The sequence below is a fragment of the Podarcis tiliguerta genome (assembly GCF_965153285.1).
Source record: "Podarcis tiliguerta genome assembly, chromosome: 4".
Lineage (NCBI taxonomy): Eukaryota > Metazoa > Chordata > Lepidosauria > Squamata > Lacertidae > Podarcis > Podarcis tiliguerta.
The window spans coordinates 23032139-23176317 of record NC_139537.1 but is presented as its reverse complement, the minus strand read 5'-3'; the positions used below and the strand labels follow the sequence as shown (position 1 = coordinate 23176317).

Below are 144179 nucleotides of genomic sequence, written 5' to 3'. Positions count from 1 at the left end.
AAACTATTAACAAGTACAGGCGCTCTGTCCTTTTTTGCACTTGGCCACCCTAGACCAACCTTTGCCAACCTGGTGCCCTCCAGGTATTTTGTACTACCAACTGGGGGCTGATGGGAGCTGAGGCTGATGAGAATTGTAGCCCAAAATACCTGGAAGGCACCCAGGTTGCTGATTGCAGACCTAGACAATGATCCCTCCATTCTCCACCCCTTAAATCAGTAGCTGCCTGTGATATTATTATTATTATTATTATTATTATTATTATTTAGAGTCACCTTTATTTAAAGAGCAACAATCTTCCAACAGATAATGAGAATATTAAGGAATCTTAACTACAAGGACATAGTTGTTATTGCACTGCATCGCTTCTTGGCGCACCGTATCGGGAAATCCACCTTTTCGCATGTAAAATGAGCCGCCTCCCCCTAACGCGGGTCTTCTGCAGCTCTGCAGAGCAGCAGCAGCTGGTGCGATGGCCCAGCTCAGGCGAGCGGCTGGGAGGAGAGGAAGCGGCGGGGTGTAGGACCCTGCAGTGCCCTCCTGCTGCTGCCAAGGCCAATGCGCGCGGTAGCAGGAGCGCCGGCTCGGCCGCCGTACACCTGCTAGCGGCGTGAGCCCGCGGGCTGCCGCTGGGCTCCAGCACAGCGTGCAAATCTCGCCTCTTAACGCACCAGAGCTTCCTGCTTTTGATCTCGCACCAGCCAGCGTACCGTAAAGACTGCAGCCCCGTCCTTGAGCGCGCATGCACATCCCTGCACCAGATCTCGCCGCTGCTGCTGGCATGCAGAACCACCCCGGAGCAAAAGGGGCGTGCGTCTGCATAGACGCATATCTACAGAAGCGCAAAGCCAACTTCTGCATAATCCCTCAACTTTCTTTCTCCATTTGAGAGCTGCCGAGGAGATCTCTGCTGCTTTGCGCCCCTAAGCCTCAAGTTTACATGCCTAGCGCTGGGATTCTTCGCAGACTTTCGCCCTCCTTTCCCTTCAACTGCATTCAAGAACTATTCTCGTTTTCAGGTGCATGTGTTCCTAAGAGAAAACGGCGCCCAGGCCTGAAAAGGGAACGTGTGCTGCATATTGCAACGCAGAGAACGAGGAGGGGGGGGGGGGAGAGATGCTGTTTCAGGGCTGCAGGCAATACTAGCCCTACCGAGAGTAGACCTACTGAACTTCATGCACATGAGGGCCATTCATTGCAACCTGAGTAGGACTAGCTAGCACCCACTTAGGACCCCCTTAGCCTCTGGCGAACGAAGGGTGACACCGGATGACTTTGCATGTAACGACCGGTTCGAATCTCCAATGACCCCTTTGAAGCGCATCGCTTCCTCGCGAGCCCCGGCATTATCTCCCCAGCTCTCGAAAGCAATAAAAGGAACACAGTTTAGAGCTTGTTCAACATCTGGCATTCAAGCATGGCGGTGGAGAAGGAAGGGGGGAGAAGCACCACGGGACCTTTTCTTTTTCTTTTGTTTTTTGCTTTGTTTTTACGACCTGGTTTTAAGTGCTGTCAGGTGGCTTCACTCACAAGTTAACTCCTTCCAACAGCCGCTGGAGCCAGCCTTACCCCCCAAAGTGGCATTATTTTACCACCCAAACCCCCTTCAAAAAATTCCAGATTATTTTTTTTTAAATAAAAATAAATCAGGCCAGCGCCAGCCCGTTGTAAAAAAATCAGTGGCATTTTGGAGCTAAGGTGACTCCGAGAACGCAGAAGGCCCTCAACATCGGAAGTACCACGTGAAGTCCTCCGACGCCCCTCTCTATACTGCTGAGTCACAAATAGGAGCCCTTGGGAATGAAATCGGCCGAACACGAGACTCTTAAATCTCAGGGTCGTGGGTTCAAGACCCACGTTGGGCAAAAGATTCCTGCATTGCAGGGGGTTGGACTAGATGACCCCCGGGATCCCTTCCAACTCTACGGTTCTGCGATTCTAACACACACCCTCCCCCCCAACTCTGAAAGGAAGTCTGCGCCTGCAGTCGTGGAGCTCCTATTGGCTACCTGCGCTCAAGCATGTGGGCGCACAGCAGAGGGACAGAGGCGAAGGAATGCCTTCTTTAATGACCAAGAGATCTGGGCTTATGATGCAGGCACCCACAGCAGCGGTGGCTATTCGCAAGAGCCGCTCACTGTAGGGGGATCCCTCACAGTGATGGGGGCAGGATAAAGGGGCGGGATCCTTTGGCGGGGGGGGGGACAATCCAGACCTATCTACGGAGGCAGGTATTAAGGGTCTTGCGGTGGGGGAAGAGTGCGAGGCACTTCCTTCGCCCTAGGATGCCGCGATCCTTCCCTATTAAGAAAAAAAAAGCGACTGGGTTTGAAATGGGAAGCACATTACTGACTCATCGGGAGAACGGGCTTTATGAACCTTATTTCTAACAGGACACCTTATGCTCACCTCTGTTGCCCCTTAGCCACAAACCTAGAGGAGCGGCAATTCTAAAACTATGATGATGATGATTTTTTATTATTATGGCCCAGACTTGTGGCTCTTTGGTGAAAAAACTCTTACTTGGACGCTTGCAGGGGTGTCCCGTTTGCATGCCATCTGCAAATCCCGGAGGCATTTCCTCTTCCGAGCTGTTTCAACAACAACAATAATCCTCAGCATCGACTCTCCATCCCATTTCCTCCCGACCAAAAAAAATATTATTATTATTTTATTTGGTTGTGGGTTTTTTTAAAAAAAGGACCCAACTTCTGTCCTTGTCAGCCCCACGGCCACCAGAAGGTTAAATCGCCCATACCTACCAAATCTGCTGTGGTCTTGCCTGGTTCCTTGGATCGTACCATTGGGGAAAATCTCTAAATGAAATCCAGTCCTGCAGTAGAGCTGCCTCCGCCTCAGGATCCCTTTTAAGTGATCCAGGTCCGTCACCGCAGGGCCACGGGGCAGCCCACCCGCTTCCGCCTGGCCCAGGTGGTCGCTTAACAACACGGGGCTATCAGCCGGCAAGACGGGGACGTTCCCAAAGGGTACCGCATCCTGGACGCCGAAATAGTTCCCAACTTCACCTAAGGGAGCCATCAGGAGCGAGGGGGAGGGAGGAGGAGGAGGAAGGGGGGAGGAAGGCGAGCTCGTTTTTGAAGCAAAACTGTAGTGCCGGTGCCCAAAAACCCAAGGTAGAGATCTTTTTCTCCCCCCCTTTTTTTTGGGTGGGTGGGGGGGAGGACGTGCTCCCACTCCACTCTCCCCTCCCACTTGTAGTTACATGGAGGGGAAGAATGTCCTTTGCTTTAATCCATCAATAATAATAAGTAGGATATATATTTTTTTGAAAGTGATCTGCTGCTTCGACTTGTCCCAGGTTCAAGGTCAAGCCGCTGTTAGTCTTAAGAAAGCGCCGCACACCGACATATTTATAAACACATCAGACGGGTCTGGAGGGGTCCAGGGCGAGGGATCATCTATATTCCTCCAGCTCTTAGCAAGCGGTGGGGTCTTCTGCCCATCCGACCGTAATGAGGCTAAAAATCCGTAGTTTCTCCATGGGGCTTAGGAGCAGCACGACCATAGCAACTTCGCCGCCTGAGGCTTTTTTTCTAGTGGGAGCTGCACGCACCGATTATTGTTATATAGGCAGATATATTTAAGATGCACGGGCGACGCCAGGATTTTTTATGGATTCTGACTCCAGGAAGGCATGCGCTGTTTTTACTCTATAACTGGCTGCATACATCAGCATGGACTCCTGCAAGGAGAAAAGCGGGAGAAGAAGAAGAAAAAGAAGAGCAGGGTGGGTGGGAGATCTCACGCTGGCTGGCTGAGACGAATCCCCCTCTCCACCGCCCGGAAGGGGGGGGAAAGAGATTTTTTTTTATAATTAAAAAAATCCAAATAAAAGAAAACTTTTGCCGTCCAGATCCTATTATCCCGAATTCTCCGGAGGAGGCACCGCGGGTGCCTCTCTGGGCTCAGCCGGGCCGGCGATCCGCACCGAACAACGTGTCCCACGGCTGCTCTCTCTCGGCTGCCTCGCCTGGGAACAGGTGCCGCTTCCGCAGGGCTCCCGGTGCCGCGCCGCCGCCGCCGCCGCTGTCCTCCAGTGCCGAGCTGCGGCTCTCGACTGTGCCTCTTCCATCCAAGCGCGCAGGGAAAAGTGGCGCAGGAAGAGGCATTGGGCTGGGTTTAAGGTAGTCCAGCTTGCGGGCGGACACGGATTCCGCCCAGGTCCTAGCGCGCAACGCTACCTGCTGCATTAGAGCGGCGGCGGCGCTCCCTTTCCATCCCAGCCAGCTCAATGCCACCGAAGCGCCTCGCGCGAAAACCCAGCCAGCCAGTCGCTCCCTCGCTCGGTCTTTTTGCTGGTCTGCGGCACGCCAGGCTCGGCGGCGTTGCAGCTTGAAATCGGCGGAGAACTTCTCAGCCGCGCGCGGATTCAGGGGGTCCTGGGCGCAGGGATTAAAACCGGGGGTGGGGAAGGAGATAAAGGGGGTGCAGCGCGCGCGGCGCTGGGTCAAAGCGTGTTTTGTTCTGGGTTTTTTAAGGCGGGGATCCCGGGCTTAGGTGCTGGGTCATCCACTAGCGCGGGGCGTCCTTCCGGAGAGGAGGGGAAGAGCGAGCCAGGAAAACCTCTCCAGCCAGCCCGGTTCTGTGCCGATTTCGTTTGCAAGTCTGTCCCCCGCGCGGCGAGCCTGCTGCGCAGCATGGGCTTATATACTCGGAGGTGTGCACGCTTTATGTGCGCGTTTGCTACTCCCAAGTCAAGGTTGGGCAGGGCACGCTTACCTGGGAGTAAGTAAGGCTCGCCGCGCACAGTAAGCGGACTGGGCAGTAGGCGCGCCTTAGGATCGGGGGCGCGAAGGGGAAAGCGCGATCGGCGCGCGGAGCAAACTCCTGGGAGGTAAAACGGGGTGCGATCCTGCGCACCTTTACGAGGGTACAAGTTCCGCCGAATTCAACGGGGCTCTGGCCAAGGGGGTTGCTATGTGTGCATGTGTGACTGCTCTGCAGGAGCGCTCACTTGCTAACCGGGCGCGCCGCTGAAATGCGTCTATAGGATACCAGGGAACCAGATACCGCCCCGCGGTCTCCCGCTTCTCCTGCAGCATCCAGCAGCCCCGGGCCCTTGCGAGGAACTGGGGCGGGGCGGAGCCGCGAAAGGACTAGTCCCGCCCCGCCGCACGTGGCGAGACGCCCTGGAGGCGCCGCCACGTGCTCGGCTCCGCGGGGAAGGGCTTTTCCGGTCGCCACGCCCGTGGAAGCCGCCGTCGGGAAATGGCTCCTCGTCACAGGGGCGCCGCAAGCCCACCCTGGGGAGACGGGAGCTGTCTCAGGCTGAGTTCGGCCACCAGATCATAACAGCTCCCTGTGGTCTGCACTCATTCTGCGGGGTTTAATTCCTGCCAGCCCCTTCTGGAGATGTTGGGGATGAACCGACGACCTTCTCAACTACTGCGCTAGAGCCTCAAAACAAAACAAAAACACCCAGTGAATGGTGTTATGCAAATTATTACCACAGGCCAAGCTCCAGGGAGTTAAAGAAGTCTGGGATGATCTGTAGATGCCTGGTTCAAATGGCGATGTGAATAATAACTTCAGACCTGGGATTTATCTGTGTTCAGACTCCGCACTACTTTTTCCAGCTGTGGGGTAATAGTGACACCGGCACCTTTGAGCATATGCAGAATGCCCGTGTTGGGTTGCAGGGTCTACATGTCCAACAGGGGCTAACAGGCAGCCTTGATACCCACAGAGATCCACCCAGGGTCCCTTGTGTCCTTCGCAATATGTATTGGCACCCCCCCCCCAAAAAAAACCCACACCCTTGAGTCATGGTGTGGGGAAGATTGGTAGCTTCTCTTGCATTTGATCTCGCTGTGACTGGCATCACATCGCCACGACACATAGATGTCCCACTGCATAGTCTGATAGGTGATTTTTGCTCCCCCAGCAAGGGCCAGTTTCACCCAAAAACACCCCCATGTATACCTCTGGATACCCAGAGCCTTTTAAAATAACTTTGAGCACTTCTGCAGAATAAACGTGAATCTCTTAAGGAGCCACAACATTTTTTGATGCACTGGATTAGAAACAACTCTTACCCTTCTGGAAATAGTTGGAATTTCAACATGTTTCCCAGCGAGAGTGACTTCATCACTGTGCAGCAGAACTGCAGCCGTCGCAAAATTCAGCAGGTCCAACTGCATGGGCATGGCTGTGCAGCTGCCCCCCGCCATCAAGTAAATAAATAAAAATACTTAACTGACCATTTGCATCACAGATAACTTGGTTCTGCCACCGCCCCCCACATGAAGCCTGCCCCTCTAAAATAAATCCTGGCTACACCCAAAGGTCCAGGTTTTCCGGTTAAGCTACCCATTGGTGCTTCCAGACAGGAGTTTATTGTGGGTTGGTCCTCCTGATGCATGCAATTTGGGTGGGTGGAGGGGCTGCATTCACATGGCATGATCATCAAAAAGCCAGCCCATATTTTTGCTCCATTTAATCCAGGTTTACCCTTTCTGGGGGAAACAGTAAACTGTTGCCAATTACTCATTTGCAATATCTTGAAGAATTGCACACACACACCCTCCAATAGAAGCACATTATGACAGGTACTTTTCATGATGTTTCAATTAATAAAATGGATTGGTTGTATTTTCCGATGGGTTTGTAAATCAAATGAAAAGGCTACAAAAACTAGAGTATGTACATCTAATTGAATATGTATCTCTCAGGCTTTGTTTTGCATGTCACAGTGTTCACAAGTGATGTTTTTGCAAGTGACAGGCACACTCATACACACAAAACTGTGTGAAGCACACTTGGAAGGAAGGGGGCTTACATTTGTGTAAACACAGATAGGATCAGGTTGCACAGATGCTTTTTAATCTAGAATGCACCACTTGTGAATATCATTATGAACGTCATTTTATTGATTTGTAGCCAACCTTTCGGTCTTCATTTTAGGGAAGGGTAAAGAAATGTAATAGATAATAAAACCAATGAGGCAGGACAGAAAATGGAAGGTAGCTGTAATCAAATGCACAGATTCTGCCCAGTGCATACATTTCATCTGAATTACAAATGCAGCAGGAAAAAAGAATTGAAATGTCAGCTGCAGAAATGGCCTCCAAAGGCCATTCACAAGCATCGCTTGTGGAAATGCCTTGAGTCTTCTGAAACAGCCCAGCCAGCTTCTTCTCACCGGAGAATTCCTGTTCTTCCACTCAATTGCTTTAAACATGTTTTGGATTAGAGGGAGAAACAACCTGCAGGCTCCAGGTCCCATATGGTCCATTTCATTTTCACAGAAAACCAGGAAGTCGGAGCAGGTTCTCTCTCCTTAATCCCACCTCTCAATCTCTCCTGTGTTCTGCTGTCCCTATGAAAATAGCAGGCTCTTTCAAAGGAAATCTCCATAACCGGAAACTTGCAAGGAGTGGCTACAGAGAGTCATCTGTCAAGATGCTGAGCTCCACTTTCCTGCCTCCAGGCGGTGGCTTAGACGAGGCAGTGGCTTAGACGGATGATCCCTGTGGTTATTTCCTATGGATGCCTTCACCTGAACAAAGGCAAAGAGCATTAGGCAATCCTCTAGGAGTTCATTCAAGCAGACCTGCCTCACTTCTGCCTTCCTCACCATGCTCCTGTGTTCGGTGGAGCTAGGGGCGCTGTCAGGGCAGGACTGGCTGCAACATGTGGAAAGCCGGGCCGGCTGGGTTGGGGGTGTTCCCCTCATTCTGCTGGGGAATAAGCTGCCTTACCCAGCAGTGTAAACAGGGGTGAACCCCACTCCCAAGATTTTTGTTGGGGGGAAGCAAAAAGTTGTTGAGTTTTTGTGGGGAGATCACGGGTAAAAATCCCCCCCAAAATAGGACATTACAAGGAGTGGGCTTTTGTTACGGGGGAGAACCTTTTAAATATTTTTCAATAATTTTTGAGGATTTAAGGGGGCACTACCCTCTGCCCCCCTTAGCAACGCCCATGAAACCCCTCCCCCCAAAAAAAACCCCTCAACAGATCTGGCTTTGCACACTTTGGTGTAAATGAAGTAATGCCATCTAAAGACGAGTCCCATAGAGTCATAGGAAGCAAGCAAATTAAAACTAATACAGTATGCAAAGCTGGAGTTGGGTGCTGAAGGACCATTGAGGCAGCAATTCAAGTCTCTGGCTGCAAGGTGGCAGGTGGGCTGGGAAAACAGTTTATCACTATTAAATCTATTAAATTGGGTGGGGTGGCAGAACCATACAGGGCACCAGCCTAAATTATGCTGCTTTGTATTAAACTGGCATGAAGTATGTCAGATCCAGAGCTTGACCATGGGGTTAGGATCCAGTGCAATGCCCCCTCCTGCCCTGCCCCCACTACTTCTCTTTTTCTTAGCGTAAACCAGCATAACATTTACTGCATAACATTTATCTCCAGAGATCTACCGGATCCTAAGCTGCTCAGCCCTGCTGTTCTGAGCTCAGGATTATGCCCTAAAATAATTTTATAAATTCTTCCATTTCAATTGCATCTTTTGCCTTGCCAACCTAAGACACCACACACACTTCACTCATTTCGTAAAATTTGTACACCTCTTGATTGTAAAAAGACAAAACTCAAAGCAGTTTACAGAAAATAAAACAGTAAAAGGAAGAAAAATACACAACCATACTTTAAAACATACGAAATTTAAAATTCTAAAGCCGATTAAAATTACTTTGACTTTCTCAGCATCTGGACAGGTGCTGAAAAGAGTAAAGGGAAGGCACCTGCTTGATCTCAATAGGCAGGAAGTTCCAAAGTTTAGGCGCTGCCGCACCAAATAACTAAATTTTTACAAATGCAAACCGGCCAGGTATTATGTGGCACCTATTACAGTGCTAGTTCCATTTCACCAATCGAAGCGATCAAGTGGACACGCGGGGAAAGCAGTCTTGTAGGTCCCAAGTTGTTAAACATTGAATAGTTTGTTATATTGATACAATATTCTTACCTTGCATAATTTATATAGGTTACAGAATTCTCCTTTTCTTAGCACGGAATCTGGGCTCAGTTGGTGATAAGGTCATCGCAGTGTAGGCATTATCTGCTTTTGCCACATTCAGGTTTTTATCCCTTTTCTATGGTGGCGCTGTGGGTTAAACCACAGAGCCTAGGACTTGCCGATCAGAAGGTCGGCGGTTCGAATCCCTGCAATGGGGTGAGCTCCCGTTGTTCAATCCCAGCTCCTGCCAACCTCGCAGTTCGAAAGCACATCAAAGTGCAAGTAGATAAATAGGTACCGCTCCAGCGGGAAGGTAAACAGCGTTTCCATGTGCTGCTCTGGTTCGCTAGAAGCTGCTTAGTCATGCTGGCCACATGACCCGGAAGCTGTACGCCGGCTCCCTCGGCCAATAAAGCGAGATGAGCGCTGCAACCCCAGAGTCAGTCACGACTGGACCTAACGGTCAGGGGTCCCTTTACCTTTCATATGCGTGGAAGCAGAAGGGTTGGAATTCTGATCATAGCAGGCACTTTGAATTAAAAATAAAATGGGTGGCACATTAAGTAAATTTAATAAATAAAAATTAATATAAATAAAACAAGACGCCTATTGTATGTATGTTTCCTGAAGCAATCTCCCATTCTGATAGTATACAAATTTTCTGACCACTTAGCTCTGTGAAGTGGGTTGGACTGGGAAATAGCTGTTTTCCCAAGTTCACCAAATAAGTTTCATGGTTAAGAATACAGTTCTTGTTAAGGAAGGTTTCCTGTCTCCATATCCGAAACACTGTCCTCATTTTATACATTTCCAAATACCAGGCATGTGGATGTTTTATAGGAGTGCCTGAATTAGGGAAGAAAGTGGGTAAGAGGGCATTGAATCGAAATACAACTGCTGATAAATAAGCACAACTGAAACAGAAAATTCTATTTTCCCCCATCCTCAAATGAAGAGCTTTAAAACCACTAACCTAGGACTTTGATGTTTTCATTACTCATGAGTTTCAAACTCAGAACGGGATTGCAAGCTATCATTAATCATCCATGAGTAGGTGGTGTTCCAGCCAAGTCTCATGAGAAATCTACATTTGCTATATAATATAAAACCTCTCTTTTCTTCTCCCCTCCCCTCATTTCCATCCTAAGTAGCTGCATTTTTAATTACTCGTGCAAATATTAAAACCCAAATCTTACCAGAGAGGCACAAATTTGTAGGGTTTCCTCTTCTTCCCAGGGCTCCCTTTGACCATAACTGTTGGAGCATTTGCCTCCTTGCTGAATAATAGTGGCATTCAAAAGCTGCGTTTCTCACTATCGGTCATCAAAATTTAATTTATCACCCCCCCCCCCGTCTATCTCAGACCAGCAGTGAGTCATCATATTTGTCTCCCAGCTGGTTCCTTATAGCTGTATTTCACCATCCCATAAACTTCCCATATATGCACCAATTGAAGAGGAGATGACGTCTGTAAATGCAATTTACATAATTTTACTGCAATTCAGTAAATACGGTAAATTATTATTAACTAGGCATATGTAACAGCAGCTCTCATATACCAGCCTTAAGGTGTGTAGATGGCCTTTGTTGTAACGTCTAAAACTACAACCATGTTGGAAGTGTTTTTCTGTAGGAAGACTATAAAGTGATCTGGCAGAGACATTAGTTTTCTGCACTGCTGTGATTAAGCAGAGAATTACAGGATTTGGCACATTTACAGAATTCACAACACTTAACACCCTTCATTCTCTCTCCCCCCCCCCCCAGTCCTGTGAGATATGCTCATAACATTCGCATTTAGAAAATAAAGATGAGGGGGTCTTGCCCAGGCCCAATCTGGAGTCAGGGTTCTAAATGGCACTTTGAATCAAGGCTCAAGCATAACCTTTATTTCCACTGGACCACTGTGCACCCACCAGATGCTTCAGAAAATCAGTTTAGTTGCTATTGTTTTGAGTAGCTGTTTCCCAGATCTCATGGTCACGTAGATTTTGGAAGAGAAAGCCTTCATGTGTTAAAGTGAGCCAGTGTGGTGTAGTGGTTAAGAGCGGTAGTCTCGTAATCTGGGGAACCGGGTTCGCGCCTCCGCTCCTCCACATGCAGCTGCTGGGTGACCTTGGGCCAGTCACACTTCCTTGAAGTCTCTCAGCCCCACTCACCTCACAGAGTGTTTGTTGTGGGGGAGGAAGGGAAAGGAGAATGTTAGCCGCTTTGAGACTCCTTCGGGTAGTGATAAAGTGGGATATCTAATCCAAACTCTTCTTCTTCTTCTTCTAAAGACTCAGAGACTAAAATGTCTTGAAAATGTATTCAGTAGCCAGCGATAGGAATAACTATCCTTATAACCCCCACGCCAACTTCCCCACCCCCTTTTCCACTGCCACCCACTCTCCCATTAATTCCCCTTCCCCTTCTCCTATTGTGTCATTTTGCAACGATTAAAATTCTTGTCAAACAGCATTTGTATTGTGTATGTCATCTGCATAATTTATTCTGATTTACAGAATTTGATAAACTTATAGAATCGAGCTTTGTTGGTTGAGGAATTTGACTTGTTCATTACACACAAACACACACCATAAAAGTCTTGTAGCATGTGGTGTAGTCTGTACATAATGTGTAAAGTGTGTCTGTGTGGGCTTACACTGATTCCCACAATATTCCCCATCTCTTTCGAAGGGAAGCAGCATTCAGAGGAAGCCTCTGCACATGCACAGAGTGGGCTCTTCACACGGAACACTCACATCGCATATTAAATACTGTAGGTGTCCAAGTGTGTCCAGTGGCGTAGCGTGGGGGGTGCAGGGGGGGCCGGCCGCACCGGGCGCAACATCTGGGGGGGCGCGCTCGCACTTGCAGCTCTCTGCCCCTACCTGGCTCACTCACTCTCTCTCACTGCAGTGCTGGCTGTGCGAATCCGATCCGAGCCGCCGGGTCGCCGCCCACTGTGGAGGGGAGGGTGCCAGGCGTGCGGTGCGGTGCGGAGAGAGAGCGAGGGACTATCTGGGGGAGGGACAGTGCAGTGGGGGGGGGCGCAAATTATGTGCCTTGCCCTGGGTTAGGGGGCGCAAATTATTTGCCTTGCCCCGGGTGCTGACAACCCACGCTACGCCACTGAGTGTGTCTTCTCTGTTTGGGTAACAGCTGGAAATTTCAACTTATATAAGATACTGATGTTTTCTGAACATTTCCCCCCTGTAACCCGTTTACGAACTTAATCCATTCTGGAAGTCCATTCTTAAACCAAAACCGTTCTCAAACCGAGGCGCGCTTTCCCTAATGAGGCCTCCCGCTGCTGGTGCCCTTCCATTGTTTGGATTCTGTTCTTAGACCGAGGTAAAGTTCACAAACTGGGACACTACTTCCGGTTTTGCAGAGTTCGTAAACCAAATTGTTCATAAACAGGACTGTTCTTAAACCGAGGTACCACTGTATTAGCCACATTCTATATTGTCCATTTTCTGATAATGGAGTGAACGCATAAAGTCTTGACCTCTATCATCCTCCGTTTAAAACCATGGGACCTGGTCTGAGCCTTGTAAAATCGAAAGGACATTGTGTAAGTGAGTAGAGTCTTTATACTGTTTTAGGTTAGGTATGTAACTACGGCTGCAAACTGAAACTTACTTGCAGGTAGAGTATTCATTTACCCACCAGTTAATACAATCTCTTAATTTAATTCTCCCTTTTTTCTGAGGCCTTTGGAGGGCTGGCTAAGTAGTAGAAACAGATACAAATAAGATTAAAATTGAAGCAGAAAAATACCAACCTCTAAGGCAGACCCAAAGCTACAACACAGCAGGTGTAATTACATAAAATAAAAGTGGGACCTTCAACAGAGTGTTGCAGAATGAAATGTTTTTGTTGGGGTTTGAGCTACCCGTATGTATTTCTTTCTTCAACTTCTTATCAAATTTTTGTTACATACAAGATACCCTTTCCCCATCTCCCATCCCCAACTGTCAGTCACCATTCCGTCTCTGCTGAGCATGCTCAGTTCTCATTGGATGGTTTCGGAATTCTTTCCTCACCTAGGGAATTTCCCCCTGTATATCTGCAAATCTTGTGGTTCCCCAAGCCTTTTGATACCTCCCTCTGGTGCATGGAAGGTGTGTCCCTTTGGCTACATAAGGATTGACACTTGGAGAACTGAGTTAACTTTCAGTACACAGGGTTTCAAGTCAAACTTGCAATTTTGAATGCAGTCCTTGATTTACTGCTGCAGTTCGGTGCTCTGCGTGAATATCCTATGACATAATTATGTTTTATCACTTCTAGGAACTGGCATGAGCCCATAGAGAAAGCTGGCTCATCCTCATGGTGAGAATGAGAATTATTTCAGTCTGTGGGGATGAAGTGATTACGTGAATTCAAGTGTCATGTTTTAAGTACAGGAGTAATAATCCCATTATCAATCAGCCAGAGCTCACTGCCTCGTAAGTACTGATGTGGTTTCATGTAATTTATATCTGTAGGGTATATTCTAAGATAGATAAGAAGGAAGCACGAGTGAAACATGCCAAAAATGCCTGAGGTTCCTCCTACGCATTTCTCGTCTATGATCAGGCACATGTGCTAATTGGCAGTTCATATCTCGTATTAACTGGTGATAATTAATTATACTCCCGATGTTGTGAAAGCCCTGACAAAGGCACTGCAAAACACATTAAAATGGAGAGGTTGTTGCTCTCCAACCTTTTACAAATAGAAAACAGGGACATGCTTGCAAACTTGCAACACGTTTAAGCTAAATGCTAAGAATAATGGAGAATCCCCTCATTAGTACAAAACACTGAAGCCTCGTTTGCATCTTCTGTTTCCTGTATTCATCCATTCTGTAATAACCTCCAAAGCAGGGTGTTAGTAACCAGACCGTTTGCCATTGAAGAATGATTGATTGACTCCCCAGTCTCCTAACTGATCTGTAAAGTAAGAGCAGATTTATAATAGCTGCCCCTCAGATAGGTTTGTGGATTCCATTATTGGAGGTTTAATGCTCTCAATGAAATAGCTCTCTAGTGTGTTAGATTATTGTGTGCTCTCACCCTTTCTCTCTGTGCGTGCACACACACTCCTGGGAATAGAATATACATTAATTCCTGCGTGGTAGCAACAGTATTGTGAACTAACCCTCCTCCAGGATCCTGGTAGGAGATGGGAGAAAACAAAATTTACCAGGGTCAAAAAAACCAAACCAAAGCACTCAATCCCACAGGCTATAACTCAGATTAAGGAAGGAATCTATAGAGATTTATGACCAATCCTCCCCATGAATACCATTCCATCATTATCATATCGTATCCTCATCATCCTGATTTACACCACCAGCAGCCAATGACAGCAAATCAAATTAGCTGATCCGAAGATGGAAGTAGCTAGTAATGGCAACCAACTTGCAACAAGAATTTCCACTGCCTAGTAAGTACATTAAGAACAAATGGGACCTGGTTAGTTTTATCACGGCCTGATCCGCTTGTGATAACGCAGAGGTGGGCTTTTTCACTGGTGAGAGCCAGTGTTGTGGAACGCTCTCCCTGCTCAAATATGAGAGGCCCCATTGATATTAGCATTTTGCTGGCTCTTCATTACACACCTGTTTATACAAGGAGTTCCCTGAGAATAATAATATAATAATGATTTATATGCCGCCCATCTGATTGGGTTGCCTGAGCCACTTTTACTGAATCTCCTGCTTTGATTTGGTGTTAACTTTATGCTGGTTTAATAGGCTTGTTTGTGAGAGGAGTGTGTGTTTTTCATGTAGCTTTACTACATATTTTAGTTACAGGTAGTTGTTGTATTTGAGTAAGTCATTTGATCTGAGAACCTGTCTCAATTAGGGTTCCAGATTATATCATAGAGATGTACACAGAAATAGCTCCATCACACCTTCCACTGAACGCTGGGGTGTGTGTGGAGTGACTATACAAGATCCTGCACCTTTTGTCAATGTCTGCTAGTTGTGATGTCACAATATTATTTCCAGTTTAGACAAGAAGACTGAACATAAGTGGGAGAGTGCAGTTGCTGTGATGCCGTTTGCGGGTTTCCTGGGGCATCTGGTTGGCCACCATGGGACCAGAATGCTAAGACTAGATAGGCCTCTGAAGATCCAGCAGCCATTTGTTGTTGTTTAGTCGTTTAGTCGTGTCCGACTCTTCGTGACCCCATGGACCAGAGCACGCCAGGCACTTCTGTCCTCCACTGCCTCCCGCAGTTTGATCAAACTCATGCGGTAGCTTCAAGAACACCATCCAACCATCTCATCCTCTGTCGTCCCCTTCTCCTTGTGCCCTCCATCTTTCCCAGCATCAGGGTCTTTTCCAGGGAGTCTTCTCTTCTCATGAGGTGGCCAAAGTATTGGAGCCTCAGCTTCACGATCTGTCCTTCCAGTGAGAACTCAGGGCTGATTTCCTTAAGAATGGATACGTTTGATCTTCTTGCAGTCCATGGGACTCTCAAGAGTCTCCTCCAGCACCATAATTCAAAAGCATCAATTCTTCGCCGATCAGCCTTCTTTATGGTCCAGCTCTCACTTCCATACATCACTACTGGGAAAACCATAGCTTTTACTATACGGACCTTTGTCTGCAAGGTGATGTCTCTACTTTTTAAGATGCTGTCTAGGTTTGTCATTGCTTTTCTCCCAAGAAGCAGGCGTCTTTTAATTTCGTGACTGCTGTCACCATCTGCAGTGATCATGGAGCCCAAGAAAGTAAAATCTCTTACTGCCTCCATTTCTTCCCCTTCTATTTGCCAGGAGGTGATGGGACCAGTGGCCATGATCTTCGTTTTTTTGATGTTGAGCTTCAGACCATATTTTGCGCTCTCCTCTTTCACCCTCAATAAAAGGTTCTTTAATTCCTCCTCACTTTCTGCCATCAAGGTTGTGTCATCTGCATATCTGAGGTTGTTGATATTTCTTCCGGCAATCTTAATTCCGGCTTCAGATTCATCCAGCCCAGCCTTTCGCATGATGAATTCTGCATATAAGTTAAATAAGCAGGGAGACAATATACAGCCTTGTCGTACTCCTTTCCCAATTTTGAACCAATCAGTTGTTCCATATCCAGTTCTAACTGTAGCTTCTTGTCCCACATAGAGATTTCTCAGGAGACAGATGAGGTGATCAGGCACTCCCATTTCTTTAAGAACTTGCCATAGTTTGCTGTGGTCGACACAGTCAAAGGCTTTTGCATAGTCAATGAAGCAGAAGTAGATGTCTTTCTGGAACTCTCTAGCTTTCTCCATAATCCAGCGCATGTTTGCAATTTAGTCTCTGGTTCCTCTGCCTCTTCTAAATCCAGCTTGCACTTCTGGGAGTTCTCGATCCACATACTGCTTGAGCCTTCCTTGTAGAATTTTAAGCATAACCTTGCTAGCGTGTGAAATGAGTGCAATTGTGCGGTAGTTGGGGCATTCTTTGGCACTGCCCTTCTTTGGGATTGGGATGTAGACTGATCTTCTCCAATCCTCTGGCCACTGCTGAGTTTTCCAAACTTGCTGGCATATTGAGTGTAGCACCTTATGTTTTTTATGACCTCTCCTCTTTACATGTTCAAACACGTTCTGAAGGTGTGAATAGAGTGTTAATTTGATCACGCACAGCTGAGGTCCTTTCTCAAGATCATGTGCTAAAACTTTTCCTCAGCTGTACAGTACCATTTGAAACTGCAGGTCAGGATTGTGTGTGTATGTGTGTGTGTGTGTGATAGATAGACAGACAGACAGACAGACAGATAGGAAGAACTCTTCACAGATAGAAAATGGGGTGTCAGGGTACTGTATCCTAGCCTACATTTCTCTGACATACATTACTGGTTTTCACTTTAAAGATTCTATCCTTGCCCAACAACTGTTATTTTCTAAGGAAGCTGTAGAAACTCGTAACAAAAGACTCTGAAAAATGCATAATTTGTTACTTCTATTTCAGCCTCAGAACAGAATCAGAGAATTGTAGAGTTGGAAGGGACCCCTGCAAGTGTTTTGCTTTTTTGTAAGGGGGGGGGGGAATCTTTGCAAATGAACACAGCAAACTAATCGGCTTGAAAGCGCTTACCAGCACAAACCATTTTCATTTGGAGGCAAGTCTCATTAGTTTCAGTGAAACTTACTCCTGTAGTCCCTTTCAGTTAAATGGAAGCCACTCTCAAGTAAGCATAGGACTGTAACCCTTTGGGGTTAGATTTACTGCCAACACCTGTGGCCCTAAGCAAACTTAGGGGGTTCAGATTAGAGGGGAGAGTTGTTTGTTGCATGAGCGGCTGCATCTGGAAGCCACGTTGCCACTATCCATGCATTCAGCATTTGTGGGAAGAAGCTGTACATGAATACAGCCCATTTCCAAATGTGTCAAAAGTGCTGGGCATGGCTGCGGCAAGGGGTGGGACTAGCTCACCACATATTATCTGAAAGTAAGGGGGGGTTCAGACAACCCTGAAACCCCCTCCCATTTGAAATAAAATGGAGTATTGGAGGAAGAGAGGGAGGGGCTGAGAGCAGAAAGCGTATGGTTTGGACTGGCTGAACCTCCACGTAAGTGTGCTTAATATTGGCCTCATCATTGTTATTTGGGGGAGATCTCAGTTCAGTTCTGAGATCACAATATCGCCATGATTCTTAGCACATTGTATGGAAACACATTTCAATGAAATTGCTGAGTCTTTGCTGCATAATGAGGTAGGAATATATTACAGTAATCAGAAAAGGTAGTTAATGCTGAGTAATCTCGGGTATTAAAATGTAGACTAACACCCAGTGTGGAATGTATAATGAGTGAAGTGGAAGTATTTAGCATTTGAGGTTCTGGGCTTGCTCTTTGCAATGGCCTCCTGAGCAGCCTCTTTGGAAATACTTACACACAACATAGTAATGATGACCAAACTAGAAGAGACACTAAATGCACCTTTGCATTTCATGTGCACTTTTTAAAAATGCACATATCAGCCACTGGGGGGACTGATCACTCCTGGGATTGCAGGAAGTGAAGAGAGGGTTAACCCTTTCTTCCCACGCTACTGGAAGGAAAACCTCATGAGGAAAGCCATTCATCTGAAGCTGCCTTTTACATTGGTAGGGAAGCCTCCATAGGCACATCTTGTTGGGTCTGCGAACACGGTGCAATTAAGGCTGGTTGAATATTCTTTGGATTGTGCTCATAAACTGCAGACGTCTTTATAAGCAGCAAGCCCACAGATGAGTCAGAACAAGGGCTGTTCCTGTGCAAACCTTGCCCTTTATTTATGACAGGGTAGGGAAGCTGGTGGTCCTCCAGATGTTCTACTCCAAGTCCCACCAGCCACGGCCAGCATGGGCAGTGGTTAGGGTGCCAAGAGTTGTAGTCCAACAATGCCCTTGTTTCATTAGCACAAGGATTTGCCTTTGCACAAGATAACTTCCCATACACACACATCTTGCACTCTCGCCATATCTGCTCCAGGGGTTTAGAGGAAAGCCCAGGACAGATTAGGGGATGCATGGGGAGGGGAGGGGGAGAAGTCCCACTGAGCAAAGGTAAATCCTTGTGCTGATTGGACAAGAGATGCAAACCAATATGGGCCACAGGTTCAGTACCCTATGAGAGTCAGGTCCACCTTGCCACTTTCTTATTATAATTCATTATTTTTGTGCATCCTGTGTATATGCATGGAGACATAACTAATTAAGACATGTTGAATTTTTCAACTTTCCCGAAATGAGGAGTGCTAAAAAGTTGTGACATGACCAAAAGATATTTCAGTTAAATTAATAAACCAAAATATATGAGCAGGAGACCAGACCCTCCAAGTGTCCTTATTTTTCAGGGACACTCCTGGATTGACAGACACTATCCCAGTTTCTTATTTGATCCTGGAATATCCCTCTTCTCCCTATTTTCATCAGAGAAATGTTGGAGAGTATAGAGTTATGCAACCCCCGAACCAAGGAGATAAGTAAGTACTGTAACTATAAAACCTTTAGATATCTGACACAGCCCTCTATAGAGAAGTTTTTAAATGTTTAATTTAAATAGATAGATGATAGATAGATAGAGATAGATGATAGCGATAGATAGATAGATAGATAGATAGATAGATAGATAGATAGACAGATAGATAGAGTCCCTATTTTGGAGAAAAGTTGGAGTATATGGATACATTTTCGGTAGAGCAGCAGTACAAATTTACTTGGAGGTAGGCTAAGAATACTCAGATCCATTTATTCCTACACCTTAAGCATTGTTGCTGTTGGGTTCTTTAGTTGCTGGCTGCTGTTCTACTACTAATTAAACCCAACACAGTCCCACATTGCTGGTGTCATCTTGGTGGAGGGTCAGCGATGAATAAAGTTGAAAGGTTTCTGGGAAGAAAGGACTAGATGGAAGATAAGAACTAGGTTTTATATAGCCCGATACAGGAATACCCCTTGATTTTATTACACACGGACATCTCAATTAATCAAACATCATGTTATTTTTGGCTAGGGAAGTTTATACAGCTGCAAGGGAGGAGGGTAGAACCTGGACAGGTTTTAAAAATAGTTTTAAAACTTGGAAATGCTATTCCTCCTCACAATGATTTGGGGCTTGCTAAGTTTGCACAGTGATACGATCCAGGAGAAGGAGGAATGGCAATTTGGGAGAAAAGGAAACATAGCTTTATGGCCCAGTGAGCCATTAATTAGAAACCTTTCTGTACCACCAGTGTTTATTTTTAAGGCTGCTTCTGCAAATGACACCAGGAACTCTTACTTATCAATTCCCTAATCGTAATTTTCTTGGGAATTTGTGAATATTGTCAGTATGGTTTGCAGCACAGGAAAGAGCCATTTTTCTGTTTGAATTACTGTCCTTATGTATATCTTATTAGAATTGTGAACAGAGTGGCAGCTTCCAGTATATGGGCTATTATCAGTTGCTGATTACTATTATGTCATCAAGAAAAAACATCTAAGTTTTTATTGTATGTTGGGCATTGCAGGGGGTGACTTAACGCACTAGAAAACAGTGAATATTGTATTTCTAAATAATTTTGATGTGATATTATTGATATTGTCAGGGGTTCAGGAGCAGAGTCACTGGAGAGGGAAGAAACAGAGAGCGAGGGGGAGGAGTCGGAAGGAAATGTCAGCGGCGACAGTAGTCCAAGATCTCTGAGTCTCTCCAGTGACTCGGAGGATTCACAGAAAGGGGCCCCCATGGTCAGGGCAAGGGGAGTTCCCAGGGGGACACCTCGGGAAGAAGGGGACTCAGAGAGTAGCAGCTGGAAATCCGGACCAGCGTCCCCCCCAAAGTGCAGTAGGGGGGAGGAGTCTAAGGCATCGGGATCAGGGAGCGCGCAGGCAGAGGGAGAACGTGAGGCAGGAGTGGCCACACCCTCGTCAGGGAGCGAGGAAACGGTCATCCGGAAAGTAAAACGCGCGCGCGCGCCAAGTTCAAATGTACAGGAGGGCGGCAAGGTGGGCAGCCCGGGTAAGGAGCCAGGTCCTAAAGCCCGCCGAAGAGAGGGGGAGGAGTCAGAGGGGTCTAGCTCCGCGTCGGAAGAGTCCAGGAGGAATGAGACCCCGGGGGGTAGTAAGACCCAGAGGAAGAGAGAGAGAAGGAAGAGGTGGAGTAAGATTAGAGTCTTGAACTGGTGCACGGGGGGTGGAGATCCAGACAGAGCTTCGCCGGTCTAAAGTCCAGACGTAGGGCTGGGACGCTGAGACTTGTAAATGGAGACTATTCTTCAATAAAGACTTTGATACTGTACTATCGGCTAGCGTTGGTCCTTGGTGAGCTGGGACCCGGAGCCAGCCCTGACAGTAAGCTCTGTCTCGAATTTTAAAGTTTTGGCACCAAGAACCTCGCCACGTGAGTCGGCGCAGCGAGGACAGAGGAGGGGTGCTTACAGAGCTCACAAAACTCAGGCAAGATGACGACGGAAGAGAAGATAAAAGCCCTGCAAGAAGCGGTGACACAACTCAGCACTGAGGTAATTGCATCCAGGAAGAGAGAGGAGGAGATGGTTACCTCCTGCCGGGATCTCCAGGCCAGGTTGGACGTGCTTTCCAAAGAGGGGCAAACGGGAGCCAAGGCAGAAGGCATAGGTTTGGGGAGAAGGGGAGGAAGCCTTGTATCGCATTTCGACGGGAGTTTGCAGCAGTACCCCAACTTCAGAGCAGACCTGCTGTTTGCGCTGGATTTACTTGACAAAGACTTTAGAGATGAGAGAGAGAGAGTGGGGTTTATCTTGTCCCATTTGCATGGGGAAGCCAAAACGTGGCTGCGGAATCTATGGAGGGACAATGATCCAGCGCTCCAAGATGCGAAGGCTTTTATTAAAGCAATGGACTCATGCTTTTTATCAAAGGTAGACGTCGATATTGCCAGGAGGGACATACATGGACTTAAACAAGGCAAAGCCAGCGTGCGGCAGTACCATACTCGATTTTTCGGACTGGTTCATGCCCTGGGGTGGGAAAAAGATTCTGCGCCAGTCAGAGACCTCTTTTGGGAGGGGTTGAATGCGGATGTAAAAGCGGAGATTGGAAGAGGGGAGAGACCAAGGAGCACCCAGCAGGTAGTCCAGAGGGCTCTGGAGATCGGGGTGCATCTGGAAGAACGTCCTTGCAACAGGGAAGAAGGGCGTTGGGGAAGGGCACCAGCCAGAGCACCTCCCTTCTTTCCCAGAGAAGCAGCGCGTGCGCACTCCACACCCTCGCAGGGAGGGGGAGAAGAGCCGATGGAGATAGGAGGTGCCAGGGCTCAGTCAGCTAACAGAGCCCTAACACCGGGAGCAGCCAAAACGAAGCCTCCTAGAGGGAACAGGAAGTGCTACATCTGCGACAGTGCTCAACACATGGCGAAAGAGTGTCCCCAGAGGCTCCACAAGCACACTGCAGCCTCCGCAACAGTCGCTGAAGTAGCTCAATTGAAAACGCAGCAACAGTTAAACGACGGAGTCTGGCTGGAGGAAGAGGCACTGGGGTCCAGTCAGACAAGTCAATGAAACAATCCCCAGCACTTTTGCAACCCACAGACCCCCTCCCACCCAAACCAGTGGTGCAGCTTACAGCGTCTCTCCAACTGCCCAATGGACGCACTCTGGAGGTGCCGATCACCATTGACTCCGGCAGCAACGCTGACTTTATAGGACTGGAATTCATTCAGCAGCACAATATACCACTGCTACCAGCCACGCTGCCCCTGAACGTTGTCACGGTGGATGGCAGAGACTTGTTAGGGGGGCAGGTGGTGCAACAAACGCAACCAATGGTGATGCGGATTGGAAATCACCGAGAAGTCATCAGCTTTAATGTCACACACCTGTCGGACACGCCTGTAGTCCTCGGCATGAGTTGGCTGCACAGGCACAGCCCAGCATTGGCGTGGTACCAACGCCAACTGACCTTCGGCTCCTCCTATTGCGCGGAACATTGCATCCTTCCTAGCCCGGAAGAAGGAGGGGACGACCCGCAGCTACAATTAGGCACGCTGCAAGCAGTGCCTCGCAAGTATGCAGCGTTTTTGGAGGTTTTCTGCGAGAAGGAAGCGGACAAGCTGCCCCCCCACAGGCCCTATGACTGCAAGATTGACCTCCTGCCAGGAGCGACGCTGCCAGCCGGGAAACTGTATTCCATGTCTGAGGATGAGCTGCAGGAGCTCAAGGAGTTCATAGACCTCAACTTGAAGCGCGGTTTCATCCGAGAGTCGAAGGCAGCGGGGGGCAGTCCTGTATTCTTTGTGAAGAAGAGGGACACGCCCCAAAAAAGACTTGTGGTAGACTTCAGAATTTTAAATTCCAGAACCAAGCCCGCGGCCTTTCCCATGCCCAAGATAGATGACCTGCTGGCGACGGCGAGGAAAGGACGCGTTTTTACAAAGTTGGACCTGCGAGGGGCGTACAACCTGATTCGCATACGGGAAGGAGACGAGTGGAAGACTGCCATGTTCACGCCCCTGGGCACATATGAATACAGAGTTATGCCCTTCGGTTTACAAAATGGCGCCCACTGTTTTCAAGCTTTCATGCATCACGTCCTGGCGGGTCTCCTCTACAAGACATGCGTCTGCTTCTTGGACGACATCCTGATATTCTCAGAATCTGAGGAGGCCCACGAAGGTGACGTCAAGGAAGTTCTGCAGAGACTGCAGGAGCATCGGCTGTATGCCAAGCTGGAGAAGTGCCAGTTCGACAGGACGGAGGTGGATTTCCTGGGCTACAAGCTGTCGGACAAGGGGCTTGCCATGGACAGCGCCAAGGTTCGCGCAGTGTTGGACTGGAAGAGCCCGCGCAATCGGAAGGAGGTCCAGCGGTTTGTGGGGTTCGCCAACTTTTACCGCAAGTTCATCAAGGGGTTCGCGATGCAGACGGCGGCCATTACTGACACGCTCAGCTCTAAGAAGAAGAAGTTCATCTGGACGGAGCAAGCGGAGCAGTCCTTTCAGAACCTTAAGCGTCTCTTCTCGTCCGAAGGGCAGCTACTGCATGTGAATCCCAGCAAACCGATGAGGGTTGAAACAGACGCCTCAGACAGAGCCGTGGGCGCCGTACTGTTGCAGGAGGACCCGCATGGGGACTGGAGACCGTGTGCCTTCTACTCTAGGAAGCTCAGCAAGTCGGAGCAAAACTACACCATCTGGGACAGGGAGTTGCTGGCCATTCATGCAGCATTCAAGGCGTGGCGACACTTCCTCGTCGGGGCCAAGCACACCGTGCAGGTCCGCACGGATCATAAGAACCTGGAGTACTGGCGCACGGCAAGATTCCTAAACCAGCGGCACATCAGATGGGCGGAATTTTTCGCGGATTTCGACTTCAGGATAGAATACATCCCAGGCGACAACAACATCATGGCGGATGCACTGTCCAGGAAGCCGCAATACCTCGAAGAGGCGGCACCAGCAGCGGCCAAGCACATTTTCGCTCCGAAAGCGTGGGCGTGCGCTGCAGCAACCGTGGACTTGGAGGCGGTCCGTCGAGCACTGCAGAGGGACCCCTTTGCACAAGCCAAGATGGAGGAGGTGCACAAGGGCACGGTGAAGGACGACGAGTTCCAAGTACGAGACGGATTGCTCATCCGCAGAGGGGCCCTCTACGTACCGGGAGACGACCTCCGGGCGAAAGTACTGCAGCAGTTACACGACGCACCCACCGCCGGGCACTTTGGCAAGGAGAAGACGGCAGAACTCGTTGCCAGAGATTTTTGGTGGCCCAAGATGCGGGGGGAAGTCGCGGAGTACGTCTCGAGGTGCGACACCTGCCAAAGGGCCAAGTCAGTCCACAAACCTCCGGCGGGACTGCTCGAACCGCTGCAGACTCCGAGCGAACCGTGGGAGAGGGTGGCCCTGGACTTTGTCACGGATTTACCCAGCTCAAGGGGTAAAACGGCAGTGCTAGTGGTGGTGGACATGTTCACTAAAATGGCCCACTTCATTCCGTGCGCGAAGGTCGCCACGGCAGAACAGACCGCCAAACTGTTCATAGACCACGTCTTCAGAGTGCATGGACTGCCACGGTCTATCTTGTCCGACAGGGGGCGCCAGTTCATTTCGAGCTTCTGGCAGAAGCTGATGGGTTTCCTGAACGTCAAGATCAACCTAGCGTCGGCGAGACACCCGCAGACCAATGGACAAGCGGAACGCGTCAACGCCGTCATGCAGCAGTACCTGAGATGCTACGCAAATCAACAGCCGACGACATGGGTGGACTACCTGCCGCTCGCTGAGTTCGCTTACAACAACACGAAGCACGTGTCCACAGGGGTGACGCCGTTCTTCGCCAACAACGGGAGGCATCCCAGAACCTTCCCGGGATTAGAGAGACTGGGGGAGGGGGAGCCACAGGCAGCGGAAGTCTTGGCGGCGGAATTGCAGGAAGTCCACGAGCAGCTTAGGAGGCAGTTAGAGCTGGCAAAGCACGCATACAAACTGCAGGCTGACAAGCACAGGAGGGTTGGTGAAGACATACAGGTGGGAGACTGGGTGTGGTTAGCGGCCCACGCAGTGCCGACCAGATCCTTAGCTAAGAAGAAACTCGGACATAAGCAGCTAGGACCTTACCTAGTTGAGGCACAGATCAATCCGGTGGCCTTCCGGTTGACACTTCCGGAAGGATCCAGAATGCACCCAGTATTCCATAGGTCGGTGCTCACGCCCTACAAAGCACCTCACCGATTTCAGGCGCAGGGCACGGCACCAGACCAGTATAAGGAGATCCCCCCAAGGAGGGAGTCGCCAAGAAGGGAACCCATCAACCAGGTCACAGAGATTTTGGACTCGAGATGGGGGGAAGAGGGAGTAGAATATTTTCTCGCAAGGGAAGGTACCCCGGCCAGCGCCAACAGTTGGGTGCCGGACTATGCCCTGGACGAGCCTCTCCTCAAAGAGGAGTTTCATGCCTTGTTCCCACACAGGCCCATGCCAGCCGAGTATTTCGACGACTGGCTTTTCACACCCACGCTTTCTACCAGCACGTTCCAGGGATTCACCTCGGACGAAGAACCACCATTAGACACACGTTCACCGGAGGGCTCGCCCTCGGGGTTTGCCTCAGACCGCTCGTTTTGGTGGGACAATCGAGGAGAGGAGAGGTGGCTGAGGGGCCCTTGGCAGGCAACGGACCCAGAGGGGAACGAGGGTGAGAGGGACATGGACGTGATGGGGGAGGACGTTGGGTTCGAGCATGGCGGCACGGAGATGGAAGCAGAGGAGAACGAGGTCGGCGAAGACATGGAGGACGAGCCGGATTTCTCTAACTGGATGCACGCCACGGGGGACGAACTGTATCCACCATTCACCCCCACAACGACGGAGCACCCAGCACCCCCGCCGGAGGAAGGGGAGGGGGGAAGGGGGGGCTTCGAGGGGGGGATGGATGTCAGGGGTTCAGGAGCAGAGTCACTGGAGAGGGAAGAAACAGAGAGCGAGGGGGAGGAGTCGGAAGGAAATGTCAGCGGCGACAGTAGTCCAAGATCTCTGAGTCTCTCCAGTGACTCGGAGGATTCACAGAAAGGGGCCCCCATGGTCAGGGCAAGGGGAGTTCCCAGGGGGACACCTCGGGAAGAAGGGGACTCAGAGAGTAGCAGCTGGAAATCCGGACCAGCGTCCCCCCCAAAGTGCAGTAGGGGGGAGGAGTCTAAGGCATCGGGATCAGGGAGCGCGCAGGCAGAGGGAGAACGTGAGGCAGGAGTGGCCACACCCTCGTCAGGGAGCGAGGAAACGGTCATCCGGAAAGTAAAACGCGCGCGCGCGCCAAGTTCAAATGTACAGGAGGGCGGCAAGGTGGGCAGCCCGGGTAAGGAGCCAGGTCCTAAAGCCCGCCGAAGAGAGGGGGAGGAGTCAGAGGGGTCTAGCTCCGCGTCGGAAGAGTCCAGGAGGAATGAGACCCCGGGGGGTAGTAAGACCCAGAGGAAGAGAGAGAGAAGGAAGAGGTGGAGTAAGATTAGAGTCTTGAACTGGTGCACGGGGGGTGGAGATCCAGACAGAGCTTCGCCGGTCTAAAGTCCAGACGTAGGGCTGGGACGCTGAGACTTGTAAATGGAGACTATTCTTCAATAAAGACTTTGATACTGTACTATCGGCTAGCGTTGGTCCTTGGTGAGCTGGGACCCGGAGCCAGCCCTGACAGATATTATTATTATTACAGTATTATTATTATTATACCACCCTTTGTCCGAATATTACAGGGCAGTTTACAACATAAAAACACAGCATAAAAACACAAAGTACATTTCATATTACTAAAAAAACAAAACCAATACCCCCATATTTGAATATGGATAATATGGGCTCAATTAATGTCTAGATCAGGGTTCAACAAACTTTTTCAGCCGTGGGCCGGTCCATCGTCCCTCAGACCATGTGGTGGGCTGGACTATATTTTTTTTTGGGGGGGGGGGGAATAAACGAATTCCTATGCCCCACAAATAACCCAGAGATGCATTTTAAATAAAAGCACACATTCTGCTCATGTAAAAACACCAGGCAGGCCCCACAAATAACTCAGAGATGCATTTTAAATAAAAGGACACTTTCTACTCATGTAAAAACACACTGATTCCTGGACCATCTGCGGGCCGGACTGAGAAGGCGATTGGGACGCATCTGGCCCCGGGACCTTGGTTTGCCTACCCCTGGCCTAGATGCAGGAAAGGTACAAAATAAATTATGAGCACAATCCTGTGATGAAGATACAGTATATGGGCTGTGGGGCTATGGGTTATGGTGGAAGTCCCTCCTGTGCTTTCTCAATGGCAGATACAGAGGTACCTCAGGTTGCATACACTTCAGGTTACAGACTCCGCTAACCCAGAAATAGTGCTTCAGGTTAAGAACTTTGCTTCAGGATGAGAACAGAAATCGTGCTCCGGTGGCGCAGCGGCAGCAGGAGGCCCCATTAGCTAAAGTGGTGCTTCAGGTTAAGAACAGTTTCAGGTTAAGTACAGACCTCTGGAACGAATTAAGTACTTAACCTGCGGTACCACTGTAAAAGGTAAAGGTAAAGGACCCCTGGACGGTTAAGTCCAGTCAAAGGCGAATATGAGGTTGCGGCGCTCATCTCGCTCTCAGCTGAGGGAGCCAGCGTTTTTCCAGACAGTTTTCTGGGTCATGTGGCCAGCACGACTAAACCGCTTTTGGCGCAACGGAACACCGTGATGGAAGCCAGAGCGCATGAAAACACCGTTTAGCTTCCTGCTGCAGCAGTACCTATTTGTCTACTTCCACTTGTGTGCTTTCAAACTGCTAGGTTGGCAGGAGCTGGGACAGAGCAACGGGAGCTCACCCCGTCACAGGGATTTGAACTGCTGACCTTCTGATTGGCAAGCCCAAGAGGCTCAGTGCTTTAGACCACAGCACCACTCGCGTCCCTAACAGTGGAGTGCTGCACTGTCAAACGTGCACTGGTGAAATGGGAAAACGAGGTGGAATTATAGGTCAGACATGGACAGCACAGGACAGAAGAACACTTAACACCATATCTCATACTCTGGAAGTATCTCATAGTCTGGAATACAACCACAGCCCCTACAATGGCACCACTTCACACTAGCTCTGGATTCTCTTTGGCCTTCTCTTCCGATTGCACCCTTATTTTTAAAACAGATAAGTATATTATAGGTTGATGCCAAAGCAGTTATTGAGTGGCTGAGAATAAGTACAGTGTTGTTTTAATTCTATATGGGTGCTCACAGTTCTATGGATAATTGTAGATGGGTTAAATCTACTTCTGTGTATGTTCTGTGAGGACTGCAGCCTTTTGACACAATTCACTGAAAGCGGTACCTGTGCTATTCCCACTGAAAGGGACTGAGAAGGTGCACTACACTATGAGAAAGGAAACTGATTTATATTTAAAAGACCTTCCACAATATGCCACACATAAAGCGAGAAAGAGAGAAATTGCCCTCAAGGGTGCAAATAAAACATGTCAAGATTAGCAAAGCTAATTTTATCTCTTAAAAAGCAGAAGTATTTATTAGGGACTCTGAAATCTTAAAGTGCAATGTGAGTAATATAATTTGATGTAATTATAATGTTATGAAACTGGGAGATGCAATTTAAGGCTGACGAAAGCATTAATTCACAGGAGCATCACTCCCTCTATTAGTAAAGTGGGGTGTGTAGACATGCTGGGCACCAAAGCAAATGGAAAGGAAGGAGTGATAGGTGTGAGTCCCTACAAGAAGTTGGGGTTCCTGGAGTTTTCAGGAAAATACTGAATTAGGGTGGGAGAGCACCTGCCACCCCCAAACCTGGCAGGGCTAAGGCTGTGGATTCATGGTCCAGATGAAGGGCAGTATACAATTATTATTATTATTATTATTGATCATAAGATCCCCCTGCCATTCCCATACTGTGTTTTCGCCTTAGATCTGATGTTGGCTATTGCATCTACATCCAACATACATACACACATAGATACAGTAGCCAACATCAGATCTGAGGCGAAAACACAGTATAGGAACGGCGGGGGGGGGGGTCTTGTTAACCCCGGCTCAAACTTTAAGGTACTTTGAAATAACACGTGACACCCCTGATTTAGGCCAGTCTGCCTCTGGTTCTCTCAACACCAAAACTGAATGGGAAAGAAAAGAGGAGCGGATGACAGAGCAACCCCGCGACTTCAGCACCACCACCTCTCCCACCACCCACGCGCAGGCTTCATACGATCTCTTTTCCCGATGGAAACGCCTGTGGAAATCGCGCGTGCGCAGAGAGGGAGAGAGAGGGCGAGCCTTCGTGATCTTAACAGCTGGAATTGCTTGTAGACATAGCAACTGTTCGGAACGGCAGTTTAATCATGAGTCAGAACTTCCAAGTTCCTTTTCGTGGGTTTCTTTTTCTGCCTCCCCTAGGACACAACGGAGAAGATACCCTAAAAGAGCGGCGTCGTTTGCGATCGAGGTGCCCAACCAAAAATGAAAAAGAACAAAAGCGGGGACGGGCGTTCTTACTCTTTGTGCTTCAGGTCTTATTTTGTGCGTGTGAGGGCGAGGGAATGAGTTTAGATTTTAGAAAGTAAGAATTGCATTGCCGGTTCCAATTCCACAATCTCCACCCATAATGAAAGTTGCAGATTTGGGAGGGAAGTTTATGACAACAGTCCATTATTAATATATTGCTGTTAAAGCTGCGGGTTTGCAGTCAGCCAATCTCCCCAGAGACGGCAGCAAATGTAATTTTGACGAGAGTGCCCTTTCAGACCTGCTTCCAGCCCAAAGCTACCACTCAAATCGCTTGCGGAAGAAGCCTTCGGCTCCATTGGTTTGCATAAAGACGCTATCAAATGTTTTAAGTTCTGCTTAAAAACACACAAATTCTTCATGCGAAAAGGATAACAGCTGCTGCAATTTCCCCCAGCAAGACATCTGAAGATAGGTTTTTAATATTTAATGCTGTATTGTTTTTGACACTGGATAAATATAATAATAATAATAATAATAATAATAATAATAATAATAATAATACGTGTGAAGGAGCGGCGGGGCGGGGGAAATCATCGTCATCATCCCGGAAGCAGCAGCAGCGTACGAATCTACCTCTTTCAAAGTCTATAGTTCCTGATAGGCGCTCGCGGCGCTCTTCCTACTTCCGGGAAAATGGCGGCGGCCTGGAGAACCGTTTGGGCGGTTGTCTCCCGGGGATACGTGAGGCGCGGCGGGGCGCCGGTGCTGGGCAGCCTGCGGGCCCACAGGCCCCGGGCGGGCCCCTGGCTTGCCACTGCCGCTCTGGTCGGAGGCGGCGCGCTCGTGGGCTTTGGCAGAGGATGGAGCGGGCAGGGCGGGAGCGGCGACTTCCTGACAGTCCTGGCTCAGGTAGGAGACGAGGAGCCGCTGCCGGCCTTCCCCCTTTCCTCGGCGTGCATAGGACCTCGGGGGCCGAAGCCAGCGCGTTTGCCCAGCCCTGTTCCCTGTTCCTTGGTTCGTTTCCGAGCGGTTTGCGCGGCTCCCTGCCATCCATCGAATGGAAAATAGTCATAACCCGCCTCTCACGGCAGCGTGTGCCCGGGCGGCGTGGCGTTTCAGACGGGGGGGGGGGGGGGCGTGTCAGTCCTGTCGCAGCAAGAACAAAAGGCGCCCACCTTCAATACTTGGCACGCCTCGTTGGGGCTTAAGCTCTGGGAAACCCAAGACTCTCATGAACTGTCATCTTTAGACGCAGGGATTTTGTTGTTGTTGTTTAGTCGTGTCCGGCTCTTCGTGACCCCATGGACCAGAGCACGCCAGGCCCTCCTGTCTTCCACTGCCTCCCACTGTTTGGTCAAACTCATGCTGATAGCTTCGAGAGCACTGTCCAACCATCTCGTCCTCTGTCGTCCCCTTCTCCTTGTGCCCTCCATCTTTCCCAACATCAGGGTCTTTTCCAGGGAGTCTTCTCTTCTCATGAGGTGGCCAAAGTATTGGGGCCTCAGCTTCAGGATCTGTTCTTCCAGTGAGCACTCAGGGCTGATTTCCTTCAGAATGGAGAGGTTTGATCTTCTTGCAGTCCATGGGACTCTCAAGAGTCTCCTCCAGCACCATAATTCAAAAGCATCAATTCTTTGGCAACCAGCTACTGTAAAAGGGATGCTTTCAAGCAGTGGGGATCAGCTAGAGCTTAATAATAATAATAATAATAATAATAATAAAAATGCAGAATAAGCCAAGTAACACAACAGTGGAAAGGGATTTTTAAAAAACCAATTCCGCAAGGCTGAATACAGATGCATAAAATAGAATTGTTGCTGTCGACTCATTTATTGCTGCTGGGTTTTGTTGTTCTTCAAAGGTCTAAGGGAGTCTGCTGGCACTTTTGTCATGGGGGAGACAATGTGATACATGGATATGATGGTGTAAATATTATTGTTATTATTAACAACAATTTTATTTATACCCCGCCCATCTGGCTGGGTTTCCCCAGCCACTCTGGGCGGCTTACAGCACATGGAAAATTGTAAAACATTAGACATTAATGCAAAACAAACAAACAAACAAAACAACCCCACTGAGGGCAGTTTTATAGTTTTGAGTTGTAGCGCTGATACCTAAAGGTGAAGTAAAAAAAAAAAAGGAAAGCTCAAGGAAGTGGATATATGTGGATGTGGGGAGAGGGGAAGAATGGCTTATGTAGAAAATAAATGCAGTGCTTGCTGGCTAGTTTGAATAAGAAGCAGCACTGTTGTGCAGTGTTAGGAAAAATACTTTAGGAAGGGTGGGTAGTTTTGAATCAGAAGTTGGTGTCCTCTGAAAGTAAAGGGCAATTAAACTGAGCTTGAACCCTGGGAAGATGGAGGCACTCTGGGTTGGTGGTTTCTGTGTCTGGGAGTTCAACCAGTTGCCTGTTAATGGATGGGGCTGCTCTCCCTATGAAATAACAGGTTTAGAGCTCCTGGATCCATCATTGTAACAGGAAGCTTAGGTAGGTTCAGTGACTAGGAGTGCATTTACCAGCTATGGTACTGTGGACTTTCTTGGACAGAGATTGTTTTACCATTGTGATTCATGCATTCATGATCTCAGGCCTTGATTATTGCAAGGTGCTCTATGTGTGGCTACCCTTGGGCCTATTTCAGATGCTCCAGTTGGTACAAAATACTGCAGTTAGACTGCTCATAGGGACATACTATTGGCAGCACATAACTCGGGTGTTCAAAAGCTTTCACAGGGCCAGGTTCAAGGATCTTTTATAAATTTATAATGTCTCTGACAAGTTAGGCCCTTTCTAATCCCTTTTATTCTTGCCAGATCACTGAGGTCTTTGTGAAAGTCCTTGTTACTCGTGTCTTATATATCAACCAGGATTTCTGTGTTCAGTATTGTGGGCCCAATTTTGTGGAACTCGCTTCCAGTTCTAGTCATACAGGCTGTATATCTTGAGCCCACTGAATACTTTTTTATTCTAGCGGGCTTTAAAACTGAAGTCTGATTTTATATTTCTTGTACACCACTTAGAGACAATTGTAGTTAAGTGGTATACTAATTGTTCGCATTAAATAATAATAAAATGGCTTGACAAAAGATGTGAAGGAAGATATATGGAAGTTAATTGGCAACAATATATGATGAGCACAATTACATTTCACTTTAAGTGAGTAAGTCAGTACTTACAATGCTATTGTTGTAAGTAAACCTGACAGGAGGAAGTGTACTTGCTTCTGCTTAATAGCATATATTATAGGATAACAAAGGTATTAGTCACTGGCAGTACCTGTGGATGAATAAACATCTGTTTTCAGTCTTACAATCAATTAATTGTAACTGGTTTACATCAGCTTGTGATGTTTACTTTGCCATAATGCAGTCATTATAGCTTAGCTGCTATATGCATTTTAAGTTCCATTGGGCTGATGGAAGTTACTTTTGAGCAGTCATGTATAAGATTTTATCACTAGAGCATTCATTGTTCAGCTGTATGAAGCTAAAGTTTAGTCACTAAACATACATCAAAGTATCAAATAGTTCATTTCCTTTAGTTTATACTGGCATAACTTTAGCTTGTGCTTCTCTAGTATAACATACCGTATTTTTCCACCTATAAGACGCCCCCATGTATAAGACGTCCCCTATCTTTGGGGACTCAGATTTAAGGAAAAGGGGGAGATACATCAGTGTATAAGACGCCCCCTAATTTTTGACATTATTTTTTAGGAAAATAACCTAGTCTTATACGGTATATTCTGATGGACAATATTTTTTCCCATTTGCGCTATGCAGAATGTCAGTGTGTAAAAAGTTAGGAGCTTGTGTTACCTGTGTAGCTCTTACCTGATGCTTAACTTTGTTTACATAAAAATGTACTGAATTGGTTCCTGTAAGATTAATATATATTTACTCATTCAGAAAAAATATATATTTCACAAGTAAAATGCTCAACTATGCTGTCTGAATTGCATCATGTAGGAAGCCATATGTTTTAAAAACAAATAAGGACATTCATGATTTCAAAAAGAAGTTACTTACAAAACACCCTTTATGTCCATCTCTGTCCTTAGAAGGCCATGGGAATTACGTGGTTGCTGTCTGGGGTTACTTTCATTCCAAATATCAATGCTTTGTTTCTTAGGGGAAGTGAAATAGGATAAACCTTATGTCTCCTGGTGAGTACAGAGAGTCTCCAGATCCAAATAGGAAGCATTGTGTCTATTTCTAGACACCCAATAATAATAGAACTGGTGTAGCATAACGACTGAGGATAGAATGAAGGGAAGTCCCTGGTTCAAACTTTTAACTACAAATTGCCTAGAAGGCCTTAAGAGAGCTGCTATTTCCTACCCACTCACAAATCTACAATATGAGGAAACTTTGTGGCCTTAGGTCTCTAGTAAGGATTACTGTGTTATTGTGCACGAACCATTCTGAACACTTGAAATGTACTAATCCATATTTATGTCATGTTGCTTAGACTTTTGTCCACCTCTGAAACTAAACTTTTGTTAAAATGTAGTGACTCTTGTAATTCTCCACATTTCATTTAAAATACGATGACTTTCAGTTATTCAAATTGTGAACAATTTTAGTCGCCCTCCATATCTTTCCCGTGCTCTGGATCTTTCCTGTTTTAGAATTTAGGATGAAGGTAGTACATCAGATTTCTGCAGTGCTCAAAATAAAAAGCTTTTTCTTCTGTGTGGACTCGGCGTAGCAATTAGCACAGTCATTTTCCAGTGTTGTTGGATGCCAGACATAGTGATACTTCATACTTGTTTATCTTTAGCACTGTATTTCCAATATCGGAGTCACAGTAATGTACTGCAGAAGATTTTGAGATGGGTCACTTCTGTCAAACATCTGTTGTTGGCTTTGACTTAATGTTTATTTTCAGACAGCTTGCAATCCTCTGCATTAACATGCCACTACACAGCATGCTCCTCTCATTAACCAAGTTGGGCTTGGAATGTCTTGTCTTCATGGGTTTACTTTTGTGATCTTAAGCCTTGAGCTCAGCCAGTTCTTTGGTACAGTGATTTGTTTTTGCATTTAATGGCCCTTCTAAATTCTGCGTATTAACTCCAGCTTCTAAATCAAACTAGTCTTTGGTCCTTTCTCTAGATTTATTCCCTGGATGCAAAAAGCTTAGCCTCGGAGTCTTCAAAATTGCTTCATTTTTTATTTTATTTTTTAAAGCAAAGCATTTGTCTAGATGGGCTTGCAGTTCAGACAAATGCTTTAAAGGTCATAGAGCACTTTATGCATTGAAAGTATTATAGAAATTACCGATCATTTAACTGTACTGTTAGTGAGTTATTGTAATGGGTGGACTATACCTTTATTAAGTCCTAGCTAGGAGGTGGTGTGCATAACAAATAGTATCCTACACATTGAGTTGTGCTTGAAGGCTTGGAACAGGGCCATTCTCAGTGGGGGCTGAGTAGGAATTGGTGGCCAAGTTACCTCCAGTTCTAGAATTGGTCAACTTTCCTTCTAATTCCCATCTTTATTCCTCAGTCCATGCATTCAGATCAGTGGTCCATTTGCTTCCTTGGTCTCTCATTGCTACTGCTCTTCATCTATTGTCTGCCTTGTATTTGTTTTAAGATTCTTGATGAATTTATCTTTGTTTTTAATGATGGCTTAAATGTATATGTTTTGTGAATATTAGATTCTATATATCATTTTAGTTGCTTTGGGTAATTTTGTTTGATCAAGTGGTTTATATGGTTTAAGTGAAGTGTAGGCTGGAGCAGGCTAGTTCAAGATATAATGAAACTGACATTAAAAACTGATTCGCAAATGGAGACATCCTGCTATACTGTAATAACTGAATCATGTGTTTGGATAAGCTTGTCAAAACAGAAGCCTTTTCAGTGGACATCTAAAAGTTATTTGCAAGGGACTCAACATCAGCCTTGACTATTGACCATGGGCCTGATGGGAATTGTAGTCCAAAACATCAGGTTTGGGAAGGCTCCCTTGACAGATGAAATACAAGAAGATAAAGACAGATGATGTACTTATTATAGCGGGAAATTGTTTTGTTGTTTTTGCTATACGTATCTTTGTTACGGGAACTATGGGAGGATGTTAGAGGCAGAACATTCTCTTGTTACCTACATTATGGGGAGCTGGCTCCAGGCCTGTTGGCAGACCAACTCTGTGTTAGAAAGATGTCTGCAAATGTGACATGAAGACTGGCAACATCAATCCCACCGTGTGGGAATCCCTTGCAGACAACCACAGTGCCTGCAAACAGACAATCAGGTTGTGTATCCATAGCATTGACCAGAGGAGGAATGATCACTGGGAGAAGCGCAGAGAGAAGAAATGCCAGCAGCACAACTGGACACCTTCATCTGCCCCAGCTGCAACAAAACATGTCTCTCCTGTATCGGTCTCTATAGTCACAGCAGGCACTATAAGCTTCCAATAGTTTGACTTCACCTCCAAAGGCGCACTCCTCCATTGTCTCCCAAAAAAGACAAATGCCAACCAGCTATCTGTATTATTATTTATTAGACCACTATATCACCAGCAGTTTACGAACAATTAAACACTATTAAAATTGTAAAATTAACAAGCTCACCATGATAAAATAACACAAAGCAAGGTACAGTGCCTGACATAATAATTCTACCACAACAGATCATTCATAGATGAAAAGTCGAATTATTTACTGAAAAACTGATGAGTAAACAACATCATTTCATGAAGTTATAGCCTTCAACAATCTCTGGTAATAAAGTCCCCTACAGAAGGATTGCTGTTAGAACATTTAATTTAATCAACAAGTCTTCAAATTATGTAATTACAACACTATTCATTGTTCAAATTGATTTCTTTCCTGCATATATTATGGCTTAGAGCATTATCAAGTTTCACAATATCAAGAATTGGAGAACCTGTTTGCAAGAAGTATACATAAGTGCTTGATGCTCTGCCAGGAGCTTCTACCAGCTGGCTCAGTTGTATGAGCTTATGTGGGAAAAGTCTAGAGTTCCTATTTTAATCTCTGTCCCAGAATATAAAAACAACTTGAATTTGTACAAGCTTCTGCTTAAAATGAACCACAGATTCTAAATATGTGTGCAAATTGTATGATGGTGATAAGTGGGTATAAAATATACCTAATTACAGTTCTATAGTTTTCGTATTATACATTGCTAAGCATGTGTACTTAGAACTAAGCCCCATTGAGTTTAGTGGGACATACTCCCCAGTTAATATGTATCGGATTGTAGCCTTAAGCATCTTGCAGTGGATATTTTTTCCCCTTTCGTATTATGCACAACAGGAAAGCAATGTAGTCATTACTATTATGGCCTATGTTATGTATTTTTGTGTGTAATATTTTTCTCAAATGATATCACAACCCTGAGGTCAGCATGCCTTGTCTTAGTTCACTGTCTTTTAAACTCCAAAACCCCTAACAAGATTTTACAAATCTTTTCTGGAAAGTCTTTTTATTATATGTTATAATCAAGCTAGGAACTCCCCATGCTGCTTTTATTCTGTATTAAAACATGTTAAAGAAGCTCTTTAAGTATCATGTATCCCTGAAGAAGTTTAAATAACTTGGGTATTAAATATATCCCAAGCATCATGCTTTGCATTAGTGACATACAGACATTGTCATGTTGAGTGACCAAAACAGTCAATAATATAGCAAGTATGGAATCTGTAAGGCCATAATGTTATGTTTAAATTTAGAAATGGATTTTACTTAGGGGTGTGCACTTGTTTCACAACATAGTATCACTTACAACTTTTTGAAAGCAGGATATAAATATCTTGAAGCTTTGACTTTGAAAATATAGTGGATCCATGCTTTGTATTAATATTTCAGTTAGGGTTCTGGAAAATATCCAGTTCCCTATTATATACTTGCTTTTCTCTAATCTGCTTTGTTACGGATATTCATTACTTTTGCTATGTGAGATTAATTATGGAAATCCTAAGCATCATTTGCATTTATGCAACAGTGTCTTTAAAATATGCTATATGACCAAAGGAGGGTGGTGTTGATGGCTGTTGTTTGTAGGACAACTCCTGTTCTTTCCTTTCTGTCAACCTTTAGTTTCCATAAGTGTTGACAGATCAATTAGCAGGAGTCTAGGTAATTGGGGGCGGGGAAGCATTTTGTCTAAATTATAAAATATGGTATAAACAGCAAATTTTAACTGCATCGTCAGGCATCAATTTTCCTGTGGCTAATTAATTCTCATAGACACTAATTAATTGGCAGGTGTTCCAGGGTCCACATATTCACATAAACAACACTTAAACTAGGATTGTGTGCATTATATAATTAGTTATATGGTGTTGTATCTAGTGGTGCATGAGCAGAGGCAATTCTGTACAATGTTTCCTTTCCTCTCCTTCCCCCAAAAGGCCTCCCCGGAGGGCCAGGGGGACCTATTGAACATTTTGGACTGTATCTTACAGGGTTCCAGAGGGATGCAGAATCACCCCAAATATTGAATGCTTAAATATTTAAAGTTAATGGATACAGAATGTCCCTAACTGGTGTATATATGATTATTGCTCCTGTATACTTGTATGGTTAATCTTTCTGTTGTATGTCTGTTCAGTTGGAATTAGCCCTGTGATGTGCCTACTTTGGTGATAAAGCATGGTATTTGGGCATACATAAGCCCAAGGAGAGAAGTCAAAGAAAAGTTTAATAGAGGTAAGGAGTTAGAGTGCCTCTTGAAGACTTAATTCAGAAATAACATGTGCTGGGAAAAGCTTTTGGGTTTAAGGACATGCGCACACCAAGGGCACATTTAGAGAGCTCAGTTCCTTCCAACCTGCAAAAATCTTTTCAGGCTCAGCTTATCTTTGGCATAGAAAGGATTCTGAATGTGAGCTTGGGCTCTAAGAAGCAGCCACAGGGCTGTTGTGCTTAATAACTGACAAGAGGAGAGTCAGGGGGCTGAAGCATGTTACTAAGGGTCCCACTTGGGTACTTTGTGCTAAGGAGACGCAGGTGGCTCTGTGGTATGAACCAATGAGCCTCTTAGGCTTGCTGATTGGAAGATCGGCAGTTCAAATCCACGCAACGGGGTGAGCTCCCGTTGCTCTGTTCCAGCTTCTGCCAACCTAGCAGTTTGAAAGCATACCAGTGCAAGTAGATAAATAGGTACCGCTGCGGCGGGAAGATAAACGGCATTTCTATGTGCTCTGGCTTCCGTCACGGCACTCCATTGTGCCAGAAGCGGTTTAGTCATGCTGGCCATATGACCCAGAAAACTATCTATGGACAAATGCTGGCTCCCTTGGCCTGAAGCAAGATGAATGCCACACCCCAATAGATGCCTTTGACAGGACTAAACTGTCCAGGGGTCATTTATCTTTACCTCACTTTGCGCTGGTTAGCTATCAGGTACTACTTTCTTATGAGTAGACGGTAGAAGTGATTGCAGTGAGAATATAAGATGAAATTGGCTTGACTTTTCTTGGGTACATTTTTGGGGGGGAGGAAATGCAAGCTTCTGTGCATTATTAGCTTTGGTGTTAATTTTCAGTTTTCCAGTCTCATTATGTGGTTCATGTGGTGGTGTTTGTCCTAAGTACAACTGCTCTAAAAGAGTGCTGCAAACGTAAAGGGAGGTACATCAGTTCTTCCTTGTGATTCACTTTATTTAGCCATGTGGCAGTGTGTTCCAGACCATTCCAAATGCCTTCCAGTAAATGCGCTTACAGAAGACTGTGGCACATCTCAAGTTGATTTTTAGTGCTTAGGTCACCACTCAAGCAGGCACTCTGATTCTTTCTTTCTTTTCCCCCCTCCATCCATCAGTCAAAGACACGAGAGTGTGCTGAAGTTTCTAAGAGTTGGATAGCCTATACAGCAGGAGTGGGGAAACCTTTTCAGCTCAAGGGCCACTTTAACTCATGGTCAGTTTTGGGGGGATGCGTGCTGCTGGTGGGTATGAGCACAGGCAAAAACAGAGAAGACATGGGGTAGAAGAACACAGACCAATGGATGTGGTTCTTACATTGTTAGAGAAGATTACCTTTCAGCCATGCAGAAATTGGAGGTTTCTGCATGCACTCACATATCTCCACGTAGGCAAGCAAGAGACCGTTATCTCAATTCATGGACATGTTCCATGCAGGCAGCAGCACTTGAGGAAGGTACACAGCGAAGCCACTGAAGGGGGAAAACTGGGGAGAGAGAATGGCCTGGAGAGCGTCCTGAGGGCCAGATAAGAGAGGTCTGGAGGGATGCATCTGGCCTTAAGGTGTGAGGTTCCCCAGCCCCACCATTTACAGACACAGTAATTTGCAGGTATAGCTACATGCAGTAAAAGACATTAATGCTGCCTGGAAATGACACAGTATTCAGCTGAACTCTTAGCTGTTGTACAGTGGTACCTTGGGTTAAGTACTTAATTCGTTCTGGGGGTCCGTTCTTAACCTGAAACTGTTCTTAACCTGAAGCACCACTTTAGCTAATGGGGCCTCCTGCTGCCACCGCACAATTTCTGTTCTTATCCTGAAGCAAAGTTCTTAACCTGAAGAACTATTTCTGGGTTAGTTAGTGGAGTCTGTAATCTGAAGCGTATGTAACCTGAAGCGTAGTAACGCGAGTTACCACTGTATTTTTCAACTGGTGTAGCTTTATCTGCTAAGTCACTTTGAGATTGCCTTTGTAAAAAGCCACAAACAAATCTAGTAAATCATCATTTACTAGATTTAGCCCATCACAGTTGTTTTTCTAAGTTGTGTTATTATAATTATTTTATTATTATTGATTAAATTTGTATACTGCCCTTTATCCATAGATCTCAGGACAGTTCACATAAAATTACAAAATAAAAACCACAAAATACATAATAAAATTAAGAACAACAGACCAATAATCCCTCCTCCCACAACACATTTAAAATGTCAGCACTTTAAAATAAACATATGCTTTGGAGTCAGTAGTCATTAAATTATATCTACCACTTTGAGAATGTTTAGTTGGCTATAATGGAGAGCTGGTAATCTGTTTCATGTAATTGATGACAATAAGTCTTTATATATGCTGGAAACAAATCAGACCTTTCTAAAACCCAGAAATGTCAGAACAGAGTCACAACTTCTCTAGAGGATAAAATGTAGTGCATTTTAAATGGCAACGAAAGATACCACTGACAAGTAGGTTCAAACAAAACAAAATTACTGGAACAGATCAAAATGAAGGTGGTATGGCTAATAAAATAATAGCAGTCTTGGGGCCTGTAATTCCTCCTTAGATTAGATACATGATATTTTGTTGGCACAGAGTTCAAACACTTATTCCCATACTATTAGTAATTTGACTTCAGTCATGCACAGGCTTGTTGACAGCTATTTACTAGAAATCTCCTGTAAAGTTGGGAAGGTAGACCAGGTATCCTGCTGTGCAGCAATAAAGGTATTGGCATACCAGCTGCAAGGGCTATTTTTAGCTCAAGCTTTAGGTTTATGATGGCATTGTGTATTAGTAATAAGCGCAGTAAAATTTCAAAGTAGTAGAAACCTGAACATATTCTGGCATTATGCTGTTTTGTTCCTCCTTTGAGCAACTGGGAATTTAGACCATTCCATCCATCCCGAGTGTGGTATAATGTGTACTGTTTTGAATAAGCCTTCTTGTAAAGCTAAAACTCCTCTACTACACAATGGTCTGAGGACCTCAGGATCCTGGCTGCAATGGACATATTTTATATAGACATTAGTTTTTTGTGGATACATAGCTGGACACTTGGAGGGCTTATATTGTATTGACTTAAATGTTTAACTTAAGATATGCGTTATATGGTTATTATGGTTTTCTATTACCGACTATGGCTTTCCATTCCTGGTAGCATTACTGATATATTTTCCATTTGCTTAATTTTATTTAATTCCATTTAATTCTATTTTTAATTTGCCCTGCCTTTCCCTTGTTCAATTTTCAAAAATAATAATTTTAAAATGCTCCTCTTAAGGTAGCTGAGATCTACCCACAGAAGAGCACTGTTCACTAAATGCTGTTGACTTTTTTAAAGTCACAGGCAGGGAACTGACCCAGGACTGGGAAAGTGCCTGCTGAGTAGAAGTTTGATCCATTTGAGCCACCATCCATCCTTAAATACAATTCCACATTATTGCTCCCACATCTGACAGAAGAACATGAGCAATGTCTTGGCATTTAGTATTGACAAAAGCCTATAAATCTTCTAAAATTAAACTGTCCATTATACTTCCATTCAAATCTTCATTAATTACACACATAGTCATGTTTATGAAAATAGTATTAACAATAAGAATATAATTTCAGAGTACTGTACTAATGTATTTAATACAACAGTAGGTTAAATTATAGTGTATTTTAAGACTTCTCTGCCAAGGGCAATAAATTTAACAACATGGTTATTAAAACCTTTGTATAAAACATCATAAGAACAATGCAGACTAAACTATTCTTGCATCCGAAAAGCTGGAATGCAAAGAAGTTTTTATTCTTTATTGCCTCAAGTAAAAATTCTGTGGAAACAGATAAGTGATGACAAAGCTTTGATGTTAATAAACCCAAATGGAAGTCAAAAATCAAAGTGTGTAAACGGCTAGGTTATAAAAAGAGAGATGACAGAGTTATACCCTGTAATTAGGTGTAATTTGTGCTTTTGGCACAGCTATTTGTCCTGTATGAATGAGAGGCTGTCTTACATTTTCTTTGCTTGTATAATAGAATTACAGTACTGACACATCTACTTAAACATGTACAGGGTTTCTTTCTTTCTTTCTTTTTAAAGTATTTGACAACAGCAGCACCCCCTCCCCCCTTGAGATGCCTGACTTGGAGATACATAGCTTTAAAATTGGAAAACTTGAAGCAGCAACTTACCTGGTGCAGGTATTTAGTAGAAAAAGTAGTAGCAAAGTTTTGGGGTGGTAGTAAAATACAGGAAAACCACAGTTTACCTTTCTGGCACAAGTCTTAACCGCAGATGTACTACAAGTTGTCCACACAGACAAGAGAACAATTGAACAATTCAATTAAATAATTTTGTGACCTTGCTTGTTTAAGAGCTGCCTAAATACTGTCTGATCAGGGTTTCAAAGTAATTATATACTAAAAACAACACAATTGTGTTGGCTGTGCTACTGGTCTGGGTTCCATGTAATTGCAGCATAAGCAGGGTTATCAACTTCTTCTGCAACTGGAAGTTGAGAAGGAATGAGAAAGAGAAATCTTTTAACATCAGTGAAACTAGGATTTTATGTTGCGTTTTTGTAACATTTTTGGTTGGTTATTATTTACAATATTTATAAAAGTGTCCTCATATTTTCTGTTAAATTGTCATCATGCTTAACTCTCTAGTAACAATTTAACAACAATTTAACAATATAGTCCCAATTTTGTATTGCTGTTTCATTATTGCCTGTGCTAAAATTATACCCACGTATTACCACATTACCATGTATTTAACCTACATGTCCTTCTGTAGGTTTCTAAAAGAGAGATTGCTAAATTCTTAGATTTAAATCCAGAGTTGCTTAAAATCTTAAATCTTAAAAATGTACAGGATGTGCTGCAGGCTCAAAAGTAATACCATTTAGTTATATGGGGCTTACTCCCAGATATGAATGAGTATTGGGCTGGAGCCTTAGTAAACCTTTCTTGTGAGTTACTTTACTTTTTCTTGAATTGCCTCCTGAAGTCTTACCAAAATCCTCTTAAAATTTCCTATAAAGCTTTGGTCAGAGGTCATCACAAACTTCATTGGTTTGTAAATACTTTGTTGTAAAATTGGTCGTAAATTAGTGTAATTGTTTTTTGCTTAAGAAATAGAACTGACCTCTTGTGACAAGTGCCATTAAAGTTACATAAATATTGGGATTCCAGTTTTAAAAATACATGAAAATTCTCTCTCCACGAGGTTTTTAAACTGTTTTTTAAAAAACATTTGACTGGGGAAAACATAAAGAGGCAAGTTTGAAATCATGAAAAATTAGGATAATATTTGCTTTCCTGGATTTTGTGTCAACATCTGCTTTATTCCTGCTAGGCAGCATACAGATTAGATAATCATGGCAAGCAACTATATATGAGAAGAAAACTAGCTATCTGGAACCACCATAGCTTATCTTTGATCCTGGAAAAGGGATCAGAGACATCCAATATTGTGGGGTATAAGAAGTTCATTCCTACTATGTGCTTGGCATCTTTATGAATTGTCTCTTTTCATAAGAACCTAGTACTTCAGTCAGGGTAAAATGCACCCCCCCCAAGAGATAGCACAGGGAGGTGTCCTGGTTTAGTTAAGAAGTGAAATTACAGGGAATCAGGCAGAGGGCCTTCTCGGCGGTGTCACCCTCCCTGTGGAACGCCCTCCTATCAGAGGTCAAGGAGATAAATAACTATACAACTTTTAAACGACGTCTGAAGGCAGCCCTGTGTCAGGAAGTTTTTAATGTTTGATGTTTTATTATTTTTTTATACGGGTTAGGAAGCCAGCCACCCAGAGTGGTTGGGGCAACCCGGCCAGATGGGTGTGGTATAAAGAATAAAATTATTACTTATTATTATTAATGGGTTAGGAGTAAAAAGTTAGCTATGAAAACTAAGATGATCTAGTTGTTTATGGTGTTAGGAGTCCTGGATTCAAATCGTTGAGCTGCAGACAGTTTGGACAATTCTGCACAACTGTAACACTCTGCTCTGTTTAAACAATTCTATACTTGTGCAATAGACTTCCACTAACACAAAGAGGATTTCCCCTTCCCCTTCTCTCTCCTGCAGCACCCTCTACACCCCACAAAACTTCTGCAGATGTTTGGGGGACCCACTGGAGCAGATTGGGTATGTGTGACTTTATTGTCACATTTACTTTAATTTACAAGTAATATCATTCAAAAATCAAAGTAATTCACATTTACTTTGATTAAACTTTTTTATTCTGCCCTTGATCATATTACATTTCAGGGTGATATTCAAACACCATGTAAACCACAGGATCTGAAAAGATTCAAATCCTGTCTGATGTGAGACTCAAAGAAAAATGCATTGAATCATTCAGAAATCAAATGAATTTTCCTACTTTGTAAATTATTTGTCAGTTTTCTTAGTTCAAGCTTGACTGGCAAATGACAGTTGGTGCTGGGAATTTAGTACACCCATTTGTGGATATATTGAGATTTAAAAATAACACATACTTTTTAAAAGATCTAGAAGCTAGCTTATTCCCTGTAACCTTTGTTTTGCAGATGGATTTAGAAAGTATGCTGTATTTAAAATCTGAGCATGGATTTAGAGCAGCTTTGAAACTGTTCTTATTGTGGCAGAATAGAAATAGTGTGACATGACTACTTAATCTTTAGCTGGGCCAGGGATTCTTTATACATAATCCCATCTTTCTTAAAAGATGGTAATGCAATGTATGTAGTGCACTGCAAAACGGTTAAAGGAAAACTTGTTAAGCCCAGAGGCCTATAATGGAAGCATTCATTAAATTGCTTTTGAAGAGTGCTTTGAGTTTTAACACTCAGATTCGTTGTTCTGGAGTTTGTGAGGTCCTCTAGATGTTGCGGAACTCTAACTCCCAGCAGCCCCAGCTAGTATGGCTGATGATCAGGAATGCTGTAAGTTGTAGTCCAAGTTCTGGAGGGCCAAGGGTTCCTTTGTTGCATTGCTTCATTTTGATTAACATTTGTATCTTTTTAAAAATGTTACTGCCAGCCCTCTTTATAAAGAAAAAAAAGCTGGTGTTTGATTTATTAGTTAAGCGTCAGTTATCAGGGACAGTTAATAAAGCATGTTGCATCATTATTAAATACAATTCTCATTCTTTTAGACAACTTGAAGTTTTTGCTATAGAAAAACGTTGCCTAATATGAAAGTTAAAAGATCTCCTGCTGTTTGTTGGGAAGCTGAACTCTCTTCATACTGGGTGCTAGAAAACTTGCTTTGTGTGTTATGATGGGCAACAGAAGCAGTGATCTTTAGTTGAGACCTTCTGTGGCTAATGGCTCGTGTGTAAGTGGAGTGCACTACATATACTTAACACTAGCTTTGATGTCTGAAAAATCACTAAAGGATCTTGTTTGAAAAACAAACCTCTTGCCATATTTGTCAGAACAATGAAATGAGCATCTCTTGAAAGCAGCTATGTTGCTGTAGGGTATTGAAACAAATGTTCCTCAGAAATCTGAGTGAATTGTAAGGAGAGCTCCGTTGCTTTATTCTTTATGGAAATTTTGTCCTTGATGAACCAGCTGTGTGGGCTCGCATAGTTTGCTTCTGTTCTTATGAATGACTTTCTAAAATAAAGAGAACTACATTGGGTCAAGAGGTTGAACAAAATACTTAGGGAAATTACGATCCTTCACTGGCGTACTCATGGCACATACTGGTGGGAAATGATCTCTTGTGTGTGGAATTAGTTATCTATATGAGCAGGTTCTACATCTCTATAACTGATTTTAAAAAAGAAAAAACCCACAGAACAAATGTGTGATTAATTAATTTGGGCATAATGTTTTCATGTGCATGGTTCTCCCCTTCCAAGCAAAGGAGTGCCAGAGCTCAATCTCAGTAATAACTTTTAATAATGTTTTACATGGAGAAAAAGATCTCAGTGGCCAAGCTAGGGAAAATGCCTGCATAGAAATTAGTGACCCACTTTCAGTTGAAATACACCCGGGCTAAATGGACCAATGGTCTGACTTAGATATCTTTAAAAGTGGAATAGACAGATTCCTGCAGACTACCTCCAGTATCTGAGTCAATATGCCTCTGTGTGACTATACCTCGGGTTGAAGTCGCTTCAGGTTGAGCGTTTTCAGGTTATGCTCAGCGGCAACCCGGAAGTAATGGAATGCGTTACTTCCAGGTTTTGCAGCTTGCACATGCGCAGGCATGCACAGACGCTCAAAATGATGTCATACGCATGCGCAGAAGTGGCGAATCTTGACCCGCAGACGCGGGTTGCATTCGCTTCAGGATGCAAACGGGGCTCCGGAACGGATCCTGTTCGCATCCAGAGGCGTTCTAGCATTTGTATTTCTAGAAATAACAAATGGGGAGAGTGCTGTTGCACTCATATCCTTCCTGCAGGTATCTCACAGTCATCTGATCAGCCACTATAAACCCAAGAAAAATGAGGAAAAAGCAGCTCAGCTCAGCTGAGCAAAGCAAGCAAGAGTCTTTTCTTATCTTTTTTTTGCTAGCCATTATGAGAATTCTAGACTAGATGGGCCTTTGGCCTGATGCAGCAGGACCTATCTTCTGTTCTTCTTATATTGGGCAACTGCAAAGAAGCCCAGTACCTCTCCCAGTACTTATGCTTTGCGACCGAGGACCGTGAAAGAGTGATGTACTGCCTAAAGCAGATATTAAAGTTGTAGAAGTTAAATAATGATGCTCGTATCTGTTGCTGTTTCTATGATGTGTCTATTTTTGCCAGAAAAATATGTGCAGTTTATGTGACCTTAAAATGGTTGACTGAAATCCTTTAAGGCAGAAGATACCATACCACAGTATAAATAGCTGTATAGGTGCCAACCATAAATAGGCAAAAAATAATGTGTCTGACTTTAGAGTCATGTGGTTCAGTTGCATCACGTTTGAAAAATAACTGGGAATGGACGGGTGCTGAATTAATGGCATAGTTAAGCTTGTCATTAACACTTATGGCAGGGTTCTTTTTTGGAAACCATTAATGAAACCTCAGCTTTTTAGCAGCTGCCACTTTAAGAAAGCACCTGAGATCTTTAAGGTGGCAATAAAATCATTGTAACTTTTAAGTAGCCGATGTTTTTTAAATTAACATATGCAGAACAATGGTTAAGGAAGCACTATTTAATATGATGCATCAACAATTTTCCCTAGTTGCAGGAATTGTAGGAAATCACTCTGTATTGCAAAAAAAAAAAAGTAATACAAAAACTCCTATACTTATTCAATGTGGTAGCAAAAATAGTGAAGTTAAGTGAACTTAAAAAAAATCAAATCAAATCAAAAAATCAAATGGAGCTTTAACAATCTCTGCTAAAATACTTTTTAGAGCTATAAACTAACAGAATAACAGGTGCTCCAGCTTTTGTTCACCTATACTTACGGAAAATTCTTAAGCTGGTAGCTTGCTGTGTTTGTGGAGCCAACAGTGTAGGAGAGCCATAAAACTAAGATGAAATACGCAACTAACTATATGTTAACATCTATTATTTATGCTTGCACAACTTAATTTCCATATTATTTGAACAGCATTTTGTGTTTTGTACACTTCATCACAGAATTTGGTTCAAAGCTCACAAAATACACACAGTCCTGGTTTTTTAAAAAGTAATACACAAATTAAACATGTACGTTGTTAAAAATGAGGGTTTTGGGGGGGGGGGACTGTTTTGAAGGGAGCCCTTACTTTAATTGTATTTATTTAAATCTTTAGCAGATTGTCTTATAAATCTAGGGTCATGTACTTTGCATGCCTTAATATAACTTATGTGGTGATTACAGATTGTATAAGGGCATGCTACAATACATTTATGGCAATATAAAATTAAAATGCTTGAGTCACACGGTATCTTGCCCATTGCCATTCTTCTTACTCTATGTTGACTTCATCTCAGATAATATAAGCAAGACAAAATAAAAATCACAGGTTTTACAGGCTTTTGGTTCCCCAATGTATAGATGTTTATTTTTGGAGCAGCATTGAGAACATATGACTGGCCTTTTTGTTGTTGCATAGATAGTATTGTCAGTAAAGCATTCTTGGTCCTCTTTAGTGGTCTGTAAGGGAAGAGCTAACTCAACTGCATTTGGTATGACCTAAAGTTTCTAGCTGTGCTGAACCTGTGCAAGGAGAATACTTTATTCCCACCAGAAGAATGGTATAACATAATATGGTTGCAGAGGTGAAACCCTTAGATAAACTCTCTGAATCGACAGTTATACTAACAAATAATGTAGTTCTTATTTTGTCTGACTTGCAATAAATTCAGGAAGGAAATGTCAACATAGTTCTTTCTTTCATCAGAACAGTCTTATGGGGGGTCATTGTTGCAGAAAAACAACAACAAAACCTTGTTGGTTTTCATCTTTTGGGGTTATGTCTGTACATAAGGAATAAATGTGTGCATTGCACTTGAATGGCAGAACAGTTTCTGACCAGCTTATGAAGAATTGTCTAATAAAGAACAGAAAACACTTTTGGAATGTGCCACATTTAGCCCAATCCAATGTATCTTTAATTGGAAGCTTGTTCCATAGGTAGGATGCTGTTTGCAATTATGCTGTAGGCACATTTGATTGTGAGTTACGCTTGTAGATGGTGTTTGAAATACATTTGTGAAATGGATGGAAAATCTTTTTTTCTTCCTTTTTGAGTGACCAAATATTGCAACAGACATGGAGGGAATGCCTTTTTCATCACCTGCAACAAATGAATAGCTTCTACATATATTATTTTCTTCCTAGGAAGCTGACTTCTCAGCATTCATTGTACTGAGTTGGGAAGGGAAAGTAAAGGAAATACTATAGTCAGGTAACTGACCCAGCAGCTGGCAAATGCAGCTGATGTGGAAAAATGTAAAACAGTTTGTCTGGGACCAGAAACTTAAAGGCACTATGTGCCTAAATGGAACAATCATTCAACACCCGAAAAGGATTTTGAAAAGTCTTTGATGGAACAAAATCATTGGGACCAAGCAGCTAGTTGCACAGCTGTAAGAAAGTTACTAGGCTGAACTTACAGGTGGCGAGAATGCTAAACAAAAGGTGACATAGTACAAGAGCTCTACAGTATCACACAATATGTTCCATTGATCATAAAAGGCAGGTGATACTGCAGCATGGACAGTGCTATTGGCAGCAAAGATGAATCATGGACATGGTAAAAAATATTAGCAGGAGGAGTTGGGGCAGAACACAGTTCTGTAAAGTGTGTAAAGCATGTGTTATTAGAATAACTGAAAGCTGATTGCTTCCTTTTGGTACTTACTGTATGTTGGCTTGGTAATTCTTGTTCTCCTGAAAGATTCAGGGCTGCTTCTCACAGTCCTACAGAAAGTGATGCCTGAATTTGTAGATATATAACATATTATCCTGTGTTAACTTCCTTTCAAAGCAGGCGTGGGTATAAACCGGTGTGACATATTACTGATTGACACCCTGATACAAATTCAACTCCTAACTGCACCCCTCTCAATACACAGTTGAGAGTGGCCCACCTGTGCCTCTGTTTTAACTGGTGAGAAGTGTTGCTTAGAACAAATATATGGGAAGTGGGTAGCCTATGACTGATACTGAGTGATTTCCAACATTGGTCTTACTGAGAGTAGGATCACCCTCAAAAAAAGGCATAATAGTATTGATTACTTTACCAGAGTAGTTATGTATAAATGTGCCACTTTATTTGTTTTAAAATAAAAATTGAGGTGACCATTGACTGAAAAGCAACAGTGGTTATCAGGACTGCAGCATTTACCTGATCTCCCATCAGAGGCATTGCTGTAGTTGCTGCTGTTGCTTCTTTGGCGATCAGTCATAGACGAGTAAGATTGTCTTCCATGAACACGGTCTTAACAGTGAGTCCGTAAGTGACTGTGGAGGCCGATTCTGGATCCACACATCCTTCCACAGCAGGGACTTAGGTTTCTGGGCGGGAGCTGATCATGGTGAGGGTTTGCCAAAAGCGCCTTCCTCTTAGTACGTTTCTCCTTTTTGTCCTGAGTTCAAGCATCTTCAAAGTCCATGACACCTTTGGTAAAGGCTGTTCTCCAACTGGAGCGCTCGCAGGCCAGTGTTTCCCAGTTGTCAGTGTTTCTACTACATTTTTTAAAGATTTGCCTTGAGAGAGTCATTAAACCTCTTTTGCTGACCACCAGCATTACACTTTCCACTTTTAAGTATGCTGTAGCATGCTGGGAGGGGTAAGGTAATGGTGAGGTCAGCATGGTGCAGGTGTGCTAGTGGAGCCAACCCAGTCCTACCAATGTGTTTGCACCATGCCAGCCTTCTCTCTCTCTCTCTCTCTCTCTCTCTCTCTCTCTCTCTCTCTCCTCCCTCCCTCTCCCCCCCCCCCCAGGATACCACAGTGATGCCAGTGACAGAAGGTCAGGTAAGTATCCTGCACTACCAGATGCTGCTGCTCAAAAGTCCCACCCTGCTTATCGGAACTTAATCCCTGATAAGTATATGTACTATTGCAGCCTGATTAGATTCAGCAGTAATGCAAAACACATTTGTTCCCTTTTAAGTTCATAGTATCTCACCAGCAGAGAGACGGTCCTGCAGTACCAAGAACTTGTAATTTTCCTTTTGGAGGTGTACTAACTCAATATAATTTTATGAATGCTGTTTGCCTTGCTACTTAGGACTATATTCTTCTTCCGATCTGAGAAGTTCAAGGTAGTTTATCCCTTTGTTGTGTGTGGTTCCTCAGATGACGAGCACCCACCTCTGGCAAGCTCTCTAGCTGCTGCCACCATTTTCATGAGGCTGACAGAATGCCAAATCAAACTAGTTGGAAACTTGGTTCATATGCACAATAAGTATTTCAGCAGTATCTCACAAGAAGAAACTTTTATTTCATCATACTTCAAGTTACTTCTTTTAATTCACAATCATAACTGAAATATATGCTTTTGCTCTGAATGCAGCCTGAAATTCACAAAAGAAAATTCCCACCTTAAAGAAAGATCTGCCTGCATTTTAAATATGCGTAGAAACTCATTCTTTCTGTTACTCATCAGAAAAACAAAGTCAATATCAAACACTTTTGGAGAGGAGCAACATGTGTTTTTTCTTTCAAGACACGAAGGTTTTCCAGAAACCTGACAAAGATTGATGCGGGAACTCTAAATTTTGAGACACCTGACACCTTTATAGGAATTAATGACGAAAGAGAGGGACTGTTTGAACATTTTGAGGTTTTGTTTTATTTCCAACAGGTGCTGCTCTGTTGAGCGAAGTGGTTGAAAGCTTTTTCAAATCATACTTGGATTACTGCTGCCTTTTCCTTTTTAATTTCATGGCAATCCCTATTTCTTTAGTAATCCTTAAAAAGGCTGCACTTGCTGCTACTTCTTATTTCATTATTTGCCAAATGCGTGCAGAAAATGGGAGAAATGGGAGGTCCTCGCAACGACACTTTGTGCACCTGTCTAAATGTCTTCTGTAACTGTAAGCATAGGGTTGAACCTAACTTGTTCTGTGTTTGAGAGGCATGGAGTTCTCCTCATGCAGGACTTTCCCCTTCCTCTTCTCCCCTCTTCTGCAGCTCCCTCATGCCCCCAAATCTACCCCAGAGGGTCTCACCATAGGTATTACATAAAACAGCCAAACACCTTGGTTTTCATGGACTAACTTCATCATTAATCAAAGCATCACACCATTCATTATTTGTGTACTCATTCACCACTATGTTGTGTCAGTGTAGGGCATTCCAGACAGTGCTGTGTGAACCTAAGGCAGCAACGGCTGTGAAGCACTATTAAATGCCCAGGGTAGACTTAAATGCCTTTTTAGACACTGTGGTCTCATTCATACATGCCTAGGGTATGATGAAGGAGCCAGTGCAGGCCTGACTTCCCTCATGCAACTAGCAACGGTGCAAGCACATTGGTGCAATGTCCTCAAAGGATGAGGGGGAGGAGAGTACACCAGTGGGGACATTATAGATACATTAGTAGCTTGAGGAAGAGGAAGAGGTGTACACACTGCTGTCTAATAGGCATCTCTCTTGCACATTGGAAATCTAAAGAATACTCAGTATCAACCTGATGCAACAGGACAGTAGTACAGACAGGTTGTTTTCGTGCCTGAATCAGTGCAAGCTACTTTGTACACCATTGTAGCAACAACTGGTAATTTAACTATCAAAGTGGAATCAGTGCTACACTTTCGGTACAAATAGTAGGTCTGTAGTTCCTTCGTTTAAAAAACTGGATGTTTCCTTTAAAAACAGCCACATATCGCACTGGTCTTCCACATTACATGAAACTGAAAAGAGCCTTATCCAACCTTTTTTTTTCTTGGTAAAAACTTCTCTGGCAAAAAATAAAGCAAAAGTTTCTTTACGGCTAAATATACTACCCCCATTTATAAATAAATACTTTGACAGCTTTGGAAAAATGTAGGAGTACCTGAAGTCTTGGGATGTTTGGATACATTTATTGAGCAAAAGGAGATGGCACCAATTTACGTGTAACTTGACTCAACCTGTTTCACGCATAGCTTTATCCTTCTTCAAATAAACATTTTTATACAGAAACTATTTTTGAAAAAAAAATGCCGAGATGGAAATAGTGTTGAAAACCTTTAGCAGGAGGTGAAAAGGATTGCTTTGCTTTGAATTCTGGACCTCCCAAGGAAGTTTAATGGAGTACTTACTATCAGTCTGCTTCCAAGAATACAGGAGCTTCTGATAAGAGCAACTTCAGTGGTAGGACTGGAGGCCTAGAAAAGGGAAACCTGCACATTCTTTCTCTGAACAGTCCATTATGATGGGTCAAGATTTAACCCTTCTGTTAGCGGTACCAAAAGTAGGTGTAAAAAGTTTTCTGTTAACATGTACTGCTTCATACTCTCTTATATTAAAGGGTCGTTTGTTCTGTGGTGCTTCATCTCTCCCCACTTTCTTTAACTTAACAGTTTCATTAAAATGGGATGAGGAGAGGGACATGACATTCCCTTTTATAAAAGAATAAATTTTATTAGAATATAAAGAAAAATACAAAACATAATATCAAATATCTTTTTTCCTGAACTAAAACATTAATTTAAATATCTTATCAAAGGGAAAAAGAGAAGAAAAAGAGTAAGAAGGAGGGAAAGGAAAGAAATAAGAAAATAATTTTAAAAAATAGGAAAAGAAAGTACTTCCGCTTCTGTGTCTGCCAGTTTCGCACACATACACGCTGCCCCACTTGCCACTATTGTTACAAACTTCATGTGTTGCAATCCAATTTTACAGTCAGAATGGAACTTTAAAACTTAATGGACTTCGTTAATCAGGACAAACAACTCTGTTCATTTCAGTGGGTCTACTCTGAATAGAAATGCAGATGGTTATGGGAGTAGAAACAAATTGTAGTAGATAGCTCAATGGCAATGTCAACTTCATTGAATAATGAAGCTGACTGTTGGAAGATTCAGGAGGAAAGTACTTCTTTATGCAGTTCATACTTAAGTTATGGTACTTGCTCCCAGAGGAGGCAGTGGTGACCACCAACTTGGAAGGTTTTAAAACATGGTTACACAAATTCATGGAGGATAGGATTATTTTTTATTGCAGATTTATAAAAGGAAGGAGGGAGAGAGGGGGACCCAACCAGCTCACATTAACAAAACAATAGCAGTCAATTCATCCATCATAGCTTATTCATATAGCTTGATAGATGCCATTCAAATAGCCCAGTGAGACTTGTGTTTATAAAAAGTGTGTTCACATGAATTCCTTCTTGTTTCCTTATTTGTATATGTAGTTGCCAATTGATGATGTTTTCATGTATTTGTCTTTTATATTTATACATCATACTTCCATATATAATTTCACAAGGCACTTGATTAAGTGTGGTCAAGTTTGCAGAAGCTTGTGCCATAAATACTTGTCTTTAAATGTGCCACAGGGCATTACAGTTTGAGGCTATGACTTCCAAGGTTTGAGACCTGTCCCTTTCCCACTTAGCATTGCCTGGAGGCTGAGCAGAGGGGGAAAGAGCAGAATATGCCAGTGAGAATAGGATCCCTCCCCTCTCCAAGCTAGCTCCCTAGAAAATCTGGTTTATTCCTAACACGAGGAAAGAAAAACCACCAACACTTCTGCATGTGTATATCTTCTTAAATCAGTGTGTGAAAAGAATGATTATTGTAGTGTCATTCTGAAGTAGTTCAATGTGATAACTTGCAGGCTGGAGTGTAAATGTATGGCTTGTTAAACAAGTTGGTTCCTGGCTTGTTATAACTTGTGGACCTTCCCTGCCTTTGTGTTCTCTTTCGTTGTCTTTTGCTCCCCACCCCTTCAGTTTATATTTCAGGAAAAAATCTAAGCCAAGCTGGAGCTTGCTGGATTAAAAAAGAATAACAAAAAGATGAACTATGTAAAGCTTTTTAGCAGCCAGCATGTAATACTAGTGACATACATATTCATTCATAATGCAATAGCTTCCAGGGTACAGTTGGAAGGTTGAAATACAATTGTAACTGCAAACTTCCGTCTATAGCCAGCATTGTCTCCCTATTCTTGGTGGTTACCATGACCTTTAATATCTTGTATCAACAGTGAAGGGACCCTTGTTGCACTTGGTGATGCTTTAAACTTTACATTGCAAAAGAATGTGCAAGAATTGGTTTGCAGCCACCTTGTTTTGCTATTGTGCATGTTGCTGCATGGACACATGGTTTACATGCTACTTTCTATGCTGAATTGTTTCCGTGTAGGAATGTTATAATGTTTGAAGTTGTCCATTGTTACTGTGTGTCAAGTGAGAGACCAATAAGTGCAATCTTACCTGATATGCAAAGTACGGAAGGATTATGTTTGTCTCCTGATATACAAAGGTAGAGGTGAAGAGAGAATTGTGACTTTTCCTCCATGTCATATGAAAGCCAAGGAAGAGCGTCCATGGGGTTAGTGTGAATTCTATATGCTGCCCCTATAAGAAACTTGGCTGCAGCATTCTGAACCAATTGAAGTTTTAGAATGGTATTCAAGTGGAGCCCCGGGCAGAGTGCAGTACTGTAGTCAAGATTAAAGATGACTTAAGATGTGGGTTGCCTTAGCGAGATTGGAAGGTTTCAGAAAAGGATGTAGTAGGTACCTATAGAATTTCCAACCTGTCTGTGAGGCCATTTTGCCCAAGCAGCAACCAAGGGTAATGGGTTTGGAAGTACTGTATAGCTAGGGAAGGAAGGAAATTGTAAAAATATGGACAAGGAAATAGCATTGCAAAAAGCAGGAAACTGCTGGAGAGAAAATTAAATGAGCAGACACCAAGCACTTAACATGGATTACAAAATGGATCCAACTGCATGAAACTTACTTTCCACAGCTTCTTGTGAGCATCACATTATTAATAACTAACAAGGTGCTTAACACATTATTTATGGTACGTGTTAAGATTTGAAGAAACAAATGTGTAAAGCCTTTTTATTCTGTTCCTTTGCTAGAACTAAATGGCCTATGATTAAGATCCATTGTTCTCCTCTGAGATACATTTTATAGGCTTCACAGAGGATTGTTGTGGGGGGAAGCACATTGTGTATGTGCTGTTATAGCCGCCTCAGGCCAGGTTTCCTACGCAGACCAAAATGAGGAAAGCCATTGTCTCTCCCCCCCCCCCTTCAAATAAAATCAATTAACCTAAGCAGATTTATAGCTCAAATTAAAAAATACACTTACAGAGAAAAGGGCTGCCTTGCAGCATTATACTGTGCCAGCCCCAGAGTATTTGTGTGTTCAAAAAATGCTCAGACATAAATTGCTTCCTTGCAGCTGATCAGTTGCCACGTCAATGGAAGGGGAAGACACGTGCGTCACTTGAGACGTCTTTGAAGTGATTCAAGCCTAATACACCATTAACTATTAGAGATCTGCCATTAACATTCCCAGTTAACACTGGATGTCTAACATAAAACCACAAAAGCAGTTACATCCAGAGTTAAGGCTGAAACCCCATCCTTCATTAATTCGGTTGGTGCCTTGCTATTGTGGAACATCTGATAGGTGGGAACGCCCTTGCTGTATGTAGACACAATAAAACAACCAAAGTCGTTAGCTGAAATTCTACCCTTAACATTAACTGAACACATTTCACTGTAGTGTAATGGGGTTTTTTCTGGTATATTGTTATTAAATTTGGTTGATGTTCAGTCTTAATTATCCTTATAGAAGTATTCTTTAAAAGACCCTTTTTGCTACCAGTCCTTGAAATAACTCTGTTTTTTATAGTGAATGGAAGGAGCTTTTTTGAATTAGTATGCGATATCAACTCTGTTTTTTTAGCTTTCATCTATTTGCCATTGCACTTGCCTTATAGCATTGACACTTGAAGCACTGCCATTGATGTGGCATTCAGAGTAGGAGGTTAGCTTGAGTAGTTCAGAGTATGCTGTATTGCTGTGGCATTGAATATTACGTTGCTGTGGATACACTGAATAAAAGCCAGTATGGGTAATTTATTTTAGAAGGCAACAGGCTGCTGAGAAAAACTTCTATATTGGCTGACCATATGCTGGACATAAATTGTTGAATTCTTTTCAGTGTGTGATCTATATTTGGCTAAGAATAAAGAAGACTGGCCTCTTGTTGCTCTAAAAGCAAGAAGAGGTAAGGAATCCACTGGATTTCTTAGTAGTCTGAGGCAATGCTTTTAAGGGTTTTATTTCAATTTGGTTTTCCATAATTAATTTCCTCCCTTCACAATTCTTATTCAAGTCTTCAGTAAAGTAGCAAACTAATTAGGCTTTTATGATTCCTTCTGTTTTCTTACAACTTGGTCCATCTCAGACATTAACAAATGTCTTGTTTAAAGCTTTGATAAACAATAAAGAAAAATGATGTGATACTATTTTGTTTGTAATAAAGTGAGATATTCTCGGGATGGACTGCTGACACATTTCAGAATACTTCTGATCTGCATTCATTTCAGAATACTTCTGATCTGCATTCAAGTGCTGCGTAGTGGTTAGGATAAGATATAGTAAATATGAAAATAGAATTGAACTTTTAAATCCTGGCACTTCCAGTCGAATAGAATTATACAACAATTGCAGTAGATAAAAGAGCATGTGTGTTTTGGAAGGGAAAAATGTGAATCCTATTTATCTTGGAGATAATTCAAGATGAAAGATTTTTTAAAATAAAAATCTGACTTTTGTTTTATTTTGCTGCTTTATAATGAAAGCAAGTTTTTTGACGGGCAAAAACTGATACAAATATGCTGTATAAATCTGAATAATCCCACTTCTTTCACATGAGCCCATATTTAATCACTCCCACAGCACACTAACCTAATCAGCATTCCCAGGCACACATGTACACCAGTTTCTTTTGTTTTTGTTTTTTTTGCCCAAATGGGTTTGTGCAGTTACAAATAATTTTTTCCACCCCTGAACAGGTGCATTGTCCTAGATTTTATAGTTGTTATAACAAATTGGTTTATTAAAAAGGTGTAAGATGTCTAACATAAAATGGGAACATTTGGAGCACTTTAGTCCTGTTCTAAGTTCTAAGATTTCATTCCACTTGTACCTTAAATAAGCACTTAAGCATCTTACTAAAACTTCTGAAAGATCAGTAACAGTTTATCACTTTGAGAAAAATATGAAAGGATAGAAGATATCTGCAGAAGCAGTGGAAAAAACTAAGTTCTTTCCATTTTTTCCTCAGCTTTTTATTATCACATTCCTCATCAAAGACAAGCAGCCGTTTACAAGAATTCTGCTTTAAACAGTCCAAAACAGTGTCATTAATGTTGGCTATAAATGCCTTGAGACAAAGTGAAATGCGATAACTCTTCATGGGTTTTGGTGTCTCAATATCCATAACCACTAAACAGAAGATTTCAAAGCTCTTCAGGCTGCAAGCAGCTCCTTGGTGTTGAGGGCAGTTATTTATTTATTTATTATTATTATTGTTATTATTATTATTATTGCTGATTCAGTTTCTGAGCAGAATACCAGACAGTGGCTTGGAATGCAATCTTATGCACACTTCACTGGAAGTATATTTTCTTGGAAGCATTGCTTTGCTAGTGAATAATTGGGATTTTTAATAAAAAAAATACCCCATCTGTTCTTAAGCGATATTCACACAAAAAATAGATTTGTTTTTAAAAAGCTTGGCATAAGCTGCTTATGCAGGTTGCACTAAACTTCCACCTCTGCAAAATTTGTAAATGTCACACAAGAATCAACTAAACTGTTGATTTATTTTCATGCTGCTGTGTGGCATGACTTCCAGGTACCAACTTTTTGGCCATTGTAAGTGGCATAGAAGAAAGGAACTTGTAGCCATTGGGGAGATTGAAGCTGAATGTGAGAGAGGTTTTCGTATTTTACCTTCGTTTTAGGACAGAGTTGAGAGAGGGAGGGTGGCACACACAAAAATTAACATGGGGAGGGTGAGGGCAAGACAAAGACAAAGGACTTTGCCAGCCCGTTGTCATTTTCACCTTCTAACTTTAGACAAGGAAAAATGGGGAGAAGGTAATCTATTGGAGACTAGATCAAAACACCAGGAAGACCTTTCTGATAGTAAGAAGAGAAGAAGAGTTTGGATTTGATATCCCGCCTTTCACTCCCTTTAAGGAGTCTCAAAGCGGTTAACATTCTCCTTTCCCTTCCTCCCCCACAACAAACACTCTGTGAGGTGAGTGGGGCTGAGAGACTTCAGAAAAGTGTGACTGGCCCAAGGTCACCCAGCAGCTGCATGTGGAGGAGCGGAGACGCGAACCTGGTTCCCCAGGTTACGAGACTACCGCTCTTAACCACTACACCACACTGGCTCTCAGTAAGAGCTGTTCAACAGTAGAACAGACTCAAAAGGTTGTGGACACTCCTTCACTGGAGGTTTTTAAGCAGAGGTTGGATGGCCATCTGTTGTGGATAATTTAGTCGAGATTCCTGAATTGCAATATGATATGAATTCTGAAGTTTAATAACCTGCAAGTATTGGTGTTTTACCTGATAACTAAAGCAGCATTCATGAAATCCTGTTTAGGAAGGAAATGTCATAATCACAAGTCCCAAATATATGGCTAGATCAGGGATCAGCATTTTTTTTCCAGCAGGGGGCGGGTCCACTGTCTCTCAGACCTTGTGGGGGGCCAGACTATATGGGGGGGGATGATGCAAGAGCACCACGAGTCCCAGTGCATGCTTACCTGTGTCCTGCGAGCGGCAGGAGCTGTTGGTGGCAGTGGAGGGACGATGAGTGGCGCTTGAAAGGGCTCTAGAGAGGGGCTGCTTAAAATAGTGGCCACTTGAGTGCTGCCGCTGCTGGCACCAACAAAGCCCAGCCCCCTTCCTCCTCTAGGCAGGGCGGGGAGAAGCCAGGAGGAGGGAGGGAGGAGGCGCCGGCGCTGTGTGAGGGAAAGGCAGGGAGAGGGAAAGAACGCGTGTTCTGGCGATCCACACGATGATTCCCGGACCGTCCGCAGGCCAAATCCAGAAGGCAATTGGGCCTGATCCGGCCCGCGGGCCTTAGTTTGCCGACCCATGGGCTAAATGATTGATATTCACAAATTGAAGCAAATGACTTCCTGCAACAGAATATTTATACCATATTTTCAAATACACCCAAGAGGATAAAAACATTTTGCATATTAACGACTCTGGTCTTTTGTATTGGAGATGCAAATGTATTGTGGTATACAGTTTTTGGCACTCAGCCCTGAAGAATGATTGTATATTACTGGTTTTTATCTTCACATATCTTAAAACTGGGGCAGGAAAACTCAGGCCTTCAGTTGGATTTGGGATTTGAACTGCTGTGGAAAGTCCCCTCAGTTTCAAAAATGAGTTGCTGCTGCAAAATGGGGAGGAAGGCTGCTTGACAAAAGAACTTTAAACTTCGTTTGTTAACTCATGGCTTCTGTTTGCGAGAGTCTGGAAGTTTAACTGTGTGCTACTTTCTCCCTCTATTTCAGAAGGAGGATAATGTCGATGAAGAGATGGCGGAAAAGCTGTCCATCCGAAAGCAACGCTTTATGCAGTTTGCTTCCTTGGAATATGAAGGCGAATATTACATGACTCCAAGGGACTTCCTGTTTTCAGTGATGTTTGACAAATCCAGACGTAAGTTTCTGGAGGGTTTTTGTTTGTTTGTTTCAACTTTGCTGTTTAATGACTGTTAATTTGTGAGTTGTTATTCTTATTGTGAGGCTTCAGTTTTTTCAAAGCGGGTAATCTCTTTGCAGAATCACTTCGCCCAGGGTATTTCCAGCATGGGGACTGGAGGTTGCCAGTGGACCTCAGCCCTCTTTTGGGCAGCCCTCAGCACTGTACCCCATTGCATGGCCGTGATACAGCCTATTGAGTGAACCAATTACAGCAGCTCCCAGCGGGCTCAGAACATGGGTACACATTGGAGAGGGAATTAACTAGAGAGAAATGCAGGGTCGAGGCTGAACCATATGAGGTTGTGGGGACAACAGGAAAGAGATGAAACTGACAGTGACCAACCAAGTGCGAGGGAAGGGTGAGAAAGAACACAAGGTATAAAGGATGAGGCTGAGGAAGGGGGAAGCTCTCCCAGGTGAGATTTGGGAAGACTCACTTCTTTGTAATGTGGATTGAAGATTAAAGTATAGCCAGTGCTTTTTTGCTAAAAAAATGTTTAGGGGTACTCTCATTCAAATTGTGAAAAATAAATATAGTAAATGGACAAAAGTACAAAGATTCACAAAATGTTTGGGGGGTGCGTATCCCCAGAAAAAAAAGCACTGGGTATAGTTATGACACAGGGCTACATACATATAATTTTGTGTTGTTGCTATTATTATTGCTACTATTTGAATGTTTCCTATCTCTCTGTTCCTTTCTTTTCCTCCACTTTCTCTTTTCTTGTCCCCCCCTCTCTTTCTTGTCTTTTTGATTCCATTTGTTTTAGATATTGTTTTATTGCATTGTGAAAACTTTAATAAAAATCTTTGGGGGGAAAGGAAGTATAAAGGATGGATGGGCTGAGAAAGAGGGAAAGATAAGCTCCTGGAGCTACTGCTGCACTGTTTGACCCCACCACTTCACATACATACTCACAACCCAACAACCCAGTCCTCCTTCCTACCTGGTATCGTCCCAAGTCAAGAAGCCTCTCCTATCTCCTCTGAGGGGAAAGGGCCAGAGAGGGCATTGAAGGAAACTGGAAGAAGATCCTAGGATTCTGTGAAAAGGTTACTACAGTGGTACCTTGGTTCTCAAACTTAATCCGTTTCGGAAGTTCATTCCAAAACCAAAGCATTCCAAAACCAAGGTGTGCTTTCCCAAAGAAAGTAATGCAAAATGGATTAATCCGTTCCAGACTTTAAAAACAACCCCTAAAACAGCAATTTAATATGAATTTTACTATCTAACAAGACCATTGATCCATAAAATGAAAGCAATAAACCATGTACAGTGGTACCTTGGGTTAAGGACTTAATTCGTTCTAGAGGTCCGTTCTTAACCTGAAACTATTCTTAAGCTGAGGTACCACTTTAGCTAATGGGGCCTCCTGCTGCCGCCGCACGATTTCTGTTCTCATCCTGAAGAAAGTTCTTAACCCAAGGTACTATTTCTGGGTTAGCGGAGTCTGTAACCTGAAGCGTCTGTAACCCGAGGTTCCACTGTACTGCAGTCACACAATCAAGCGATCAGTAACTGAACTGGGTTCCACACAGTCACAAAAACAAAGAGAGAGAGCCGCAAAAACAAAAGCGCAAAATAAATAGACAGACCTCAGCATAACCCTCAAAAAGAAGCACATTGTGAAGAAAGTTCGCAAACTGGAACACTGGGTTTGCAGTGTTTGGGTTCCAAGTTGTTTGAGTACCAAGGTGTTTGAGAACCAAGGTACCACTGTATTTGGTGGTGGTGGTGATGATAATGATAAAGACTGGGAATGTGGAGGAGGAGGCTGCAAAGAGGAAGACCTGTTACAAAAGGAAGAAGAGGATGAAAAGCGCCTGGCTGGTTTTGGGGGGTGGGGCTGGGTACAAATTGTGAAAGGAGAAAAGCAGAAGAAATGGCAGGATAAAAGTAAAACTACTTTGAGGCGCATGTGGGGGGGAGAGGGAAATAAAGTGACACGTCTTCCACACCATGTGCTGTGTATGCAAAAGGTCCCAAGCTCAATTCCTATATGGTAAAGGACCCCTTCCTAAAATACTGTGGAGCTGCTTCCAGCCACTGGAGAATACAAGTGGAAAATGCATGCAAGTGGGATTTATAGTTCTAATTTGCCTGGTGTTGCCCTACTTAAATAATAGGTAAAGAAAACTTTAAGTTATGGAAAAATTCAGGGAAAGAATTAACACCTTCCTCTTCTCATTTGGCATTCTAACTCTATCACTAATAGTTGGATGAGGATTCCCATTGTACCAAAGGTTTTTCTTCTTCTAAGCATCCTTTGTCACTTGTAAGCTCTTTTTAGCTGCATGGAAATAATGTGTGTAAGCTCTACGCAAAAGTACACTAGTTTAATCCATCGCAATTATAATACTACTAATTCAGCACTGATGTCAAGTTTAATTTGGAACATTAGTGCAGGGAGATGATAGATGGCAGAAAAGTCCATTGTTAAAATTTATATGGCAAAAGACCACACCTACCTACAGCAGTATAAAGCTGAAATTTTTACTCTTGACGTGGGTGCAATTGTCGGCTAACACTTACTCTCTTGACCTGTGGAAAATCGTTTTTGCTTGTATGTGTACCTTTACGTTTAAGGCCGGAAATGGCCTTTTGCCCGTAACAAAATGTACCTGTACCTGGTTGGTGCTTCATCGTTCTTCTGTTTAAAAACCATATAATGGAATCTCCAAAAAAGGTGGGGATGTTTTGAAAAACATTCAGTTTTATTTCCTGAGCCAAAATTCCATTGCAGGCTTGGAAGATCTGAGGCTTGAAGTAGTTTCCATTCTTTCATGCACATAACAATTAAAAGAGGGGGGGGGGGAAGCAACATTGTATTTTAGAGTGTTGAAGGTTACATTTTATTGCGGTAAATAAGATGATGAAATTTGGCCTTCGGTTTGCATGAGTAAACGTACTCAGAGTGAAGATGATAAAAGTGTAGAAAAGTTGAGTCTTTCGCCGAACCTACTTGGTATCAACCCCCAGATGCATTCCAAGATTATAAATTGATTCCCAGTACTTCTACTGTGTAATGGAATGCTGCAATAAAGTGTCGCGCCAGATAGCTTTCACATACCCTTTGCCTTCAGGAACTAGGAATACTGTGGAAAAGACACAGTGGAAGAACTTTTTTTCTTCCTTTCTCCCCACTTGAAAAAAATGCCTTGTTAAACAGGCTGAAGTTTTAAAATTCATTTATTCTACAGCAGTCTCACTGAATCAGTGGCACTGCTTCGGAGTAGTAATATTTATAACTCGCTGCTGAAATCTCTTGCTTCAAGACTTACTTTTTTCTCCTCTGTCACATGTCCATAAATCTCACATATCAAGCTGTTTTATTGGGTTTTTCTAGCACCCATAATCTTTTGTGTAACTGATTCTGCCTCTTATTGTCTAGTACCCTTTCCCTGAAATCATTCCAGTGTTCAGAGTCAAGTTGCTCCCCTCCTGTGTTGTTCCTGAACTTACAGGACCCTGGACACCATTAAAGCAACTGAAGGGTTGAAGCCCAGCTGAGTTGTAAATGTGCTCATGGGTGTTCTAATGTAAGTGTATCCAGAAGGCATGTTGAATCAGAACAGAGGGCTTCACGTTGGGCTGCATTATTCTCGACAGTCTTGTGAATATTGATAGCAGCCTGGTTAAGATCACATTCTGCCCAACTCTCCCAACGCTGCATCATACTTCTAGTGCAAGGGTGGGGCATATTCCCTCACAAGCAATCTTCCAGGGGTGGGCAGGGCCGCCTGCAAAAGTGAACAGAGCAGCAGATGCAGCATTCCTGCCACACATGAGCCAGAAGGTTCTACAAATCTCCCACATCGCTAGATAGCTCAGTTGGTTAGAGCATGGTGCTGACCACCCCAAGGGCACAGGTTCGATCCCCATATGGGGCAGCTGCATATTCCTGCACTGCACTTCGGCTAGATGATCCTCGAGGCCCCTTCCAGCTCTGCAGTTCTGTGATCCTGGCAAGAAAGAGCCTTTGTCACTGTTCAACAACAGGTTCCAGCCAGGCAAAAGCATTGGAGGGGAGCGAGCAGCAGTGAGAGAGAGTGGTGCCCTGGAGAGAATCTAGGGGGATGCATTTGGCCCATGAGCCAGGGCTTCCCCATCCCTGCTCTGTTGTGAACAAGATACACAACCCAAGTTAGGGCTGTGCCTATAGGACAGAGGTATCTTCACGGCTGTGGTCATAAGGGAGCTGGCTTTGCCTCCTCCCCTTGCTGTACCTGTGCGCACCTTTTTCCTCTCTGTGTGAATAAGTGCTTGATTCAAGGTGCTGGTTTTGAGCTATAAAGCATTAAACGGCTCAGGACTGCTGTACCTCAGGGAGTGTTTCTTTCCATATGAACCGACTTGGACCCTGCGACCATCATCTTAGGTGCTTCTTTGTGTGCCTCCTCCACAAGAGATCCAGAACATGAGAACGGGCCTCAGCAGTGGCTCCCCTAGTGAAATTCTCTCCCCAGGGAAGTTCGGCTGGTGCCTTCATTATATAGTGGTACCTCGGTTCTCGAACGTAATCCATTCCAGAAGACTATTTGAGTTCTCTGAAACATTAGAAAACCAAGGAGCAAAGGGCTGTATGCAAATTCAATTGAGAAAATTTAAAATTTAAAAACACGCAGCAGAAGCCGTTCGATTTCTGAGGCGCATTCAAAAGCATTTACTTCCAGGTTTTTGGCATTCGGGTTCCGAAACATTAGTCAACCGAGACGTTTGAGAACCGAGGTACCACTGTACACCTTTAGGCACCAGGCGAAAACGTTCCTCTTTAACCAGGCCTCTGGCTGATTGATATCTCATGCCCTTTTAATTGTGCTGGGGGGGGGGGGTATTGGTTTGTTTCTGTTTTTGTTTTTCATATGCATTTTGTGTTTTTTTATATTGTAATTTTATGTTGTGAACTGCCCTGAGATCTACAAGTATAGGGTGGTATACAAATTTAATAAACAAAAAATAAAAATATTTGTTATGGGGGAGGGTGTGCTATGTTTGGGGTCAGTTTTGCAGTATGGGTAAAACTTATTATCTGCCTCTGAGTGGATGAGCTGGTCTCTTGACTGGGTCTCTGGTGAAAGTAAATTTTGCCTCTTCCCTTCTGTTGTGGTATATAGGACCATGTTCCAGAAACTTACCCCCTCCCCATACCCCATTAAGAGTTGAGTTTGGGAGGGGGCAGGGAATATAACTCTGCAGTCCTCACTAATCTCATCAACATCATGTTGTTCAGATGCCTGATTATCGTCTTCTAGAGCAACTACTCTATTCCCAACTTAAGAATGGAAAATGAAATACCGGTAGACAACAAAAGAGGTTTAAAGACTCTCTCAAGGCAAATCTTAAAAAATGTAGTAGAAACACTGACCTGGGAAACACTGGCCTGCAAGTGCTCCAATTGGAGAACAGCCTTTACCAAAGGCGTCATGGACTTTGAAGACACTTGAACTCAGGACGGAAGGGAGAAATGTGCTAAGAGGAAGGCACATTTGGTAAACCCTCACTGTGATCAACTCCCACCCAGAAACTTATGTCCCCACTGTGGAAGGATGTGCAGATACAGAATTGGCCTCCACAGTCACTTACGGATTCACTGTTAAGACCATGTTCATGGAAGACAATCTTACACGGCTACAAGTGATTGCCAAAGAAGAAAGAAGAAGAAGAAGACTTCCAAATGTATCTCCATGGCCAAAGGTCATGGAGGCTAGGAGATGTAGTGCAGCACATCTGGAAGGCACCAGGTTGCAGAAGGCAGAGGGGCTTTCCAACTTCCCATTCATGAAAGACAAACCAAGCATAAGTCAGTATTTAAGCCTCCATCTCATATGATTTACCTAGTTCTCACTCATTGCATTGGCACTACTGCAGCAGTGAAGGAGGAGAGAGGAGCGCCCCATCATGCCTAAGGAAGGGGAGGGTATAAAAACAAAGCATGAGAGGCCATGGCTTGCCATATCATTGCCATTTGGTCCTGCTGCCCCCAAAGGCAACCACTGTTTGCAGTGATGGTCTTTTACTGTAACCTGCAATGATAAGTCTTTTGTTGCCCCATGATGACTGCTTTTTGTTATCCTGGTTCTATGCACAACAGGTGATGCAATAAAGTAGAAAGTTAAGTTAATAAAAAGGATAAGAATTACCTAAAAGTTTTATTTTATTTTATTTTTGTCCGTATTGCAGGAACATTTGAACAGGCTGTTCCTATTAGTTCTGAACACTGTGCTTTCCTGAGCATTGTGGGAATTAGAATATTTTGAAGTTGGCAGTTTGGTTCTGTTTCATATTACTTCCATTTTCCCCATAAAAGAATCTGAAGAAATGCCACAGAACTTGATCAAAGTTTTGACTTGCAGATGATTGAGTGATTTTTTTTTTCTTTTACAGGTAAAACTTTAGCCAAGAAACTGACAAAAAAGGTAAGCAAAGTGCTCCTGCTGTTTTTCAAGAGAACACTTGTTCTTTCTGCTACTTGTTTTAATGGATTCCTGTTTCACGACTAACTTGGTATTTATTTTGTTTGTTCAAAGGAGGTAGAATCGACTCTAGGAAATGTTGCAAAGACTAAACCAGGGCCAACTTTCTTTAGAGACCTCGGAGATAAAGGTAATGGCTTAAGTCATTGGTGGAATTTGTTTCTAAGGGAACACTGTTCATTTTTAAAGATGGATTCTAAGGGTCTGGAAATTCTTATTGATCTGTGCAGGCTGAAATGAATTGTTTCTTTAGGTATTGTAGCTGTTTGTAAGATTGGGAACGTAAATTTAGGAACGGGAGGCATATTTACAAATTCATTAGATTATCCCAAAGAACTCTGGTTAGCAAGCAGTGAGACTTGAAAGTCTATGGTTCGTGTTTTTTTAAGGAAACCAGGATGTTGGAGAGCAATAATTCTAAAAATCATTTTTTAAGTGTACTACGGTATAGGAAACCATGGGATCCGTTAGGGGTCCCTGGACTACATTTACATTGGGGTATCTTAAATTGAGCTCTGCTCCACACATTGACTAGCTGGTACTAGAGAAGATCTGCATGGCAATGTGCTCTAAGCGACTTGGGTGCCTTTGATTTGACATCCCATGGCCAGTGACTAAAGTGTGGCTTGCATACATCACTTTTATATGCAAAGGATAGCTGTCACAACCCAGAGAAGGTTGTGAAATTCCACCAGAAAAGGGCTGGGGGCAAGTGGTCGAGAGGGTGGATGGATCCTCAGTTCCACTAATAGCAGGAGATGATCCATATCATCAACAGACCATCTATCTAGGGATCTGCCAAACCAACCCAAACAGCACAGAGGGAATGTACCCTGTATTGAGAAGCAGGTACATAACAGTTTGACATGCCCTTGATCCTATGTTGTTTGATCTGAAGGAAAACCGAAAGCTAGGAATTAGGGCCACTTTAGGGAAAGACAGCATGTCCTGTTACTACACGGACACAAGCAGGGAGAACATTTGTTTATGTCCATAGCTCTTCTAATTCCAACTTACATGTTCTTAAGACTTGTGTGAATCTGTGATCTTTATACAGGCTTAACATTTCTGTAGGATCCTTGGTTATCTTCAGTTACGGTGATGATATTCCACTTTATTGAGCTGCTTATTTGAAAGGTAGAGATATTGCATGGAATCACCTACAAGCGTAGTTTATTTATTCAGCACTTTTTGAATGGATTTGGGTTCCCCCTCCCACCTCCTCACTAAGCCACTTCACTGTTCTCTAATTCTAAGGCTTCACTCTTAAAACATTATGGATTTTTCAAAGTGGGGAATCTTTATTTCTAAGCATCTAGAAGAAGCTGGGAATCCACAGTTTACCCCATACCAATACCTTATCAAGAGCATGAACACTCATTGGATTTTAGTTGAAGACAATTATGCCTCCTAGTGGAATGTCTGTAACGCCCCATTTTATCATTTACTGTTAATTTTGTGTTTTGTATGTATCTAAAATTTTTGATAATTGCAAATATAAACGTCACAATTTTTAGCCCTCTTTGTTAGAAGTTAGAAAATAATTACACTCAAAAGGTTTGGTTCATGTGTGCTGCATCACCACCATCTCACTGTGTTAAAGTTCTGTAATTTTTAATTCTGATCACATGGATACATGATTCTTTTCTTTTCTATGATTGCACCTTTATAATCTTTGAACAAAATAAGTTATGTTTGCTCTTTTGAAATAAAGCACATTCCAGAAAGGAATTCCGTTTAACATTGGATAGAATTCTCTGGCAGGTCTATGGAACAGCTAAGTAAAAGCTGTGATGAACTATTATGAAATTGAGTCCACAGTAAAAATGTGCTTCGAGTCAGCCAGATGTATGTTGACAATAATAGGATCAACCACGGACAGAAAAAATGTAAAATATCTTGTGACTTTCAAAAAAACCCAAACAAATCCTTAAGTAGGTTTAGTAAAAGAATTATTTGCACAACTTTTCTGAAAATAGCCTATTGCAGTGTTGTACTTTCAAACTGTAAATAGCAAGAGAACCCACACTTTGAAGTGTAAAACAGTATTTATTTCATTTAAAGGAAATGAATTCAAAAGGTTGGGAGCCATGTGGAAACCGGCTATAAGGTTACAACATAGCACCTGCTCCATGTGGGGGAGGTAGTTGTCTTTAACCACTCGCTGGAGCATTTGAACCCAAGTTTTACAAGTGGTTACTCTGAGGCTTATTTGTTTATTATTTCCATTTCTGAATCTCTTCCTCTGAAACATATTGAAGCAATTTAACAATAAAAACAGCAACAATTAAAACATATATGAAACAATCAAGACAACTGCATATATAAAACCATTTCAAATCCAATACAGGTACAGGCAGAATCTAACCACAACATGGTCCTGAGGAGTGCTATATTTCAGTTGAGGCACAGGTTCAGTGGCCAAAATTCCTATTGCCTTTTGCTTCCATTCCAATCCTGTGAAATGGAACTGACTGTATTCAGTTGCCTCGCCCAGCTATGACAAAGTTGTAAGGAAAAGTCAGGAAACTCAAATTAAAAGCAATAGAGTAAGAGATGCGCTTTGAACATTGCAGGACCACCATGAGAGGCGCTCTTCCTTGGGTTCATCCCACAGCACTTGTGTAATGTTGAGAGACCCACAACTAGGAGCCAGGTTCCCCAGAGGGCTGGAGAAAGACCCTAGCTATCAGCCAGAAGTGGTGGATCTGGAAACACTACGTGGTTATCGTTGGAGCAACATAGAGAAAAGTTGTTTCCACCATGCAGACATAACATTTTAATATTCCCCGTAATCTGACATAGATGAGTAGCCACTTTGATTCTTCCTGCTTCTGGACAGTGCTGGCGCTGAGACAGACACAGCAGTGCCACACAGCACACTGCAAGTTTGTAGAACGCTACCTTTCTAAATTCAGTTACAAATTAGTTGCTGGCAGAGCGCAGTAAGTGGGAATATTTTGTACGCACAAGTCATAAGGAAGGCTGTTTGCCTACCAGTTTGCTAAATGTAAATTAGAGAAATGGCTTCCCTGTAGATAGTGGAGTTAAAACATCTGCTTTTAGCAGGTTCTTCCATTATGCAGGATGGTATTTGGCTCGCATGTTAAAAGTAGCCTGATTATTTTTTTTAAGTTACTTATATGAGGCCACTCTAAAAAAAAAATTTTTTTTTTAAATCCTCAAAGTGCTCTTACAGGACAGGAGGGATACTTCAGATTCTTTTGTTGAAACCATACTTCTTTATATACTTCTCTATCTTTAGCTGGCATGTTGCTATTTTGACACTGTCGCATCTTTGTGTTTGTTCAGGCTGTTCGTTTAAGTCGGCCTTTCAAAGGGAGGTGGTGGAATTTTCCTTTTAAAAAGGAAGGGGGGAAACACTTTCACCTTGCAGAAAGGACGTGTTCAGACCTTTTTTCTTTCTTTTTTTAAAGTGAAGCCTCTTCTTGGCTCTGGGCCCAGCAGCCCTATCAGTGCAATCTAGCAGCTTGGCAGCTTTGTGTTGCCATATTCCCCTTGAGACTTAGAGAAAATCTGGTCTTCGCTTTTCCAAGACTGCCAAGGGATGAAATACTTTGATCCTTCAGAGTAACGTTAGAGTAGCTCTCCTCCCAGGTACTAAATATGACAAAGCACACTTAATTTATTCATCCTTCGTATAAACACGGAATATTTTCTGCGAAAATCCAAAGATTTAGTGCAGACCTTTTATTAATGCCAAATAAACCCAAGTCTCTTAATGAGACATCAACATGACGGGGGATTGTAGAATAAGAAGTTCACTGCCAGAGCACTAGAATGGGGAACAGAAACATCTGACTTGACTGATAAATAATAGCAACTACCTCCTTTATTTGTTACGCAGAGTTGAATGGAATAATCTTTACAAAAGTGGTTGATTATGCAAGCCACATTAGTATCCTGATTCTGTATTCTGTAATTTTCACATTTTACTGTTTTGTTTCAGGATTGATCTCCTACACAGAGTACCTCTTTTTGCTGACAATACTCACAAGTAAGTAGTTTGCTAGTTAGCTGTACATTGTAGTATGAAAGAATCACTATTACTAGCTTCCATGTCACTAGTGAATTTTCTTATAACATAAAAATCCAACTTCAAAGTTCAGTCAATAAATTACTTGCAAGAATAGCAATGAGTGAAACAACCTTCCCCCTCCATTCTTCTGAAATTGGAACAGCTTGGAACAGACTAAACAATTTCCACGCATACTGGGAAATGGCTTGCCTTATTCCAGGGAAATGTGGGGCAGGGTGGGTGTTTCAACAGGATCTGATTTAACTCTAGATATATGACAGGGCTGTGTACTTCTGTTAGGCACCCATTTACCTACCATTCTCCCAAGCTCCTTCCTCCACCCACCTGTTTATCTTGCAGCTGCTATAGCTCTGGTGGTGGCAGCAGGGGGGGAGAAAGAGGGGGAGATCCTCCCCCACCCTCACCCCACATGCCTGGCACTGAGATACAAACAGCACCGAGGTTGAAACTCTAGGAAATGGTAAGGGAAAAGGAAAGGGTTTGAAGCTCATAGGTCGATGGGAGTGTCAAGGTAGAAAGAGCTTGGGAACCATAGTGCTCACTTCGTACATCCGGCCTGCATTTTGAGCTGCACCAGCATCCAGCCACCGCACCCTCTTCTCTCCCTTTCCCCAGAATGCCTCTAGGCTCACATGGGCCTAGAGGAAAGGAGGAGGGTGGGGCAACTGGACACCTGTGCCTTGGCTTCCTGCCGTCCCCTGGAACTCCAAAGGAAAGGAAAAGGGACTGTGTTGCTGCCTGGTAAACTTGGAACTTAGACGACAATGGGGCATGTGTGTCTATTTTCCTGCAATTTTTTTAGGGTGCACATTTTGCTTGGGTTTTGCACCTGTTTGTTTGGGGTAGGAGTGTTTTGCCTGCTTTTTTATTTGATTGTTTTGCCTGTTTGGAGATGATACTGGTTGAGAGAGCATTTGGGAATTGGGTGAGTATGTCCAAACTGAACAGCTTTTTTAAACACAATCCACACAAGTTGTGCACGCTAAAGTCCCATGTCTATGCAGAGCCTTCATGATCTGCTACAAAAAATGGTGTTCTGCTATGTAGCTGCAAAGACAGAAGTTCCTGTCTTTGGCATGAACTCAAAAGTTGAGTCTCCAAACCATGAGATGAGTTGGTCTGAATTTTCTCATGTCTATGCCCCTATCAATCCCTAGGTCTCAGGAGCTTCTTTTGAGTTGTACTGTCATGCTTTTTCTTTTAATTCACAAACTTCTGTGCACCCAAGGAGTTCCCATGACATAAAGGTATGCAGAAATCACTCTCTACCTTATATTTGGCTGGCTGTGTTTCATTTCCAAATTCAAATGCGTGCAGCCACCAAAGTTTGCTATTCAAAGGAATATATGTATCATATAATACATACCTGAGGACCATTGGAATTGTATCACAAATGTTCTAGGATCTCTAGAGCAGGTATCTCGTTTTTAATGACAACGTGTCCTCCTTCCTGCTTTAACTGTTTGTTTCACCTTTAATGTTAACTAATACTATTTGTCTTACCCATTTTGCTCACTATTCATTCGGGTAAGGTAAACAGATGAATTCCAGAACAGTCTGTGCTTACTGATTTTGATATTCACCCATATCGCTTTACTACCTAGCCTTGTACTACAAAATGAAATACAGCAATTGGAGGATATTGAGTAGGAACTATTGTTGTAGGCATCCGTCTGTCTCAGGACAATGGAGTGCACCTTCGGGGGTAAAGTCAAATTGCTGCGTTAGCAACACCAGGGTGCAACCGTGGGCAGTGTGTATGGAGGTCCTGCACTGCCCAAATGAGAAGCCCCCCCCCCCGCCCGCCTCACTGGAAAGCAGAGCAATACATTTGGTACCAGCCTGGCTGCGGGAGTTGCTGGAAGGCCCACAGAGGAGGTTTAGGATCAGAGTTTATCTTCTCCTAGATGGGCTTCCCAGGTTGGCGAACCTCATCTTGTATAACCACATGAGTGGAAGTGTTACACATTACTGGGAAGAACTATGGAGATAGTTGCACACCAGTCTCCGTGGTTCTGTAGCATATCCAGTCCTGTTTGTGAATGTGTGGCCGTTAGTCAGATAATTTGGACTATGAAACAGAAGAGCTGTCTAAAGCTCTTCTGACATGAAATATTGGTAGGTAGACGCTCCTTAGGGCTATTATTTTTAGGTTGGCTGAGACTCAGAGTTTTGCAGTTTTAATTACTCTTGTGTCATGTTTTGAAGGTTACTGAACAGCTATAAAATCTAAGGATTTTGTTTTTGTTGGCTTTTGTAAAATGAAAGCTGAGATTCTGGGGAATCACTAAGTGGCCAAATCAAAATGAGGGAGAATTATGCAACCACATAAACATGTTTTACAAGGGTCTTTGTAAAGTGTCACTATAAAGCCGATACATATATGAGATATATTCCCTTTTTCCTTAATAGTACTGACCTTCCATATCTTGTATTAAGAAAGGAGCACAGATCTGCCTCTCTGTCACACTAAGCCTTTATAAATCTCTTTTCCCAAAAACTGCAGTAATTTGTTTGTTTAGGTATTTATTAAAATATTTGTAATCCAGATTTTCATAAAAGTATATTGAAGCAGTATACAACATACAAAGTTGCAATACGATCAGAGAAAGCATCTATAAAAATAACATTTAAAGCATCAATAAATGCTGGTTGGTTAACAAGAGAAATTCATATAGCAGAGGACTATCTAAACAATTCAGTTTTCAGAAGACGTCTAAAAGAAGGCAGGGATGGTTCCTTGCAAACTTAGTTTTCTACCATCTAAAAAAGAATGTCTTGCTTTCTCCAGTAAAGTGCCTTTTCCTGATAGATTTTGAGTAATATTTTTGTGAATAAACATTGCTTGTTTCAAAATGAGCAGTTATGGAAATGGTTATGACTAAATAGACAATGGGTAGTTTGAAACAGCTTTGAAAATGATGCCAGTTTTCACGGGTTACTTATGCAGCTGAACAATCAGGCTGCAGCAGAGGGAGAGCAGGGCCATTCCGTTGACTCTGCTGAAAGGGCAGTCCAAAACGGGTTCCTTCTCTCCCTGAACTGCTTCCATTCCTGCTGGTCATTATAAGAACTACTGTTTAACTTTCAGAGCTGGTGCTCAGATTATCTTTCTTCCTTTCTCTCTCTTTCCCCCCTTTTTTGTCATGTGGATTGTATTTCTCTGAGCAGGAACTGACTTGCTTTTATTGATCATACATAAACTGGTTTGGGAGCATTCTTGGCTGATGAGCAGGGCACAGATTCTTCAAACAAAGAACACGAGGTTCGGTGTCGTCACCCTCGCTCTTGTGATTTTTCCAGGGTTGACACCGGGAGCAGTTCTTTGACTTGCATGGTACCTCTCTGCCTCTTTCCCACTCCCTTAAGAACTCCCTGACCTTGTGAGAGGCAGTGTGCCTTCTTTCCATCTCTTTCAAGGCCAGGAAGACCCTGGGTTACAATAATTTAAAATATTATGTTAAAAATAGTTTTTAAAACTTGCAATTACAAAAAACACAAAATCACAAAAAACAGGGTGAGTTCTGAAAATATTTATCCCAGGTGTCAAGAGACGGGGTAAAAAGGTGCATCAGTGAAGATGTAATATTTCAAAAAAGAATGTAATCGGCTAGACAGAAATTATTACCTAAGGCAAATTTAATTGGGGTGTTTTGCATGGACATCATTGACCAAGGAAGTCCACAAAAGTTGCACCTTCTTAATGTGCATTTATATTTGCCAGATAGAAATACTCCTGTTGCAGCACCAGTTTTCCCATGTAGCGATTTAGGAATAAAGCAGCCATCATTTGCCATTTAGCACCAACGTGTATTGAGTGCTGTTGGAACTTGTGCTATGGGGTCTCAAACGTTGCTGCGTTGAAGAAGTGGAAACCAAGGGGCATCAAAGCAAACTCTTTCCCACCCTTTTTCAAAGGACTGAATGATATTATTTCCTTGGTATTTCAAATTGATTGAATGTCAAACACAAAGGAGCCTCTGTCTGTGGTGGAAAATCCATTGCTCCTATTGTGTTAAGTTATCATATCCATCATTTTGAAAGAAAATGTCAGCAGGTGCTAGTATCTCCATCTTCATCTAACAGGTTTCCCATTTCAATTCGTTCTTGGTGCTTCGTAGCTCTCAAGTATATTTATGAAACCCTAGTTTATTAGAAGCTACTAGATTATTCAAAGCAGCTGCCGTGCTCTGCTTTTTATATCCACATCCCACAGAATCACCTCAGCGTTAAGTGAGGCTTTGGGTCTCCCTTTTGAACTTGCTGTTTCTGTTTTCATAGTGGTTAAAAGGCAATCTTGCATGCCCAACACAGTTACAGTGAACAGGAGTTTGGGAAGACTCCTTTGGACTCTCCCCAGCACCACCCAGTTGATACTATTCCTTTCCTTTTCGGAGTTAAGTAAGCGGTTCCAGTCAATAGCTAGCTTTTCTTTTTTATATTTTTTGCAGTCATTGGGAAATGTTGTGGTTGGATGCCATTAGTATGAGGATCCTGTCTGCTCTCAGGAAGAGGTGTATCCCCAAAAGGCAGACTGCCCTACATCCACTAGAACAAGCAAGAATTTACTAGGAAGGGCAAAATTTAAGGCCCTGCTTCATTTCCCAGTAGGGGACGCGGGTGGCGCTGTGGGTTAAAGCCTCAGCACCTAGGACTTGCCGATCGAAAGGTCAGCGGTTCGAATCCCCGCGGCGGAGTGCGCTCCCGTCGTTTGGTCCCAGCGCCTGCCAACCTAGCAGTTCGAAAGCACCCTCGGGTGCAAGTAGATAAATAGGGACCGCTTACCAGCGGGAAGGTAAACGGCATTCCGTGTGCTGTGCGGGCTCGCCAGATGCAGCTTGTCACGCTGGCCACGTGACCCGGAAGTGTCTTCGGACAGCACTGGCCCCCGGCCTCTAGAGTGAGATGAGCGCACAACCCTAGAGTCTGGCAAGACTGGCCCGTACGGGCAGGGGTACCTTTACCTTTTCATTTCCCAGTAGAGGAGGATTAACACGTTCCCTACTGTGAAGGAATTGCTTAGCCACTGGACCTCATAGCTGAATAATTTTGTGGAAAGGTTAGTCTGGCCCTGCATTTACATCTACTGTAAGGTTACCAGATTTTTTTCACTGAATCCGGGGACACTTTTCAACTTCAGTGGATTTTGTATGGGGACTGATTTGTAAATCCGGAGACTGTCCCCAGGAACGGGGACGTCTGGTAACCTTAATCTACTGTATATTGCAAAAAGACCCGTTTTAGTATTTTGAGGAAGCCGGAGGTACTTTCCGTAGATAGCATCCAAAGGTAACTTCCACCAATAGTCATTGTGAGTGTCTGAAACTCACATGTTAGAGTTATTGTCTGTGTAATTAAAAGCAAGTGCATTGAGCTTTTCTTTGAACCTCAGTTATTTTATAAATACATACCATTGGGGTTGCATCATATCAGATAAGAGTGTCATCTTATGAGCCGTATGAGCAGCTTTAGCTCCTATGTATTACGCAGGGCTACCTTCTTATCAGCCTGTTGCAACAGATGGTATGCATCACTTTGGAATAAATCATTCTGCTTTTATTCTCCAGTGACATTATAGGCTACATTCACATTATTACTGACTCAAAGAATACTTAGTAAAATGTTTAGAACGAAGCATTCCACTAGGAAGAAATCAACTGTCTCTCAAATAGATTCCTCCTTCAAGATTAGCACACTGTGACAGTGCTGTTTGAAATATATATTGATCATTCATGAACGATAGTTACCTGCTCAAAATTCTGGGGATTTGAAAGTCATCTAATCAAACTTCTTAAAAGAGACAGGATCCCTCACAAGCATTCCAAACACTTTATCAGGCACTTGAATAGTATGCAAGAAAGCTATAGCACCTATTTAGGATGAATTTAGGTATACAGGGCTGTGGTTTTTTAGGGCTTTCAGGGTTAGCCAAACACTTTGAATTGAGCTCAGAAGCGTACTGGGAGCAAATATAGATCCTTTTAGATCTTTCCAAGTCTTGTTTCTCTAGTTGCTGCTGCTGTGACATTGGCTCAGTTTAGACATCCCATTTCTGATTTTTCAAACCATGGATTGAAGATCCACTTTTTAATTAGCAACATGCTGGTTTGCCTAATTAGGACATCACCCACCATGCACCTCCCCTATAAACTGTTTTTAAGCCAGACTTCTTGGAGTGCAACAAGACCACTACCAGAAACTCCATCAGTTAACTTTGGTTTTAGTATTTATGTACTTCAGCCTAAATTGCTTTTTTTATATATATTGAATTTTTTCTGCGTTTGCTAAATTGTTGATTTTTGTTATTTTGAATCTGTTGACATGCTCTGTATTCTTTATATTTGTATTTCCAGTGTTCTCTGTTTTGATGCCTTGAATGTTTGTTGTGAGCCGCTTTGGGCACAGCTCATTGTGGAAAAGCAGCATATAAGTAAAACTAACCAACCAAGGAGTCAATGCACTTCCACAATAGGAGAGATTGAATTGGTCAACTTTTCCTTTTTAAGTACACAGTGCCGCTCCACTAGCTTCAGAACACCTTCGCACATGCTTATATAGTTAAGTATGGATCCTCTGCCTTCATATGAAACTGGAAGCATCTGCCCATTTATGAGGAACTGGAGTAGCAGGGAAGCATTATCTTACATGTAAAATATTTCTGAATAAATCTGTATGCTATGATTCATTGCAGAACCACAGACTGGATTTCATATTGCTTTTAAAATGCTGGATGCAGACGGGAATGAACATTTAGAGAAAAAGGAATTTTTTAAGGTATGAATGACAATATTTTCAAAAAAAACCCCTTTTTTAATTTATGGAATTACCATATAACTTACAAATGAAAAGTGCAGTTGATCAAGACTATTCCTTCCTCATCTGCTTTGTACACAAGAGATCATGTCTTCACTTGAACAACTGAGGAAATTAAAACCTTTTGTAACCCTTTTTCATTGAAGTTCTGAGTTAAACCGAGAACATTTTTTAAAACCAGATTTCCTATTTTTACATTTGGATACAGGTGGCAATGAACTTAGCGAACCTGTTGTTCCTTAACTAACATGGTTGATCAAGAACAGTGCTTTGGTGTCAATAGCTAGGGTTAAGAGTTTATTTAATTTTAAAATTACGATTATTTATATATGTGGAATAGACGGATCTATATCTACCCATACAAGCAAAACTGCAGAAAATCCATCTCTAGAGAGAGGCTTCCATTGTAGAAATGGAAAGAGAAGGTATATTTAGCCTTTTTATTATGAATACTATGAAACGCACACTTGAGGTCAAAGTCAAATGTGCAAGCCTTTTTAATTTGAATAGAAGATAATGTGTTTTGCTGTTGAGACCATCTGGAGAGGGGATGGAGCTACTTCAGTTTCAGTGCCAAAAAGAAATGCAACCACTGTGATGGAATTAACCCTTAGGGGACCTAACAGGCTTCCTGGCAGCAAAAGAAAATGGTGCCCTCCCTCCCTCCCAGGTTCAAATGAAGGTAGGGCAGATTATGGATGACTTGGAAGGGAAATCCTTGTATAGCCATGACTCCTTGCCTCACCTTACTAGCGCTTTTGCCATAGCTGTAAATGGCACATTTCTGTCACATGTCCCCCATTCCTTTGCTTCGTCATCTTTCAACAGTATTAAAGGTTGGGATAAATAAAGGAAATAATGCCCTATCCCCCCCCCCCAGCTTGCCTTGCCTGAACAAACAGACCACAGATGGGTGGTCTTGCTGCATGCACTGCTAGGAAAAGGGTCGCTGTGTTCAGTGTTGGGTTTCAGTGCGCATCAACTAATGACTGGACAGGGCCAGGTGCAAACTATTTAGGGGAAATAGTGCCATTTCAATCCTAACCTGCCAAAACGATCACCTGGTGTTGGCATGAGGAATCGGAGATGAAGGCTAAGGATGATAAAGCAGCAGGCTTTGGGAGCATCACATTATTCGAAGGGAAAGTTATGCGCTGCTTGTCTCCCAGTGATAAACATACTTTTAAAAGCACCTCTCCTAAGCAACTCTAAATCCTCTGCTTTCTATCTCTATCCGTGCTGTAACCGTAAATAATAAGTCCCTTGTTTTTTTTACTTTTGCTGTCCATTTGAGGACTGGTGCTAACATCTCTGGAAGGTAGGTGAGCTTTGCAGTGTGCTGTGCTAAATCTCTTGCTAGAAACCCAGCCTCTGAAGAGATTTGTGAGTACATGTAATTACAAATGTTTCCCAAAGAGAGGTTGCTGCCAGGAGTCTGCTGAATGACTTGCTAGAGATTTATAGTAAGCTGCAAATGGATTTCTTTATTTGCTGGAGACCTTATTTTTGGATCTGAACTTGTTAAAGAATGGTATGACACGAAATTGTCAGGTCATACTTGGATCATTAAAAAAAATGCATAAGCAAAACAAAACTAGTGCTTTGTGAGCATGTAAGTATTTCACATGCAGTCTTAATGCACCTTATGAAACTGTCTTATATAGAGTCAAACAATTGGTTCGCCTAGCACAGTTCTTACTCCAAATGGCAGCTGCAGTCAGAGGTCTCCAGGCCCTTCCCTGCTTTGCTGCCTGAGAACCCTTAGCTAGAAGTGCCAGTGCGGTGTAATGGTTAAGAGTGGTAGACTCGTAATCTGGGGAACCGGGTTCGCGTCTCTGCTCCTCCACATGCAGCTGCTGGGTGACCTTGGGCTAGTCACACTTCTTTGAAGTCTCTCAGCCCCACTCACCTCACAGAGTGTTTGTTGTCGGGGAGGAAGAGAAAGGAGAATGTTAGCCGCTTTGAGATTCCTTCGGGTAGTGATAAAGCGGGATATCAAATCCAAACTCTTCTTCTTCTAGACTTGGGACATTCTGCATGAGCAAAGCATATGAACTGCCATTGAGCCTTGTAGATTATGTCAGTATTATTATAGCACCTTTCAAGTGCGAAGGGTGAGATGGAGAGAACAAAGCTTCGCAAACTCATGGCTGAAGCAAGGTTTGGACCAGAGACTAATAGCCCAAGTATTAGGCCCATTTAAAAACTTGACTTCTGTGCTAGAAGGAATTACTTCTTTAAAATGGCCTCCAAAGGCTTACGTGTTCTTACTCTGCTTTGGTCCCATTTTTATGTATTTCTGAAAACTTAGCAGTCAGAAGTCAGTCCTTCCCCTCCCAACCTCTCACTGCATTTCCCTTGAAAAGCCTTTTCCTGATAGTTGGAGGCCCTCCTGAACAGCATGGCCAATTCTGTGGGCATTTGAAATGGGAGTAGGACATATGAAATACCCAAAATTGGACAGAAGGGAGGAGAAAGATTGGTTGCTGTGGAGGATTCCATTCATGCAACCTGCTTGTGGTTATTCAGCCAGAAAGCTTGTATCAGAAATGATGAGTGTGTTTATCCCCAATACGGCATACCCATTTCTCCAAAACAAACTAAAGAAAATGCCCACAACACTGAACAGGTTGGGGAAAAGTAGGCAAACTATCCCCATTCCCATCCCCACTAACTCTCCTGGCCTATCACCCACTATTTCAACACGCAGCACAAAACCGCCAGATTAAAACCTAGCAAGCCATAGGCCTACACTGTCTAAAAGACTTCTACAAAAACAACAAACCCATACCAATACAAGAAATACAAGACAAACTATGGGACACCCAAATACCTTGGCTAACACACCATCAACTACATGCCTTATTAAACAATCCAGCAGTAAAATCAGCAGCCACTAGGCCCTTGACCACCTTCAAAAACCTTCTGACAGCAGAGGGACATGGCAAAGGGATGGTATCCACAATATACAAAATACTGCTCCAAAATCCCACAACCCCCCTTGACGCAATTAAAGAACAATGGGAGCCCAACATAGGCTATGAAATTAACCCTACCCAATGGATTAGAATGTGGTCTAAACCTCCCTTTAAGTCCATATCAGCCAAAAAGAAAGGAACTTACTCTGAAACTCACCTACAGGTGGTACTTAACGCCATGGAAACTGGTGCTGATACACCCAGGAACCTCACTAAGATGTTGGAGAGGCTGCACTTCCACAGGCACATACCTCCACATGTAGGAGGAAAGCCCTAAAATCCAACCCTTCTGGACACCAGTCCTACAAGAGATATGCAAAATAATTAAACAGGTATTAGAACTCACCCCAGAACTGGTCCTACTGAGCATCTTTCAAGATCGTTATGACCACTCACATCATACAGAGCTTATAACCCACCTACTCTCAGCGGCTAGAAGCCTCATAGCCAGACAATGGAGAGACCTGTCAGTAGTAAACATGGACCAGTGGTATCAAATTTTATGGGAAATGGCCTTACTAGAAAAGCTAACCAATAAACTGAAACTGACATGGGGACAAATAGAAGAGGATGCCTTTACCTCAGTATGGATCCCCTTTATCACATACACAGCCCGACAAGACAATGACAAGAGTCCACCGACAGCATATGAATAAATCTTGCTTACCTGACCCAACAAGCACCCCCCCAAATGCAAACAAACCCCACTGCAGACAACCACAGAAAACCAACCACACCTTGCCCCCAATACCTCTCACTACCAAGGAAATGTAATAAATGAATAGAAAGAGAAAATACCCAGTTGATGCTGACACAAAACCCCACATGTACACTATATAAAAGAATATGTCTCACTACCCCACCCCTCCCCTCCTCTCTCTCTCCTCTTCTTCCTCAACCGTATACAGTAGTACCTCCATTTATGTAACCCTCTGATTACGTAAACTTCGGAATGCGAAAGTGGCTAACCTGGAAGTATTTGACTGGGTTTTGCCATGTGCAGAAACGGTCCTCTGGTTGCGAAAACCTTTGGATCCGGCCGGACCTTCGGAACGGATCCCGTCTGCAACCAGAGATACCACTGTGCTTTACTCAGCACTAATGTCTCACAACAAATGTAACTGATTTGTAAGAAAAACTGTGCAACCTAAAAAAAGAGACAATGCATGTACGTTTGTAAACCAAGAAAATCGAAAAGAAAAAGAAATGATGAGTGTGATCTTCAATGCTTGAAAATTGTGTGTGGATCATTCATTTCACGTGTTACCAGATTCCTTAATGAAAGGCACTGGATAAATGTGAAAGCTCCATCACATGCGACAAAGGTGTATAAAGGCTTTGCACTCAAGGTACCTGTGCAGAGAATTTTACAGTTTGTGTATGGTAAATAGCACTGAGAAAGAAGCTATCTGTTAAAAATGCTTTGGTATGAAAAAGAAGATAGTAAATGGAAATATATATCACTTTTGTTTTAGCTGCAGAAAATAATTGGGACGCAAGATGAGCTTAAAACAGCTTTAGGAGATGAAACACTATCTCAGGTAGGTCTTCAGAGAGTGTGATTTTCTTTCTAGCAGGTTGTTCTGGCACTAATGCACTGTTATCTTTTAAACATTATTCCTTTCACAGCTTGTAGCTGATTGCATCCATGTCAGCTCTGATGCTTCATTAAATGAAAGCATCTGATCAGTTGACCTTGCTTTTTGCATGTTCTTAGTAAAATAATTCCAATTGAAAAATAATTCATTTATTTAATATGTAGTCACATCTAAAGGGAGACTTTTAGTATAATACTTAGCTGACTTGATCAAAGAACAATAAATGCACTTCCAGGTCAGTTTGGTACCCCTGCTTCCCAAGTTACAATTAATCTTTCAGACCCTGCCAATAAAATACTAAACATTAAAATACTAACTAGAGTCAAAAAGCTTATTCTACTCTTCAACCCCACATCCAAGACCATCTCTGCCATATATTTCAAAATCAGAATACAAATAAATACTTTGCTTGGCCTTATATGGACAAATAAAAATCTTAAGACTATAGAGGAGAAGCTCAGTTTAACTGACTATTTTTTGATAATTTAAAGTTTAATTCCAAAGGAAAGATTTGTTTTTTAAAATCATTAATAGTCTTGGACATCATGATCTAAGCTTTACTCATAGCTTAGGACAATTTGATTTATGGAAGAAATTCAAGACCTATTGATAGAAACATCTAGTATTAAATTTTAAAAATAAATGGTTTTAACTGTTGTTATTTTACTCTGTATAATATGCTGTTTTATATGTCATGTTGGAAGCTATCCTAAGAATACTACATAACAAAGTCTGGTCTAAAAGAAATAAAATTAAAAGATAAATGGAATGGGGCTAATGTTTGATGGCTAGAAGACTTTCAAGTCATATTTTTCTTATGCATAAATAACCTGAGTGAAAGAAAGCAATGGAATTTGAAATAACAATGAATAAAGGTAAAGGTACCCCTGCCCGTACGGGCCAGTCTTGACAGACTCTAGGGTTGTGTGCCCATCTCACTCAAGAGGCCGAGGGCCAGCGCTGTCCGGAGACACTTCCGGGTCACGTGGCCAGCATGACATCACTGCTCTGGCGAGCCAGAGCCGCACACGGAAACGCCGTTTACCTTCCCGCTAGTAAGCGGTCCCTATTTATCTACTTGCACCCAGGGGTGCTTTCGAACTGCTAGGTTGGCAGGCGCTGGGACTGAAAAGCGGGAGCGCACCCTGCCGTGGGGATTCGAACCGCCGACCTTTCGATCAGCAAGCCCTAGGCGCTGAGGCTTTAACCCAATAACAATGAATAACAATCATTTATTGTCCACACTTCTTTTACAATACAAATGAGAAGTGGAACAGGTAAAAGAATTTGATTCATTTGGCTTGAGGCAATGGCTTGTATCCAGTGCTGTCTGTTCATGAGCGGAATGAACGTCTGCTCATGCAATGGGACCTTTCCCTCCTCTCCTTGCTGCCCCCCCATGTGCCCACAAAAACTGCTGCAGGGCATAGGAGCCAAATCCTAGGGGCCAAGGTCTCTTCAGCACCCCCAGTATATTTGAGGGGGCCAGGAACTCCCCAAACTTGATGAACATTGGCATTCAAATGGTGTGCGTGCCCCACGACTTGTGATTGATCACATGGAGTGGGGCTTACCTGCCCCTCCCCATATTATATTCATATTGGCACCCCTGCTCTGGGGGGTTGGGGGACACTGGAGCAGATTTGAGGAGCATGCGGTGGGGGTGGGGAGGGAGAAAGGAAGGACCATTGCTCAACTGGCACTCACGCAACTTTAGAAGTCAGCCATCGGACCTACTATTGAAATATCAGTTTGAAAATATCTATGGTAATAATTAAGCATTCAGTTTCCCTCAAATACTGATATTTGGGAGAATTTCTACACTACTAATTGGTCAACATTTATCACCTGCAAATCAGATGCTATATATTTCGGTTTGCTATATTGTTTTTTAATCTTAGGTAAAGGTAAAGGTACCCCTGCCCGTACGGGCCAGTCTTGACAGACTCTAGGGTTGTGCGCCCATCTCACTCAAGAGGCCGGGGGCCAGCGCTGTCCGGAGACACTTCCGGGTCACGTGGCCAGCGTGACATCGCTGCTCTGGCGAGCCAGAGCCGCACACGGAAACGCCGTTTACCTTCCCGCTAGTAAGCGGTCCCTATTTATCTACTTGCACCCGAGAGTGCTTTTGAACTGCTAGGTTGGCAGGCGCTGGGACCGAACAGCGGGAGCGCACCCCGCCGCAGGGATTCGAACCGCCGACCTTTCGATCGGCAAGCCCTAGGCACTGAGGCTTTAACCCACAGCGCCACCCGCGTTGGAGTTTATTTTCCTATATCCCCTGCAAAAGATTGTTTTCTTTCTAGTTCGGATTATCTTGTTGTGTATCTTCTTTTTTTTTCTCAAGTACTATGTTAATGTAAAAAACATAGTGGCAGTATTCTATAATTAATGATTTATGAAGTTACATTATTTGTTAGGTTTGCATAAGTATGTAAGTTTTTGTAAAATACTGTAAAATACAGCACACATACTGAACAATTTTTGGGTGGCTTAGAGATGGCTCATGTTACTTCATTTAGTGAAAAGTGTCATGGAACAAATGAAGAGTGCTACCTGAACTATAAAATGTGTTGTCATGTGTGCAGAAAGCATGAAATACACTGAACTAATGCAACTAGTTGATTATACTGAAAGCCAAATAACCATTAGTATTTAATCTTATGAATAGATGGCTGTCTTTCATCTTGCCTCTTCAGCAGAGTAAAATACACACTGGCTATTTAGATGTCACAAGAACATTACATTGAAATCCCCATAGACTCCACGTTGCTTAGTGTGTTGTTGCGTTCAAAGAAATGAGACTTAGGCTAAGTGGTGAAAGAAACACATAATCTAAAAATATTGTATTTTGTGTCTGTGGCTTTAGCCTTTCAAAGGGATGGAATAGCTGAGCTATGTGAAATACTTTATTTGTTTTCTACAGGCCTTTTTTCCATAAGGAAAAATTCAAATATAGAGTATTTGTAGAATTATTTAACCATTAATGGGAAATGTAGATCTTGAGCCAATGTAGAGCTTTAACACAAGAGGTATTCTGACAAAATACTGATGTGCATTTTTTCAGGAGCCAGAATCAGAAGACCCTGATATTAATACCATGTTACTGGTCCACTTCTTTGGAAGAGGAGGAAAAAAGAAGCTTCATTACTGTGAATTTCACAGGTAGCACTGAAAAAAGATAGTAATTAACGCTTCGGTTGTCATCTTGGTTTGCTCTGTGTGTTGTGAGTTTTTCAGATCAATCTGTCTATCAGATACTACAATTCACTATTTTGGCTTGTCTTAGCATTTTCTCTCAAAAAGATCCCAAATAACTTCATATTTAGTAACACACCATGGGAATTGCATCAGCCATCTTGTCCGCATCCCATCGGGTCTCTGGACTCCTTTGGGAAGAAGGACAGGGTATACATTAAAACAGCAACAACAACAATATGTATATGCCTTTGCCCACATTTGCCTGGAGGTTCTGACCACACTTGTAGCCGTGACACCACGGAGGAAACCCCCAACAAATCACAGTCCACAGGATTCCATGGGGATTATTATAATGTACGCTGCAGTTTTGTGTGGCTCATGCTGAGGTCACAATATCCCTTGACAGACTGCATACTGCTTATCTCTACTGAAAAAATAAAAGAAAAATTCACTTTGTAAAGGTTGATGACACCTAAATGCATTGTAGAACAGAAAAATGCAGTTTACCCAATCTCTTCATTGTTAGGATAGAGAAACTGGGCGAACCATATTTTTTGTTCTACAGTTATGCGTTCAGAAATGTGTAATTGTAGGCAAATGCATAATGAATTTCATTACCCTCTATAAAGTGTTTGGGGGTTTTTTTGAAGCAGAGGCACCTCAGGTGAGAAACCTACCTTTTGTGATATTTACTCTGTGGCTATAAAACCTTGGGTTGCTCTTCCCAGAGCAGCCTGCTTGGCCTAATCTTGTTTCTGAGGGTGAGAGTCAACATCACACCATCACATGTGACAGGATTTTACTTTGTTCCCAGAGCTCTGCATGCTCCTCCCACATCTACTCTGCAGGGTCTCCCAGTCTTTCATAGCAGATCTTGGGAGTGTACAACAGGCTGCATGGGGGAGGAAGGGGAAATATTTGTGTAACCAGAAATTGGTTGAGCAAGTGAGACACCATCGTTGGATATCGCCCTAAATGTTTAGTGAGACCATTGATGTTTAGCTATTGATGAAGTCTTTGACTCCTTTTATACTTGTTAGTTTTTTATGCAGAATATCACCGTGTAACAAACTGCTTCCAATACTTGTAATTTGTGTTGCACACTGCTTGGTGTATTCTTTGTGTAGAAAGCCAGTACTGAAATGTGATAGGTTTTGGAAACATGGAAAGCCAACTAAATATTAAACCTAGACTGCATGAAATCCAATCTTAATCAACCCTTAGCTACCACTGGGATTACTAATATTAGAAAGCCTTTTAAAGCGATGTTTAAAAGCACATTAAAACTTTGCATCCATTGAAAGTCTAGGCTGATGTTTAAGTAAAAATATCCTAGTTACTTAAACTTGTATGCTAACTCAACTCAATCCTTTTATTTGCGGAATCATCTGCAAATCAAGTCTGTCTACTTTAACTCTATTTAAGAAACTCCCTCAAGGCCACTTCACATATTAGTTGTCATTCATAGGAGTTCTTCTATAAATCACTGCTCTTCTGGAAAACACAGCTTGGGAGGTATTTCTACCTATATTGGCTCAGGAGTTCAACTAAAAATTGCACAGGAGAATCTGGAATACACACACAATGAACTGAAGCAACATCATAAAGAAGAGTGGGCCACAATTCCTCCACAAGGATCTGAGAGGCTGATAAAGTCATATAGCAAACGATTACAGTGGTACCTCTGGTTACGAACTTATTTTGTTCTGGAGGTCTGTTCTTAACCTGAAACTGTTCTTAACCTGAAGCACCACTTTAGCTAATAGGGCCTCCCACTGCTGCCGCGCCGCCGCCGCGTGATTTCTGCTCTTATCCTGAAGCAAAGTTCTTAACCCAAGGTATTATTTCTGGGTTAGCGGAGTCTGTAACCTGAAGCGTATGTAACCCGAGGTACCACTGTATTACCCTCCAGCTAACGTTTGGTTTCTTCCCCCCTCCCCAACAGACCAGCATGGTTTTCTGCAATTTGTCTCCTCTCAGCCAAACCAAGAATGGAGAGGTGTTTCAAATGCTGTGCAAAACGTTTCCTCCCACTGATTTCAGGTGCACACCAACCTTCAAATAAACAAGCCTTTGAAGTTCTTAAAGATATTGAGAATTCTGTTGAGTTAGCACTCCCTCTGCTCCCCTTTCTCTACAGTAGGGGTTGTTAACAAAGCAAAGGCCAGAGTGCACCCGTAAAAGCTTGTTTGCATTTATAGTGCGAACTGGAATGTCTCAGGTAATTAGATAAAATCCTGCATTGACCCAATGAGGCATAACACTGATAATACTGTGTACCTACTACAGTCAGCAAATGTAGGTTTAAGACCTTTGCCTACCACACAGATAGAAGCCTGTAATCAAAATTGGACTCCCACATCTTGCTCTTAAAGCTGTTGGGTGAGTGTCGGGTTTAATACAGGTAATTTTTCAACAATGGCATTTATTTTTCATGCACTTGGAATGCGTCTCCTTATCACTATCCATATAGACCCACTCCATCTGCATTGTGACCTGACAGCAAAGTTTGTTTTAATGCATAGGAAGGTGAATGAAAGGATCAGCGTCTTTTTTAAAAAAAAAAAAAAAAAAGCGCAGTGGAGATATCACTTTTCACATTATTTTATTTGCAAGTAACTCAAGCACATCATTTCTGTGTTTCTATTGTTCGGGGAAAATGTGATTTCTATCTGATGGCTTTTCACAACATTTCTACCTCACATGGGAAGCCATTGTTGGCTTTCTGATCAAAGTGCCATGATGTTTTTACAAGAGATGACTGATGAGCTGTACAGACATAGATCATTGTCAAAGGCAGGGGGGGAAATGATGGTAAATGCTTTTATCATTTTCCAAGTTCTTGTTAGAAAGGCTTTCCATTGATCAGCGGAGTAGCTAGAGAAAGCAGGAGTGATTACATTTGATTAGGCGGCTTCAGATATAGTTACCTGTGTAATTTACGTTCCTTAAAATTGGGGCGGGGGTTCATTCATAAAGCTTAATGGTGTTTACCTGTGATTAGTAGGTGAGTTATCCCCCCCCCAAAAGAAAAAAGCAGGAACAAAACTTTTATTATTTATTCTCTCACTTCCCAGAGTGATTGGTTGTTGCTTTGCAACACTTAGCTCAAGGCTGGTGTGCTTTGTTTCCTCCCTTCAGAATCCACTTTTTAAACTAAGCCACATGGCAAGTTGCTTCTGTGTATTGAGTGTGGTTCCCCTCCCTCGCTCTCCATACTGTTCCTGTTTTCCTTTTTAACCGTTTACAGTAGCAAATTGCTTGATCTGCATGCTTAACATCTGCACACCAGTGGTATATACTATCTGTCAAATTAGCTTCAAGTTGGTTTAGAGTCTTCATAGTGGGACCTTAGTCCATTTGCTTGCTGAGTTCAGGCCCAGGCCTAGCTGAATTGATAAGAGATTATTGATACTGTTTGAACCTTCTAGAGTTATTGTTCCAGCTTTTGGTTAGAATTAACTAGCGCAACCGACATTCTCCTCTGAAGTCTCTGAATACTTATTTTTAAATACTGCACTTCTGTGCAGATTTTGGCTTCCTCCTTGTTAGTATTATTCAAGCAGTACAAAAGGATTCGAAAACTTTCTTTATGAATTAGCTGTTTTCTGCACTTCCGCAACAGCTGCAGCAGAGGCGTGCCAGAAAAGTAGCTGGGGCTTTAAAATAATTTTTTAGAACACGTCTTTCCATTCCGTAGGCCTGCCAGGCAGCTTACAACAGTGGAATGGTTAAATCCAGACTTCTAAACCATCAAAAAAGCAAATAAAGTAGAATGTAATTTATTATATTGACAGAGAAGATAGCATGGAAAAACAAAAGAAATCATCACCACCCCAAACCCAGCTAAAGGCCATTAGCTGAAAGCTGGCCTTATAGGCTTCATGGTATTCCATAGACAAGGTGCCATGACCAAAAAGGCCTTGCTCCTAATTGGTACAAATCCCCCAAAGGAAGGTTTTGGGCTACCTAAAAATGTTACGTACTGCAGTGTTCATATGAGGGAAGGATTGTATTCATTGTATTCAATATACCTGTTCCCACTGTCTGTGCTAACTTTATTAAAATGATGATTTAGTGAAAATCCAGCTCTAATTTATCTTTTCATAGTCTCTTAGTTAGGGTCTGTTTGTATATTATTTTCCCCCGGGGATTCTTTCCAGGTTTACATTCTCCTTTCCTTCCCTCAGCTCACCCAATAAAGATCTCCCTTATTGTTGCTTTAAGTAGGAATTAAATTAAGTTGGTTCCAAATTCCTGGTGGAAGAATCAACACACGCACTTGAAAGGCTTCAGATACTGCCAAGCAAACCATATTCTGTAGCTGATAATTGTCTTGGTGATTTAAAATGTGTATTTTTTATTTTAAAAAATTGTCCCAAACTTTTGTAAACTTTGGCTTTCAACAACGTGTGTCTTTTGGGGTGGGGTGTAGTTTTCAGTTGTGACTCTTTTTGGAAGTGGAGTTAGAAGCACTAGATCGGATCCAGGCTCAGTTATTTGAACTTTGACCCTGTTGAAATCATTGGTTTGTATCCTGACTAATCCTCTTCAAATGGGTTGGCTCCTTCTTTTCTCAAAGGGCACTGGGGTTGAGCAGAGGATCTCGGGGATGACACAACATTTTTGGCTGATCTCCCAAACCCTCTGCTCTGCTCATATGGTACTCCAGATTGTCTCTCCCACACGCCAGAGCAATATTTTCAAGGGGGTACAGAGGGAAGGGGATTTCGGCAAAAGTCATCTCCTACCCTTATCCTTCTAGACTATGGGCGGTTGCATCTTCAGGCAGACCAGACCCTAATCTCCATCACCCCATGCAGGCCAACTTTAACCAGTGGGTGGGACCACCCACCTGTCAATCACCTGATGTCACTGTGACATCAAGTGACTGAAAACCCAAAGAAGTCACTGTAACTGCCAGTCAGCTGATTGGTGGTTACAAGAAGCCCCTTTGATGCCTCTGCAAGTTGGTGCATGGGCAAGAGATTCCCCACCCCTGCTGTGGATCTTAAAAATATGTTCAAAGATCTGGCAGCAACTTGCAAAAATAGTTAGCCACTTACAACTGGCAGAGCTTTAATTCCAGTGACAAAAGTGACATATTTTAGGTGACATTATTCTTATGTTCTCTTTATTTATGGGGATGAGGAAAGGCAAAGATTTTGATCAGTTTTCCTACAGATAAGGTCTTCCTTCTCTTCTCCTGCCCCACCTTAGTATCATAGAGAAATAAATAAGATTTCCCCCACCCAATGAATATTTGGATCCCATCAGTTGTCAAGGAAAAAAACAACTATCTGACTTTTAGAAGACATCTGAAGGCAGCACTGTTTAGAAAAGTTTTTAATGTCTGATGTTTTATCGCATTATTATTATTATTATTATTATTATTATTATTATTATTATCATCATCATCATTAATTCTGTTGGGAGCTGCCCAGAGTGGCTGGGGAAACCCAACCACATGGGCGGGGTATAGATAATGATGATGATGATGATGATTATTTACTGTTACATAAAGTTATTTTTTGTAACGTTCTCAAATACTTGTGGACTACTTTATATCAAAGTAAAGAATTTTTGAGGCAGAGCACTTGGGTAATAATTGTTAACTGTTATTTGTGCCTAATCAATCATTATTCCTTTTAAAGGCTATTGGATCACCTTTCGTTCCCCTATTCTGTTTGTTTACAGCTTTCCTCAAATACTCTCAGTTTTAAAGCTATGTGAGTCTTTTTGTTGTTCCATTTACTGTCTAGTTGGCTGCTACAAGTTTTATGCCACTTCCATGTTTAAATATCCTTTCCCACTCAGGTAAGAGTTATGCATATGTGTAGCAGCAATTTTTTTGCAGCACACAGCTTGCTGCTACAACATTCATAAACGTACATAGATTCAGAGTGCTCCCTACTGGTAGAACTGCTGAAAGACAACATTACAAAATTGGAAAGGTTGAAACTACATTATGTACTGAAAGTATATCTTTATCTCACAATGAGCAACTTAAATCATCTCATCTTACTGAGTTATGGAAGTTCCTGCTATTGAGACCTAGAAGCCAACAATTTGTGTGTTGTGTTTTCTATCTGATTAGTTTTTGGAAAATTAAGGTGAGACATTTTCACTGCATAATAGCTGTGAGAGAAAACAGTGAACCTCAAGGCGATTTTGCTTATGTGTAGTGTTTGAGTTCCTTATAAATGTGAAAGCATTATCTTTACTATAAGAAATGGTTCGTATTCTCTGCTTATGAAAGGAATTAAGTTGCAACTATTGTTTCTTAGATTTATGCAGGATTTACAAACAGAGGTGCAAGAGATGGAATTCATCCAATTTTCCAAAGGTCTAGCCTTCATGAGAAAAGAGGATTTTGTAGCGTGGTTGCTGTATTTTACTGAGCAAGAGAACAATGAAATTTACTGGCAAAATGTGAAGGAAAGAATCCAAGCAGGAGAGGTGCGTATGGAGTTTCTAAACCCAAATGGCTTTTTTCTGGTGTAATTGAATAACATTCTTCCTAAATCTAAAGTATAGCAAATGCATTCATAGAATCATAGAATCATAGAGTTGGAATAGACCACAAGGGCCATCGAGTCCAACCCCCTGCCAAGCAGGAAACACCATCAGAGCACTCCTGACATATGGTTGTCAAGCCTCTGCTTAAAGACCTCCAAAGAAGGAGACTCCACCACACTCCTTGGCAGCAAATTCCACTGTCGAATGGCTCTTACTGTCAGAAAGTTCTTCCTAATGTTTAGGTGGAATCTTCTTTCTTGTAGTTTGGATCCATTGCTCCGTGTCCGCTTCTCTGGAGCAGCAGAAAACAACCTTTCTCCCTCCTCTATGTGACATCCTTTTATATATTTGAACATGGCTATCATATCACCCCTTAACCTCCTCTTCTCCAGGCTAAACATGCCCAGCTCCCTTAGCCGTTCCTCATAAGGCATCATTTCCAGGCCTTTGACCATTTTGCTTGCCCTCCTTCATTTTTACTTGTTTTGATGTTCCAATCTTTACCATCTTTACTTCTTAATTTTTATTACAGTTATATGTTTCTCCAAGGAGTTCAATGGTGTTGATGCTTCTCAGTCTCCCCATTTTATCCTCGCAAAAACCCTGGGATGTAGGCTAGGTTTAGAGACAGTGACTGGCCCAAGGTCACCCAGTGAGCTTCATGGCTATGTAGAGTCTCGATCCCTGGTCTCCCAAGTCTTAGTCCAGTGCACTATCCATTACACCACAACTTTATAATAATATTAAATGCCTTAAGAAAATGCTTAGTTTTGAATCACTCACCTAAAAATAAATTAAGTAGGTCTATTTGGTATTTCAGAGTATCAGTTTGGAGGAATTTAAGACTTTCTGCCAGTTTACAAACCGCCTAGAAGATTTTTCAATTGCCTTGAAAATGTTCACGGTTGCCAGCCGCCCTGTTAAACGAGGTAAGAATAATTTTGCACATCAGAATGTTAAGCAAGAAAATACACTTTGCAAGTGGCTTCTGAAAACATGTGCTATAAACCTGTGTCATGTGGTGTTTTCTCCTTTTATAAAAGGATTCTGAGTTCCTCTCAGTTCCTTGCTACTTGTTTTGGACAACCAGTTGAATATTACGGATCACTATTTACTGGTGGTTGGGAGAAGCGGCAGTAGGAATTTTCCCTGGCATTTACTCCTCCTTTGTCAGCTGGGAGACGCTACAACTGATCACCAGCCATGACTGCTGCCTGCACTTGGAACTGAAAGATGGCAGCTTGCTGTCTTCTTCAAGACAAGAAGTAGTGATTAGATCCCATTAAGAAGCTGAAAAATTAATATTAAGGACTTAGCATGCAATGTTTTGATCGTTTATTTGATCACACAATTCAAATTATGTTTTTGCACTCAGAAGGAATAGTTTATTTGTTAAATTTATAGATCTTTCCACTATTCAGTTCCGTAAACTGATCTATAATCTCCCTTTTAATGGTGATGTATGGTGTGTTGTAAGGGGCGCGGGTGGCGCTGTGGGTTAAAGCCTCAGCGCCTAGGGCTTGCCGATCGTAAGGTCGGCGGTTCAAATCCCCGTGGCGGGGTGCACTCCTGCTGTTCGGTCCCAGCGCCTGCCAACCTAGCAGTTCGAAAGCACTCTCGGGTGCAAGTAGATAAATAGGGACCGCTTACTAGCGGGAAGGTAAACGGCGTTTCCGTGTGCGGCTCTGGCTCGCCAGAGCAGCGATGTCACGCTGGCCACGTGACCCGGAAGTGTCTCTGGACAGCGCTGGCCCCCGGCCTCTTGAGTGAGATGGGCACACAACCCTAGAGTCTGTCAAGACTGGCCCGTACGGGCAGGGGTACCTTTACCTTTACCTTTATGGTGTGTTGTGCTTTTATTAGCCGAGTTCAAGAGAGCTGTGAAAGCTGTTACAGGACAGGAACTCTCCGAAAATGTTTTGGACACCGTCTTCAAGATCTTTGATTTGGATGGAGACAATTGCCTCAGCCATGCAGAATTCCTTGGAGTCCTAAAAAACAGGATGCATCGAGGCTTAAGGGTAATGAAGCCTTATTCCTAAAATAGAATGTTTAATGGAGTAACTGTTTTTAATCAGTCAAGGTGCCAGCATATAGACCATATAATCCTAGTGGGAGCAGTTTGTGAAAGTAGGTAATTGTGGAAATTTTACAGGGCTACTGCTTTTAAGGTGGAATTAAAAACAAAGAGTTTTCTTATTAAGATGAACTTTTTATGGAACAGTTAGCTAGCCTATTAAGTTGTTTGCTTCTGATGTATGCTCATTAGACTTCACTGAACATCCAGTCGATGAAGGGAGGCACAAACCATCTATCTCCATACCAACATATAACACACATCTACCAGATTAACCATTATCATTCAGTGCTAGCACAAGCAGAGACCAAGAGTGAGAAAGTGCTCCATGCCAGAGACTCTAGTAAGCCAAAAGCTTAGATTAGTAACACCCAGATGGCTCAACAATAAGGTGTGACAGACCCCACAGGAGAAGACCAAAATATGCCCATCTGCTTTGTGAAGAGAACTTTTTCCTGGCTTCAGAGAGGTCTCTCTCTTAGACCCTAAAATTTAAACCCACACATACAGTGAAAACCTATCAAGTGAACTGATAACCAGATTGAAATCTACCCAGCATAACACTTGATGTAGAATAGCTAAATTGTTGTTGTTGTTAAATTTGTATACACAGTGGTACCTCTGGATACGAACAGGATCCATTCCGGAGCCCCGTTCGCAACCAGAAGCAAACGCAACCCACGTCTGCGTGGGTCGCGATTCGCCGCTTCCGCGCATGTGCGTGATGTCATTTTTGACCGTCTGCACATGCGCGAGTGGGGAAACCCGGACGTAACGTGTTCCGTTACTTCCAGGTCGCCAGGGAGCACAACCCGAAAGCGCTCAACCTGAAGCAACTTCAATCCGAGGTAGATCTTCATCTGTAGATCTCAGGGCAGTTCACAACATAAAAATGCAAGATAAAAAGGACAGACTATCCCCAGAACAGGGGATGAGAGAAAGTTTCATTGCACAAGAGCAAATATTTACACTGATAGGATGAGTTAGCTGGCTACTGTCCTTTAATAATTGTGTTAGGGATTTTATCCCCAACTCCATGGAAGTTAGCAGCCAGGTTTCTAATGGCCATAATGGATCGAGGTTAATGAGGCAAGTCTAAATAACTTAATTAATCATATTCAATCGTATATTTATTTGCTGTCCTTTATATACTGCTTCTGTGAGTGTACTCAAAGTGTGATGCAAATGAAAAAGGGGATTGGGGAGGGGGAAAAAAATAAGCAGATGAAGTACTCTTGTTCCTAGCTGCTCATAATGACCAGCTGGAATGGCCACTCCAGAGGCAGCTCTTGGTGGAGAAGGACCAAATGTCATTGGGTTTCATCCAAGTCATTGCCTTGCCCCTCTATCTGGTATAGCCAGCTAAAAAAAATTAGACTTAAATACAGTGTGGTAATTAATGGTTTTTTTTATTAAAAACAAAAACAGGTGCCTCAGCAGCAAGGAGTTCCAGGTTACTGGAAATGTGTGAAAAGGGAGAGCATTAAAGGAGCAAAAGAAGTCTGGAAACAAACTGGGAAAAGTCCCTTCTAGAAAAAAAGAACATCATTTTACAACTATAAATGTCTGGGTTTGCTTTTGGTGTATGTTTGTTTACATAATGGCTATATTTGATGGAATAGAATATCTTTATACAATTGAGTGTTGAACAAATTTTTTTTCTCATTATAATTCTACAGTATTCTACAGTATTTATCAGTATAATCAACATTGATGGGGGACTATTACAATTTCCAGATTTCATAAGGTGTTTTAATTCCCAATAGTACTGAAGTTCTAAAAAATGGATACTATCAAAATCCCTTAATTGATCAGTCTGCCTGGAATTTAGTAGAAATTTCTCATTTTGCATATGTTTCATAAGAAAAGCACATCCTATTAGGCTGAAAGACCTAAAAGGATATCCTGTGACCAGAAAGAAGAAAAGCCTGAAACCTACAACTCCAGAATGAATTTTATAAAGCAACAATCATTTTAAAACTACAATCCTCAGCTGCCTCACAGATTTCACTAGTTCTGAACAATTACCAGACTGAAACTTTGTATATTCCTGTATATTTTTCTTCTAATTTATACAAATATATTTTTGACTGTTCTATTTGCAGTATGCTTTGCATCTCTCACTCCAGCCTGGAAATAGGAACATGTTTACATATAAACTGGAAGATTGTAAATGGTGTGAATTTGTATAGACAAAAAGTTGCATGCAGTCAAGAAATGGGTAGAAAATAAAGTGTCTTTTGGTAGATATAAATGAAATAGCTTCTGGCCATCCTTGACACTGAGCTTGGCAATTACCTTTTCTCTGTGGGCTTGCTATGACCGTAGTGGTTCAGCTTTGCAGAGCAATGAGCGTCTTGATTATTTCAGGAGAAAAGAGATTGAAATTGGGAGGGGGAGTTAACTAGACCTCTAACTGTTAGGATATTTCCGTTCCACCTTAAAAGGGAGCAGGATGTTTGAGTCACAGCCTGTGTATTTCCTGTTCACAGGATGTTTTTGTTGTGTCTTTGCTTTCGTTTTCTCTCTGTGCCTGAGACACCGAAGCAGGCAGTCATGTTTTCTTTGTTCTGACCAACGCTGAATAAACTTGTAAATAATGCTCTCCTGCGTGCATCTTTCGCTGTGTGAATTCTGCTGATAGAGCGTGCATCAGCTCTGGAATGTGGCAAGCTGTTTCTGGAGCTCGTGTCGCTAATTGCTGATACTGTATCTACGGGAGATCGATGGATCGCAACGGAGACGACGTGGAGTCATGATGGACTTTGTCTCCCTGGCAGTATCCCAACACTAACTTTAGTATAACTAGAAATGGGAGGGAAGTTAACTTGAATAGAAATAAGAAACTGTGCAATGCCAATCTGTAATTTAGACACCAGCAGCCTCTGAGCCAAATCCAGTCTGTTGGGGACAGGGCTGTTGCCATGTTTGAGGCAAGGATCTCTCTAACCCCCACCACCATGGTCTCTCCCCCTCGCCTGGAAATGAAGGCGGGGATGGCTGTAGCCACTTCATTCGCTGCTTTGAGCACCCGGCTGATCACAGCTTCCCCATCCCTCCTGCTGCCTTCCCTGGTAGTGTGGCCTGATGGTGGGTGGAGATGGAGAACAGCACTTAGCCTGCCACTGAGCAGAGAAGTGCTGTTTCTGTTGATTACTTATGTTACACAGTTTTAAAAACCAATAAAGCATATATATACAAAAAGAAGAAGTGCTGGGTGAAGGAGCCGCCAGCATCTTCATTGATCCAGAAGGGCAAGGCATTCTGGTGCAGTAAAGGCGGCAGCAGCTGCAGCCACTGTTCTCTGCTGAGCACTGGGGCAGAGCGAAAGTGAAGAAGAGAGAGATGACAGCCCCTGCCCCAGCGGTTCTTCTGAGACCCTTGGGCCCAAGCAGTAGCTCCATCATCCCAGGTGGTCAGTATCAGACAGCCCCAAAAGCAAGTTGTATATTGTAGTCTTGGCAACAGGGCTTGCTGGCAGTCAGAGTCCTAGCCTCTTATGCTATCCTTGTAATGGCCTTCATGTAAAACTACTGTGTTGAAAGTAAAAGGCAGTGTTTCTGTGCTGGAGAGGAGAGGGCTAGAAATTCTGGGTGGGTGGGTGCATGCATGCACTTGCGTATACATCTGCATATGTGTTTTGCGTGAGGTTAAATGCATGAGTATGCATGAGAGGGAGAGAGTGCTGTGTGATTATGTCTTGGGTGAATGCATGCCTAGACTGACCATATCCAACCCTGGCATGTGGTCCTCAGACTACAAAACCTTGACCACTCCTGTAATAAATTGAGCAAACATAATTGTGTCTGTTATTTGCTATCGTACTTTCCTATTGGAAATGATTGACACAGTGCTGTGTATATTTATGGCACAGTAATTTATTCACATGGGGGGGGGGGCAGGAAATGCCTGGATGGCTGCTATCATTGTCTCTGCTGCCAGCCATTATGTCTCTACTTCAATGTACAATAACTCCCTGCCACCTAAAACCTTCTATTAGCAGTGCACTCCAGATTATTTTGAGCTATGCAGCCTTGGAATAGTGATTGGTGTCATCTGCTGCACCCATATAGCACAGTCCACATGCCTAATTAAGATAATTAGACTCCAGCCTGTTCTTCCGTGTGGTTCGTTAAGAACAGCTCATGGTTCACAAAGTCCTGTCGCCTGTTTTCTCCGGAAATGATTCAAAAATTTAGTACGTTGGGTGGTCACATGTCCTGTTTCATAGAGAAGATGTCAAGTCCAGTTCATAGATAAAGAACCATAAGAAAGGAGAACAGATGCTTTGAAGTTGCCCTTCAACCATTAGGGCAATTAGGACAGTTCCTCAGGGCAGCAGATGGAGCAGCCACACAGGTCACCTGGTCACAGCCTTTCCCCAATACAACATTTCTGTTCAAATTATAATCATTATTGATATGTTTGCACCAACACCTGTAAATTAGCATATGCAGAAATCTGCATCTTTCTTTTGTCCCCACACCCTTCTTTTTGTAATTTTCTTTATGCATCAGTGGCTATCCTTGGGGCATACCTGTTTTTAAGTACCGATATGTTTGCATCTTTGTTTGGGAAATAAAATACTACCACTCTCCCACAAGGTGGAGCCCTAGGTTTTCTAATAGTCCCTCTCCAGAGTCAACATTCAGAGACTAATTTGATGGTTTCTAAAATGGGAGAGAAAATGTCCGTGTTTAATATGCTCATAGAATTATAGAGTTTGAAGGGACCCCAACTCTAGTCCAACCCCCTGAATTCAGGAATCTCAGCTAAATCATACATGACAGATGACTGACTATCCAACCTCTGCTTGAAAACCTCCATGAATATCTAAATTTAGCCTGTGGGTGCAATCCAGAGAAAGCTAGGCCTTGAGCAAGGGCATATAAGCATGCTTTCAAAATGCATAATTTATTTCAAAGCTCTTGATAAATTTATGATAAATGCTCTTTATCATACCTCGTAGCTTTTTTATGTTCTAATGTATAATGCAGTTCTCATCCAGTGTTGTGGCTTTTTGGCACTGCAGCAGCATATTAATAAAAGTTTATATATGTTAAAGTCATTAAGTAATAAGGGTCAAGACACTGTAAATATAAGATCTTTTGAAGGAGCTTTAAAAATATATATACTTGGCTGTAGATCAGTGATAGAGAACCTCTGGTTTGTGACTTAATTAAGAGCCCACAAGATTCCTAATTTGGCTTATGAGGCCATCTTCCTCAACCATACCCACCAGGCCCACACCTGTGTCATCATATGGCAGGTATGGGGCAAGTAGAGACACAGCAGCAAAGAGCAAACAGGAGCTTAAAGTCTCAACAGTTTATTGACAAGCAGGGCTCACTGGCCAGTGCTGATAGCAAGCCCCTTGAAGTCCATTGGCAAGTACAAACTGGATTAAAGCTGCCCCTGCAAACCAACATTTCTCCAATGTAGGCCAGCTTTACAGACAGATTTGCTGGTCTGCAGAGGAAAAGGGTCAGCTTGAAGAAACAGTTTGAATCCAAACAATATTGACAAACAGGCAAAGCAGGTCTTGCTGTCAGTACCAATCAGCTGACAAGCAAGTCCCACCTGACATCATAATGTGAAGTGATTAACAGGTGTGTGTGGCCCTGGCCACTTTTTAAAAAATTGCCCATGCAGGGGAGGCTAGTTATTGACCTGACCCTTAGGCTGAAGAAGACTTTCCAGACTGTCATAAACTCCAATCTTCAAAGAGGTCATTTTGCCACCATTGGAGAGCTGCTGCTAAAGCTTGGACAGTTGCTTCCAAATAGTGTAAATGGTGTTGCTTGGTATAAGGAACTTCTGTATTCATAAGGGATTTCTGGAGCCAGAACTCAAGACCAAAGAGCAGTCTGGGACAGAGGGAAAATCAGAAGACAGACTAGAATCACAAGGCGCATCAGTGCTCCAGTAGACCTTATTACACAAACAAAGCTCCACTGAGACAGGAAGCCCTCCTATACTCCTTACTGCCCAGGAGCCTGGGTTGGGTCAGTTGGGTAAGTTTTTAACTAAGGCCTGTAATGACTCAGAGCTCACCTGAGGCAATGATCAGCACTGGAGCAGTGGTGAGCAGTTTCTGACCGTATTAACAATGATCAAGATCTGGGTGTTTACCCAAAAAGAATAGAGCTGGTCATTTAAACTGGTTTTGTTTAAACTCAAAGAGTTTAAACAAAAATATGTTTTTATAAAGTTTGTTAATTGCTTTGGTGACTCATTAATTTCATTTGTATTTTTGTATTTATATTGTATTATATTGGTTTGGTTACATTGGAAACTGCTTTATTTGCTTGGAAAAAGTAAGGTAGAACGCTTTAAATAAAAAGTCAGAGACCCAGAGAGATGAAATGCTGTTCTTGCTGTTATAGCCATGAGCACATAAGAACTGCAGGAGCTATGAGCTTATTTAGCTGTCCAAAATATGCTTCTGCATACACAGCAAACTCCTCTAGAAGCAACCTGGTTTTCCTCACACAAGGTATCTGCTCAAAGTTCTCCTTGCACAAAATAAATAGCTGTCGTGTATGCAGAGGAGGAACTTTGGACTCTGGCCAAATACAAGTGCATTTCACTAGATAAGCTCATATTGATTCTAGGGAGTAGCACAGAAAACCAATGAAGTGAAGTTGATAGGGTCTATCACCTGGGACTTCAGTATGTGGGTCAAAATCCTCACTGAATGCAGAAGTACTGGAACGGAATATGTACAGGACAGAATACTACATTTCGTTCCAGTATGAGCTCAACCTTGGCACGCTTTTTCAAGTGGAACATGGGAAATGTTAACACCATCGGGGAACCCATTAGTGTATCTGCCTTGAGTTTTTGAAATACAGGAACAAGTTGGTGTGCATGTTCAAGATGGCAGTGTGTGCTTCAAGTATGAACATCAATACTTCTGTTGAAAGACACACAAGAAACACACACACACAAGCACCAGCAGTGTGATATCTGCCATGAAGACTGAGACATTGAATTAAAACAGGTGTACATATTCAGTCAACAGGTCCAGTAAATAGGTTCCACTCTTGAAAATAGGAACACACTAAGTATATCGAGTGAGGGATGAAACTGGAATTTCCCAGCCTTCCAAGGGAAATACAACTTTGATGGACAAAGCAATAGTTAATTCGAACATGGGAAGCTGCCCTATAGTGAGTCATTACACTGACTGGCTGCGCCTCTCCAGGGCTTGAGACATTCCCAGTCTACCTGGAGATGCTAGGATTGAACCTGGGACCTTCTGCATGCAAGGTGGATAATCTACCCCTTAAATGCTTTATACTGTTCCACATTAAAATCATCTAGTCGAAAAAGTTTTATTGCCATTTTCAATTCTATATTTTGTTCCTATGCCTACTTATGAATGCGGCAAAAGTTTGTTGATACATGTAGTACAGGGAAGCCAATGTATCAAGCAAGTTCTGTATTTCTGTCCTAGCAGGATTGATATCAGCCAGGTAAAAGGATTTATAAAAATTGTGTCTAAATGCTTCTTGGCATTACAAGAATCTGCCCCTCTAGCATCATGCATCAGAGTAATATTCTTGGACTTCTGCTGTTTCAAGCAGAAATCTGGGAGTTTACTGGCCCGTTTGCTTTCCTAGTGCTTAATTTTATTATAAATCTGGTGTTGCAAACCTGGTTCTACATTATATCCAAAGAGTTTCCAAAATAAATAGTTCAGATTCGTTGTCTTTTCATTTATACGAGGTGTGAATAATGATTCTCTCTCCAAAAAAGTCTTAAATGCATCCCAAATAATTTGTAGAGATCCCTTACATCTGCTCTCAGATATCTAATCTGCATTAAAGCTGTGTTAAGCACGAGAGAGGCCTCTTTTTCTCGAGACTGCAATAGTAACCTTTAATACGACAGGCCAATAGTTTGTAAAATTAAGAGGACCAATTCCAACAGTTATTGTGAATTGTAAAAATTGATTAGGCACTAAAAAAATAGTGTGGCCTAAAATGTCTGTGGAGTAATAGAGAATAAATATTTGGTCACATTCTGTTGGATGGTGCCTATTCCAAAGGCCCATGAGATCCATAATTGCTTTAGCTGCACCCCCCAGCACCAAATAAGCGGCATATTTCTATCTAAGATAGTGTTGTATATGGGCAAACTGCTGCTGTCCTATAAACTTGAATATACCTACCCACCTCAGCTAAAAAGAAAGGGCTGTGTGTGTGCGCGCGTGCAAAGCAGTTGTAGGGAACATTTTAAGCCTGAGGGCCACATTGCCTCATGAGCAACCTTGTGGGAGCCACATGCCAGTAGCGGGCAAAGCAATATGATATTGGGGGTCATGCGAGGCATATGTCAAAACATCTGGAGGGCCCCAGCTGTTAAAAGCCATTGGTCTTCAACTGGTAGGTCAGGACCTGCTATCAGGCCACAGCCTGATCCAAGGTAGGTCACAACAGGAGTGCTTCCACCATATAATATATGGTAAAAGATTAAGAAAAGGGTCCCCAAACACATGTTTGGGTTAAAGATGGGACCCTGGGTCTGAAAAGGTTGAAGACAACTGCTCTAAGGCAATGGTTCTCACATTTATTTTATATCAGACTGGAAAGTGTAGGGGGTCTTGACAGAATACTTAATAAACTATTTCTGGTCTACAAGTCAAAGCACATACCTAACTCTTATTTTAGTAACATAATCTTGCCTTTCTGATGTTGTAAGAGGAGCATTTGACTCAGTACCTCATAACTGGCTATGGACCAGACCGGTCTGCTAGGGTACCAATACTAAGCTTTTGAACTGCATGAGGAATTTGTATACCGACATGACCTTGAAAGCTAAGATAGGAGCCAATCGTCAACTATCAGCTAAGACTCCAGTCCCAAAGGTAGTCCAGCAAATATGTATTTTGGTCCCTTTACTGCTTAATTTATATTTTGAACAGGGCTGCAACTTATTTGAAGATGAGACCACTTCTTTCCACTGAGGTTGGCCAAGGTGTTGTGCCATCTTATGATACACAGAGGATGCTATTCTAATTTCTGATATGCAAATAGTGTGTGTACACTACCAGGTGATTGTTTTTTATTACATTATTCACTTGAGTACATTTTTGTACTCAAGTGCCTCAAAGCAATTTACACCGTAAAAATAAAATAAAGACTTGAAAGTCAGATAAAAACGGCAACGAAGATGAAAATACCCATCCAACAATATATTCTAAAGGAAGAAGTCCTATCCACCTCACATCAAGGCTGAATACAACAAAGGCCACTGAGTTATCCTTGCAAATAAAAAATATAAACCTGGAGGTACAAAAATGTTTTTGCCTTGTGCCAAAAATCAGGCTGTTATGGCACCAGGCATGTTTCCCTGGGGAGAGCATTCCACAAATGTGGAACCACTACTGAGAAGGCCCATTCTCCTGTCGTCAAACTCTGCAACTCTGTCTTATTCCTCTGCAACTCTGTCTTAGGGCGAATATTTTTAGCAGAAGTGAAGACACTTGCACATATTTTTTTTTTTGCTGCAGTGTGAAATGTATATGAAAGTACAATGGAGATGTATTCTACCATTATTGTTAAAGTTCAGAAGGGAATCGTGAGAAATTAATATTTACTGTTCAGTCAGAGCAAGTATGTCATACGCAGAACTTGTTAAATTCATTGCAGATTCAAAAAGCACTTGAAATTTAATCGGCGTAGATGGGGATGTACAAGGGAATTTATGTGTGGTGTCTAACTGTAGCAAGAATAAACTAGTCTAATCCATTATGCTCATTTGTATTTTATTTCTCTCTGTAACTGTTATCTTTTAACGTGCATGAGCTTATTCTTTGAATTAATGCTCAATATGAAACTAAGTAGTAAGAAGACTTTATGGAGAATTTTAGCTGCCTGCTAAAAATACATAAAATGTAAAACCGAACTGAACTTCCAGTGTGCTGGGTGTGCAAAACCCTGTGAAGCAAAGCATAAGTCTGTCAGGTTTAGCCTCACTTGATTCAGCAGTCATCCTGCTTTTGAATTTGGATGAGGGTAGCAAGCGATGAAAATTCATTAACCATAGCTAGGAGAAGAAGAAAACATTCTTTCTACCTTAGCTGGCATTGTGAAAATCAGCACAGGGTTGTGAAAATCACAGGTTCTAGGCAGGGGCCTCTTGACAATTTGGCCCTCAATCTCAAACCAATTTATTTTAGGAGCACTCAAATCTCACCCTCTCCATTGCCCTTCCACTCTTGTAGGGGGACTGAGGGGCAAGCTCCATAGCGCGGAGAACATCTGAATAGAACAGCCATGGGTTGTGTGGCATAAAGTGCCCAGGGCCAAACATGGGCACTATTGACTATTTCACGATCTTTCCATGGTACCACTTGAATGGAGCTAGTGGGTCATAGCTTGAAAAACCTTTCAGACTTCCTTGACAGGTGAATGATGAATTCTGTTCATCAGAATAGCTAGGATCTTCTATTTCAGACTCACCCACAAAATGAAAGACTTGGGGTCAGGGGTGTCCACTTGAAGAAATATAGGGAGGGGGGAGAGAGCAGGTAAGCCCCACCACACATAATTGATCACATGATGCGGCTCTCACCATTTGAATGGCAATGCCCATCAACTGGGGTGGGGAGCGGCCCCTTCAAACATTTTATTGGGGGTGGGGGCGAAGGGGCCTCATTCCCTACACTTGAGGTGAAGCGTTCGCTGAAGCGCGAATTCAGGACCAGCGAGGCTCGAAATCTCTCCCCCCCCCCATCTTGTGACCACTAAACCAGGAGATTGTTGGGGGGTGTGGTGTGCACGAATGCCTCTTCCGACGACCCCGAAGAACGGTGGGCTTCCCTGGGCTGCGAGGAAGACTGCAGAGCCGAGGGCGGGAGCGCTTTTTCCGCGGAGCTGCCTCGCCCCCCCCCCCCCGCCCCGTGACCTTGACAAGAAGCGGAGGTCTCGGGAAGCCGAGGCGGCCTTTTTGCGCGAGGGGAGACGACAGCGGCCGAGGAGGGCAGCCGCTCTGAAGTGCAAGGAAGCCTGTTCGGGAGGCGAGCGAGGGAGGCGTCCTCCGTCCGCCTCAGGAGCCCTGCGTCTCCTTCCCTCGCCTCGCCGCGCCGCCCTCTCCCGCTTCCCTGTCAGGATTTTGTTCCGTGAGGGTAGCGAAGGCGCCTCTTCTTCTTCTTCTTCCCGCCCTCCCGAGTCGCAGCGCAGAGGAGGCCGGCCGGCCCTGCCCCCTTAGCGGGCGGGGGTGGCTGGCTGGCAAGGCGGGCGGGCGGGCCGAGGAGGCTTCGCCGCAGCGGAGAGCCGAGAGGCGGTTCCAGGCGGTGGGAGCAGCAGCAGCGGCGGCGCAGATGGCTCCTGCGGGCGGCGGCGGCGGAGGCTCGACGGCGGGGAAGATGGCGCCGTCGCACGTCCTCAAGTGCTGCCAGAAGGTGCTGGCGTGGGTGCCCGTGGTCTTCATCGCCCTGGTCGTGGCCTGGTCCTACTACGCCTACGTGGTGGAGCTGTGCTTGTGTGAGTAGAAGCGGGCTGGGCGGGCTCCGGAAAGGCGCTTCCTGGGATGCCCCTGAAACCGCCGCTGTCATGGGGGTTTGGCGGCGGGGTGAGTTTCGGGTGGAGGCCCTCTTCATCTCCTCGACCCCAGCGCCACCACAAAAAATAAACATTAAGTCCATTAAACGTTATAATGGTGGCAAGGCAAGTCTTGTGCTTCCTCCTTCCCCAAATCAGCCACCGCGCCTGCCTCGTTACTTCCTCCCTGCTGAGCAGCAGCCCTGAGGTGCTCAGCCCAGCAGCAGCGGTTATTCGTGGCTAAAGGGGATTGGGGAGACCTGTTGCCTCTTTTTCGCCCTGGTATCTGGCAGTGCCATATGCACAGGGTCTGTCCTGGGTGGTCTGCTGCGTTTATGAATCTGGAAAGAGGTAGTAGCAAGCACCACACACTCGCGCGCTCTCTCTCCCTCTCTGCACTTCGGGTTGTTAAAGTGGATTAGAGGCTTCCTTTCGAGGCTTGGCGCTGAAGGGAGCCGAAGGAGGCAATCCACCCTTTTGCAGCTCTGATTTGTGAATGCAACAGGGTATATCCAGGACGGAGCAGTGCTATTCCATGCACGTTTCCTTGAAAGCACCCTTGTGTTCAGATTGTAGCCTAAATAAGCCCCTGTTTGGTGTCAAACATCAGAAGTGTGCATAGGATTGAAGCCGGAACAAACCCATGTCTCGTGTTAAAATCTTGGACGCTTTAGGTTTTGTGGGACGGTGTTTAACTGATGTGTGTTTGTTAGCAGGCAAATGCTGGTGTTACTGAACATTGCGCTATGCTAAAATCCTTGGGTTTTCACTCTTCCCTGTAAGTTTTTGCTTCAGTTTTAATTCATTTGAGGCTGCCATTAACCATGACCCTATGGTGCTTTGGTTGATGCTAAAATGTTCTTGTGAGTCCCTTTCGTTGGACAAAATTTTAGTGGAGAGCTTGCGGGCAGGAACAGCAGTCCTTTAGCACTCCTGCAGTGCTTCATTGTGCCTCTCTTGTCATTGCTCTTTTGAAAGCATACATTGAACAAGGTTCCTGGTGAGATAGTCTGGGAAGGGTCTGATAATTGATCCTTATGGGTGGTAGGGTAGTTTAGCATAAGACACTCCACCCCAAAGAGAAATAGAATGATGATTTCAGAGATAAATTTCAATTGTATGGTAAGACATTAGCATGAGTCTAAACCTCTGCTGTTCATGAAATGATTATGGGTGCCTCTTCAAGATCACTTAATACAAGTTGCTCATTTTAACCACTTGTCCCCGCAATTAGGCTAATTAAAGGAGATGAAAGGATAGATTTTTGAAAACAGGCTTCATGCATATTTATTTGCTGAATGGCAGATATGCTTTAGTGATTGCAAGTAAGGAGTTGTTAACTCATCCAAAGTAAAGGAGCTAAGATTATTCGAGTGTATTCCTTCCAATGAGCAAATGATTGCTTCCAGCTTGACCACTCTTCTTCTTCTTCAACTTTTAAGTTACTTCAACTAGCCGTCCTTAAAGCTCTTTGTCCTATAAATAATAATATGTGAATGTTCCGTGTTGTAATATGGGAATATTTACAAAAAAACTTGCTGTTTGTTTTCCTCTAGAATTAATTTTTTAAAATAAAATATAAAAGGTTTCAATATTCCTGTTTCACAATCTGGAACTTAAAACAAAATAAAAACATAGGGTTAGGCCATCCATGAACAGAAGGGCTCCTTCCATTCACAAAAGGCTTTTTCATCCTTGGAGGAATTCTGCAGATTGAGGGTGGGGGATGCATTCTTCTGATTTCCTCCTCTCCCTGCTGCTTCCAGTACCACATCCTGCACTGTTCTGCAGGACCCCTAAGCACTGTAGATTTTCAGTGTGTACAAGGGAATGGGAGAATTAGCATTGTGTTGATCCACATCTCTAAGCAGAAACTCCACATACATAAGCCTAATGTATATAGACTCAGTGTGTGCAGTTTGTAGCCTGTAAATATAGAGTACAGATTGTATAGAGAGCATTTGTGCATACTACAATGGTACCTCGGGTTACAAATGCTTCAGGTTACAGACTCTGCCATCCCAGAAATAGTACCTTGGGTTAAGAACTTTGCTTCAGGATGAGAACAGAAATTGTTCAGCGGTGGCGTGGCAGCAGCCATTAGCTAAAGTGGTGCTTCAGGTTAAGAACAGTTTCAGGTTAAGAACAGAGGTACCACTGTAGATGTATGCACTTTGCAGAAGTTATGGCTGGCTGAGGGTGAGGCAAGTGGCATGCATTAAATGTCCCTTATTTGAAACAGGGCTGGTATATATGCTATACTGTATCATAAAGCAAAGATACCGCTGATCTTATTATTTTATTGAAATCCTTTCTGATGTTGGACTAGGTTACTTTTGTTATGAATTTATTATGACGGCAGTACAATGCATATAGCATTTAACATGACCTCATACAGGAAACTTAAGATGTTAGAGAGTGAAATGTGTTAATATTCATAATGTTTTCAGCAATCAAGGCTTCATCTATATCCCTGTCCTATGAAGGTTTTATTTGTAGAATGCCTGAAGGATTGACTTAAACATACTTTTTAAAACTCCCTAATTCTAGGTCAAACAATTGACATTCGCAAAACCAATGGCTTGGAATATTTTTTCTGGTTCTTTGTTCTTTCTTACATGCAGTGTCTATTGCCACATGAAGGTCCAAGCTTGGTTCAGACATTATGATCTCAAACCTAGAATGAGCCATGTACCCCCTTTGCCAAGTTTCAGCAAAGATTTCCTTGCTTCTTAAACCACATGCTTTCCATAATGCCTGAAACTATGACTTAAACATTTCTTACAAATTAGAATATCAAACCAGGATCTAATCCTGTTTTGATAACTTGGCTACTAAAACACAGTTTGTCCTAAATTATTATATCTGAACTAGTCCATTTATATCTCACATAAATACATAAATATATGCCTTTATTTATGCACAAAATACATAAATATATTGAAACAAAATTGTAAGCTATATGTTTCTTCAGTAAAAAAGAGTTAATTATTCTCAGGAGTTATAGCTAGCAGGCATATGAGAACCTCAAAAAGTTAGCAACTGCTTCATAAAGCAAATGTGTGTAGCTTGTGGCACTTATTTTGGTGGATTAATCTTTGACTGCTAAGTCTGTGATCTTCCTCTAGCACCCCAGATTCTTCTTCTTCTTCTTCTTCTTCTTCTTCTTCTTCTTCTTCTTCTTCTTCTTTGGCAATCACCTGTAGCCAAGTAAGATTGTCTTCCATAAACAGGGTTTTAACAATGAATCTGTGACTGTGAAGGCCAGTTCTGGATCCACATGTCCCTCCACAGTGGGGACATTGGTTTTCGGGCGGGTTTTGATCATGGTGTGGATTTGCCAAACATGCCTTCCTCTTAGCATGTTTCTCCCCTGCGTCCTGAGTTTGAGTGTCTTCAAAGCCCATGACACCTTTGGTAAAGGCTGTTCTCCAACTGGAGCGCTCGCAGTCCAGTGTTTCCCAGTTGTCAGTGTTTATACTACATTTTTTTAGATTTGCCTTGAGCCAGTCTTTAAACCTCTTTTGTTGACCACCAGCATTACACTTTCAATTTTTAAATTCGGAATAGAGTAGTTGTTTTGGATTAAGATAGGGAGGATAAAGGAGTGGTAAAATGTTTCGTTTTGGATAATTTCCATTACAAATTGCAAATGCTTGGTATAGACAGGCATCATCACCATAACTTATTTATATGCTGACCATCTGACTGGGTTCCCCAGCCACTCTGGGTGGCTTCCAACAACAATAACTATTAATGATACAGTCAGCTCGCAGTTTACGTGGGAATTCCATTCTGGGGATCATCCTTAAAGCCAAAAGCGCATATAGTCAAAACACAGACGGTTCAGTGGTGGATGAGATTGCCAAAATATTTTCCTGCGCATGCCCAACCCTTTATTATTATTTGCCAGCAATTTATTTCAAGAATAAATTGTCAATGTGAAAATATCTTCACCAGGTTAGCTTGCATCAAGCAGATTAAAATTCTGAAAGCAGTAGAGGGCAACCTGCCACATCCACAAACCTGTGGATAGAATCACATTTGGTGGAATTGAAAGATTCTTATCTGACATTTCTGCCAATTGTGTGGGCCAGTCACTTAGCCTAATCAACACCACAGGGTTGTTGGGAGGATGAAATGGGGGGCGGGAACCATCTTGAGATCCTTGGAAGATAAAGGTGGTATTTAAATATAAATATGTATAAATAAATAAATACATAAAAAGTAACTGGTGTACTCTTGATTTTCTAATATAACACACAGTAGTTGCAAGTGTGCTGAACCACACGGACAAAAAGCTCAGCAACTTTGATCAGCCCCAGGCACTGGTGGTCCTTCCAATGCCACTTGCTTGTCACTCCCACTGTCCCTCATCATTGGCCATGCCATTGGAAAGTGGAGACCAACTACATTCCGACACTCTTAGCTAGATCAATCTCCTAACTTAGCATTAGGGATACAGAGTTCGCTACCCATGCAGATTTTTCTTTCCCATTACCAGGTGTGAACTTTGTACTATACTCTGGCAACTCTTTTTCTGCCCATAACTTTCTGGTTGGGATATTTAGCCCAATGAAAGTGCCCCCTTGTTTTAATACACACTGTGTGATAATATACGCATGAGATTATAGATGAAGTTATTGAAAAGGAAAATCTGACCTTCAAGAGCAGGAAAACCTTTTTGCTTTTCTTCCTGGCGGCTGTCTGTTCTCCTTCCAGTCAAAAATCATTGCATGTGACATGCACCATGATGAGGTTTTTTTTTACTCTTTATAATAAAGCACTTGACATTTAGCTTTTATTGTGATGTGTAAAAGTCCCAGGCAGAGCTGATTAATGTGGGCACTTTGCAGTAGGGGACAAAAAGAAGGTTGGAGACAGTCTACTCTGAAATTTATAATGACTCGGAATGTTAAATGCTATATTCTTTTCTTTGCCTGTCAGGAGAATTACTAAAGCAAAAATATGTGCTTGTTTTTGTGGCTTGTATTTTCCTTTTTATTGGTAGCTTGTACATTGTGTATTGCTACAATAGCTTGCACACAGTTCTTTCATATGCTGTTAGTTAAATGAAATGGACAGTAATGACCATAAGCCTAATCAAATTTTCTTAGAGGTAACTGAGCCTCTAATTCTGTACATGCTTCACTGTGACTTACTTCTGAGTAAACATGAGAGATCAGGCTACATGCCTCTTTGAATTCATTGAGACACTGCCAGAGAAGACTACTTAGGATCTCAGTGTAGCACCCTAATTCTTCTTACTGGACTACCACATTTGTGTTTGGGTGGGAATGTCTCAGCGCACTCCTACAGAACACAGTGTTAATCTTCAAGGCTGACAAGTGAGCAAGACAGTTCCTGGTGATGGTGGACAGAGACATAGTCAAAGCAGCATGTGAAGGCAAAAAACCAAAATCAGTGGCCGAGGGAAGGAGCACTAGTGGGCACCTCAGTGAGTACACAGGGAGCTAGGTTAATCTTTGTTAAGAAGGCAAGTTGCTTAGCAAAAGAGCAGCAGGAGAAAGTACTAGAGGTTTATAGTTCCTGGTGAAGTATCATTGGCTCACATGGTCACCATGTGAATCAACAGCGCTTTGCCTGGGTGTGGCAGACAGCAGGCATAATATGTCTCGTGTTCTTCCTTCCAGGCAGCTGTCCTGACAATGGTCAAGGGTACAGTTTGCATGCCATTTCGTTTCAGGAAAGCTGCCTTTACTGGTGCAGAGAGTACTGTGCTTGAGTTGGGTTGCCAGTGTTCTCAGGTTTATAATGGTGATCCAGCTGTGTTGCAGGAAAAAAAACACTGGTACGAAGATTGAACGTTGTTCTTTTTGCATGCATTATTTGTGTATGAAATGCGGAGGATGGGAGGAATTCGACATAGCGCTATGGCGATAATTCTGTCTGCTCAAGCATTTCAACTTGCCAGACAGAATGATCTCACCTCTCTTTCCCCACACACTCTTTCTGGAGTTTTCCCCCTGACCTCCCACAAGTGCAGGAGGGTGGGGGCAACCCCACTGCTACTGGAAGTCATTGTGCTGGCTTCCATTCATTGTCAATCCAGCCCAGCCTCTAAAGGAAGAAAGCTGTTGAAAGGCTAGGAAGGGAGGTGGGAGATACTTGAAAAGCAGAGGCTGGACAGTCAAGCAGTTTGAGTTTGAGGAGGTGTGTTATTGGCAGTACAGTTTCTAGCAGAATAGGAAACATATGGGTTTACGTTAGACAGGATACTAAGTGTGCTATATCCTTTGTGTCTGATTCATTTCCTATACTCTAGACTGGTATTTTCCTGCTCTGTCTTCATTATTAAGCAGCATTTAATAAGTTTTTTTATATCCCGGTAGCCTTCAAAACAACTCTGAGGAACTTAAGTAGACCATGTATGGATATTGGGGAAGTTGTTTTGAAATTGAGAACTTGTTTCTACTACTATTACTACTACTACTACTACTACTACTACTACTACTACTACTAATATTATTTATGTCCTGCCCATCTGACTGGGTTGCCCCAGCCACACTGGGCAGCTTCCAACAAAATATTTAAACACAAAGAACCTCAAACATTAAAAACCTCCCTGTACAGGGCTGCCTTCAGATGTCTTCTAAAAGTCAGATAGATGTTTGTTCAAGAAGCACAATACTTTTGCAATACAAATAGCATGTGGACTACAAAATGACTCAAAGTTGTATGATCCATCTTGTCTCAAGTCAATAAGTTGGTTTGTAAACCAGCTGAAGTTGGCAGTGTGGTGGTCAGATCATTACACAAACAAGCTGCATTTGAGTATGAAATTTTAAGGGGAAATAAAAGTGGAATAGGTCCCTAGTATGTTTGCATACTGGGCAGGGAACAAAAACATTTCAGTACATAATAAAAGAGTGTGATTTAACTTGATATTGCTGAAGGGAAGACATTTAAAATGGTCACTTCTAGATAATTTGGAATGCTCTTAGTTCATTCCTAGAAATAAGCAGCCAGCCAATCTCTTGAATTCCCAAAATAAACCTTTAAGCCTGTCAGAAATTATTCAGTATCAAATATTTGTGTGTGGAGTCCAGATGATTCAGGGTGGGTAAAAAGATGCCAAGACTTTCAGAACAGTGCCATTGGCCTGAATTCAGGTTCAGTTGGAAGAGATCAAAAGATGTAGGGCATAATCCACTGGAAAACACATCCTGCACAAAATACAAATCCCACTAAAATTTATTGGGAGCACAAATTTGGGAGTCAGTATCCAAATGTAATAGCCTAAGTCTAGGGAGAGAGTGCTTGACCAGTTCCTTGTAAACAGACATTCTCCATGCATACAACTTCTGAATAGATTAAAAACTCACAAAAATGCAGTGTGTGCGCGTATGTTTGTGTATGAGAGATATTGTTGGCAAGAACAATGCACACAGTCTTTGTGAAGGGTAGGCTTGTATTCCTTATGGTAGCACTTCGCCAGTTTTGTGCCTCAGACATTGTAGGTTGTACAGGGTGTAATCACTTCTGTTGGAAGTGGCATTAGTTTTCGGAACAGCTCTTGCAGTTCATAGCAAAGATGCATGGTTGGTTGTTGTTTTTTTCTCTATAGAAATTCCTACCTATATTTGAATATGACTTGTAATTTGTAGATCTTTTTGATGATGGTTAAAGAATTGCTGCAAGTGTTTTAGGGTACATTATTAATAATCAGCTTTTTGTACCTGTTGGCATATTTCTACATGAGGAATTTATACCTTGCAATATCTTAATGGCCTTATGATTATTTACTATTATTCATTACATTTATATAGGTGCTTATCAGTAGCCCCTGACTTACAACACAGTATTTCAAAAAACAATTTAATAGCTTAAACCAGTGTTTACCAAACTTGGGTCTCCAGCTGTTTTTGGACAGAAACTCCCATCGTCTCTAGCTAGCAGGACCAATGGGAAACACTGGTTTAAATCAACAATAAAATACAGCAAAAAAGTCCTTGCCACAGGCAGCTTAAACCAGTTTACAGCCCAGATTTAAAACATGAATAAAAAGCTCTTTACGTCATGCCAGAAAGATTGCATAGGAGGCATCAGTCTAGCCTTTCTGGATATTCTGTACCAAAAAGCAACTCTGTGTAGCTGCTTGCCTTGATGAAGCACCTGGAGCAAGGGATGAAGAGGATCCTAAGGTTCTAGTAGGCTATTTCTTCAAAATCCACTTCTCTGTAACTTGCAGATTCTAGTTCATGTCCCACCTTTTGGAGCAATGCAAAAGAAATTTGCTCCATCATTCTGACATACTGGTACGTACAAAGTAACATACAAGATAACTAATAACCCTAGTTTAGTTATTTATTTTATCCCACGATCAGATAAAATTGTTCTTTGTATATTTTGGAAGTTCAATGCTATTGTCTTGCTTTTATACATTTTCACCCACTCCCTTTGTTTATTTATAAACATGGTGTTTGAATGTGCCTTTTATCTAATCCAACTTGTTCTCACTCATTCTTATTGAGAACCTTTTGATCAAAATTTAGGACCCTTTATTCTACAGCTAACATGATTTGAAACATGGTTTGATCTTTTTATACAGAAGGAGAAACTCTTCTATTACAGACACCCTAGTTTAGTGGTGATAGTTTTTTTATTTTGAGAAGAAACCCACCCACCCCTCAAATGATTTAGCTAATGTGTAATTCTGTTGCATCTTTCCTTTCCCTCCACAATGTAAAGCATGAATTACTCCCAATTATCAGCAGACCAATTTAGTGCATTCAAAATAAATTGTCCAGCAGCACCTTAGAGACCAGCTAAGTTTGTTGGTATCTGAAGAAGTATCTAAAGAAGTGTGCATGCACACGAAAGCTTATATCAAGAACAAATTTGGTCTCTAAGGTGCTACTGGACAATTTTTTAATATATTTTTACTGCGTCAGACCAACACGACTACCTACCTGAATTTAGTGCGTTCAGTTTGTTAATGATGATAGGATGTTGTGCTTGGTAAATACAGGGTGAGTCCTTTAAAAGAGGCCCCGTGGATACAGAGTACACATGTTCCACGGGGCCTCTTTTAAAAGACACACCCTGTATAAGATTACATTTTACAGGAGCAATTTTTTAGCTATTCAGTGGCTTTGAATTTGGCTGTGTTGAAGCCATAGAAGTATATTCACTAGAAATGTTTGTACGTATTTACTCTGCATTTATATGTAAGCATTGTCCACCCAATTACCTGTTCATTGTTCCTTGCTGCTCTCAAAGCAAATGCTGATAGGTGATGCTAGTATGTGGGGCCTGGCTTAACAAATTGGTGATTAGGCTTCTTTTGTAAGTAAAGGCTTACTTTCAGGACAAGCATAGGTAACTTGCAGTGATAGAATGTAGATATCAATTAGGTATTTGAGTTTAATAAAGTGTACTAAATTGATTCCTGTGTTCTGCCAGTGGTCACTATTCCATATGAGATTAAATTTATTTTTAGTATGTTGAATCTGCTACTGGATGTATGTAATCCTGCTAGGCTAAATAAAAATAGACCAAGACCATGCCAGCAATAGTAACTGAAGTCCATTTTAAAACTGCATTGTTGGCTTTATTTTGGTTAATGAACCTCTACCTGGTAACCTGTGCTACAATCAGGCCTGGCGAAAGGACCTGAATCTGGGCTTAATTGCATAGCCAAGAAAGGGAAAGGGTTGTGGTGCAGGCACAAGGCTAATTCATATCTCTGCATATTACTGCCAGATAGAGTCATCTGAACTGGGCCAAGGAGTATGAAAAAAATGGCAATTTCCCAAGAGCACAGTACATGTGTGACTCACCTGGTTTTGATTCTGGGTCTTCAGCAAGTTTAGCCCTCTGTCAACTGAAGCTTATGGCTCCCTTACTGACACACTGACACTCTTTTAGTGGTCGTCTGCATTACTTGAGCTTCATTTCCTTGAAGGAAAAGTGAAATAAATAAAATTGAAGAATTTGTGTATTTTGCATTCATTTGTCACAGCTACTGCTTTCCCCCACAAGAACTGAAATGAGCATAGCTTTTGTGATCAAACCATTTCCTAACTAAATAGATACAACAATTTATATGAAAGGAATTGTGCTCATTTGCTGAACACACACACTGATTTTCCCCCTCTTAAGTTCTTGTACGTGCTTTGGAAAATGGCAAAATGAATTTTCTCCAGGATTACATTAAAATTAGATGATCTTTGTTCAGGTTTTATTAATATTGGTTTCTAAAAGCCTACAGGTAGACTCACTCTAGTTTTTTCTGTTTTTTCCCCTAGTTACAATAACCTCAACTGGCGAAAAAGGTAAGAATGTTTCTTCACATATATTTCTTTGCATAGAGTGCATATATTCATTAGCCTTGGTAAAAAGATGACCTTTTGTTTGAGTTTTAGAATTCCATTTATGTATTTTTATTAAGAATGGCACAAATTTGCCCTACTCTTGTGTTCCTGCATGCCATTGGTTATGCATGTATGTGCTTCCTTGCTTATCTCTTCTTTTAGTTTCCCTCTTATAGTTGCTGCCTATAATTATAATCCTTCTCTCTTGTGGTTGCTGCCTATAATTATAATCCTATCATCTTTGGAATTAGCACAGAGAGAAAATAAAGTGATGTAGCTAGGACACATTTAAAAAATGGGTGGTATCGGTAATGGATTTTCCATAGAGAAAAATTGCCAGGTATGCATCGGTTTAGTATGCTAGACGTGCATTTGGAAAGTTGTGAGAAGTTGATCAGTAAAAAAGTTCCCAGGGAGAGTTTACCTGGCAGTTTAGGAGCCTCACATTGGGCTATTCATAAGCTGAAGTACTGCATCCTGAGGACTGCTGTTGCTACCACCTGTCAGGGTTAGGATTCATTCCTTTTCCCAAGAGAGTGTGTTGGAAGCTGCTGGGAATTGCTCTCACATTATTTCTGCATGAGAAATTTGGGCTGGAGTGTGGGGAGAGAATGTTTGTAGAGTACGGTGGTACTCGGTTCTCAAACTCAATCCATTCCGGAAGTCAGTTCCAAAATCAAAGCATTTCAAAACCAAGGCATGCTTTCCCATAAAAAGTGCCGAACTTAATCCATTCTGGAAGTCCATTTGACTTTCAAAATGTTCGAAAACCAAGGCACAACTTTTGATTGGTGTAGGCGCCCCAGAAACAATAGCCGACAACCATATCGGACGTTCCGCTTCTGAAAAACGTTTGCAAACCGAAACACTTACTTCTGGGTTTTCGGTGTATTGAGAACCAAGGCGTTTAAGTACCAAGACATTTGAGAACTAAGGTGCCACTGTATAAAATTTAGGAAGAGGTTGCCAGTCTCCAGAAAGCTTTTTTTTACTGAAAAGAATATTTGCCTTGATGGTTGAAGCAACTGTCATTCTCTTTATTTTACTTTCTAATATGTTAATCTTTCTGCTGTTATTGCTGTTGGAAGAATTCCATTTGACTTCAAACACATTTCTCGAGATTGTGTAGCTACCGTAGACATAACACATTCTCTACCAGTTTAAATGTGGCTTCATGCAAGGAGAATGATTCATGTTATTATGTAGCTGCTTAGTTTTTTGTATTCTATATTATAACTCAAGCACTGCTAGGAAGATTCCTCCACCCCACCCCACCCCGATGTATTTCTTGTCAATAAGAAATTCGCTTTGGCGCAAATAAATTTTTACTCTGAAAGTGTGGCCCAGAGAAAGAAAAACATTTGAGAACCACTGTAGTATTGCAGTCCCATAGGGAGGGAATAGCTGCTTAATCAATTTAAACCTGTGGGATACATATTTCCTGATTTTGCATTTCAGATTTTATCTTGAGATGCTTGTTTGAAGGATTGCCAAAGTGAGTGTCTGTGGGAAACCTAATTCATGTATATTCTGATCTATATTGCTAGGTTAGCTTTCTTGTTTTCCAGTCAGCTGAATTTTTCCATTTGGCATTTGTTTTCCTCCTCCTTGTGAAGCTTGTCCTTGGTCTCACTGTTCAGTGTTCTTTTGTTGGTAACCACACTAGTTTGATTATTTAGTCTCTTCCTCTTTCTTGATACTGTATCTGAATCTGTAGGAAAACACTTGTGGTAGAACTTTCTCTTATTCTGTGGTACACCTATAAAGTAGGATGCTTAATTTAGAAGAAGCAGCGGGGGAAAGCAACAGAATTATGGTTCTGCTTGTGCTAAGTCACAAGAGCCACAACGAAAAGGTCCCAGTAATAGTCTCACAGTTCCTTTCTGAGGAAAATAAAATCACTAAAGCAAGATGCTATATAGAAACTGCTAGTAAATCAAGATTAGTATTGAATGCATGCAGTTCCTCAGTTAAATTAATGCATTATGACTGCAATCAAACAATAATTGCCTGACATTATTTGGATTTTTGTGAATTGTTTGGATATAGACCCTTCAATAATAAAGTCCTACTTATAATTCCTGGAATTAAGAACTATTCAAACTCCAAACTTAGAAAACCTCAAGCTTGATTACTTTTCTACTTATAATAATAATAATTTTAAACATTCATATTTCCCCTCTGGGTAATATCTGCAAGGATATATTCCAGAAAGACTACATATAAATATTTTAAACACTTAAGAATTAAATTAAATAATATTCTTGGCAGAGTTTTAAGGTTTCATATAACTTTCTATAAGAAAGGCTGCCACAGGAAAATCTAGCATGTGCACGATGTCTTTGGAGCAGATGGAATCCCCTAATGTTTCTGGGATTGGACTGAAGCTTAATTGTATATCTTCTTAAACTTCTATCCTTTATCAGACTGCGAAAGTAGGTCAATAATTTCTCCTTTGGTGTGAGAATATGACAGAAGTAACATTAAATATTCAACACCATGCAGCAGTTTTCCCCACCCCATCAGTTAGTTATACAAAGTGCTTTCTTTCACCATTCTTAAGATTCTTCTGTAGATGCTTGGTAGAATTGGTAGTATAGCAGCAACTGGATTTAAGATGCAATAGCAGGCCTGCTAATTAGTATTTTGTTATCTTCTTAATGTAGCTTAAATATACCTATTTAGAAAATCAGGTTGGATTAGGCCACTGGAGGAAGGTATGGGCCAAAATGCGACTGCACTTGGCAGTCTTGTAAATCAGTTGGGAACAGCTACGAATTGCTTCTTAATCCATAGTGTGTTAGCCTGGCAGCACTAGCTAAGGAGGAATTGCTTCTGGGTGGATGAAAAGGCTGCTGCAGGAGAGATGGAGCTCCCCAGTCGTTTTCATAGGCTAGTAGCTTTGAAGACCTATTTACAAGACTGTTAGAAATGTGAGCCACCAATTTACTACATTGACGTGAACCTCTGGTGTGACAGCCCTTTAGATAGCCATCTTCAAATATCTCAAGGGCTTTCACATGGATAATGGAGCAACCTTGTTTTCTCCTGATCCAGAGCCTAGGACCTGAACCAGTGGCTTCAAGTTACAAGAAAGGGGATTCTGACTACACATCAGAAATAACTTTCTGACAGTAAGAGTTGTTTGACAGTGGAGCAGGCTCCCGCAAGAGGGGATGGACTCTTCTTCCTTGGAGGTTCTTAAGCAGAGGTTGGATGGCCATCTGTCAAGTAGGATCTAGTTGAGATTCCTGCATTGCTGGGGATTGGACTAGATGACCCTTGGGATCTCTTCCCACTCTACAGTTCTATGATTTGCCTGTTCTGGTGCACAGGTGTGTTTGTGTGTGTGCTACGTCCATACAATGCAATAGGTTTCATGTCACTGTAATCCCACTTTGAATTGAGATTAGGCGAGGAATACATATTAGGAAGAGTAATTGATACATAAGGCACTAAACAACTCTTCCCCAGATAATGACTTGATAGCACCAATTTTCACAGCATTTTTTGAAGAAAATAATTGTTCTAAAAAAAGTGTATAATAATAACAGTATCAAAATGTTGGTTTACAATTATATAGTGCTCTAGTGCTACCTAGAAGGGTCTTTTAAAACTGATATACCATTTCTTAAATATGACATTTTTAATATTTTAGAAAACAGCACACAATTTAGCAGATATCTTCTTTGTTGTCTCTTATGCCAAGCTGCATTGGTATACAAAATAACTAATGCACTAAAAAAAAAGATTTCTATTTGCCTCTCTTTCTTTTGCCCTTTATACATGTAAGAAAACTCTGGAAGAGACTATATAACTGTTTTACTATGCTATATTTGTAATGCTTAACCTCAGTGACAGATATTTTACCTGTTTTCATTATTTGAATATGAAGCAGCCCTTAACTCAGAGGCTCAATTTAGACACTAAGCCAAACTGGTTGGCACTTAATACCAGTAGTACAACCTGTCCCAAGGTTTCAGTTTCCAAACAGTCAGGCAAACCATGGTTTAGAGCTGCTTTTCTGATTTTGATTTGTTCTGTGTCTGCTCAGCAGGTGCATATTTAGGTGCTGTAGCCTCTGAATACCTACATCAAACAGTGACTTCTGATTCTGGTTTGTTAGCCACTTGCAAACCATGACTTATCAGTGGGGACATCATGCCAAACCATAGTTTAGCTTCAATAAACCATGATTTGGTTTGATGTCTGAATTGAGTTGTATGTTAGAGAAAGGGCCATGGATTCTGTTATTTTGATATGATAGATTTTGGTTTTGCTTTAACATGCTTATACTGAATTCTTACAGCATCCTAAAGCAGGTGATTAAAAAAAGAAATAGAATCATATTATGATTGAAATTTAAAATGTGTTTAAAATCTGGGTTACGTTAAACCAAAATGATTGTTTTTATCCACATTAGTAGAATTCCTCCCAACACTGATTCTATAGTTTTTTGTCTCTTCAGAGCTGGCCAGGATAGCACACCATTTGTTCTGCGATCATCTCTTCAAAGTTATTTTGCTGATACAATGAAGAAAAACCATTGCATTTTTGTTTTGTTACTTCAGCTGTATTCACTAAAACCTTATTTGTATTTTTTTTATTGCAGTTGTCTACCTTGTGGTTTTCCATCTGTCGTTTGTCATGTTTGTGTGGTCCTATTGGAAGACTATTTTTACATCTCCTGCCTCTCCTTCTAATGAGGTAAAGGTTAACTTTGGCAAAATGTTGCCTTTCTTACAACAGAATTGTTTTTGCTACTGATGTATGATGTGGCTTGCTTTTTTCATTTCCATTCAGTAAGTAACCCTTTTCTGTTGTGAATGAAATTCTTAAGAATATTTTCTATGATTAACACATCATTGATGCCAACTTCACATTTCATTAATTTGGACATTAATTGCTCACGTTTCCATATGCTGTAATCCAATAATGTGGCATTCAAGTAGGAGATGTTGTTAATCAGTTTCTTAATCTAATATTTTGAAATGGATATGAATTAGTTCACTGTATGTGTATCTCTGTAAGCATCCTTATTTTAACAATATCCCATTGTGCTCAGTGACAAGTCTCATACTTGTTTAGGAATTCTTTTAAGAGTGCATAGACTCCAAGCAATACGCAAGCACAATATGGAAGAGCACTGTCAGCAGGGAGCCACCATTGTTGTACTGAGCAATGTGTCATATTTACCAATCCATATGTCTCAACAAAGAAAATGATGAGAAAAGTAATGCAGTTGTAGACTTACGGTCACATTCATAATGCAGATGTAGACTTATGGTCACATTCTCGTAAAACACTATTGAAATCTATTTGGCTAAATTAAATTAAGCATGACTCTTCCTAAAATCATGGGTATTGTCTAAACTAAGTAGTGCTTGGAGCAGAACCATTGAAGTCAGTGGACTTAAACTACTTAAGTCATTCTTCTCTATTGTAGACATATGCTGCTTTTCTACAAAAAGTTGGCCTAAAGCATATTTTTACAGCTGAAAACATTTCAGTAGAAAAAAAAAAGTGCTCTAAGTGCCCCAGAATGAAGGATATCTGCTGGCCAGATATACTATATTTTCTGTTTTTTGTTTTTTTTAAAAGACTTGTGTGTAAAGGTAAAGTGACCCCTGACCATTAGGTACAATCGTAACCGACTCTGGGGTTGTGGTGCTCATCTCGCTTTATTGGCTGAGGGAGCCAGCGTACAGCTTCTGGGTCATGTGGCCAGCATGACTAAGCCGCTTCTGGCAAACCAGAGCAGCACACGGAAAAGCCGTTTACCTTCCCGCTGGAGCAGTACCTATTTATCTACTTGCACTTTGACGTGCTTTCGAACTGCTGGGTTGGCAGAAACAGGGACCGAGCAACGGGGGCAGGGACCAAGCAATGGGAGCTCACCCCGTCGTGGGGATTCGAACCGCTGACCTTCTGATCAGCAAGTCCTAGGCTCTGTGGTTTAACCCACAGTGCCACCCACGCTTTTTTTTTTAAAAAAAGACTTGTGTGTAGGTAACCTATATATTGTGACCCATGCAAATTACAAAGATGTTACCATTTGTTTGGCTACTCTGCACCGCACTGCATCTGGTAGGCCTAGTGCAGATAAGGTATTTCTGATCTCCTAACCATGGTTTCCCTGTGTTCTTATCCAGTTAAATCCTTCAGATTTATTTATTCATTTATTTATTAAGATATTTTAGACATTGGTCACAGTTCCCACAGTGAAGGAGTTTTGGTCTGTTTTGTGGCCAAGTCTGTTATGCCAGGATTGTTATCGTACATAGTTGAGATTTCGTTATATAGCTGAGGTTGCCAGGGAGCATGTGTGTCAATTCCTAACGAGTCTGGGTCAATTGACCAGTTAGCTAAGCTTTCATTAAGAGGAATATGTAGCAAAACCTCTTACTTGGGACAAGGCATCTCCAGCCCCATTACTTGCACACTTGCTATGTAAAGGACCAGGGCTGTCCAGATAAAGCATATTAATTACATCTTGCCACAATTGCTTTGAGTTACCTCCTCCAATCCTGTATGTATTCTCAGGTAGCAATAAAGAGGTACCGATCTAACTGATAGAAAAATGCATTCTTGTAGATTGAAATAATAGGAAATCTGTGTTTAAAGAGCATGCTCCCTGCATAGAGCAATTCTTTCTTCATAAATTATGGTGGATTTATCTCCAAGTTGATGGTGTCCAATTTGCTCTTGCAAATACCTAATGCAAATATAAAAGAGTATTATTATAGTTTATTAAAACAACCATTCTTACATAGTGGGGAAGCCTGTACTACAAAAAGCATTGACTGCAGGTTTTGCTGTACTGCAGTGCCACATTTTGTCAATGAAAAGAACAATTGGTTTTGTCTGACACCCTGGAAAGAAACAGGAGAACAAAGGGATGCTGTTGTTTTCCAGATTAATTGGAAAATATTCTGCACCTTGCTTGAAACCCTTCTAGGGTTTTTTGTTTGCTTTTTGCGAGTTCATGTTATTTCAAATGTATGTAGATATTGTTGGGGAAGAAGATGCTGTGGCCCTCTTAGCACCTAAAGATGATATAAATGGAGCGTTGCTTCAAGAATTTCTTGAATCAGTCAGTGTTCTGGTGGTGGTGGTTTTACAAGTGTTTTAAAGTATCCTGGTTTCTTATTGACATAAACAGCTTGTCTGAGCTTCATCTTTTAACAGCTTCTTTGCAACACCCTTGCTCTTGACTAGCTGCCAGAATATTTACATGATGTTCTTCTTACTTGGGGCAGACATGCCCTGCAAAGTAAATTGTTGTCAACTGAGCAAGTCCCTTAGACATTCTGGATGTATAATTACTTTACAGCTATTAGTGTCTTCCTGGGTACATTTTATTCTGTTATGTCCTGACAAGGACATTTAAATGGCCCCTTCTCTGAGGCTTTAACAGTAAACCGACTCAACAAAAATAAGCTGGAAGTATGAAATGTCACCTGCTAAATTTATGTGCATCACACTGATGTTAAAGAACATGGGGCAGGGCCAGAAACAGAGCCGCAGCCTTAGTAATGTGGGGGGCACACCTTGGGGATGGACCGGAGGCTGAAACTGGTATAGAATGCAGCAGCTATGTTGCTTGTGGGAGCAAACTTCCTTCAGCATGCAGCACATTGCTTGTGGGTTTTGCACTAGCTACCAGTCTGTTACTAGGTCAAGTTCAAGGTGTTGGAACCAACATATAAGGCCCCATATGTCTCAGGACAATGTTACTTGAAAGACTGCCTTATCCAGGCATAGGCAAACTCGGGCCTTCTAGGTGGTTGGGACTACAATTCCCATCATCCCTAGCTAACGGGACCAGTGGTCAGGGATGATGGGAACTGTAGTCCCAAACATCTGGAGGGCCGGAGTTTGCCTGTGCCTGGATATACCCCACCCATCTTGCTGGGTTTTCCAGTATATCCCTGAAGTCTACAGGAAAGTTTCTCCTGCAAGTACCAAAGATTTCAGAATTCCGCTCCATGGTACCTTGGAGTAGAGGTACAGTGGTGCCTCGCAAGACGAAAAGAATCCGTTCCGCGAGTCTCTTCGTCTAGCGGTTTTTTCATCTTGCGAAGCAGCCCCATTAGTGGATTAGCGCTATTAGCAGTTTAGCTAAAGGCTTAAGGGATTAGCGGATTAGCTGCTAAAAGGCTATTAGCAGCTTAATGCCTTAGAAAAAGGGGGTGGGGAGCGAAAAAAAATTGCAGGAACTCACAAGACATTTTCGTCTTGCGAAGCAAGCCCATAGGAAATTTGTTTTGCGAAGCACCTCCAAAACGGAAAACCCTTTTGTCTTGCGGGTTTTCCGTCTTGCGAGGCATTCGTCTTGCGGGGCACCACTGTATTAATACAGCCGTTCCTGTTCTGTTGAATAGCATTCCTGTTACGATTCTATAGGTGCCCACTGTCCACTTTCTGAAAACAATGGAAGATATTTTTCTTCCAACAGGCTTTCCCAGCTGAGTAAATGGGTCTTTGCAATGAGTGCCAATTTTGTATTGCTTTAGTTTTGTTTTAAATGTATCTGCTGGGGTTTTTTGTGTTTTTAACTGGTTTTTGTTTTGTTTTTTGTTTTCTGTTTTTTATTTTGCTATTTTTATTGTACACTGCATTGAGACAGTTGTGGAGACTTTAATCAGTGAATTAATAATGATGCTGATGAAGACCAGCTTATAATCTGGTTCTCAGAGTTGTTAAACACATTATGGAACAGTGCATAACGAGATCTTTGGGTCTTGAGGTTGTGGTGGCCATGGTCCTTGGAGTCCCAAGACATGCTCCTCATTGGATTGTGATGAATAGTTTAATATCAACACCTGTGAAAAAGGGAAATTCTATGTTCTTTTCTGCACCATTTCTCCACATCTGCTCTGGAGGCTTAGGGGAACTCCTAGATTAGATATGTTGCAGGGAGAGGGGAGTGAAAGGAAGTTCTGTTGCACAAATGGAAGTCCTTGCACTAACTGAACAAGTTAACGGAATACAGTCCAGGATCCCAAGTCACAGCTGGTGTAAAAAGAACTGTTTCTTCCCTAATTTGTGAGGATCGGAAAGAAGGAAGGAATCATCTTGGAGGATGCATACCGAAGGTGCATTAGTCTTGGCAGACCCAACATCCTGTTTTCTTTAGCCCCCCCCCCCCCTTAAGAAGAAACAAGAAGCAGTCTGTTTGATTCCATTCAGCCTATTAAACTCACAGACCTGGTCAGCAGGCAGCAGCACATATTCACAGAGAGCATCCTACTTTATAACTGGGGGGAGTAATTGTTAGCCACTTAAAGAAGCATCCATATAGTACGTTTGGTTTGGCAGCCGTACTTGTGTTCAGTTCAGTTCTTTTCTCCTAGGTTTTTATTTTGCAGGGGAGGGGTTGCCAGGCAAACATGTACCTTGAAATGCAGGCTGCACCCTGCATCTGCACCCTGCGAATCATAGAAATTGTAGAGTTGGAAGGGACAAGGCCCTGATGCTTTTTCACAGTGATCTAAAAGTTCCTTCTTACACATGAGTGACACTTTCAAAAATAACATTTTGAAATTGATTTGTAAAGAATAGCTATGGATTTCCCATTTCTGCTTTGAATTGCTAACAGAAATCCTTAAAACAAATTGATGTATTCTCCAGCTGCTATTATATGGCATTTAAAAAACCATAGTTCTGTTGTCTTTTTTCAGTTCTGTTTGTCCAAATCAGATAAGGAACAATATGAGAAAGAAGAGAGACCAGAATCCCAACAAGAAATCCTCAGAAGAGCTGCTAAAGACCTCCCAGTCTATACTACAACAACCTCAAGAGGTTAGCCTGCAAAGAATCCTAGCACTGCATAAACTCCTTAATGATGCTATCAAGTTTGATTGGATTGGGGCCATTCAGCAGGCATGTACATGTTTCCTCCCTTACTTCCAGATTCTTGGCAAACAATAGTTTGCCGTATCATTTTAACCTGGCAAACCAGGATTGGAGAGCTTGGTTTGAATGAAGTTTGCACCCTTGATTCATAGGCAAACCATAGTTCCCTTGATTTGGATAAACAGGTAAACTTTGGTTTTCTGAGAATCTGCAAGTAAGGAAAGTAACTGGCATGCATAAGTGAAAGACTGGGGAGAGGGAATGCACAATGGTGGGGTTCATACCTGTTAGTTCTTCTAATGAAACCATGGTTTAGCATTGTGTTTCAACTAATTCACCGTGGTGAACCATCTAGTTCTTCAAATTGGTTTTAGCCTGTTTTATCTATTAACCAAGAGGCATACAGGTTTTCTAAAGTAAAACCAGCTCTGGAATTCAACTTTGCACAGAGACATAGCTGCTTGGGGAGAATTTAAAATACAGATATGTGCATCCGTAGCAGGAGAAGAAAGATAGCAGCTGCACTCAAGCAATCAAAACTTGGCTTAATAAGCTAGGATGTGTACAAGTTGCACCTGCGTGCAACCTCTGTGCTCCCACTTCACTCCTGCTATCACATGAGTGGGAAAACAAACCTTTTAACCATAGCTTCCCATTACGTGCAAACCAGGAACTATGGTTAATTTCTTCCAAGCAAGGCAGGATCCAGAAGCCAACTTTAAACAGTGAGTTAAGCCATATTTTAATTCTGCAAACCAGACCATAAGCACATAAGAAGCACCTCCTGGTTCAGCCATTGGTACATCCAGTCAGTGGCGTAGCGTGGGTTGTCAGCAACCGGGGCAAGGCAAGTAATTTGCGCCCCCTAACCCGGGGCAAGGCAAGTAATTTGTGTCCGTCCCCCAGATAGTCCCTCGCTCTCTCTCCGCACCGCACCGCACCGCACGCCTGGCACCCTCCCCTCCACAGTGGGCGGCGACCCGGCGGCTTGGATCGGATTTGCACAGCCAGCACTGCAGTGAGAGAAAGTGAGGTAGGGGCAGAGAGCTGCGAGTGCGAGCGCGCCCCCCCCCCCAGATGTTGCGCCCGGTGTGGCCGGCCCCCCCTGCACCCCCCACGCTACGCCACTGCATCCAGTCCAGCATCCATTTCCTATAGTGGCCAACCAGGTGCCTGTGGGAAACCAGTAAGCAGGACCTGAGTGCAAGAGCACCCTTGTGTCCATATGCTTAGACCAATGTTTAGATTACATTTATGTTTCGCTCATCACTTGTCCAAATGTGTCTCTTGCATTCTAGTTCTCGTCATGATAGCTTGCTTCAACCTCTGCTATATGTGAGCTACCAATCACCTTTACAGTACACTGTGTATTTTGCTGTGTATTTGGTATTTGGCAGAATCCTGTTTTGAGGTCTAGATTACTTCTGACCTTTGGGTTGCTAAACTACAGCTTCATATTTAACACCTTGATTTTAATGTTTAATATAGCCATAAGATACTGCGATAGATGCCAGCTCATCAAGCCTGATCGATGCCACCACTGTTCCGCCTGTGACCTGTAAGTACTTGGGGGTACTTAGCCACGGGGTAGGATAGACTTCTTCAGATTTATGCCTCTTAGTGTTGTCAGTATCAAGCACATGTTCACACCTGAAACTACTGTGTTGTTTTTCCAGGAACAGGATGGTTTCCCACAAAAATAAGTTTCACCAGGGAGTTCCTGGGTTTATACCTCATTGTCTTAAACCCTCTGCTTCTCTGCCTTCACTTTTGCATTCCTGTGTTCTGTTAGCACTTTTGCTGTTGTCTGTACTGCAGTGACCTGCTGGAAGATATTTGCTTGTAGTCATACACTTTAGATTTAGAACAGGCTATGAAAATTAGATATGTACATATGCACGTATGTTTCACTTCAAAGGTGAAAAATGAGTTTGGGAGAGATTTTTATTGCGGAAATGACTGTAGAAGAGGAAGCATTCTTTTTTCCTCTCTTCAGCTATTTTTTCATTCAGCCTTCCTTGGCTGCTTGTCAGAAAGAGGGGGAGTGGGAGAGGAAAACAAACTTTTAAAATAAAAAGTTAAAATCTAAAAAAAAAAGGAAGAGGAAGACCTACACAACATCTTGCGTGGCTCTGTAGTGGGTGGGAATTTTGGCAACTGTGATGTTTGCCTGGATGTTGAAATGCTTTAACAGGCTTTGAAAGCTAGAGATTAGATATTAGGGGTATGCACAGGCTCCAGGCCTTGCATTGTATCTGATCCGCTTCTGAAACACTCTGTACATTCTCTGTTTTGATCTGTGTTTCAGGTTCTCTGCCACTCTGTATACAATTAAGCTTTGCGTTTTCCCCATTCACTATAATGGATAATCTAACAACAACTATAACATTCCCTTCTTTTGGCCAAAATAAATTACAGACACAAAAGCCCCTCTGGATAGATTAAACCTGCCAAACTGCAGACAAATACATCCAGAGGCTTGTGGAGGAGAATTGAAAGGGATGGATTTTTCTCCATAATTCCTGTTGGGTTTGTCTCTTCCTTACCTTAAAATATTTAATTAAAATAAATAATTAAGAGGTGGTATATTTTTAGAAACATGGCAGCTTTGCACCAGTCTTTTTCTGATTGTTGTTTGTGTCCTCTGATAGCGTTTACAGATCTCTGATGGGCCTCATGGTGCAAGGTTGTCGAGAAACCTCTTTGCAGGGTTCTGAAGAGCTCTGGGCTTTTGTTAAAGCAGAGGAACATAGGATTTTTAAAACAAAACAAAACTCAGTGAAGCTTTTACTTTTCCAAAAATTCCCAGTTTCCCAATTGTTGTGCTTTAACAAAAAAAAATAATCCATAGCCTCACTTCTTGCAAAGCCTGTGGGCCACCCTAGAGAAACACAGAGGTATAGAAACATTGTTATATGGCATGCGGGGGGGAGGAAAAGAGTGGCAGTGTGACCCAGAGCTTTGTGGGAACCTAATCTGACTCAGAGGATATAATGACATCATACCTTGACTGAGATGGGGAGGAGGCTGAATAACTAATTCAGCTTTTTATTTGACCAGTGCACACCTCAATTAGACATTCTTGTTTGGAAAATCCACATGTCATCATTAACTTTATTTGAAATGTCTTTCTTTTTTCTTTAGGTGTGTACTGAAAATGGACCATCATTGTCCTTGGTATGCTCCCCCACCCCCTTGTGTTCTTAATTTTTGTCTGTACAGAGAGAAATATGTAAACCACTTCTTGTTGGCTGTGCTGCAGGATGAACCAAGAACAGGGATAACTAGGAGTGACTACATCCTCTGGGGAAATTTTGATGCTACATTAGTTGGAGTTGGTCTACTGGCAAAGTCTAAATGTATATTGGGTTTGATTGATTTTTATAACAGAATGAAAATGAAAATGAAATGAAAAACGAAATGAAAAATGAAAGCCTAAGGCTGCAGTCATATTCTGTTAAAATTAATGGGAAGTTTTATATTGGAAGAGGATTGTGCCATAAAAAGCATTAATATTATTACGTAGTGACAGTTTCTACTGAATGGTTTTAATACTTCCCTTCAGAAGGATTAGAGTTTTAAAATAAAATCAGGTTTAGAGCAAAAAAGGATCATTAGAATGAAAGAGACAATTTGTGAATAAATGGGAACAACTGGACAAAAACACAAATTGTATTCATGTTTGCATAGTTAATAAGCAACATTTCAGTCATTTTTAATTGATAAAGGGATGGTTTTTAAAAATCAGTTTCAAGTGTTATGCATTGTAAAAGAGAGCAAACTCTCCTGACCTAAAGGGAACCTTTTTTTACTTTAGGCATTTAAGTTACTTCCAGAAAACAGTTTGCCTAATTCTGCTTGCAATGGCAAATCTAAAAGATAGACCCTTTTAATGCCTGCCATTCTTCCAGGTTTACTTAGCAGTTTTTCTTTTCTTTTCTAGGGTGAATAACTGCGTGGGATTTTCAAACTACAAGTTTTTCCTTCTGTTTTTATTTTATTCCCTCCTGTATTGTCTTTTTGTTGCCTCTACAGTGCTGCAATATTTCATAAAGTTTTGGACAGTAAGTGGTGTTTTTTTTTAAAAAAAAAGTCATATCTTAGATATTTTATCTGTCTATTTAGCTGTCTGTCTCTGTGTGTTTAAACATCATGCATTTATTGTTGACATACCACATATAACCATCATCAGTTTGAAGTGGCTGAAGGAATAAAAACCTACCGATAGTTCATCTAAATTTATTTATTTAATAATGTGTGTTTTTTCAGATTCACTAGAGCTGGAAAACTCTGGGACAGTTTTTGCTCTGCATGTTTTAAGAGACCACATTATGTTCATATGACATTTATTAACTCGAAAAATGTCAACATTGCCCTCATCTAATTCCAAAATAATGATCTTCACTACTCTGATTGAGTAGCATTATTTACTTCATATTAAATCACTACCTGGAAATACAATATTATGAAGGCTGTAGACCTTCTGTAGACCACTGAGGTTTGTGCCACAAGAAGCCAAAAATGCCTCATGTTGCCAATGGCTGTGGACTTGCACCGTTGTGCTTCTGAAGAACATGGAATATAAGAGAGCTTCTTATTTAATGAGATAGCTTCTTACATTAAAGAAGTCAGTTTTGATTTCAGAAAACAGTTTGTGTGTGCATGTATCATAAGTAGAAAAGGAAAATCTTTGACCGGCTCAGAGTAAATTCTCTCATATTCCATGAGATCTTCTCTTGTGAGGATAAAGACACCCTTATAAGGTGGAATGGAAATATCCTAACAAATATAATAGAATTGTAGAGTTGGAAGGGACCCTGAGAGTTGTTTAGTCCAATGCCCTGCCATGCAGGAATCCTGCCCACAGCCTCAAACCACCAGCCTTCTGGTTAACAGCCAGACGCGCTGATCCACTGTGCCACAAAGGGCTTTATTTGGCCATGCAAAGGATATTGTTAGCCATTTTGAGACTCCTTAGGGTAGTGATTAAAGCAGGATATCAAGTCCAAACTCCTCCTCCTCCTCCTCCTCCTCTTCTGGCTTGTTTCCCATTACATCTGATTTGGGAAACTATGGTTACCAGTTTCAGAACAGGCCAGGATCTTAGATCAACTTTAAATGGTGGTTTACGATCCTAACTTGTTTCTAATTTGAAAACCACCGTTTCTAGGTTTGAAGATAATGGGGGAAACGATGGTTAACTGGAGGCTTATTGAAACCTCCTGAGAAGGGAACAGTGGTGTGCATGCATGCAAGACTCACTCGTATTTCTTTAAGCTGAGCTAAATACATCTGAACTGAGACAGACTTGGCAAACGCCATCCAGTGTTTTAGGACTACAATTCATCCCTGTGTTGGCTATTTCACAATTAGTTGGGCTGCAGTGCTGGGGAGACCACACATTCAAGAAATGCAAAAGTAACTTTTGCTTGGTTTAATAACAAATAACAAAAATAAAAACTCCTTTTACACTAAATTACATTATATCAATAAGTGTGACCCATCCACCAGGGTACTGAGAGAACTACATGCTGCTCTTTATATACTATGTTGTTGTTGTTTAGTCGTTTAGTCGTGTCCGACTCTTCGTGACCCCATGGACCAGAGCACGCCAGGCACTTCTGTCTTCCACTGCCTCCCACAGTCTGCTCAAACTCATGCTGGTAGCCTCGAGAACACTATCCAACCATCTCGTCCTCTGTCGTCCCCTTTTCCTTGTGCCCTCCATCTTTCCCAACATCAGGGTCTTTTCCAGGGAGTCTTCTCTTCTCATGAGGTGGCCAAAGTATTGGAGCCTCAGCTTCACGATCAGTCCTTCCAGTGAGCACTCAGGGCTGATTTCCTTAAGAATAGAGAGGTTTGATCTTCTTGCAGTCCATGGGACTCTCAAGAGTCTCCTCCAGGACCATAATCAAAAGCATCAATTCTTCGGCGATCAGCCTTCTTTATGGTTTATATACTATACCCAATAGCTTAATTAACATAACATAACAGTACCGGCTATACTGCTTCACAGCTGTAAAACTAGGTCATGTTATTTGCTCTGACCCTTAAAGATATACATATCTTGTGAAACAATAATGAAACCTAAAATTTAAAGAAACCATTCAACACCCTGACTACTGGTCCTGTTAGCTAGGGATTATGGGAGTTGTAGTCCCAAAACAGCTGGAGGGCCAAGTTTGGCCATCACTGGTCTACACTGACTAGCAATTGTTCTCCGGGGTTTTATATAAAAGTCTCTCCCAGCCCTGCTTGACGATGATAAGGACTGTACTTGGAATCTTCTACATTCACAGCAGATGTCCTGTGCATCCTCACCCAGTGCTTTAAACGTGATGGGATGCATCCAAAATTCTGTGCTTGGCACCCCATACACTTTCTGGGTTTACCAATTATCTATTAAAAATCATAGAATTGTAGAGCTGGTCCAGCCCCCTGCAATGCAGGAATCTCAGCTAAAGCATCCATGAGAGATGGCCATCTAACCTCTGCTCAAAAACCTTCAAGGAAGGAGAGTCCACAACCTCTCATGGAGACAGTTCCTGCTGTCAGAATGTTTTCCCTGATACTGTATTTAGTCTGAATCTCCTTTCTTGTAACTTGAAGCCATTGGTTTGAGTCCTGCCCTCCAGAGCAGGAGAAAACCAGCATGTTCCCTCTTCCATGCGACAGCCCTTGAGATATTTGAAGATGGCTATCATATCACCCCTCAGTCTGCTCTTTTCCAGGTTAAACATACCCACAACTACTGTTTTCAGTAACTGTAGCGAAAGTTACCAAAAGATATTAGAAGAAGAATTATATATAGCAATACATACAGTACAAATAAGGAGACAAGTGTCTCTGGGCAGCTATTAGTAATAGGCAGATAGAATCGTAATATTATTTCATGCGATAATGTAATATCAGTCAGTGGCTCTGAGATACTGGAGCTGGTTAATCTAAAGATGTGTTTAATTAATTAATTAATTAATATCTATACCCTGCCCATCTGGCTGGGTTTTCCCAGCCACTCTGATTGGCTCCCAACAGAATATTAAAAACACAATAAATAATCAAACATTAAAAACTTCTCTAAACACATTCCATTCCTGGTCTCTCTCTCTCTCTGTGACTCCCATTATTTTTTCAAGAAACTACTAGATATTCTTGATTTCCTCCATTTTTCAGATATGTGAGTTTTAGCTCACTAACGTTTTGAAAGGAAACATACTGCTTTCCTTTTAAATGTTTTTGAAGATACTTCTCCATCAGTTCTTATAAAGATACATTTTAAAGCAGTGGTTTCCAACTGGCATAACTTACCCAGGGAGTCGATGGCACATGCCTGCCAACTGTCTGGGGAATCCTGTTTTGGGGCCATGCTGTGCCCCAAAACACACAAGTACATGGCCCATGCTCTTGCACAGGTGCATGGCCCAGAAAACATGCATCCCAGTTTTGCGCTGGGACATGTTGGAGGGTATGGTGGCACCATTCACATAACCGAAACTACCACACAGATGTCAACATTTTCAAAAACATGGGGTCTGCAGTACTTAGCTAATTGGGAACCACTGCTCTAAAGCATAGGGAGATCTGTGGCTTTTTAAAGATCCATTGAGAATGGTTTAAGCTATGATTTTAGAATTAAAGTGATATACGTAAGCAAAATGATAGGTATCTTGCCTGTACCCAAACCCACTTTTAGTTACATAAAAAGAACTAAGCATCATACAATAAACTGAAGGGAAGGGAGTCTCTAAATAACTCATTCTGTAATTCTGTAATAGTGGCAAGGACATTGTGCTTTCAAAATGCTCTGATTTGTAGCTGGGTAACAAATTTCCAAACCTCACATCACTATGAACATTAGCTTCCAAGAGTCTTCTTGGATCTATATAAAACCAATTGGCTTCAAGGCTGAACTTCCAATGTGGAAAATTAGAGAGAGCAATGTGTTAATCTTAATTTTAATGGTGTGCCTTGAGTCCACACCATTAAAATAAATTACCTTTTACTTCAATCTCATTGTGCAAACACAAGCTCACCTTTACATGTTCATCCACTGAATGTAGACTAAGGCCTCTTGCCATTGAATGCTGCACGCATAAGCCATTAACTTTCTAACAACGTTTTTACTGTTTCTGAACACCAGCCTTGAAGGGATAAAGCTATTTAATAAATTGTCTTTATTTGCACAAAGCTTTGCCGCAGGAAATCTGCTGAGAATTGTCCAAAGGTAAAATGCAATTTAAGCTGAAGTCTGTTCTGGTGTGCTCATTCATTTTTAATAATGAAACAAGATTATCATACTATTTTGTAATACTATCTGTATAATTATGTATTTTTAATTAATTGAAGATTATTGTGGAGAGCCGAAGAAGAAATTAGTACACTTAAATGCTGGTGGTAACTTAAATGGATGCTAATCTATGATGAGAGAATTTTACTTTTACCTTTCTATTTTAAAGGTCATCTTTTAGAAATAATTGGTTTTTCAAGCTATGTAACTACTGCAATTAAACTGTTTTTTGTTTCATGAGATTTTTGTAATCTGAGCATATGTGGAAAAACTTGAAACTGAATTAAAAATACACGAGACCTTTTCTCCTGAAATGACACTTCTACTCAATGTAAAAACATCATTTTAAAAAACATGCACATTCCCTATAACTTTCACCTTCTTACAGAGGCTTGCATTGTATGTGGTGTGTGTTGGTTCACATGATCATGTGGCTACTTACAAATAGCAGTGTTCAGTTAACTTCATACTGAACATCAGATGGGTGGGAGGAAGGCTCATCCTGCCCCCATTTCCAATTTTATAGTTGAATTTATAGTGTGTAGGCTTACTCTACATCTTCCCTCAGGCAGTTTCAGTTATGTAAAGAAAAATACACGTTGTAAACATCGTATAGGAATTATAGCAGCACTTAGAAATCATACAGACACACAACAAAGGATGTTGAATGTGCTTTTACAGTGATACTCATGTACACTCTCTCACAAAGTAATGACAAGCCCTGTGACTCGCAGTTCTACATTGGTTTCATATAAGTTAGGTTTCTAAAATGTTAAATATGCTCATAGTAATGTTCGGATATGGTGATATTAGCTTTAGCTCAGAGATGCAACTTTATAGAAGACCAGCTGTTGAATAGAAATACTAATCCCACCCCCTTTTTCTTCTTCTTCCCAGAATGAACTGCTGGACACGCGTGCAAAATTCCATGTTCTCTTCCTTTTCTTTGTGGCTGCCATGTTCTTCATCAGTATACTGTCACTTTTCAGCTATCACTGCTGGCTGGTTGGCAAAAACAGGTCAACAATAGGTTAGTAAAGAATCTGCGGTATTATCTATTCCAATTCCAAGAAACTCAACGTTATTCTACTTTTTCCTCACCGTTAATCCTGTGAGCTAGGTTAGTCTGAGCATGTGCTATTGGCTCAAGGTTGCTTAGTGTGTTTCATGGCTGTCCTTACTCATAAGCAAGTTCTGTTAAGAATCCCTGGAGTTTAGGATTGTACCCCTCAATCAGCATATCGGTTTAAAGTGACTTATGCCGTTCCCTGCTAGTGGCCCTTTTAACTTCTTGAAATGCTTCCTTTCCATCTTAGGTTGGCTGTTGTTAGATACAGGAGCTGGGTTTTTGTTGTTGTTGTTTAGTCGTGTCCGACTCTTCGTGACCCCATGGACCAGAGCATGCCAGGCACTCCTGTCTTCCACTGCCTCCTGCAGTTTAGTCAAACTCATGTAGGTAGCTTCGAGAACACTGTCCAACCATCTCATCCTCTGTCGTCCCCTTCTCCTTGTGCCCTCCATCTTTCCCAGCATCAGGGTCTTTTCCAGGGAGTCTTCTCTTCTCATAAGGTGGCCAAAGTATTGGAGCCTCAGCTTCAGGATCTGTCCTTCAAGTGAGCACTCAGGGCTGATTTCCTTAAGAATGGAGAGGTTTGATCTTCTTGCAGTCCATGGGACTCTCAAGAGTCTCCTCCAGCACCATAATTCAAAAGCATCAATTCTTCCGCGATCAGCCTTCTTTATGGTCCAGCTCTCACTTCCAGGAGCTGGTTTAAACCATACCAAGTGGAATATCTTTACTGAAAATGTCTGTTTAATTAGTTGCTTCCTACATTTGTTCCAGCCGCTGCTTTTGTTGAATTTGGTCCGTGTTTTTCTAGCTCATTTTTTAAGAATGCATTTTTAATGAAAACAACAACAACAAAAACTCTCTTATTTTGTAGACAGTTTGCATTTTGCTACTTAATGGCTTTAAAGGGTTAGACAAATACATGGAGGGTAAGGCTGTCAGTGATTACTAGTCTTAATGGCCATATATTACCTCCAGGCTCAGAGGAATTATGCCTCTGAATACCAGTTGCTAGGGAGCACAAGTGGGAGAGTGTTGTTGTGCTGAGGTCCTGGCTGGGCACTGTGAAAACAAGATGCTGGGTGGGCATTTGGCTTGATCCAGCAGGGCTCTTCATATATTTTTAAGAGATCTGTCCTCTTTCCCACGTTTGTTTACTTTTGTTTTCCGTGTGTGATGCAGAAGCTTTCAGGGCACCTATGTTTCGAAATGGACCTGACAAAAATGGCTTCTCTCTCGGATGCAGTAAAAACTTGAGAGAGGTTTTTGGAGATGAGAAGAAGTACTGGTTGCTACCAATTTTTACAAGGTATTCTTATTTAAATTTTATTCTTCTACTTTTAAAAGTTTTTAGAGTAAAATCTAGAGTTTGGTGATTTAGTGAAGCTAGCAGTCCTAAATACTGCTAAAATTGTAACTTGTCTATTTCCTGAACAATGAACATACCTATGTGCTAGCTAAATGATATATTGTCTGCTAAGACCTAAACTGCATTATTTTTAAAATTATTTTTGTGCATAATGTAGCCTGGAAGTTGCATGTTCAAACCTCTATATTGTGAGGTCCTTGTTCTGTACTGGGTATTTTAGACAAATTATTTAAAATATTCCGTATTTATATATACAGTGGTACCTTGGCATGCGAATGGGATCCGTTCCGGAGCCCTGTCCGCATCCTGAATGCAACGTAAGCCACGACGGCGCGTCTGCACGGGTTGCGTTTTGCCGCTTCTGCGTGTGACGTCATTTTGAGCGTCTGCGCATGCGCGAGCGGCAAAACCCAGAAGTAACGCAACTTGAGCATGCTGAACTCGAAGCACATTCAACCCAAGGTATGACTGTATAAACCTTTTTCTTCAGGACTGTGCCACTGTATTACATACCAGTTTTTACTTTTAATCCCTCTGTATTCTAGACAGTGATTTTTGTTTTCTCCATTGTAACGTCTGTTGTTGACAAATGTTTTCAGAACTTTGCAGTAAACACCTCTTTTATTCTACATAACTGTTTGTAAGTCTTGTGCACGCTTGCCTGGGAGCAAACGTTATTTCTCACGATTTTGTTGTGTTTTTAATATTTTGTTGGTAGCTGCCCAGTGGCTGGGAAAACCCAGTCAGATGGGCGGGGTATAAATAATAAATTATTAGTAGTAGTATTAAGATATACCTCCCAAGTAATATTCAATAGGAATATACATTTATGGTTCAAGTTAAATACAAATGGAACCATATCAAAGTATTTCTATGACTTTACAAAATAAAGCAGAGTCAAAATAGTTGGTCGTCATTAGTTCTTATCTGTGGATATTTGCAGATCATTTGTACAACTGTCCTTTTTTAAAAAGTGGCATCTTTGCCAAGTCCTACTGTTAGTATTCCCAGCATGAGGACAACACTTTTTTAAAGGGTCTGTTTTAGTTGCCTTCCACATGCTAACAGCTGTGCTGTAACCTTGAACATGCAGAAATAACATACTGTCAAGGAATATAGGTCACTCAGACCTTTGTAAGAACTTTGTATTTAAAAAGACTGCCTTGCTTTGTGAGGTCAGCAGCCAGGTACAGTTTCTACAGTAATAGCTAACGCCCCATGTTTTAGAAATTTAAGAGAAACCACAAGAAAATTGGATTTCAGTTCAAACTGAGACATTCAAAAACACTCCGGTGAACTCTTGAGGTTAAACAGACTGCATGTAATTTACTGATAATACACATTCTTTTAAGTCTTAAATTTCCTACGGTCAGGCTCACATAGGTGTTTTGTGTTGTTCCAGTGGAGCACAAGCCTTTTTTTGATTTTGGAGACAAACTTTGTTGAACAAGTACATATATGCTTCCATGGTGTTTATACTAAATAAATAAACGTGCGAGTTACCTGCAGCTCTGAAATAAGTCATTTCCTGCATTATTTGTAGTGGAGGTTGCAGTGCTTAAAAGTTACTTAACCATCTGCTATACCAACCAGAACATTCCATTGTTTGAACAGGGCGATGTACTATCTACATTTACTGAGTCACTCAAATGTGCCACTTCATATAACTGTTTTAAACCCAGTGCATCCATTAGTGTTAGTTTTTAATAGCACGCTAGTTAGATGTCATGTCTATTTTATTGTTCAGTTTAGGGGATGGCTGTAACTTTCCAACACGCTTGGTGATTATGGATCCAGAGCAGCTTACTGTCTCAAGCCAAAATGATCCTGCTAAAAGGTGTGTGGTTTTTCTTTCACTTGTGTCTTGTTTCCTTTTATCTTACGTGTATCATTTTTACAAAGCAAGGAAAAATGCATATTGAAGACCACAGCTGTGGCCAAATGTGAACAGTCCTCTTTGTAGTCTAATCTTTTCCCTGCCTCTGCTTTTGACCCATTGTTCACCAGGTCTTAGCCTCCTTTTTTACTCCCCCACTCTAAACGTCCTTTGATGCTGTTTGACTTTGAAGTGAGTTAGGCTGGAAAGTTTATTTCTTTTTAATGGGAAGTTCTTTATGTTTGACAATATTTATAGTGCAAGCTTAGTTATGGACACCTTGTCCGTTTAAAATTGAGCTTTCTAAGCCTCATTTTTTCCTGCCTTCGTCCTGACCTGCCATATGGAGCTTTCAGCCTTATATCTCTTACAAGCTCACTGTTCTCACCAATTCCCTGTGCATCCTTTCTGTTGTACGCCAGGCATTCAGAGTAGCCCTTGAGAGAGATTATGCCAGTTTAGATCATGTAACCACAAACTATTGTTTCTTGTTATAGGCTTGAACAATCCAACCCTCCCCTTTACACTTGAGGGGAGGACATTTCAATCCTCTTTTCCTGGTTAGCAAAGTTTCTTTCTTACTAGGAATGGGTGCCTTGAAGCTCATGAAGTTATGTCTGAACTGAGCAATATTAATTCATATTGTGTTGGTCTCCAGAATAGTGTTTAAGAATTTCAAGTTCTTTGGTGCATGAACTCCAGCTTCTGATAGCAGTTCTTCTTTTCAGCTCGGGTCCCAGTCAACCATTTCCTGTTAGGCCACTAAGCGAGTCCCAAAATCGATTGCTGGCCAGTGAAAACCAGTGGGTGGAAACCAATTCAGAAGATGAAAATGTTAAATCAGGTACTGAATGTTAACTGATTAATTATAGAACAGAAATTCAACATTCTGAGAAAGAGAGAATGGAGAGTAACTGATTTTAAAGATGAACAAGTTTGTCTTTTGCAGATTAATACAAATAAAGAGGTCAGATACTGGCTTAATGCCGCTCCTCCCCCCAAAAATTTTCATCATGTAACGTCTCTAAAGCATGTACCTTTATAATTATGTTTTCTTTATTTTTTAAAGGTGTAAAAAAGCATATTATAGTTTCATTGGAGAGTTGATCTTGGCTTCAGTGTCCATCCCTCTCAGTGGAGAGGAAAAGATGGTAAGATAACTTCCGCTCAGAAATAGTGATTTACTGTGACCTTGTAAGGCTGTGAAATAAGATTCTTTTCGTTTTGAAAGCCTTCCTTTTTTTAAAAAAAAGGAAAATGGAGTATGGGTGATGCATCAGAAATATAAAGCCTAGTCTTAAAAATGAAGACAGAAACACAGCAATTAAGGACAGTGTTTCTTCAGTGTGGAGTAGCCGCGATCAGTTCCCTTGTGTCTGTGATTAGGGGATGAGTTTTCTATAGGCTAATTTGAGATACCGCAAATCTATTTCCAAAGCAGATTTAAAGCAGCAGGCAGATTTCACAGAGTAGAAGCCAATTCCTGTTTGGATAGAAATGTGTTTACAGTGCAGTTGCCAGCATCCCAAGACCAAGCTGATAGAAGTTGTATGAGTGGAACGCAGGTGGCAGCACAGAGACCCCAGTTGGGCTTCAGTCATTTTGGAGAAAGCCCTTCATAAGCAGTAAGTCATGCAAGGAAGTGACATAGATCGAAATACGGAGTAGGTAGCCATGTCTTTTTTCTATCTCTGTCTTTATGCAGCATTACACTAATGTAATTTGTTTTCCGTATAGGTTTCTACACTACATTTGTGCTTGGATATTACTTAATTTTGTATGGAAGACACTGATATATCAATGGAACAGTGCCAGCATGTTAGCAGGATATGAAAAAACGAAATCCTTGACGGTATCCAGTGGATGCTTATGAGCACTGTTGCATAGCAGAAAGTTTGATGCCTTAAGATTCTTGATGTGCATTTTTGCAACATGGACGTAAGCCACTACAAGGGCCAAATCCTGAAATACCCTGGAAGGATATGAGAGTATGCAAGACTCTTAGAAGTGCAGAAACTATGCATTTTGGCTGCACCGCGGTGGAGGAAACTAATTCTGCAAAGTTGGTGTGAGAAATGCCATGCCGGTGTCATACGGGAGTTTCTTCCATAGCAAGTCTATGGAAGAAAGATGGGGCAGGGGAGGAAAGATTGAAACAATCATAGAGTACGGCCATTGAAACTGCGCAGTACGATTATGTGTCTCAAAGCACTATCTGGTGGACTTGCAGCATGATGCATTTTTGCTTTCTCCACTACCATTATCAGATAACCAGTGGTATTGGTAGGTGTTGCTAAACAGCCAACCCAAGACTCTGGCCTTTTAGTCCTCTCTGATATTGAAGTTCTCTTCCTACAGGCTTGCTTTGTTGCAATACAACATCAGACAAGCAAGGTTTTTCCATTGCATTATTATTATTATTTTTTCCAGAAATAAGGGCCCACTGGCAACATGGTACATTAGTTAGGGAGAATAAAGTTTCCTCGACTTTCTGTTTCTTTAAAGTGCCAATAGTTTAATTTCTAGAATTTGTCTTATTAAGCCATATCAACAATATACTTTAGTAAAGTGAATTCCTCTCCTTCCCCCCCCCCCCAGAGATGTTTACCTGAATATTACTTTCAAATCTTTTTGACTGATAATCCCAGCATAAAGATCCCAATTGATTTATCCATCTTCTTTCAGCCCAGCTCCAGAAATCATTCATTTCTTTTTTAAGAGAAAATAAACAAATATGTACTGTGCTTTATGGGACCGGATTTCACAGGGATTTTTACTAGCAAAATTCCTTGAGTAAGATGTGGAAGAATGCACCCAAGGGAGACAGAGGGTTTGTTCTCTAGTTACCCCTGCTTTGGCATCTCTCCCTCCCACAGTCTCACTGACCCTGAATCCAAGGCCTATCCTTTTAAGACACAAACCTTTTTCTGAGCAAATAATTCTACAAACTACTGTGGGGGCTTAATCTTTATTATCAGTTCACAAGGGGCAGCAAAGTACTCGATGCTTGACTCAGAAGAATCCTCATCTCCAGCCGCCCAGCTCTTTAAGCAGAAATCTGGCTTCCGATACTCTTTAAGGAGGAGACCATTGTAGCCACGAAGTTCCGTCTTGGCTCACTGTATGGTGTTAAGACTTCCCCATCATTCTACCTTGATGTGTACCTTTTAATTCCCTATCATAAATTGTGTCCAAGCTGCTCATAGTTCGTTAGCTCCATAAAAATATTAAATTCTTCCCAAACCCCTTTTATATAAATTATCCCATGTATGATACAAGTGGAAAAACCGGGATCCACTTTGCAAATCTTAGGAAACATGACGATAGTTGGATGGGGGGAATTATATTGAAAATAAATTTTGTAGTTTGTAAAATAGTTTAGGATCTTCTTAGATCAGCTTAGTTTACAAAATGAAGGAAAAGCTAAAATGGTTTGTGCTGTCTTTGTGACCAACCCAAACTCAAGAGCTGGATCCTACACACTTCCTGTGCAAAATGCATAAATCAAGCTCAGGGCTTTCTGTGCAACTGCTAACCTCACTCTCCATACTCAAGGTAGTGGGATTTCACCCCAACTCCTGTCCTGAAATAGCAGTTGCCATCAGTGCTTCAGAGCACATGGGGGAAATAAGCTTTATGTGGCACAACAGCACCTTGCATATAGCTTCTCCAGGTCAGGTGGGGATGAATAGAGGCAGGTTTGTTTTTTTGTCTTCTTATGTCCCAGCCAGCCCACAGAATGGTCCCACAACTTCTTGCACTAGCTAGGCACTGTAGCAAATGGACAGCCCCTTCAGTGTTGACGCAAGTGGGCAGAGGTGCCATGCTCTGCCTTGCTTGTCCCATTCATCATACAGTACCTGTGCTTTGACTCTCAACAGCTTCAGGAAAGGATAGAATGGAATCAAGTATATCTTGGGAGCCAGGCCATAAATTTATGGGTTGCGTTTACCAGTTAGGTCAACTATAGCAGCACATTTCTTATAGTATGTCATATATGTAGAGTACGTAAAATGGGTAACAGGGTTCTCTTTGTAGAGTGTACATAGGAATTAAGGCCCATCTGCACTTAACGTGAAACTTAGAAGTCCACACATTGCTGTTAATACATTCCCTTTTTTCACTATTGGGGTAATAATTGTCAATATTCAATACTTTATTGATTTGCAGTCCTTAAACCACTTTGAAAAGGTTCCAGAAGACTCTTCTTCATGGTATCCGTTGTTTAATGTGTAAACTATCTTGACCAGTATTGAGAAATAATACCAAAGAATATAGTTTGTAAATGGTTTAGTTTTAATTCCAATGCCTTATGAAAGCATTTTGCTAGTAAATGGCCTAGCATCAGCAGGTTACATTTAAGGATCAATGTAATTTTTAATGCTAGTAAATACAGTTTGCATTCCCTAGCCTAGCAGACACATTCCTGTTTCAAGAAGCTCCCCTGAGTTCTGATTCTAGCACAATCTGGCGTTGCTTGCTGGCCACTTTTATGAGTTCAATTTTATGTTACAGATTTGGGGTGAAGTTGCTTTTTAAAACAGCAGCACTTCTTTCATTTACCAACCACTCTTTTTTTCTGGTAGAATAATGCCTTAACAATTGGTATCTACTACTAGAGTCAATCAAGTTGCAAACATCATCTTTATTTTTAATAAGATGCCAACCCTAATACACAATGTGACGTTAGCTCCTGGTTACTTAGCATTACATCTCTTGGATCTGTGTTGGAAACTTATGCTTTAACTCAGTCTTAATATCCAATATGTATTCTCCAGATCTTAACTTGAATCTTGCAAATGGTAGAAAGAGTCTGTCCATATTTACAGAACATTAAGTGAAGTTGAGTTGTAGAAGATCATCCAACAGGGATATGACTGACTCATAACTTGGGTCAAGTTAGGACAGCATCAGAACCTTTTTCTTGGTACCCAGAAATTGTAAACACCAACAGATGTACAAGTTACATTATGTTGCAGTTCCCAAGTAGTCCCAGAATTCTGGGATTCTACCAGGAAAATTTTATATAAAGTGGTTTAAGGAATGCAGATTTTTCCTTCATTCCTAAATGCATTTACCAGGAAGTCCTATGGGTTTCTGCAGAGATGACACATAAATACATGGTTTAGAATTGCAGACCATAATGCAAAACAGAGAACATCTCTCCACTGTGTCTTCATTTCTTCTGCCCTCGTGTGTAAATTACAAGGCCATAAGAGTGACATCCTTAGTTTATGTCTAGGGCTGCCACAACCTGTGTGTTTACCAGTGGGTATGTCAAATACATTGTCCTGTATTTATGACAAAGGTGTATGCAAGGATTTTACTTAAATAAAGGTATATCCACTGTAACTAAGTAAGCTTGCAAATACTCAAATTTAAATTGGTATGAGGTTATTTAGAGGATATATAATGTGAATAATGCATCTGTTTTTTATGTTGCAGATAGGAATATTCCTATGCACAAAGAAAGCATTGCCATTAATACTTTAAAGTGACTTTTTAAACGGACTTTTATAAATAAATTAAATATAAAAGAATACAGATCATTTTGCCTGAAATTTTCATGTTTTTATCTGCACCTTGTAATATTTTCATGTGTATTTTTCACCAATAATTTTAAATCATGTTGAGTATTTTATATATCAAAGTGCAGACTTCCATTAATATCTTAAGCATAGCTCCTTTTAAGGGGAAAAGGCATAATCTTTAAACCCTTCTTTGCCAAAGTGATGATACATTAAAATGGATTATGACACACTGAATGCAAAAGAAACTAAATAAATACGTTGAAAAAATGAGCTAACTTGTGAAATGCATTTCTAATTGGTGCAAGTGATGAAGATACAATTTCAATTCTCTTTTATGTGTGGGTATAAATGCGTGGGGACATCACTTGGGAAGAGGAGCTTTAAAAGTTAGTTGGGGCTGTCTCTCATGTGTCAGTCCAATTAAATAAAGATAACAGTGGGCAGATGTTGCCAGAGTTCACCTCCATTTTGGGT

General features: G+C 42.1%; 3 protein-coding genes across 5 annotated transcripts in view; 2 read left to right on the top strand and 1 right to left on the bottom strand.

Moving 5' to 3' along the window:
* The window catches only part of FGF9 (fibroblast growth factor 9), a 40720-nt gene extending 36840 nt beyond the window's left edge, over positions 1 to 3880 (bottom strand). For both annotated transcript variants that reach the window (XR_014510205.1, XM_083436904.1), the window contains exon 1: positions 2763 to 3880. Coding sequence is in view for 1 of the 2 variants with exons in the window: in XM_083436904.1 (XP_083293030.1) it covers positions 2763 to 3039 (277 nt within the window). In the remaining variant the exon portion in view is untranslated. The remainder of the gene's footprint in view (positions 1 to 2762) is intronic.
* Positions 3881 to 29977: 26097 nt separating this feature from the next.
* On the top strand, positions 29978 to 96088 carry MICU2 (mitochondrial calcium uptake 2). Its single transcript, XM_083436629.1, has 12 exons — positions 29978 to 30208; positions 59918 to 60065; positions 66495 to 66526; positions 66638 to 66713; positions 70554 to 70601; positions 77335 to 77417; positions 81910 to 81975; positions 85100 to 85197; positions 91521 to 91692; positions 92573 to 92681; positions 93616 to 93773; positions 95258 to 96088. The coding sequence occupies exons 1-12, from the start codon at positions 29993 to 29995 to the stop codon at positions 95360 to 95362; spliced, it is 1311 nt and encodes a 436-aa protein (XP_083292755.1). The 5' UTR covers positions 29978 to 29992; the 3' UTR covers positions 95363 to 96088.
* A 1666-nt stretch (positions 96089 to 97754) lies between these two features.
* ZDHHC20 (zDHHC palmitoyltransferase 20) lies at positions 97755 to 143718 on the top strand. 2 transcript variants are annotated; one of them, XM_083436669.1, is made up of 14 exons: positions 105053 to 105321; positions 115650 to 115676; positions 120328 to 120422; positions 125399 to 125519; positions 127062 to 127131; positions 128718 to 128750; positions 129517 to 129637; positions 133762 to 133797; positions 134758 to 134890; positions 136112 to 136238; positions 138046 to 138135; positions 138903 to 139018; positions 139244 to 139325; positions 139912 to 143718. In XM_083436669.1, the coding sequence occupies exons 1-13, from the start codon at positions 105159 to 105161 to the stop codon at positions 139279 to 139281; spliced, it is 1170 nt and encodes a 389-aa protein (XP_083292795.1). In that variant the 5' UTR covers positions 105053 to 105158; the 3' UTR covers positions 139282 to 139325; positions 139912 to 143718. The 2 variants fall into 2 exon arrangements, with proteins under 2 accessions (XP_083292796.1, XP_083292795.1); XM_083436670.1 differs by lacking the exon at positions 133762 to 133797 and having other exon boundaries at positions 97755 to 105321.
* The last annotated feature ends 461 nt before the right edge of the window (positions 143719 to 144179 follow it).

Bases quoted from the DNA above. Each gene is read 5' to 3' on its own strand.
- MICU2 (XM_083436629.1), top strand. From the start codon at position 29,993: ATGGCGGCGGCCTGGAGAACCGTTTGGGCGGTTGTCTCCCGGGGATAC. The intron at 30,209-59,917 runs GTAGGAGACGAG...CCTCTATTTCAG, and splicing joins TCCTGACAGTCCTGGCTCAG to AAGGAGGATAATGTCGATGA. The intron at 85,198-91,520 runs GTAGCACTGAAA...ATTGTTTCTTAG, and splicing joins CATTACTGTGAATTTCACAG to ATTTATGCAGGATTTACAAA.
- ZDHHC20 (XM_083436669.1), top strand. From the start codon at position 105,159: ATGGCTCCTGCGGGCGGCGGCGGCGGAGGCTCGACGGCGGGGAAGATG. The intron at 120,423-125,398 runs GTAAAGGTTAAC...GTCTTTTTTCAG, and splicing joins CTGCCTCTCCTTCTAATGAG to TTCTGTTTGTCCAAATCAGA. The intron at 134,891-136,111 runs GTTAGTAAAGAA...TGTGTGATGCAG, and splicing joins CAAAAACAGGTCAACAATAG to AAGCTTTCAGGGCACCTATG.